General features: G+C 33.0%; 8 protein-coding genes across 8 annotated transcripts; 3 read left to right on the plus strand and 5 right to left on the minus strand.

Annotated features, from left to right (window-relative positions):
* The first annotated feature begins 6,824 nt into the window (after positions 1 to 6,824).
* LOC106101389 (calcium/calmodulin-dependent 3',5'-cyclic nucleotide phosphodiesterase 1A) lies at positions 6,825 to 100,462 on the plus strand. Its single transcript, XM_013280613.1, has 12 exons — positions 6,825 to 6,920; positions 7,947 to 8,378; positions 70,680 to 70,833; positions 76,242 to 76,355; positions 88,266 to 88,515; positions 92,436 to 92,552; positions 95,698 to 95,838; positions 96,879 to 97,048; positions 98,659 to 98,884; positions 99,108 to 99,384; positions 99,500 to 99,592; positions 99,686 to 100,462. Exons 2-12 carry the CDS (start codon positions 8,159 to 8,161, stop codon positions 99,751 to 99,753), a joined length of 1,830 nt encoding a protein of 609 aa, XP_013136067.1. The 5' UTR covers positions 6,825 to 6,920; positions 7,947 to 8,158; the 3' UTR covers positions 99,754 to 100,462.
* Positions 23,177 to 26,804, minus strand: LOC106101392 (maltase A1-like). The gene is made up of 9 exons (XM_013280617.1): positions 26,648 to 26,804; positions 26,116 to 26,295; positions 25,880 to 26,037; positions 25,117 to 25,695; positions 24,946 to 25,053; positions 24,539 to 24,689; positions 24,273 to 24,468; positions 23,785 to 23,922; positions 23,177 to 23,369 (listed from the first exon to the last, which is right to left on the minus strand). The coding sequence occupies exons 1-9, from the start codon at positions 26,775 to 26,777 to the stop codon at positions 23,300 to 23,302; spliced, it is 1,710 nt and encodes a 569-aa protein (XP_013136071.1). The 5' UTR covers positions 26,778 to 26,804; the 3' UTR covers positions 23,177 to 23,299.
* LOC106101390 (maltase A1-like) lies at positions 28,268 to 31,606 on the minus strand. Its single transcript, XM_013280614.1, has 9 exons — positions 31,427 to 31,606; positions 30,945 to 31,124; positions 30,609 to 30,766; positions 29,898 to 30,476; positions 29,707 to 29,814; positions 29,475 to 29,625; positions 29,192 to 29,387; positions 28,763 to 28,900; positions 28,268 to 28,337 (listed from the first exon to the last, which is right to left on the minus strand). Exons 1-9 carry the CDS (start codon positions 31,578 to 31,580, stop codon positions 28,268 to 28,270), a joined length of 1,734 nt encoding a protein of 577 aa, XP_013136068.1. The 5' UTR covers positions 31,581 to 31,606.
* LOC106101391 (maltase A1-like) lies at positions 32,561 to 35,591 on the minus strand. Its single transcript, XM_013280615.1, has 10 exons — positions 35,367 to 35,591; positions 35,116 to 35,295; positions 34,833 to 34,990; positions 34,607 to 34,732; positions 34,078 to 34,533; positions 33,890 to 33,997; positions 33,649 to 33,799; positions 33,291 to 33,486; positions 32,975 to 33,112; positions 32,561 to 32,717 (listed from the first exon to the last, which is right to left on the minus strand). The coding sequence occupies exons 1-10, from the start codon at positions 35,530 to 35,532 to the stop codon at positions 32,651 to 32,653; spliced, it is 1,746 nt and encodes a 581-aa protein (XP_013136069.1). The 5' UTR covers positions 35,533 to 35,591; the 3' UTR covers positions 32,561 to 32,650.
* Positions 100,463 to 102,485: 2,023 nt separating the features above from the next.
* Positions 102,486 to 104,593, minus strand: LOC106101307 (protein arginine N-methyltransferase 1). Its single transcript, XM_013280484.1, has one exon. The coding sequence runs from the start codon at positions 104,479 to 104,481 to the stop codon at positions 102,925 to 102,927; it is 1,557 nt and encodes a 518-aa protein (XP_013135938.1). The 5' UTR covers positions 104,482 to 104,593; the 3' UTR covers positions 102,486 to 102,924.
* A 261-nt stretch (positions 104,594 to 104,854) lies between these two features.
* LOC106101329 (intraflagellar transport protein 80 homolog) lies at positions 104,855 to 108,820 on the plus strand. Its single transcript, XM_013280509.1, has 14 exons — positions 104,855 to 105,012; positions 105,148 to 105,315; positions 105,422 to 105,528; positions 105,680 to 105,858; positions 106,021 to 106,110; positions 106,178 to 106,315; positions 106,391 to 106,515; positions 106,697 to 106,945; positions 107,070 to 107,230; positions 107,331 to 107,546; positions 107,671 to 107,812; positions 108,241 to 108,400; positions 108,520 to 108,658; positions 108,739 to 108,820. The coding sequence occupies exons 1-14, from the start codon at positions 104,918 to 104,920 to the stop codon at positions 108,774 to 108,776; spliced, it is 2,007 nt and encodes a 668-aa protein (XP_013135963.1). The 5' UTR covers positions 104,855 to 104,917; the 3' UTR covers positions 108,777 to 108,820.
* Positions 108,821 to 109,108: 288 nt separating this feature from the next.
* LOC106101404 (carbohydrate sulfotransferase 11) lies at positions 109,109 to 120,743 on the plus strand. Its single transcript, XM_013280635.1, has 4 exons — positions 109,109 to 109,601; positions 110,255 to 110,512; positions 113,312 to 113,516; positions 120,096 to 120,743. Exons 1-4 carry the CDS (start codon positions 109,329 to 109,331, stop codon positions 120,323 to 120,325), a joined length of 966 nt encoding a protein of 321 aa, XP_013136089.1. The 5' UTR covers positions 109,109 to 109,328; the 3' UTR covers positions 120,326 to 120,743.
* Positions 120,744 to 124,024: 3,281 nt separating this feature from the next.
* LOC106101409 (acid trehalase-like protein 1) lies at positions 124,025 to 135,934 on the minus strand. The gene is made up of 14 exons (XM_013280640.1): positions 135,457 to 135,934; positions 134,619 to 134,950; positions 134,045 to 134,347; positions 133,873 to 133,973; positions 133,419 to 133,554; positions 129,877 to 130,024; positions 129,399 to 129,546; positions 129,067 to 129,157; positions 128,672 to 128,759; positions 128,069 to 128,266; positions 127,384 to 127,552; positions 126,514 to 126,685; positions 125,960 to 126,100; positions 124,025 to 125,304 (listed from the first exon to the last, which is right to left on the minus strand). Exons 1-14 carry the CDS (start codon positions 135,630 to 135,632, stop codon positions 125,195 to 125,197), a joined length of 2,313 nt encoding a protein of 770 aa, XP_013136094.1. The 5' UTR covers positions 135,633 to 135,934; the 3' UTR covers positions 124,025 to 125,194.
* Between the last annotated feature and the right edge of the window lie 8,245 nt (positions 135,935 to 144,179).

Raw genomic sequence — 144,179 nt, forward strand, 5'->3', positions numbered from 1 at the left:
CGAATGCGTTGCCTACTCTTGAACGACGGAGTAGGAGACGCACATAAAGAGGACATTTCGCCTTTCTATGCGTCTCCTGCACTGTCAAATCCACGTTTCCTTCCTAAAAGGGTGGGAAGGAAAAGGGACTAAAGTTAGGCCTCCGACACCACACTCATCAGATAAAATCCAATATTTAGCTTCATTAAATACGTCTGTTAATTACACGGAGTTACGAAAAACATTTTTTTATACAAAAGTCAATCTATAAACATACTTCAAAGCAGTAAAGACGTCTATGTAATTAAAAATAAACAGTCGACTCATTAATTTGTAGAAGCAAAAAATTTATGTCCATTAAATTGTAATTGTAATTTTGTATTTGTTTTATATTGAAATATGAATCTTTTATTCAAACAAAATAACTAACTACACGTATTAAAAAAAAGGATAAAAAACTAACTATAGCTCTAATAGTTAAAATAGCGCCATCTATTGGCTGCGTTTTAAAACGTAGGTTAAAAAATCTTAAATATTACTTATAACTGCAACTTTCTTATTTTAGAATATATTCGAAAAAATCTAAAAAATATATCTTAGTTAGAAAAAAATTATATTACTTTTTAGGACAAAATGTGTTTGTACTTTTCTTTTGGTTAAATATTTTTTAAACTTCCCTTATTGCAGAATTTTCTGTGAACGTTGCCTTTGAAACTGTTCTTAAGCAACAAAACTCAAAGTAACGTGATATCTTTAATACATTGCAGATTCTTGAACTATGAGGGTAAAATAGTTAGTCAAGTATTTTAATTTATCGCTCTCAACTTTATATGCAATGTTCATGAAACATTCAGTAAGAGCTACCACTTTAATTACGTATTATGAAAATTGTTTCAATAATTATGTGAATAATTTTCATACATCCGAAGCTTTAACTATTTGAATAATTTAAACTGTAAATATCATCTTCACCAGCACACTATACGACTCTTGAGGGGCTCGGAGGTTACCCTGAGTTAGTACTATGGTCTAGTCCAGTGATTCTCAACATTTTTGTTGCAGAACATAATTAACGATTTTGACGGCACACAAAGAAAAAGATAAAAAAATATTTACTTACAACACACTGCATAGTTATGACAAAAATATGCAAAATTTGGCGGCACACCTTTGAAATTTGGAATACACAAAAGTGCCACGGGACAATGGTTGAGAATCACTGGTCTAGTCACTACTAGGCCATAGTCAACCACGATAGCCCATTACTTGTTGGTTGACTTCATACATCTTTGAAAATTGTAATCATCATATGCAACAAGAAATATGTTACTATTTGATAAAATATTTAACCAAATTAAATAAATTAACTATAGATTTTTCGTAATAGACGTCCTATTTTGTGTTCTACTTCGGTGTAAGCGTAAAAAAGTGTAGATCATTTTCATATAAGTTGCTTTTGCTATTCCCTAATTCTCATTTTTACAGATAAAAGGTACATACACAGGTTCTATTCTTTCAAACGAATCTGTTTCTAAAATGTGTATGGTACTCGTGTATAGAAATTACCCATCGTGCATTCAAATAAGCCTCTTGTAACAATCCGTTTGATTGATTTCAGTACATTTGCGTCCCAATCAATACGAGATCCTCTTAGGGATTACACAATGGACAGGTTGTTATATGCATTTACGTGTTGCATAATTTGCATATCATTAGATATTGATTAACGAAATTATTAAGTAATTTAATATAGTACAACAACCGCGATTTAGCCTTTGTCATATTTGTACAAGTAGGAATAATCCATAGTAATAAATCTTAACCATATGTTTTTTTTCATATATTAAATAATTATTCCATCGTCATAATTAAGTCTAAATTAGTTAATTCAAATGGCGTCAGATAACACATTTTACAACTTAAATCTCAAAAGATTTTAATTGTATTATAGTTCCATCATGGTTGCGGTGAGAGAACTGGTTGGTGAGAAATAACATTAAAAGTGTGTGAATATTAGTGTTACAATGGACAAGAAAACGGCCGAATCGAGTGTACCGGGCGGTCGGTACGGGCAAGTGCGGCGTGGCTATCGAGATAGGACCCCGGATACGTCCGCGGCGCCTACATTCGAAGAGCTACGAAATAGATTCGATACTAGCGCCTCTCGGGAGATTGCGGCGAACCCGGCAACTCACGGCAGCGCCATGCGACAAGTGGTGAGCGGGAAGGTTTTCAAGAAGTGCAAGAGCGCTACGTTCCAGATAGATGGCGCCACATATACTATCGGTAAGTTGGAGGCTTGGCACTTTTGCGCTGTAATTTGAATTTGTACTAAAGAGGGTGCTGTTATATTAAGGTTTATTGTAATAGAACTTTAAATTGGCGTCAGGCCATTTTTTCACGAAACCTTATGGTTTTAAATACGGTATTTAATTGTATTGTTTTTAAGTACTTTTATTTGAAAAGGCTTTTACCCGATTTACATTACTCCAGTCGGATGAATACATTCGCTTGATTACAACTGAAATGTAATCACAATAGAATCTGTTTACCGGATATAATATTTAGACGATAACGCATGATTAATTCAAGTTAACTGATATCCGGAAACAGATAATTATCACATTATAGCCGTTATAGTAATGTTTACTTCGTATTTGAATCTGCAACTCATTGATATACCCACAGACAATTGTAAATGACAGTATCAATTAATCTATGACACATTCAATTGCCATTATAATTGTTAGGAGCGCGCACATGTTTGACTAAACTATCGGACAACTCTTTAATCGCACTTTGATTCCTATGAACTTACATGGAGGTGCGCACACTTCTTTTAGTTGTGCAACTAAACAGTTGAATTAGCTGAGAAACAATCGACAATCGCACAACGGTTGTGCGATAGTTTAGTCAAAGGTACATGTATTATACTTATTGGATTATGATTATTATTGAGAAAGTCTACAATTAAAAGGAACAGATAAGAAAAAAAAAAGTAGACGCGACATCCTTAAAAATTAATTAAAACAACACAAGCAAACAATCAATAATAAAAGGCAATTTTATCTGTTTGAGCATTAATACAAAATAGAACATATTATATGACAAAAATAAATTACTTAGTATCTGGCTTAAAAGAATCAAGCAAAGTTACAATTCTTAATAAGAAAATTTGAAATATTCGCACAAATGAATATGTAATCTCCAGAAGCTGGCTTCAAATACGGAAATATAAAAATAAAGCTCGTTTCACTCACGTTTTGTTTCTCTCTTGAGACAGACTTTATGTAAATTGGCGCAAGTCTCTCTTGTTACGAAATATAGCCTTCTTAAATATGGAGCTAAAAAATTTCAAAACCATAAATAATATTATTCAAAATAATTATTAAAAACAACGTGACTTTTTACTATGGTTAGTGTTAGGTTAATCTTACTAATAATATAAATGCGAAGGTTTAGATGGATGGATGTTCGTTTGAGTTTGTAGCCTAAAATGTTGAAAAGATCTTGATGAAATTTAGTATGTATGTATGATGAAATTTGTACAGGATAGTCTAGAACACATTGGTACTAGTTTTTGTTTTATTTTATTCCATGAGGAAGGGATCGCGGGCAATAGCTAGTAATTAATTAAATGCAATATGCAATAAATTGAAATCTAAGGCGTAAAAAAGAATAATTAGTACTCGCTTCTAGAATATTCTGTTATTTACAATTCAAACTTGTGGTATTTTCGTTGATTTCTTTTTCTTATAGAGAATAGGCGGAAGACGATGTACGAAGCTAGAATTTGGTAGTATTTTTCTACTGTCATGGTTATAGCTTTCTTACGATTTATGAAGTAAGGAGTTATTATTCATACGAGTATAAATAACGTTAGGCATTTTCAAATTAATTTACATTGAACAAAAATTATTAAGCGATTGCAATTTAATACTGAATAACAAAAGCTTAAAATCCAAACATGCAAAATTTGAAATTTGAAATTGGAGTTTATGTCCAGTGCAGGCAGGAATTATGCCGGAAAATGGAAATGAGAGACGGGGAAAATTCCACGGTGAGCTATCTGGCTGAGCGATAAAACAAATCGTTCGTGCGGCCGCGGCTGAAATGTTGCCCGGACACGCGAGAGCCTGGTATAAAGCTTACTATACACGGACCGCGACTAGTTCGTATCAATAGTATTACCAGCATTGGGTAATCAGATGACTTAACGTTTACTAGTGGCTACAAAATGTAGTACCGACCGTTTAGAGATGTTAGTGTTGGAAGCAGTCCGTGTATAACAACCTGAAGACTGTAAATACTAGCAATTTAACTTCTGAATCTATTATTATTGTGTATTCATTGTTTATTAAAGTACTTCATGATTAAATACACATACATACACGCAACGGTGTGTAATAAATAAGGACTCTAGTTGGGTTATAGATCTTTTTTTAACAAAACACAAACGATATGTACAAAAATATCCGTACATGACATTTCAGAGTACAGCCGCTTCTAGGATTTTTACGCTGATATAAATCAGTGTAAAGCAAAACGAAATGGATACGTCGACGTGTGAGGTGAATGTAATTGTGATTGATGATCTAAATGTATATTAGATTATTTTAGACTAGTAAATGTATCTGAATATCGACATAACATATGAATTAGAAGCCTAAAAGCGGGTGTACACCTTTGACTTAACTATCTGCGATTGTCGATTATTTCGCAGCCAATTCAACTGTTTAGTTGCACAACTAAAAATTGAGTAGTGTGCGCACCTCAATGTTGCTTACATTAAAGGAATTAAAGCACAACTAAACAGTTGTCCGATAGTTTAGTCAAAGGTGAGCAAGCTCTTAAACGATAAACACCTATAACTAATGTAATTAATTTTATAACAGACTTTTTTATTGAGTCCAAATTCTTAATTGCAAATGTCAAAATTGTCGTCACCATAAAAACCTTGCTTTCTTAATGTTGGCAGCTTGTAGTTTATGGTCTTTTTCCTACATGCTGGTCTTTTTCCAATTTATTTACGCCCTAAGTTTATTAGCGTGAAATATATAGCCTCCAGCATGTCGTAAGTGTATGGCTTTTTATTAAAGAAAGAACTCTTCAAAAATATGCTGTGATTGCTGACATCCTACGCCACAAAGTAGTGTGTGTTCACGCGTTATTTTATTAGTGTAGATTTGTAAATCAAGCGTAAATCAGAATGCGGTGTATACCATTATAGGCACACATTAAACATTTTGATTGCGTACCCACTTCCCGAGTTATTTGTGTGGTCGACGCAAACATTCACGTCGATGGATTTACAAAAATTTCCACTCAAAAGGATACAAATCTCGATCGAGGAATGAGTTTATTAAAATGCTTATTACGTTTGCCTAAACATGAAAAGAATGAAATAAAAATTGCGGTAAAAATATAAGACATAATATATCAATTTGGATACGATTTTGCCTTTGACATCTCTTGTTTTGCGGAAAATGTTTATACAATTTATAAGTGACGTTGATTAAGGATTGGCAACGCATCTGCAATCGAGGATGTTATGGGCAGCGGTCGCTTCACCATTGCGGATTAAGGTGGCCGCTAGCTTGTTTGCCACCTTATGGTATGAGAAAAAGACTATATCCGAATTCCATGTACCGAATACATAGAGTATTCTAATATAAAAATAATATTTAATTGTATATTTTATCTTCTACAAGCTTTACTTAATCTTACTAATATTATAAGTGAAACAGTTTAGATGGATGTTGGTAGCCTAAACGGCTGAACCGATCTCTGTGAATTTGGCATAGATGTAGATAATAGGCTGGAAGAACACATAGGCTACTTGGCTACTCACTTTTTTAACTCCACGCAGACGGAGTCTCGGGCGAAAGCTATATTAATATAAATCATAAAAAAAAATCATCTTTTTCCAACTAAATCGGTTTACGAGTAACACATTTAGCTACTCTGATAGCATTAAGAATTTGTACAAATATTATTTCGTTACCTGTGTATTACATATGGTTTAAAATATAAAGCTTAAGAGCGCATTAGTGGCTCACGTAAGTTCAAAGCGAGAGCTTTTACCAAAGCTTAAGGCACTTATCCAGCTTTTCAATTCATTTAATTGCCCTAATATAATATCAGATTAAAATAGAGTGTGGCAAATAAGTTTCCTAAAAATAACCTTTTTGAAACTAGAGATAAAATAATTGTTCTCCGAGCTTAAAAGGTTAAAGCAATAGTCGCTATTCATTTGAAATTTTCCTATATTAAAAATGTCAAATTTTAGCAATAATGGTTATTAAATTACAAGTACGTTTAATCAATTTCCATGCCAGAGAATATTGTATTTAAATAACGTTAATTCAATATTTTACTTTTAAAGTTTAATAAAAGAAAACAATAAGCAAAAAGTCACGAGCACTCAATTTCAGCCAAATCTTAAGCCATGTGTTATTCTGCTGGATAAATTATCAGTTACTTTCACCTCTTATGCTGGGTTGCTGAAGTTTCTATTTATTTATTACCTAGTGATTCATTAGTGTTAGGTTAAACTATGTTTCATAGGCGTAAAACTCATGTTACATATTTCGGAAACACATTTCATGAAGTTAACAAACAGTAACGAATGCTTAAAAGTTGCTAGGATATCGGCCATTAGTACGCTGACTTAACATACTGGTTTAAATACGCCTACTCTTAAGATTTTAAATTTGCATATTTTGTTAAACTTAAAACGCCCAGCGCTAATCATGATTAGTAGCTACCTGTAGGCTAGCTGGCGGCTGAGCATGTGGCCCGCCAGCGACAGTCGCGCGCAGCCTGCCACGCGGGACGGTCGTGTGGTCACGCTATGCCGTACTCAACGATACGAGTACGAATTGCCGAAAAATAATTCGCGATTATTCGTACATCATAATCATAACTCACAATTAATTCAAGTAATTTAATTTAATACAATTAAAAATAATTGGTATTTTAATTCATTTCATTACATGTTAGAAGCTTTTAAACTGTACGAATTTCTTAACAGTCAAAGATTCGGGACCACCTGTTGTTAGCGATTCGTAATAGTCCGGAGAACGTCACGATCTGTTTACAAATGGGGGGCGCCCCCACCCCCTAGCGGACCGTGACGCAACATTTTATGGGTACCCTGTGTGAGCGTTACTATGGCGGAAAACATTCGAAGCCGCGTGAAAATAGATTTCCGTGTTTCCACCTGACTAATGCCAAACATTCATTACACGGTTCTGACATAGCCGGGTAAATAACGACGTGTTTGAAAAACTACGCGCCCATACGAGTTGAGTTCGCAGCAACGGCCGGATGCACTTGGATGAGTTTTTGAATCAAACTTTTGACAAACATTTCATCTTGTTTTGAAATGATATAACACTATTAGCGTTACTTTTTTTTTTAAATACAAAAACAATCATTTTGAAACATCTTATATTAACTAGGATATTATCAGTACCGCGTCTTCGATGAAATTTTATTGTAAGGTTTCAAAACTGTACCTTCGATTTAGGGCTTAAGGAACCATATCTAGCTATCCTAGGATATGGCAAATGAAATGCCTAATTATAACTACTATCACCATATATTCTAATTGTTGTAACAATCTCACAAACGGCTATAATTATAGATATTAGAAGGTATTACGAAAACTTACTTAAAGACAAATAATTTTTGTGATATAAGTCGTCTACCCAGTTAAAGATACGAGTAGTAAAAAGGAATCTCTATTTAATTATAGTAATTAGATCATTATCGTATCGAATTTTAACACTTAGAAATCTTCCTCGCATAGAGTAGGGTGCGCAGAAGAAACATACTTGTACCTTTAAAGAAACTACACTCCTATTAGTCGCGGAATAAGATTTCAAGCTGTTCAGACACACTTTAGACATAAAACGTATAGAAAAATGTAACGCCTTTGTATGTACTAACTTTCCTTCCAACAGTAAACCAATGAAAATGTCTGCCGTGCTGTTTGTTTATGCGACACGGCTGTTCCATATCAAAACACAATTCAAATAAACATATCTAACGTAGTGATTAATCTTAAGTGATTTGTGTATTACGTTTGTGAACTAAACATTGTGAAGGTATTGTACAATATCGTGACGTGACTTGTGAGATTGACGGATCAAACTGAGTGATAGCGTGTGATGTGATGATGCGGCGAGGGAAAGCGCTGCTAGAAGGCAGCCGGCAGGGCTCTGTCGACGGCAACAGTAACGTGGCCAATGACAAGGAATTGGTACACAAGTGTCACAGTGACCCGGGCGGGGGTAGAGCGTTGGGCGCTATACCGAGAACGTATAGACATCGGTCAGCGTCGGGCGCTTTGAGGAAATGCGTCCTGACATTAGATGGATACTCGTATGTTATAGGTAAGTTAACATAAGGACCTTAGACACTAAAGCAGAGGTTCAACTATTTCTCTATTGTTTCCTTTCAAAAATTTTACGGTTAGGGAAGCACCGCATTTACAATTGGGTTAAGGAGGCCGTGGAAAATAAATGTAGTTAGATTTGCCAGCTTTTTGAATACTACATAAAATTGTAGCTTTTATGTATAATAATAAAAGTAATAAACAATATGGATATCACAAAAGTTAAATAACTCAAACTTTACTTTTCAGGATAAATAAGTAAACGGAACAAAACCGACTCATTATGAGAAAACAAAAACTTTCCTCTCCTTGTTTTAATTTACTTCACTTGATTTTTCTTAACTGTTTTATTTATATAACTTAGATCAATATTCGTGCTTCAAGTTTGTTAAATAATTTACCTTATTTCGCATTACATTAAGTTTCAGAATTAAGCGAAATTAAATTTTACTTATTCAGATTAAACTGCGATCAAGTATCAAGTTATTAATATAAAAAAAAAAACAGTTTATTGTATCTCAAAAGCATGCATTTAACTCAAGCATAATAAACCCTGATTCATGCGTTTACATTCAAAGTTTACTTTTCCAAGCAAAAGTTAATTAGACACAAATAAACAGTGGGTATTGTTGTGCGTGAGCTGTTTCTTTGCGTTTGCAAGAATAATGACGAACGATGCCGGATGCGTCACAGTTTACATTTAAAAGGTATACCACGTCAGAGACTAAATAAGACATAGCTCTAAAACAAAGCGAAACATTTAACGTATTTAAATATAAATCTTCTATAGCATTTTTATAAAATGTACGTCCGATTTCTGTTTAGACGCGATAAGCTCGAACATTACTGAATTAAATTTCATACGACTTTCACCAATAAAGAGTGGCTTTATTTGCCTCAGTAGAAAACTGTCTGAAATATTTTGATATTGAGAAACTAACTTTATTCTAGAAGCAAATGGCGATATTCCAAATAGCATTGTCCTAAAATAACACAGTAAAACTGTTTCTACTAATTTAAATAAGATATTCAAAGAGATACAGTATTGGAGAGTCATCATCATGTCCTTACGAAGGGTCGACATATTATATGTTGCTCTTCTGATTTGGAGATTGAAAGAGAATATTTGAAGTTCTCTTTGTATTTAATCATATTTTCAATACATTACTGTTCGGTATACATTCAGACTGATTTCGAAACCGTCCTTGATGAGGTCGAGTTGAAATTGAAGAACTCAATTCCACACAACAGTCAATTCTTGTTGTAGTCTTTTGTTTATCGAAATAAGCAAAAAATCATAAAGTTAGCCTATGCGTCGTAGTTTAACTTGTATGTGACTTGAAAAATTTATGTTCGCTTTTTCTTATTACTCAACTTGTGATAGAAATAGCTTAGCTTAACAATTTTTTTTTAATAAAAATCTTAAGCTAAACTAACTGTGAAACATATTTGTTTAAGTAAATTTTTATCTTTTTGTTAGAATATTTTCTTTTGAACTTAACTTTATAAGATCCATGTCTGAAAGTGATAGATAAAAAGCTATCCGCCTGCTTGAAATAGACTTTTGAAAGATTATGATCCATCTTCGTCGCTTGCTTGAGAAAGAAATTTTATCAATGACAGTAAATCGTTTTATTTAGATCGACCTAGTTTTGAATCAATAGAAAATTTCCTTCAGGAAAGAAATTGGTAAATCTGTCAATTGGCCAATTTCACCATCTAGAAGACTAGTAAGTTTTATTGAGACAAAAAAAATTTTTATTTACTAGTATTTCAAACTAAAATGTCGCATCACATCGCATTATTATTAGGATACGAAGAAATATATTAAAATCAGCTATGAAACATAAACACATATAATATATAAATAATCGATCATGTACACTGTATCGATAATTTCAAGTAAGCGGAAGTCACCAATGCGAGCGGAAGTGAGCAAGCCTCCACACTTACAGCGCTGTAATTCAATCATAGATTATTGAATCAACCCCATCGTACCCTTTGACGTTGGAGTGCTAAGTAATTTTTAATGTAGGAATGTGACTAGATTCAATTACCACATTTCTTTATTTAAAAATATTCTCATAAATATAAAATGATCAGGTCTACACTATAATGAACAAATATGATGATAAAAATACTCCAGTCATCTGTTACCTAAAACACAATGGGTTTTCATTTCAGGTAGTTTCATTTTTGTTTTATTTTTGACAGTAAATAAAAGAAACAAAACAATGCCTGATTTATAACATAGCGTATAGTCTATACGTTACTGCAGAATTACATGTACTTATTTTTCATTTAAAACTATTAGAAATATAGCCAAACAATATTCTGCTGAATCAAAACCGATTGCAACGGAACACTCAGATCCTTGACATTTAGCGTAACCTAACTCAATGTAAGACAATAATTGTATAGTACGTTAACTCTAATTATGTAGAGATAGTTCCACCAATGCAATACAGCGGTATAGTGATGTTACAGTAGTGACGTCATCACTTATCTATATGATACCGTTATCAGATAGGCGTGATGTAGGGTTAATCGAACGCGTTTGTTAGTTTGATTCACCGACGGGCCTCACACGCGGATAGTTCACACTACAGGATGTTCTAAACTATACTATTATAATAAACACACACTTCTTTGTTTCCTAAGATGTCAGCAGTTGCAGCATATTTTTGAATAATTATTTTTTTAATAAAAAGCCTTACACTTACGTCACGCTTTAGGCTATATATTTTCACGCCATTAAACTTAAGGGGTAAATGTTTTTGATAAAAACTATAATGTGGGAAAGAGACCATAAGTTGCTGCCAACATCAAGGAAGCAAGATTGCCAAGCTTTGTCATGTCATGTCATTTTGACATTTGCAATTGACAATTTGACACATGTAAATAATAAAACAATTTTATGTTGATGAAATCGCACGGGAACAGTTAGTCCTCTTATAAAAACTCTAACGCATATCTATTTCTATTACTCTTCAATAATTTAAATTTTGTTAGTTATCAAGCTTTTATTTATTCAAAGTGACCAGAACTACGAGTATTAGGCTACTAAATATTTAGGTTACGTTTTTATTTATTTTGGTGCAGTGAGTGAGAAGTATTACAGATTTTGTTAACATCCTGTATATTGTACTCGAAATACAGTCAATGCATAACAGTTTTATTTTCTACATGATTACAAAGCTGTTTAAGCTTGCATTGACACCATCGTTTGATAAATGTTTTTATAACGAAATATTTGTTTGTACGTTCGCTAGAGTGGGTTTAGAAAATTGTACTTTAAAATAATTACAGGAAGGGTGATAATTCTTTGAAAACGTTTAACCATACAATAATAAGAAAGAATATTTTTACAAACTTTTTTCAATTTTAAATACGGAAACTAGACTAAGTTGTAGATTGCAATAAGAACTTGAATTGTCCAAGTTGTAGAAAGAAAAACAAACTTTAATTAACTCTTGTAAAAATTGTTCAAGGTTTTGCTGAGTACTTAATTAAGTTGTAATTTCTAGCTTGAGTGATTAAATTTCTTTCTTTTAATCTTAATACTTCGGATTTATGATTTACATTAAAATTTATTTACGTCTTGCTAACCCAGTTTTGCTTGATATATTTATTTAAAACATAAACAGACTTCATTTTTGCTCGACCCGAAGATTGAAGTTTTTTTTATCTAGTTAGACATGATTATAGATATTTCAAAGAAAAGCTGACATGACCAAAAAGAGAGTAATTGAAAGATGGATGGATATTTGTTAGAAGATATCTCCAGAACTCCTCGACAAATATCAATGATATTTACCACAGAGTCGCTAACAAAAGCTAGTGTTACATTCATTTTTACATGTAACATATAACACTCGACCTACATGTAGCAAAATACATGTTAAATCTAATTGGTTTAGTATTTCTCAAGTTGCACAATTCTTTGCAAGCGTTAATTTATTATTATAACTTAATTTAAACGCAATAGATGCCTAGCTAGATCGAAATCCAGTCGCATTGTATCAAATCATTTATAGTGTTAGCCACATTCCGTATACGGCAACTAGTATAGTAGCCACTTTAATATTGACTAAATAAAATTATTGATCAAACCATTTTAAACATTCTAGCTTAGAGAATAAGGTTGATATTAGATTAAACGGATTATTGTGCGACTTGTGCTAGCTACATTTAAAACGGTGTCAGAATTACCTGCACTTGTAAGTTGTTCAGATATGAATTAATTCACAAGCCTCAAATTATTGACAATCGTACATTAGTTTATTGCCTTTTAGTGGTCATTAAGTCTTGTATTTGATATAAAATAGTTTTAGAAAATGAACATTTAATACCGTAGTATAAATATTAAAGAAGTCTTTGACGAGTAAAATACCATTTTACTTGTCATTTGTTTTTTTCTCGATTATGTTTTTACTTGATATACCGAGATCTCTATTTCTTTAGAAATTAAAAAGACTGAAATCCAAAATTACATTTTGATATTCAACTCTTTGAAAATGTAAATGAAAGCATCTACGTATACATACATATACATAAAAAAGTTAAATACAGTACCTTATGTGTTCTTCCAGACTATGCCAAATATCATCGAGATCTATTCAGTCATTTAAGCGGCAAACTCTAACAAACATCAATCGATCTAAACTTTTGCATTTTTAATATTAGTAAGATTTATTTGGTTTTTCATTAAAATAAATAAACATTACTTCATACAAATAAAGTTTTATAGTTCTAAACTCAACTACTTAAGTAAATACTTCAAGTTTACTACAAGAATTCAACTTTATTTAAACTTATCATCGAAAATTAAATCTAAATCTTCCTAATGTTACTATTATAAATGCGAAAGTCTAGATGGATGGATGTTTGTTAGAGTTTGTAGCCTAAACGACTGAACGGATCTGAATGAAATTTGGCATAAATGTAAAACATAGTTTGGAAGAACACATAGGCTATTTACTTTTTTCCACACGGACAGAGTCGCGGGCTAAAGCTAGTATGTTAAATAATTTACATCTAAAGAATAAGCTAAGGTGAGTCTGAATAGGTAAATGTAGATTAAATACAGTTTACTTACTCAGAGAAAATGTAAAGTGCCTTTAAGCATCTGAACAAACTATGTGACCTTGAAAATTACCCCGAAACTATTTGAGATAGAAAATTTTTCACAAATAGTAGCTTGTTTATTGAAAACGAGCACATTTAGTTTCATATCAGTTCGATATTCCATTAACGAGTAAGGACACAGGATAAATTGAATTTGCAGTTCTCTTTTCAGTGTCCGAAGGTCGTTTTATATTTCCTAAATTGTAAGTATGAAATACTATAAAACTATCTAGTAAATGGATTTAAAAATCTTATTTTTTTAATACAGCGCATGTAGACAATCAAACAAATCTCTATAATGTTGGTAAAGACAAGGTTACCAAACGGTTAGGCTTCATCACAACGGAATGTATAAAATAATTTTCTATTTTAATTTTAAAATAATAACTATAAATAGTAATTTTATTTGTCCCCATGATGTTTGTTACTTTCGTTTGAGGAACGGAACCCATTAAAAACGTAAAGTTGGAGGGGTCGCGTTCATCGTAAACCATTAAGTGCGTACTTACAACTTGACGTAAAAGCAGCCACGTTCAGGCCTCGTTTAATTCGCTTTAGTAACTGTTTACATCTAACGAAAATATTTACTAACCAACTGTTACAATTTTACTCTCTTTCCTCCATTTTCTAATAAGAAAACGATGGGAAATGGATTTAATTAATTTTTCTGGAGGTTCAGGTCATATTTGGATCCACTAAAACCCATTCGGTGAGCAACCTGCTTAGAAGAGGGGATTCTAGGAACGCATCCTTCTCCGCCAAACGGGAACGCATTAGAATAATTTCTGTCTACATATATGCGTTGAAAGTGATTGTTATTATTTACCAACAGGAAATATATAAATAAATTTAATCGACCTCGAATAAAATGTAATAAAAAAACAAGATTTCGTTTTTCAAAATACTAAATTCATCCATATTTAGCATGTGATATATCCTTTAGGACATCGTTAAAAGTATTTTTTTGTAAATAAGTCATTAGCGTATCAACGTGACTTTTTAAAAATTAAAAATAGTGTCGACATTAAAACTTTAAAAACAAACAAAAATATATTTTATCTTTGTCTATATAATAAAAACAAAATTTGGATGTATATTTGTTGCCACAGTTCTTAAGAACAGCTGCATAAATCTGGATGAAATTTGGCATTGATAAAGAACACTGAAAGAACGGATAGCCTACAAATTAAGTTTTTGTAATTCTACACGGACGGAATGCGGGTAATATCTAGTCTATAATAACTTAAACTAGATTATGTTTGTTCTACCGTTTGATATACTGTTATGTAATCGTAATGATAAGACAATAATTGGTAACTCAATCCGGTCCAACCGGTCAGCTCGCCCGCTCTCATCGTCATTTAATTAATCTAATTATGACGTGTCATTTGTTATTAATAGTAAAAGTATCGTATCATTTGATACAGATATTACTTCCTCGTAGTTATCCTAATTTAGTTTGCATTTGATTTCAAAACAATTATCTTTTTGACTGTACACTTTTATTTTTTCTGTATTTTATTTGTTTATTAGAGTTTCCTATTTTCAACTTACCTATTATCAGTTCTAAATGTGACAGTGTATATCTCTATACTAATATTATAAAGCGAAGAGACTTGGATTTTTGTATGTATTGAAATAACTCAAAACTACTGGACCGATTTCAAAAATTCTTGCACCAATTAAAAGCTGTTATATCACTGAGTAACATATGGATGTTTTCACTATTTTTGTAATTTCGTAAGTGAATGCACGAGCAACATCTAGAAGCTATGATTAACTTGAGAGAATGAAGTAATATTTCGGATAACTAACGTAACATGTTTATCAACATTATGGTGTGTACAATAATTTACACACAACATTTAATGTAACTTTTGAAATGCCACCAATTATAGTACATATGTTATTTATTTTAATAATTTTATGTAACATAATACACTCTAAACCGTCATCTATAAATACAGAACTTTATGTACGAATGTAAAACGAAGTCACGATGTTTCGCCATTCAGATAAAATATAACTTTAAAATACAATTCAGATAACATACTCGTATAATCTGACTAATAAATTCGAGAGTTTAGATGGATGGATGTTTGTTAGAGTTTATAATCTAACCTACTAAACAGTTCTAGATAAAATTTGGCATAGATGTAGACCATACTTACATAGTCTTGAAGAACTTATAGAATAACTAGCTGTTCCCGTGCGGCTTCATCCGCATGAAATTATGAACATTTTATTTTATTGTTTACATTTGTCAAATTATCAATAGCAAATGTCAAAATGATATGACATGATAACAATACAATCTTGCTTCTTTGATGTTGGCAGCAACTTATGGTCTGTTTCCCACATTAGGGTTTTTATCCTAAAAATTTACCCCCTAAGTGTGATAGCATGAAAATATGTAGCCTAAAGCGTGACGTAAGTGTAGGGCTATTTATTAAAAAAAAGAATTATTCAAAAATATGCTGTAATTGCTGACATCTTAGGCAACGAAGAAGTGTGTGTTTACGCTTTATTATAATAGTATAGATTACTTTTTTTTTAAATTCTACACTATCGGGCGCCATGGGCGAAAGCTAGGAGAGAATAATTACTTGTCGAATCATTTTATTTCCTTTGACGTTCCGATTATTTAACATACTGTTTTATTCATAAGAATATCACGATGTTATGTCTGTTGATTTTTCTCAGAACGAAAGAGATGATTTTTATATTGTACGCCCGATAAGGGCGCTGTATAAGTGTCATGTTAATGTCGATAACGTTACGAATTTTTTATCGCAAAGTTTCTTATTAGTCCCTCAGCAAATAAAATTCATTTTAAAACCCGTAGTACCAAATCAAACACGTATGGGATCTAGTTATTTTATAATTCAACGACTTACGTAGTCTGGAACAATTTAACAATTCTAAATCAAACTTCATTGTGAAGCAATTATAAAGAAATGTTGCTTTCAGACACAAATATAAAGTGACAAGTTGACAAAGTCCTATACATTACGCACAAACATTAGGTTAATTAAATCAATTGTAAGAACAATTTAAAACCAATAAGCTTATCTTAATTGTCAACCAATATTGATTTTTCTGTATTTCTTTAAGATGTAAACATCATATAAACTATTAGAAATAATAATAATTAAGTATTGAACGTAATCTCTCTATATACAACTAGCTGTTCCCGTGCGGCTTCATCCGCATGAAATTATGAAAATTATATTTTATCGTTTACATGTGTTATCAATAGCAAATGTCAAAATGACGACATGACAAACCTTAGCAATCTAGCTTTCTTGATGTTGGCAACAACTTATGGTCTCTTTCCCACATTAAGATTTTTATCCAAAACATTTACTCCCTAAGTTTAATGGCGTGAAAATATATAGCCTAAAGCGTGACGTAAGTGTAGGGCTTTTTATTAAAAAAAGAATTATTCAAAAATATGCTGTAGCTGCTGACATCTTAGGCAACAAAGAATTGTGTGTTTACGCTTTATTATAATAATATAGATTAGTAGTCACATTAATATGAAAAGCCTATTTGAAGATCACGATATAAACGATTTATTTGCGTTGCTTAATTAAACTAATTATTAAATTTTTTGTCTGTCTGTCTGCAAGTCTGTATTTGTTGTGGACCACCTACGAAATTGCTGGGCAGATATCGACGGAATATTTACTGAAGGTAGCTATATGACGGATCCACTTAGGCTATATTTTAATTTTACGCAAATGAAGTCGCGAGCAAAAACTAGTAGATAAACAAACATGACACATGATAAGCTGGATACACAACGCATCATTAAAAGAAATCCAAACTTAGTACCAACATAAAAGATGTCATTCCCTACTCTATCAATCGCCCACGTTCAATATTAAATCGTGAGTACCTATTTACGCAGAAACCTAACCACCTGTGAATTTCGGAGTTTCATATAAATATTTACTGCTATCATAAAACTCCGCGCATTATATCGTTCTAACAAGATACATTGATGACGAGTTTTACGTCACACGACTAATATCAATCAGACGTGGCCTACTTCTGTACGAACGTAACATGCTGTTAGACCGGTCATTCACGATAGGCGGTTTTAACGCCTCACAGGCTAATCCTACTTGTGTTGCGTAAATCATTGTTATGACAAAACTATTATGAGGTCAATGCGCTTTTTTTGGTTATTCAAATAAAATTACACTCAACAATAGAGCGTATTTTGCCACAGATAACTTTATTCTTTAACGAATAGTAAAATCTGCAAGAAATAAAAAAAAATTAGTATGAATTCCTAAAGCCAGCTACACACCTTCAATTTTAACTGAACAGTAAAACTACAATTCAATCGTAATTGTGTAAACAAAACTCTGAACTGTATTATTTAAATGACAGTTAAAACTGAAGTATATACGAATATTTTGGAGAGGTAAAAATGGAGATTCCCTAGATAAATATAAGGGTTTTTCCGTTTAAATGTACAGCTGTACATTTCTGAAGTATAACTTTTACAATATCCAGGAAAAGAAAAGTTACATCTTAACTTCGCTAACATATTTCGCAAAGCAACATGTGTGAGTTGTTTAGCGTTTACTTGACGCACTATATCACAGCTTATACGAGACTTGTAGTTCACCGAGACATATGAAGGCAATAATTATACAGTACTTCGTTTAAACGAATCCATTTAACTCACAGAACAAGTCGTTAAGGGAATTAGAAATCGAGTTTATTACTGAGAAATTACTTTTGGTATTAGCATGCTAAAATATAAATTACTTTTGACTTTTCAGTTTGTTTTTGTCCGCAAACAAAACGCAATCGTTTTTAGGTAATGCAAGCTATTGCTTGCGTCCGCGTGAAATTAAATAAATAATAAAAAAACATATGTCATGTTACTCATTAATAATGTAGCTTTTTAATAGTAAGAGATTTTTTAAAATAGTTCCATTACTTTTTATGATATTACAATTTACAATACATACCAAAATATAAAACTTTTCTCTTTATAATCTAAACTAATATAATAATGCATAAACACACACTACTTTGTGGCGTAAGATATCAGCAATCACAGTATATTTTTGAATGATTATTTCTTTAATATAAAGCTGTACAAACACGTCACGCTTTAGGCTGTATATTTTGACGCTTGCAAACTTAGGAGTACATAAATTGGATGAAAACCTTAATGTGGGAAAGAGACCATAAACTACAAGCTGCCAACATGACGGAAGTAAGATTGCCATGGTTTGTCATCATGATATGTCATGATATTTGCAATTGATAATTTGACGAAATTAATAATAACAAAATATTCATAATTTCATACGGATGGAACCACCGGGAACAGCTAGTATTAGTATAAATTTAACAAGTTGAAGTTGAAATAGGTTAATATTTTTACTCATTGTTTAAAAGTCTTGAAAGAAAATAATTAACATATGACCATTACATGTCCACACGTTAAATCTAGCTGTATTAATTACTTAATGCTTTTAACGAACTCATATCTTTATCTAATAATTACAACACTACTAAGTTTGATTGACGTGCCGTATAAGTAATTGACCTATTCCTATAGCACGTCCTATCAAGTAAGCTTAATCTTCGAATGACTATTAATCAAAGTGCTTTCGACGAAAACGTTTCACAACACGGTTGTGGTCGACTCGGTCAATTGCACTATTACGTTGCAGAATTGCCCTCTTGTAATAGCAATGTTTGTATTCTAAATTGAACTTTATTGTCAAGCAATTGAACTTTAATTGTCATCTATGCTGTTATAAATCTGCATCGGTTGTTTTTAAGAAATATTGTTTATACGACTAGATCATGTTACGTAGTTGTATGCATTTTAATTGTTTGTTACGTAAATTAACAACAATACATGTTTTATTTATGAGTCAGACAGATCTAATGTATTTTGTATAAATGAATACTAGCTTTTGCTCGCGTTTTTTCGCGTGGAATTAAAAAAAAAAAAACAAAAGTGAGTGAAAGGTGAGTAGCCTATGTGTTCTTCCAGACTATCCTCTACATCTATACTAAATTTCATCGAGATCCGTTCAGCCGTTTGGGCTACAAGCTCTAACAACCATCCATCCATCCATCTAAATTTTCGCATTTATAATATTAGTAAGAAGTAAGGTGAATATTTTTGTTTTTACTTTGACACCGTCTGGTATAAAACTCTAATACAGACTAGATTATAATAGCTCTAATATTTATATCCACGTTTCTCGCCAACGAGAGTAAGTCACTTATGGACTTCGGTTCTTGAATGGTCACTTATGGACTTCAAGAACCGAAGTCCATAACTGACTCTAAAGTGACCATAGCGTCAGTGACTTAACCTTAGTCTAATATTAAGAAAACCACGTACTTTAAAATTAAAAACACCATTGTTACTGAAGCACCGTTATTTTTAAACTAAAGTAAATGCGGCGTTGTTTTACGTCATTTTTACAACTGCATGCGAATTTATTGCTGTGAAATACGGCCCCACGCCGACGCCGTATTTCAAACGCTGGCCGACTAAAATATAGCGTTAAAATATCAATGAGCATTACGCAATACGGAGCGCCAATTAAAGTTGGAACGTATAAATAAACACGTGTGGACATGGAGCTAATAAAGAGAATCGGTTGAACTAGACGTAGACCTTTTACTATGCTTAGAACATTGATAATGCAGCCAATTTACAAATAATATTGTTTTGTACTATACACCTCTATAAACAATTCGTTTCTCTTTAACATCCTTACCTTATGTGAAAGAAAATTTGCAAAGAAACTAGTTAGTAAACCATAAAACCGACTAAAATCAGTTTAAACAGAACAGATGGATTGTGCAGTTTAAATATGGTGTTAAGCAGTGGTAGGGCCCGCTTTAACATCTTCGCACGAATTGGCCGGCTCGCCCGGTGTAATACAACGACCTCACAGAAGACAGGCGTGAAATGGAAGCAATTCCGTGTTTTGTCTGATGAGTGTGGTGCCGTGTGATATTGGTGGATTCAGGTGGCCGGTTGCTCGTTTGCCACCTTATGTTATAATAAAAATTAAGGAGCCAAACTCAAAACAAAAAACTTAAAAAGATTTAGTTAAATCTGAAGGATTAAATTTTCACCTTACTCGAATTCTATATTAACTAAATTGTGTAAGCTTTGTAAATTATATTAATAACTCTTATGTACGGTTCCAATATAGATCAGAATTGTGGAACCATTCGAGTTTGAGTACGCAGTTGTGTTTGAGAGGCTGTTACTGTGTCGGTTGTAACTCGTAAAGTGCTGTCGAATTTAAATGCACATGCGAGCTTTGTGCTTTGCTGTTACTCGTAGTAACAAATGCAATGAACCACTGACCTCTATAGATACGAATAGTTCGTTTGAAAAGAGCTTTTTCGTCCCGACCTAAAAGCTTCTGTTAATGTTACTGGCTGTTAATTCTATCATTAGTTTAAAACTTCATCACCGCCTATGTGCCAATTTGATCGCAGTCTATTTACTGACAAAGTATGGCTTGCAGTCTGTCAAATAATTGTTAAAGTCAGTTATAAGAACTTAATTCCGACATTTTAAGAACAGTTAACACTGTCGGAGACAATAATATTAACTGAAATTATCAAACGAATTTAGCTTCGCATATTAAAAAGATGCATTAATATTAATATTTTAGGTAATTAAATATGGAAATAAGACGTAAGTTCGTTTTTAAAATGGGATTTCTCTTTATAAAGACTTCGTACAAAGAGGGTAGATAATACTGTTCCACGTCGCGCCTAACAAGGCCTTCGAGTTGAATATCAGAGCGGCATGCGGTTGGTTTCATTTTATTAAGGCGCTTTACAGTACAATGGCTCCATTTGAAGTATGTCATGCCAATACATTTGATAAGAAATATGTTGGCCAAGTTTATTTCTATTTTCCTTTACTTTTTATATTATTTTGTACTGTAAGGGTCCTTCTGTATTTATTCTAAATGTTTCATACCGAACTAGATTTTGTTAGTAGCTTATGTTTTCTTCCAGACTATACTCTACATCAATGCTAAATCATCAAGATCCGTTTAACAGTTTAGGCGGCAGACTCAAACCATTCATCCATCAATACTTTCGCATTTATATTATTAAGGCTCGAACGTACGAAACGGCTCTTAAAACTAGTTTCTAAATAGACCCACTGATTGTTGAGTATATTGTGTTACGTACATAATGGGACAATGCTCTTTAACGAGCGTACCAAAGGTGTGCTAACTTAAAATGGAACATGTCACAGTAGCTATTTGCTGAAATTAAATATTACATTCTTAAGTAAAATAGCCTATATCTAACTAATCTTAGAGTACTTCCTTTTATTTATTTTACACAAGAACGGAGTCGCCGGCGAAAGCTAGTATTGAACAGATCGATTAAACTCATCTTAAATAAAAGAAGGTCTTAAAATCAGCATCCATTGTAAAGACGATACCTTGTTGACTTCTTATTTCGTGGTTTACATTGAACTATGTGGTAGATTAATATCGGAATGAATTTATATTAGAGTAGCAATGTACTACGTGTTATAAATTAATCTCACAATCCATGTGCCAAACAGCAATCTAGGGAGTGTGAATTACTGATTCGTTAATAGATTACAAGTTGATTGACTTTAATCAATGCTGATTAATGATAATATATGATTTTAATTATCTCCTTTACTTTGCGGCTTTAAAGGTATTCGCCTCGATTGGCGTTAATAAATACGATCTATGTAGAAGTCGTGCATTTATTACTTGATTGATTTATTTAGTATGATTCGAAACAAATTATAGACAAGAATTTTAATTGCATTGAATTTTTGTTCAGTTTTTAAATATAGCCTTTATACATCATACTTCATACTTAATATTATAAATGCGAAAGTTTAGATGGATGGATAGATGGATGGATGGAAAGGATTTCAATGATATTTGGTATAGATGTAGAGGGCAGTCTGGAAGAACACATAGGCTACTTACTTTTGTTTTTTTTTAATTCCACGCGGACGGAGTCGCGGGCGAAAGCTAGTAGTAATATAATCCAATTTAGTTAGATTTTGACTTAAAACTATTTTTCCATAATTTGACGATAAAAAAACTTTAACCATTTGGAAAATGTCCCCTTTTGTGTTGATTTTTTTTGTTTGACAGAAAAGTTGGTTGTTAAATAATTATTAGTTGTTATTCTGTAAGAATTATATAAGACGATGTCCTTTAATATTTATATTTTAATATAAACATAACACATATTTAGTTTATGAATAATTCATAAAGCCAAATAAAGTTTCGCTTAAGTAAAGCGGAGTGCAAATTCTATCCGTCCTTAGTTAGTACATTAATAATGTAATTACGATTTGGTTTAGTGTTTTCAATGTGGATTAACAACATATAATACATCATACTATGACTTCTAACTATATTAAGGCAAACAGAAAATAATAAAGCAACCTTTTTGCTGGACGGAATGGACATTTTATAAATGCCTTCACCCAAAAAAGTTACATTTGCTTAAGTAATACGTCTATTAAACTATTGTAGTTACAGCCAAATACTGAAACGAATAAAACCTCGCTTCGTAAGAGCCGTTTACCATTTAACAGATGACATAATTTTAATGGAATTCGGAGTTTATCTACCCTTATCAGTTAAGACGCTGTAAATATTTGAATCACGTTTCAGTATTCGGCCGTCAGATAGTGTTTTAGAGACACAATCAACTTTCACGTTTGATGTAATGAATAGATTTTTTATTCGTTTAATTATTTTATTGTCCAACTTTGAGTACTAATGCTTCGTGCGCTTCTATGTGTATATTTTCTGCGTCCAAAATGTCCCTGAAAATAAACAAAAATCTTAATATTACAAAGTTATACTTGTTTATCTCAAAGTATTTTATTACTTTAAAACCGCACTGCAAGTGTCTTTGTTTCTAAGATATAGTAATATGGTCTACAATACTTTACTCGTAAATGAATTGTTTGAAGTTCATATTAATATGTTTGTTACGTTAATTGTGAGGTTATATTTCACACGTGTGTGAACTTCGCGAATGTATTCACATGCGGTTACAGAGCCTTTGTGAGACGTACATTTGACTAAAAGCTTGTGAATACATTGATCGCAGTGATGTGCAAAATTTTGTATTAGGTATGATTAATTATTCTATGGATTTTACGAAACATTTTTAAAGTATATCTATGCTTGTTATGAGCTAATATAGGTATTCATACAATTATGGTGCATATTTACCCTTTATTTTTTGGCGAATAAACACTTCCGATAACGACTTCTAAGTTGCCAGCAACATGTTCAAAGTAAGTCAAGTCTAAGTTGTGTATTTTATCTTTGAAATTAATAACCGTTATATAGGATGTCCCATTAAACCATCTAAAAAAAAGTTAATATAATATTTATTCGTAAAACGTAACATCTATAACAAGAAACACATTTAAGAGAAGATAACTCTTATATTTTTATTTTAAGATTATCCTTGACTTTTGAAATTTTAAAGGATTATAATTAGTCCTTATCTTTTAAGTAAATAATCTAGTTATAGTCGTAAATAACATAGTATTTTTTAAAAGCAAACTTACTAAATCTGCACTCAGTACCCAGTATGATACTAAATTCCTAACATTTAAATAAACTCAGCAAATAATTTTGCACCAATCTTCTAATAGGCGTTTACTTTAAACGTTAAGAAATTATTTAAATTTCCAAATATGAAAATAACAAACCTTACAAATGCAAATACGTCAGAATTAAGCGCGACTGAATCGTATCTGCCGTGTCTAAATACTGGATCAGTCCTCAGTTGAGCTAAAGCTTTGTACACATTTAGATGACTTATGTGTGCTCCTTCTTGTACTCCTACGTTTAAAGTTTCATAACCCTCAGCTACAGGTAACCATGTTCTATCAGCTGACGAAAATCCTTTAAAATTGGTATTAAATTATCAGTGATGTAAAAACAGAGAGACGATCAAAATTAAACAATTTCATACCTGCATTTTTCTCTGAGTTCCATTGGAATGGGGTTCGTTCAGGGTCTCTGGATTCCATCCAGTAATTGATTGGGTCATCCGTATTACATCCCCTTGGATCTACTGTATCTTCCCAGCTAATGAATCCATCTACCATTCCTATTTCTTCACCCTTTAGAAATGAATGAAAAAGTTTACCATAAAAACACCATCCAACCCAACATTTATTGATTTATGTATCCCATGTTATACACACGCTCAGTTTATCTAAACAGTCCGATCGTTCAGTCAGTTTCCTCAGTTCAGTCTTTAGTTTTGTATACACACGTCATATTTGTCTGAACGTTCAAACTTTTCAGATAAAACTGAGCGTGTGTAGCGGGCTTTAGACTTTAATACTTGATTCGAATTAATAGAAAGAAGCTTACCATATATGTTACAGCTACACCAGGCAATAGCAACACCAGCATATTTACACCGTCCACTAATTCAGGACCGAATCTTGAAGCTACTCTGTTGTTATCATGGTTTCCAGCCTGAAAGTATTTCTCATTACATATATTTAAGAAAAAAAAATGTAATATCTTAATAACACTTACCACCCAATTCGCCAACTTATCAACAGGTTTAAATGTTAAAAATTTGTCAAGCGCATATTTTATTTCTGCAGCGGAAGATGCTCCATTAACATCGGTTATCAAATTAAAATTGAATGGCATTTGGGCACCTTCCCGTTCACCATCACCGAAATACCTCATTGTTATCTCTGGACTCGCGTAAACCTCTGTCATCATAACTCGAGTTAAACCATCTTTATCTTTATATTCATCAAAAACTTCCCTCCACTGATAAACCATATCATAAGTTTCTTCTTGGTCTATTGTGTAAACGTGGCTTAAGTAATTATGACTTTCAGGATCATCATTGTTACCAGATAACGGCTCGTCAGGATATTTACCACCAAATAGTTCCTTATCCACTTCAAACAGATGTGCCACAGCATCTACTCTGAAACCAGCTACACCTTTGTTTAACCAGAACCTGAGAACGTCTTTCATTTCGTCTACTACTTCTGGATTACGGTAATTAAAATCAGGTTGTCCAATAGCAAATTGATGTAGGTAATACTTTCCAACTTCTTCTCTATACTCCCAAGCACTCTTACGAAATACACTATTCTGTTGAAGTAAAATACACATAGTTAATCAACGAGTTATTGCGATTGGTGTAACTTTTTTAATTTAAAATGAAAGGATTGATGAGTTTGCTTGTCATTCTCACTTAAACAGGAAGTTATATTAAAATCTTTAAAAATTTCGTCGAACTAGTTACAAAACATCAGTATATTTCAGTATTAACTACCCAGTTATTAGGCGGATGTAATGTTCCATTTTCGTCAACAACACCGTCTTCCCACATAAAATAATCATAATACTTTTCATTGCCTTTCAACGCTTCTTCAAACCAGACACTTTCATTGCTTCCGTGATTTGGTACAAAATCTAGGACGATTTTAATATCTGTAGGAAAATAAAATATTTCATTAATTATTAAAATTATTTGTAGAAATTAAATAATGCAGAATTAATCATTCTTACCCAATTCGTTTGCTTTTGCCATTAGTTTATCGAAATCCTCCATTGTTCCATATTCATCATTAATGGCATAAAAATCGGATATGTCGTAACCGAAATCGTACATCGGTGACTGAAACATTGGAGACAGCCATGTCGCTCCAATACCAAGTCCTTTCAAATATTCTAGCTTTGAAGTTATGCCTAAAGTAAAAAAATACCCTAAATTTCGTAGCGCGAATTTAACCTAAACTATTTAACTACGTCGTAGTCTTTGACTCCAAAAATCAAACACCCGACCGCCTTGCAAGCATTACCTTTCGGATAAAAAAAGAATTATCAAAATCGGTCCACTAGCGGCGGAGTTATGCCGTAACACACACAAAAAAAACATACAGACGAATTGAGTACCTCCTTATTTTGGGAAGTCGGTCAAAAACCATGGATTGATGGAATCCATCCGTTAGTTTTGTACAGAATAGCCAAATGACCTTAATTAAGTTATTTATTTAGAAATAAAATTTATTTCTGCGTTGGACATTATTTTATTACTTACCATTAAGATCACCTATTCCATCACCATCACTGTCCATAAACGATCTAGGATAAATTTGATAGAAAATTGTTGTTTCCCACCAATCCTGTTCTTTATCTTTCGTTGCTCCTTGAGCACACAAAAACAACATCGGCAATAGAAATAAGCTTTTATCTTTAACCCTGGAATCATATTAAAATGTAATACGATTAACAAGCGAAAAATATTTCAAACAAAATTATTATCGTGTAACTAACCTCATCATGTCAGAGTGAAATTGTAATGTTTTGAAGTACTTTATATACCTTGCTAGATATCTTAAATTTTGATAAGTAATACTACTTCAGATGAATCTAGATAAGCAGATATTCTAAATATATATAAGATACTAGCTTTCGCCCGCGACTCCGTCCACGTGGAATTAAAAAAAAAAACCAAAAAAGTACCCTATGTGTTCTTCCTGAATATCCTCTACATCTGTACCAAATTTCATAGAAATCCGTTAAGCCGTTTGGTCTACAAACTCTAACAAACATCCATCCATCTAAACTTTCGCATTTATAATATTAGTATGAAGTATTATCTGCATGTAACTAGCAATTTGATAAAATGTATAGGTGATTACTTTAATGTTACAAATATTCAAACTAAAGAATTTCTTTATCTATACTAATATTATAAAGAGGAATGATTTGTATTTTTAGATTTTTGTATGTATTTAAATAACTCAAAAACTACTGGACCGATTTCAAAAATTCTTGCACCATTAAAAAGCTATGTTATTACTGAGTAACATAGGCTATATTTTTCCTATTTTTTTTAATTTCACGCGGGTGAAGTCGTGAGCAACAGCTAGTATTAAATAATTTATGTATAGATTTACCACTGTTTTACCAGAACGTCATTTAACATCATGCATTACGATTTTGCGAGAACAAATCAACTTAAACTATCGCTGAACTGTTGTGCGATTGTCGATTGTTTCGACAATTTAACTGTTTACTCGTAGTTGCATAACTAAAAGTCGAGTAGTGTGCGCACATCTGAATCAAAGCGGTACTATACAGTTGTGCGATAGTTTAGTCAAATGTGTCTCTTACTGTTAAGAGACTGTAAGTGAACATTATAAACACTTGTGTATTATTACAAATTACCTAAATGTCGTTACTTAGTCTTTGATCAAAATATTATTGCTTTACGACTTTTAAACAAGATATTTAGATGCCTTAAAAAAATATTAGAATATCCTGTTCAAATTTAATTTAATTAAATATGGTAACTTCTAAATAATCGCATTTTTGCGTTACAACCATATTCATAGGAGACATCGTATGAGATAGGGTCCTCATACAGGCGGCTCCTTCATAAATAATTCTTATATTACTACTAATACGACTTATGTATAATTTATAAGAACGAATAAAGCTTTACTCAGCATGCAAATATTCTCTTGTAGAGTATAAGAAAATTAATAATGTTATGATGCATAAGTTCAAGGTTAGAATAGAATTTAATCACAAGTGTACAGAGTTTTACCAAATGAAAAGTAAGTAACTCAAATTACTTCAAATAGCAATGTATTTGAAATGAAAAAATAGTTTCATAATTATGGATTATTTATTTAATTAAATAAAAAAAAAATCATTGAACAACTTTTAATACCAAGGATTCCTGTCCATTTATTTGTATGTTTTCAGCTTCGAATATATCCCTGAAAATGAAAACAACATATTTAAAAAATTACGTCTTATTTTAGCTTAAGTTTATTGTACAGTTGCTTACATTGTAATTACATGTTTGTGCTACAAACGCGTAAGCCTACTTTGTATCTGAAAGCCACTAATTTGCGGTTACGCAGAGAGGCAAGCCAACCTTTCGTAGCAAAAGGTATCTCACTAAAAGCCATGAATTTGTAAATGGTTCCTAATCTCGGAACTATTTAATTCATAATATTTAAGCCTCAAATTTGATATCCAATTATTCCCCTATCTGTCTATTTTGCACACTCAAGGATAAACTTTTAAGTAGCAATTAGAAATGAATTCAAAGTTTTTGTGATTAAACTTTTTGTTAAAATAAACGTTACTTTAATAAATGTAGTATTTCTGCAAACGGAGAAAAGACCGTTATATTTACCCTGCAGTCTTCGCCGACTGGACACTACTAACGATGACTTCGAGTTGCCCTGTGACATTTTCAAAGTAGGTCAAGTCTAAATTGTAAATTTCATCTCTGAAATTAATAACCGCCACGTAGATCTCACCATCGTGCCACCTAGAAAATAAATTGAAAACCATTTTAGAAATAATATAGCAACACGTTAAATAAGTAATTATTTTATTGAGATAATACGTTAAAAACACAAATTAATACATTTTTTTTTATTATTACAAAATGACATTTATATTTTTTAATCATTTCATATCCCTACAGTACTATATAAGTGCTTCTCTCTACTAGCACAAAAACTAAATCCTACCATCATAGTGCAATTTCATTTTAACTTTAGTCACAATAGATTTGGCATGCCTTAATCAGTATTCATTCAAAGCAAAAATAACCAACCTTTTAAAAGCCAGTACGTCTGAATTGAGCGCGACGGAATCGTACCGTCCGTGACTAAATGCAGGCTCTGTTCTCAGTTTAGCCAAGGCCTTGTACACATTTAGATGACTCCTCTCTGTTGTTCGTTGAACTTCAACATTCAAAGTCTCGTAACCTTCAGCTACTGGTAACCAAGTTTTATCAGCTGTTGAGAATCCTAAGAAACAAAAATTAAACGTTAGAAAACGAAGACAATGTAGAGAGTTAAAAATTAACAAAATTGTATATGTAAATTTAACATTACCAGCATTTTTATCGGCACTCCATTGGAACGGTGTTCGCTCGGGATCTCTGGATGCAGTCCAATAGTTTATAGGGTCGTCAGTGTTGCAGCCGCTAGGATCCACCGTATCTTCCCAACTCACGTAGCCGTCTTTCATGCCAATTTCTTCACCCTGAGAAATTTAAAAACGTAATTTTCAATTTTATCGATAAGATTGTTAAATAATATATACAAAATAAAAATAAACAGTCACCATATATGTAACAGCCACGCCTGGTAGTAAAAGCACTAGTATATTAATACCATCAACCAGCTCTGGACTAAATCTTGAAGCAACTCTGCTCTTATCATGGTTTCCAGCCTGAAAAAAACATGTTGGAAAAATAATGGTCGGTACTGGGCGTACTATAATACATAACAGTGTTTCTAGACAGCAGTACTTACCACCCAATTAGACATCTTGTCAATTGGTTTAAAAGTTAAAAATTTATCAATAGCATATTTAATTTCTGCAGCGGATGATGATCCATCGACATCCGATATCAAAACAAAGTTAAATGGCATATGAGCACCATCCCGTTCACCTTCGCCAAAATATCTCATTATAATATCTGGACTTCCATAAGCTTCTGTCATCATTACTCTGGTAAATCCATCTGTTTCTTTAAACTCATCAAATACATCCCTCCATTGATAGACCATATCATAAGTTTCGTCTTGGTTTATCGTATAAATGTGATTTAAATAATCGTAACTGTCAGGATCTTCAGAATTCCCAGACAGTGGTTCATCAGGATATTTCCCACCAAATTCCTCCTTATTTACTTCGAATAAATGTGTTATAGCATCAACTCGGAAACCAGCTACACCTTTGTTTAACCAGAATCGTATAACATCTTTCATTTCTTCAACAACAGCTGGGTTTCTGTAGTTAAAATCTGGCTGACCGATAACGAATTGATGCAGGTAATATTTACCAACTTCTTCTCTGTATTCCCAAGCACTTTTACGGAATACGCTAACCTGTTGAAAAAATTTATCACACTGATTCTTTTATTTCTTACTTTACATTTTTAAAAATCTAACTAAACTATACTTCAAAGTTTTAATTGGATTTTATGAATTCAATAATAAAATATATTAATAGAAATTTACCCAGTTATTAGGTGGATGTAAAACTCCATTTTCGTCGACTACTCCATCTTCCCACACAAAATAATCAAAATATTTCTCATGGCCCTTCAGAGCCTCTTCAAACCAAACGCTCTCGTTACTTCCATGATTAGGCACGAAATCCAATACAATTTTAATATCTACGAAAAAAACAAAAAATGATATAAAAACACTTATTATTTAATACATTTGACACTTGTATTTATTTTTATTTATGGCTCGGTGTTTTTTTTTTTTTCAAATTAAATCTGCGTTTAGTTTGGAGATGTACTTATATCCTAAAACTTACAAAACATCTTTCTACTTAATATATTTTACCTAGTTCGTTAGCTTTTGCCATCAAGTTGTCAAAATCTTCCATTGTCCCATATTCATCGTGGACATCATAAAAATCGGAAATATCATAACCGAAGTCGTACATCGGTGATTTGAACATTGGGGACAACCATGTCGCTCCCACGCCGAGTTCTTTCAAATATTCCAACTTGGAAGTTATACCTGAAAAATCCAAAGACTTAATACTTTTGAAGTTACAAATTCAATGGCTTATAAAAGACTTATTTTATAGAAAAATACAATAAAACATTAAATTTAAGTTAATAACAATGTTAGAATTATACGGTGAATTTGAAGCTAAAACTTAAAAACATAAAGTATACTTAGAATCAAAATGTTATAAACAAAACAGAAAATAAGCCGATAGAAGACTTTTTTAAATTCTATGTGATAAGATACATTTACTAAGAATTTTTATATTAAGAAAAATCTTATATGAAATCAGAATTAATATAGAAACTTACCATTAAGATCACCAACACCATCACCATCGCTATCCATAAAAGATCTCGGATAAATTTGATAGAATATAGTTTTCTCCCACCAATCCAAATCTCGGGCATTTTTCGTCGCTTTTGTAAGTAAAAATAGCAACGGCAGAATGTAAATACTTCTCATTTTTAACCTAATAAAACAATTAGTCATGGTTTTTTTAATAAATTGAGTGTTTTTTAATATAGTTGCACAAAAACATACCTCATGATCCCGGTCGTCTAATGCACTTTAAAACTTTAATCTATCTTATATACTTAAAGATTGAGAGAGAAATATCTAAGAGATTGTGAAAGACTTTAGGAGTATTGAATAATCTGATAAGATGGAATCCACATCGCAACTAAAATGATATGAAAAATAACCTAACAACTGTTGTTATTTGAGGATTTTCAAACTTTAACCACCTTACAATTATAATAAGAGAAGAACGACCTTTAGCAACGAAGATACGAAGAAGAAGACAATAAGATATTGCATGATGCATTTAGTTTTTGATTTGGTGTTTAACATTAAAAATCGTAAGTATTTCGGAAGCAATACTCTTGTTGCTAAGTGGTAAGCTTGCGCGAGAGTAAAGCGGATTTCTATAGCGACTTATGTTCGGAAGCAATACTCTTGTTGCTAAGTGCCAAGCTTGCACAAGAGTCAAGCGGGTGTACCATAGTGAATTATGGTTTGCGGAGGAAATCTTGAGACGTTATATTTTACTGGTCAAATTACTTTGAAGAACTAAAATCAAATAGACTATTCAGTTATCTTTTACGTAAATATACGTCTGCTAGTTTACTACAAGGTTTTCGAAGTGCACTTTGCTATTCTGCATAATTATAACTAAAAATTAATAATAAAGAGGTGAATGAATAGGTGAAAAATTACTAATAATTAGCACGTTTAAGTATTTAGTATCGCCTCTTAATACTACGTGGGTGTATTGACAAGAATTAATTTATTTGTTAAAAATGTTACGCTTGATGTTTCTTAATCTATCCAGGCATTTTACTTAACAAAATGTACATCAATATTCATTACAACATTTGCAATAAGTAATATTTTGTAAACGAGATTTTCCTTAATCCATCGCTATTAAAATAAAATACCAAAGGCATTGAAACATGACTTTATTTACACACAAATTGTATTGCTTAGATCTAGATCAAACGTTTTAAACATTATTAATTTATGCATTGTGATTTTTACAAGTGCTTGAGAACGAGTCCTTCAAAGCCAACGACCGGTACAGCTGACGCAGGATACGTATCTCTGTAATCAAACCAATAACATTTTATTCAAATATTCTTTATTCTAATAGTAATCAGTATGATAAATAACATAATATTATTTAACATACTGATATAGTAACTAAGACTGTTTTACAAGTATATCTGTTGGTTTGATAATTAATTCTCGAGATATTAAATTTTATAATTAAATAATTCTTTAGAAGTCGTTTGACCGAGGGAAGTTTTACTCAATAAAATTTAACGACTTAAATGTTATTTGTTGTGTTGCAAACTTACCCCTCGTCTTTAGATGACTGTATGCTGCTAAGAACAACGGTAACATCTCCGTCAATATTTTCGAAATAAGTCAAGTCCAAAGTATACTCATTCTCCCTCATGTTCACTACCACTAAATAATATTCCCCTTGATACCATCTGAAAAGTTTATCACATCTTTAATCATGGCCATGTTCCAGTTCAAAATATTACCTTCGAATCGCATGTTTTCATTCTGAGGCATAAACGGAATTTTAGTGAGTGTTGAAACATGAAACGTAATATTTTCGGTACTGTCCTGAGATATTCTGAGGAAGAGATAGTAAAATATTGGTACCTTCTAAAAACAAAAACATCGTTGTTTAAAGCCAAAGAGTCATAGCGACCCAATCTGAAGACATCATCTCGGCGCAGATCAGCAAGCGCCTGGTAAACTTTTAAATGAGATTTTTCTGCCGCCTTCTGAACTTCGACATTCAATGTCTCGTATCCCTTTGCAACTGGCAGCCAAGTTTTCTCAGCGGTAGAGAACCCTGCATGTTTTATAATAAAGTTTAGAAGTGCATGCACTCTAAGTAAATTGTTTCATACTTTTTTTTTTCAAACAAATCAAATTATATTTCTGATATTGTTTTATAACAATAAAATACGAATTTCAAATCTACGTCTGTTACTAAAGATTTAAAATTGGTTACCGGCATTTTTCTCCGCATTCCAGTGGAATGGAGTCCTTTCCGGATCTCTGGAGCTTTTGTAGTAATTGATTGGGTCATTTGTATTACAACCAGAGGGATCAACCGTATCCTCCCAGCTTACCTCGCCGTCTAACATGCCAATTTCCTCTCCCTTTAACATTAAATATTAATTTCTTTTATCTATTAAATATAATATTTGTGTTGAATCAAATAATTTTAATTTATTTGTATTTTTAAATACCATGTAAGTAACTGCAACACCTGGAAGTAATAGGACGATCATATTGATTCCATCAACCAACGAAGAACCGTAACGTGACGCCATGCGACTATTATCATGATTCCCAACCTATAACCGATAAGATACAACTATCAATATGTTGACAAAATAACATACTTCAAAAAACACTTGTTTAGAAAAATTCTTACCACCCAGTTGGCCATCTTATCTACTGGCTTGTAAGTCAAGAACTTATCTACAGCCCGTTTGATATCAGCAGCTGACGAGGAGGCATCCACATCGGTTATCAAGTTAAAATTGAAAGGCATCTGAGCCCCCTTTCTCTCTCCTTCGCCATAATATCTTACAACATTTTGTATTGTCGCGTACACTTCTGTCATCATTACTCTTTCTAAACTATCTTGCGCAGATATTTCATCAAATATATCACGCCATTCGTATACCATATAATACGTTTCATTTTGGTCTTTTGTGTAAATATGCGATAGGTAATCATGAGAATCTGGATCGACATCAAGTCTGCCAGAGAAAGGCTCATCTGGATATTTACCATCGTATAGGTCTTTGTTTACTTCGAATAAACAATTTACAGCATCAACTCTAAACCCAGCAACACCTTTGTTTAACCAAAATCTAATTATATTCTGCAACAATGATTGTCAAATGATTCACCCTACAATTTTTGATCAAGTAAACATTTTGAGAAGAAAAACAAACCTTCATTTCTTCAACGACTTCTGGGTTGTGAAAGTTCAAGTCGGGCTGTCCGACAACAAACTGATGCAAATAGTATTGTCCAACTTCTTCTCTGTATTCCCAAGCGCTTCCTCGGAAATGACTTCTCTGTAAAGCAAAGACGTATTTCAAACCATGTCATAATTCAATTTAGATTCATAAGCGTAATACTACCATAACATAACTACAAAGAAAGTGTATAATTTACCCAATTATTTGGTGGCTGCATATTCCCATCTTCGTCAATCACACCGTCTTCCCAAACGAAATAATTGTAATATTTTTCGTTACCGTTCAGTGCTTCTTGGAACCACATACTTTCATTTGAAGTATGGTTTGGCACCAAATCTAATATTACTTTTAAATCTAAAAGAATAATTAGATATTTACAGCATTACTTTTATCAAAAGTTACGGACATTTCTATAAATGCATACATAACTATAGGCGTAAAATCTTTCTTCACTTGATATGTTATTTTTAAGTTCTTACCTAATTCATCGGCTTTAGCTACTAAGGCTTCGAAATCTTCCATTGTACCGTATTCATCATGAATAGCGTAGAAATCTGATATGTCGTAACCGAAATCGTACATTGGTGATTGGAAGATTGGTGAGAGCCAAACTGCCCCCGCACCAATCTCTTTCACATGTTCTAATTTTGAAGTAATACCTAAACATAATTTAAAGAAATTAGCTAGCTTTAATTTTCTTTTAAAATTTGTTTGCCAATTCATACTTTACCATTAAGGTCTCCAATTCCATCATTATCACTGTCTGCAAATGATCGGGGGTATATTTGATAAAAAATGGTATTTTCCCACCACTCTAGACCATTATTTTCATTCTGCTTTATTACATTACCACTAGATAAAATAATAAAAAGTGGCAAAAAAATTAATGACCTCATTTTCGGTCGCTACCACCACAGTCGAAGATAGAATGTTAAAAAACAATACAGAGAACGCAGGAAATTAATGATACTTGAGCCATTTCACTATTATCAATATAGATTGTCGCCTGCGTCCCAGATAAAAACTTTTCCATTGACAACAATATCGCAGTGGCAAATAATCCTACTAACTTGAATACAATAAGTTTAGTATATTAAGATGTATTGAAAATGAATAGAAAGATGTAGATTGATAATGAAGGTATAATAATGAATGAATAAGATATAATAAGAATAATAATAAAGGTAATCTATCTGAGAATAATTGTCGTAACTTTCATAACTTCAAGTCTTTTTATTGCTACTAAATAATACGTAATTGAAAATCCCAATTTAGTACAAACCATCAAATAACATATGTTCATACGCAAAGAATGAGATATCCCATCGGACATAAAAATCAACAAACATAAAGATGATTTGCCGTGCATAGTACAGATAAGGTGAGGATGTAGATTTCACAATGAGAGTAATATACAATGTCAATCATGCTATAGTAGATAAAATGTTATCTGTATTGGATTGTTTACCACTTATCCAGAGTGTAGAAGGCATTACAGACCTTGTTTTAGTAAAGTATCAGAATTAAAATAAATAAAATAACGTTACGATCAAACAATTTAAAATGTATTATAAAAAGACAAAAGTACATAGTTCCAAAATAATGCCGGAAACATAAAAAATCATAGAATATAATGTCTCATCATACGGAAAAGAAATATTTAAACTTGCATCCGTAGAACTAAAGCTTCGTCTGCGGATAAATCCAAATATGTCGCCAAAACATTATCACTGAAACATAAAACAATGTAAAAGTCTTTATAAGAACTCTATAAGTTAAAGTAGAAACGTTTATTTCAATTACCTGTAAGAACGTGACGACTGAACGCTACTGGCTTCGACCTCCAGCTGACCAAAAATTAAATCAAATACCGTCAAATTAACGATCTGGTAAGATTTGCCCAAATTCATTACTATAACATAGGTATCGTCGTTGTACCACCTGAAACGGGGATAATAAAAAGTCTATTACTAAAAACAAATCAAAATCTTACTAATAACATAAATACGAAAGTTTAGATGGATGGATGGATGTTTGTTAGACTTTGTAGCCTAAACGGCTGAACGAATTTCGATGAAATTTAGCATAGATGTAGAGAATAATCTGGAAGAACACACGCGGACGGAGTCGCGGGCGAAAGCGAGTTATAAAATAAAACTTTGAAATCAAGTCAATCAATACTGAGGAATTAAAAAGTGCAGAAAATGTATCGAAGCATGCAAATCTGACTAAAAGCAATACAGTAGGTTATTAAGACTACCGATTACCAGTATTTAAACATATTAATAACAAGCCAGTACCTTTTAAAAGCAAAAACGTCTTGGTTAATAGCCAGTGATTCAAAACGGCCCAAACGAAATGCAGGCCGAATACGCAGGTTACTTAGTATCCGATAAACTTGATAATGCGATCTCACAGCATTTCGTTGGATTTCTAAATTCAAATTTTCGAAACCATCTGCCACTGGTAGCCATGTTTTGGCTGCAGTTGAAAATCCTGGAAAAGGTGTATACAATATTAAAAATATCATATCTATTGTTTTTGCAAGTTCATTTCACAAACAATGAGAATAATTTCAAATACAAATTTTTCTGTTTAATCAAACACGTTGATGTTTTTGTATACATCTATGATTTACCTGCATTTTTGCCATTGTTCCACTGAAATGGCGTCCGCACGGGGTCACGTGATACATCAATAAAGTTCACCGGATCGTTCGTGTTGCAAGCTTGCGGATCCTTCGTTTCAACCCACGGTACAAATCCATTTATCATTCCTATCTCCTCGCCCTGTACAACAAAATAACAAGCAGAAGTTTGGACATATTCTGAATCAATTTGTTAGGTATAGTCAAGGATAGAAATCGGTTCGTCGTTTTACTTTTTAAAATAAAATTCACTTGATTAAAGGTTATGAAAATTTAACAAAATTGAGATCAGATATAAAAGTTACTCAAAATAACCGGTTGGTATTTGCTTGTTTGCAATTCCCGTATTAATTTAAGATTAGTATTCAAAAGATATGTTAAAAATTGTTTCGAAACTTTAGTGTGAAATAGTGATGCTTACCATGTATGTAAAAGCTACCCCAGGAAGCAACAGAACAAGCATATTAAAGGCATCTACTAACTCTGGCCGAAAACGCGTCGCTAAACGGCTAGTGTCGTGGTCTCCTGTCTAGAACGATGCTATGATTATTTATATTAGCTTGGAATATTCATAGTCACTTATCCTTAATCTGTTGAACTGGTCTATGTGATCTGGAGGATTTAAATTCATCACAGAACTTACCACCCAATTTGCTGGTTTCCCCAAAGGCATGTACGAAATCCATAGATCTATGGCGTGTTTTAGATCTCTTGCATCCAACTCTTTCGAGGTTAGTTCATCTATTAGTACGGTGTTAACGGGAATGTGTGCTCCAAGGTGATAATTATCTCCGTAAAACCGTACCGCTGTTTTAATCGGACTCTTTGCTACTGTCATCATTATTCTATAGCAAAATAAATATTAAAATAATTGATTACAGTACATCTTAGCTCTAAAGAGTATTACTTGAGATATAGTACCTTGTAAAGTTATTTCTTACACTCATAGCATCGAACACATCCCTGAACTGCGCCACAATGTCAAAAGTTTCTTCCTGGTCTTTAGTATAAATGTGAAACAGATAGTCGTAATCATCGAAAACTGCTCCAGGCTTTCCGGTTTTAGGCTCGTCCGGAAACCGTCCACCGAATGTATCTTTGTCGGTTTCGAATAAATAGTTAACTGAACCCAATCTCATACCAGCTACACCTTTTTCTAGCCAGTATTTGACAATGTTCTAAAAAAACAAGAAAGTATTATCCGAAAGCCTATCGTTAGTTTTTTAAAAAGTATCTCAATTTTTTCCGTGACGTTGTATACCTTCATTTCTTCCGCTACCACAGGATTTCTATAATTTAAATCAGGCTCCGCAGGACTAAACTGATGAAGGTAGAACTGATCTCTGGCCTTTGAATACGTCCAAGCACTTTTCCGAAATACGCTTACCTTTAAAAGTATATCATCACTATGATCTTAGTTGTATTGTTATGTATTATTAATTAAGGATAACTAATATATCAGTATTTTCTCCTCACCCAATTATTCGGTGGCTGTCTTCTACCATCAGCGTCTATATGACCATTCTCCCAAACATACCAATCACTATAGTACTCATCTTTGTTAGATGACTTCATAAACCAATCACTTTCATTACTCGTATGATTAGGAACGAAGTCCAGAACAATTTTAATATCTAGAAAAATTTTCAACTTTACAATTCGATCAAATGTAAAATGCCACATTCCTAGCGATGTGAATAGTTAATATTATAAATGTAATCTTATTACTTACTTACATTACCAAATTAGTATTTTATAGGAAGTTTGAGAGTAGCCCCAGTGGTAGATAAAGTAAGGAGTAAAAGGTAAGCATCTTATGGGCATATTATGAGGAGGGATGAATCGCATGTAAGAAGGAGAACGTTAATTATTGGTGTGAAGGTACACCGGTAAAGGCAGACCTAAAAAAGATATGCATGGATCGCGTGAAAGGTGACGTGATGAAAAAAGCGCGATGAATGAAATGTATGATAGAGTTATGTGGAGGACAAAAACCTGTTGCGCCGACCTTACTGGAGTAGAATACGAAGGAAGATGATGACTTACTTAGATTGTTAGCTTTTTTAATGAGCTGTTCGAAATCTTCCAAGCTTCCGTATTCTGGCTGTATGGAGTAGTAGTCAGAAATGTCGTAACCAAAATCAAACATAGGAGATTTAAATATTGGTGACAGCCACGCCGCATCCACTCCAAGGTCTTTTAAATAATCCATACGTGATATGATACCTGTACCAAACATTATTTACATTAAGGATGGGAAAAGGAAATATCCTATTTATGTGCGTTTCCTCCTCCGCTATTGCGAATGTATGGACAGCGATCACTCAGCCATTTTGGCGGATTCAGGTGGCCGCCTACTCGTTTGCCACCATATAATGTAAAAAAAAATCTGGTGAATGTGCCTTAAACAAAAATTCAAATTCTTTGTTTGAGTCATGGAAAGTAATGGGTGCTGTATCTTTTCAAGTTCCTAATGTAACTTTCTTTTTTTACTCTTTACTTCGAAAACCATCAACCATCGCAAGTAAACTAACCTAAGTATTTGTATTCAGTCATTTTAGGTCATGTTACACGTTCCTTATTCTTTTCTATGTTTTTAATACGTTAAGAGACTGTCCCACACTTCTTGTAAATTGTCAGATAACAATCGAACGTATAAAAATGTGATGGAAGTATCGGATTTTGATACTTTATGTGACAGTGACGTCACTTTTAAGCTATCTGAGCCTCTATCAGCGAGCGGTGGGACAGGCCCTGAATTACAAAAAATTGTAGTTAATTACCATTTATGTCCCCTATCCCATCTCCATCACTGTCAACAAAGGATCTCGGATATATTTGATAGAATAATGCTGTTTCCCACCAATCAGTCCTTACGTTGACGTTTTCATATCTTGAGTAAACTCCAGTAACAAGTAGTAAGTTTATTATTATTTCTCTAACTGGAAATAATACTGGGATTTTTAAAAAATACAAAGTAATTCCACCTATTAAGTTATATTTTAATTCAACAGGTGTTTCGAAATTCAGTAGCTTCTTTTTTTAATCATTTCGTGTTATCTAAAAATTCTTTGAGACGTAATTGGAGTTAACGTCGCTTTGAAGTATAAATCCTTTGAAAGGGCCTTAATAATGTAGGATAAAGATACTTTTTATCAAACCTTTGAAGTAATTCTATGCTGTTTAGGAGATAATCACGACAAATATATTGAGTATTTTAGATAAATTAGTGAAAATTAGAATAGCAAAGATTTTAATTGCACTAGTTCATATAGGTATGTTATGCAAAAGAATACATTTTTAATATGCACTCAATGTCAATATCAAGTAGCACTAAGTAGTACTTTAAAATTTGGTTTTTTTCTTGTATCTTTAATATCTATATTATTATAATAAAGCGTAAACACACACTTCTTTGTTGCCTAAGATGTCAGCAATTACAGCATATTTTGGAATACTTTTTTTAATAAGTAGCCGTACATTTACGTCACGCCTTAGGCTATATATTTTCACGACATTAAACTTTGGGAGTAAATATTTTGGATAAAGACTCTAATATGGGAAAGAGACCATAAGTTGCTGCCAACATCAAGAAAGCAAGATTGACATGACAAATCATGTCATTTCAAAATGACATGATTTGACATTTTGCTATTGACAATTTGACAAATGTAGAAAAATAAAATCAAATTTTCATAATTCCATGCGGATGAATCCGCACGGGAACAGCTACGACTTACGAGTATATACAACAGTATACTTAGAAGAAACTAGATTCAATAGACTATTTAGGATATTTTTAATTTCTTCTCCAATCTTACAAAATTTGAGTTTTCAAAAACACTACATAATTTTGACGTTGAGTTTTCATTATTTTAAATACATTAAAAAACGCTTTTGATATCTTAATCATTAATTAGTTTTATACTTACATTTAACACGAGAACAAAAGTACATTTTCCACTACGACACAACACAATCTTTGGTACTACTTTCAAAACAATGAAATAAACCGAACACTGTTTTAATAGATTTTATAAGCCATTGTTTAAGATGTAACGTGAAAAATTATTTTGTATTATGATAGATTGTAATCTAAATTATCATTGTTATAAAATGAAATGTTATTAAACATTTAATGTGAATGTTATAATATTTACTTTACTACTCATCTAAGTTGAACAGCGAATTGGCGATTTCATATTTATTAATAGCGGGCGGACACCTTTGACTAAACTATCTCGCACAACTGTCGTGCGTTTGTCGATTGTTTCGCAGCCAATTCAACTGTTTAGTTGCACAACTAGTAGTGTGACCTCCATATAAGCTGATAGGAATCAAAGCGAGACTAAAGAGTAGTTTGATAGTTTAGTCAATGTTTACCCCATAAGAAATAGTTAGACACTATTTACATACGTGTTAAAACAGTTAAAGCTGAGACCACCGCTCATTCATACTTTCAACGACAACGTGGTTCTATCATCATCATCATTATTACCAGCTCACTGTACGTCCCCACCGAGGGAATCGAATCTACCCTAAGTAAGGGGGACTAGGCCAACAACGTGGTTGTATGGTTGACCATAAAATATGTATTTACACTGCTTTCGGTATAAGTTCTTTATTATTTATAATATTAGTATAAATTGGTCATATCGGTTAAAATGTACTTGAAATATTGTCTCTGATGTTTTCTTTTTCTTGTTCTTTCAAACTTTGTTAGTTGCCAAGTAAAAATAAATTAATAATATGATATTTGTTATTATTTGTGTTGGATGATTCTAATAATAACGTTTGTTTCAGGTAAGCATTTTAAGACGAATATCCAAGAGTAAGTTCGTATTTTAAGTTACCTACACAATAAATTTCCTTAACTCTAAGTAAATGAAGTAAATTTCAATGGCCTGATGAATTGGTAGCTTCTAAATTGAATGACAGGAGAATGATGTTGCAGAAATAGTAACTTTACTACAACAGCTTCTAAGTTAAAACAAGATCTCTATATCTGTAGAAAATGATGTAAATCTTTACTTAATGTTATAAAGAGGAAAGATTTGTATTTTTGTACGTATTAAAATAACTCAAAAACTACTGAGCTGATTTATAAAATTCTTACACCGTTAGAAAGGTAATTTATCTGCGAGTAACATAGGCTATATTTATTAATTTCACGTGGGCGAAGTCGCGAGCAACAGCTAGTATCTCATATAAAGACGGGAATACCAGTAAAATGGACTACCCCAAGGTACTTGCACGTGCTAGTTATGGTACACTGTTTGCACACATGCCAGTAAAACGGGAACGAAATCATATGAGATGAGACGTGTCAGTGTGATTTGTATCCCTCTCGACCCCCTCCTCTTTACTTGTATGTAACTGTCACTAAAACAAAGGTCATGCGAGCCAGCTTTTTGCAAATCTATTCCCGGCCTAACTGAAATGACATCTTATGTCTTAACTTAGTTTAATTTAGCTTAAAAATGTAAAAATTATTATACTCGTAGTTATTATGTAATGTTTAAGAAAATTTTGCGATCATTATATTTCTGTGAACGCTTTAAAAGGTATTCAAATGTCCAAAGCCACCCCAACTTCACGCAATTCTTTTAAATCGATCTGTTTTGCTTCATTATAGCACAGAAAGCGTGACCTCACTAGTTGAATAATAAAGACATCGTTGACGCCATTTTGCTGTTGACTGTTCTTTAATTCATTATACGTAAGCGATGACGCTTGTAGGCTACGCCTTGGTGCAGTTTTTTCCCTTACATTATGGTCCCTTAATGTATTTTGTCATTAGCAAGTACAGTTGCGCACGTAAGCTTAATGAGAATTAAATCTAACTTTTTTTTCTGTTTAATTTTGTCTTTAACGTATGGAACGGTACTATTTTTTTTTATGATAAACGTGCTGAAACGTGTTGCCTTGTATAATTTTTATTTTTTCACCAATTCCGAATCCCCACTAATGATGGGGTTTCCATTTATTTTATTACTAGCTTTCACCCGCGGCTCGGTCCGCGTGGAATAAAAAAAAAAGTGAGTGAGTAGCCATGTGTTCTTTCAAACTATTTTCTACGACTATGCTAAATTTCATTGAGACCCGTTCAGCCGTTTAGGTTACAAACTCTAACAATCATCCATCCATCCATCTAAACGCATTTATAATATTAATTAGAAGTTATATTAGATTAAATTACCTACTGATTCATTATTGTTAGGTTAAACTAAATTAAAAAAAAAAAGCAAAACTCATGTTACATAGTTCGGAAACGCATTTTAAGAATTTATCGAACCAAAAACACTACCGAATGGTTAAGTGTAATTGTTAAAATCAATTATTATTATTCTGTTCAACTGAAATCATCTCATCTGAATATTTAAAGTAACATTTATGCCTGTAACAAATACTTAATTAAAGGTATTTGCTTCACTAGGCGACATACGAGCTTAAAATTGGACCGCCTGACGGCAGATTAAACCTGGATTTAGCTATCTAGTGATGTAATCTCGTATTTAATCAAAGCTTTATTTAATAAAATTAATTTGTTACGAAAGAAATTTTTATTTTGCTGAACATTTGCGATTAATTAGAAAATATTTATACAGTAAACATGTCTATTTTTTCTAATGGCGGCACCGACTAGTTTCAGACCTATCGGGTTCAATGGCGGATCCAGGGTGGGTCATGGGGGTCATAACCCACCTCTTAGCTTGTTGGTCAAGAGACAAAATATATTTACATATTTCACATAGTCGTGGTCAAGTCAAGACCCCCCCTCCCCAGGTGCCACAGCTGGATCCGCCCTTGGTCGGGTTCATCTTCTTTACGGTTGTTATAGACTTTTATGTTTTATCTTGTTTTACATTACTAAATAAAGTCCCTTCATCGCTCAATAAAGTAAAACCTCTGTGTCCTCGGTAACCGAAATGGGTTATTTAACTATGAGAAAATTCACTCAATGGTTTGAAATAAATGTTTTGTAATTTGAAAATTTATAACAATAGAATAAACTCGTTAAGATATTGTGAAAGGTCTTTTTCTTTAACAGAATCGTCTCCAGGAAATTGATGAAATTGGAACGGGATCATAATCGGATTGTTAACGCTTACTCACCGAAGTATGAAAGCCTTCAAAGTTTTATGATTTTTTGACGATTTATTGTGTATTTCTCTTCCTTATATAATTATTTTGTAGATAAAAGACGTAAGATGTAGTTGGAACATCTTAAATAGTCTTATTTTATAACAAAAATCCGTTTATAAAAGATAATTAGTTATGTCGTTACAGAAATTTTAGTAGATTTAAGTTGCCAGCGTCGGTTTTTCCATCCAAATATGACGTGGGGGCCTTAGGAAAAGATTGAATGAGTATTTATTACGGTAGCGCGTACCATATTTCGACCACATCTTCACTTTCAGTAGTTAGTATCGTGGTCAAGCTCTAGTTTAAAAACTTAAGAAAAAAGATTTAAGCTACGAGTTACGTTGCTTAGGATTTATTATATAAAATCTTGTTGAAATTTAAACTTGAATGAATAATGACGAACAGTCTCGAAGACTCGTACGGTGCCCGTTCGTCTGATAAATTTAATTTATGAATTTACGACGTATGAAGAGAGTTCATATGCCTACTTACGTTTACTTAAGCTGTACTCAACGACGCTTATTATGAATTCATAAAGGAGTTCTAAGTATTGCGTCTTCATAACCATTATAAATGAATATAGCTGAAAGTGAAATTGAAAAATCAAGAAGTGAAACACGTTACCATTAAAATTGTTTTATTAATAATTAGCTGCGACTTCATCCGCTTGAAATTATGAAAATTGTATTTGACATCACATGATGACTACCTTGATGTTGGCAGCAACTTATGGTATCTTTCCCACATTAGGGTTTTTATGCAAAATATTTACCCCCTAAGTTCAATGGCGTTAAAATATATAGCCTAAAGGGTGACGTAAGTATAGGGCTTTTTATTAAAAAAAACATGCTATAATTGTTGACATCTTAGGCAACAAAGAAGTGTGTGTTTACGCTTTATTATGATAGTATAGACTGGCTTTCGTCCGCGAGTTTGTCCGCGGGGAATTAAAAAAAAGTAAATAACCTATGTGTTTTATAAAATTTCATCGAGATCCGTTGACAAGTTTAGGGTACACACTCTACAAAACATCCACCCATTCAAACTTTTCGCATTTATAACAATAAAAAAGTAAAATTATTGTTAATAATATTAGTTTATTAATTGGTGGAACTTAGATTACGTTTAAATGTTTTTTATTCTTAGATGTTTTATATTAAATTTTATGCTGCATTTAACAAGTGTGTTTATAAAGACGAATGTTTTGATGTAACTTTGCTAGATTTAAAAAAGTATATGGAGAAAATAGTGACAAAAATATTTTAAGAATTTTCGCTTTAAATTTTAACAGCTAGATATATGTTATTTTTAGTTTCTAAATTTCTATCTATATGTCTATTGACAAAAACTTATATCTACTAAATTCGGGTATTATCAAGAACGATTTGTTACAAGGGGAGATTGCTTTGTCGATGTTAAATTAACTTGGGTAACTTTGATCTCGTGAGGCGAGATAAAAAGAGAAGTCAATTCGTTTACTTTAGTATTTCTATTCTTCGCTTTTATAAGTATTTTTAGAAGTGATGAAGACTTCACACAATTCTTGGAATATAGAAAAAACATTTTTACTTTACTATAGAAAAAATATGTTAAGTTTTAATACCATATTTAAGATACCAGAATAAGAATAATAATCATACTTCGTACTATCTTACTAATCTTTAGAGCTCGCATACACCTTAGACTAAACTATCGCACAACTATTTAGTCGCGCTTTGATTAAACAGTTGAATTGACTGAGAAACAATCGACAATCGCACAACAGTTATGCGATAGTTTAGTCAAAGGTGTGCACGAGCACTAAAGTTTACAAAGTATGGACGAATGGTTGATGTTTGTTATTACATATCTCTAGTAATAGTATCTCGAAGAAAGGCATAAATGTAGAACACCTGGAAAAACACATACACTTATTATGTTTTTTAACTCCGCGCAGACGAAGTCGCGGGCAATAGCCACTTGTAAATAAAATTTGAATTTATTCATTTCAATGTTCCCGTCGAGCAGCGGGCAACGGCATTAAGAAGCTGTTCTGTCAAGCGGCTGCAAACTATTTGCAATTCAAATGAATCTCTACTCCGACGACCACGCGGTATTCAAGTATAACGAACGTATTTTCTTGCACTGCAGTTAGTATTTTGAAAATACATTCTAGAAAATAGAGTTAAAGAATGTCCACGAACTTAACTTTAACAAGTTCAGTGCGTAACAGGCCGATATCGGCCCGACGCGGTACTTAAGCTGGTGCGGTCAATGGAAACTAAGTCCCTACTAAGGAAACGATTATTTCAGGTGTACTCGTATATATTACATAAAACGTATTTATTATGTTTCCACAAAGGTGTAGCAATTTAATCTATCCTAGTGTCGGTGGGTCTAGAAAGAGCTGCCATGCACTAGCGGAAATATTGGGGGCGCATCTTAGCCCGCCCGCCGCACCAGGTAAAGATTATTTTGCCTCGGTGAACGTGTAAACATGCTAAATGGCTGGAAAACATGCCCATAATTAGCAAGTACACTGTTAGTATCTGGTACCAGGTATAGGCATCTGTAAACAATGTTTTTTTTTAATTGTTCACAACAGTGAGTATCTATTTGGACCCTATTATAGTGTCTTAAATATTTAAGTTTTAACGTTTAATCCTTTATATCATGACTCTAGTCTCTAGCGCCTGTTGTGTTGTTACGTTTTTACTTTATGAAAATAAATAGCTTAAACCAAAAATAAATGAAACTACAAAGTTATTGTTGAAAATTTTCATTCAATAGAAGTCAACAATAGTCGTCTGAGAAGCGACTATTTTCATCTTGTGGAGCGAATTGTTATTGTTATACTTAAGCCTTCTTGGTGAAGAAAATTTAGACAATAGACAAACGACAGTTGCTTTGGATACATTAATGCGCTTGGGTCTGTAAGTTTGTTTTAAGTTTATTGTAACTGTATTGTAAACACTAGCTTGTTAGTATTTGAATACGATTTTCTGTATTTTTGACCGACATAACAAAAGAAGGTGGTACTCAATGCGTCTGTATGTTTTTTTATGAGTGTTACGGCCCCATTATTTCGTTTGAATTTTGGAGTCAAAGACTACGACATAGTCAAATAGTTTTAATATTAAAAATTGGTAAGTGATATCGAAAAATTTTGGCTAAACGAATAATGTATCTTGTAGAGTTGAGCACGCGCACAATATTGACTAAACTATCGCACAACTGTTTACTCGCGCTTTGTTTCCTAAGTGCGCACACTATTCGATTTTTATTGTAAGTTATGCAACTAAACAGTTGAATTGGCTGGGAAACAATCGACAAGCGACAATTGCGATAGTTCAGTCAAAAGTGTGCTCTCTTAATTTTCAAATATCTAAGAACTTTCATTCAATTTCTAACTTTTTTTTACGTTAACAATATTGTTTTAATTAAAGGCCTATCGTAAATTATTCTTTTTCTTGTCGCGTAGTCGGTCAAAGTGTATAAGAAACGGTTAGTTTCAGAACAGAAGTATCCGCTTCATTACAACGCAGCAGAGCGAAGCTATCGCCTGAATAATGCATTATTGCTGCGTTTTGCTCAATGAAAACAAATGAATGAAAACAAATGAAACAAATTAATTTAGATATGATAGCTTATAGACATTTTATGGTATGGAAAATGGCTTGATGATGATGACTTAAAAAGTAGAACGAGGTTGAAGTTTGCAACTCAATAATCTGTCAGTAATTGTGACCCTTTAATGTGATTTTTACGAAATTATAAAGCAATCATATTACTCTTCTTAGCGTAGGTAAACAAAAATCCATCTCTACCATTCCTTTTGTATAAATGAAACAATACTTCTGTACAAATGTTTCGCCAATGAAAGCCAACGGTAAAATTCATGCGACGAAACATAAAGTAGTTATGAGAGAAATAATAAGGTCGCGATATTAAAATGTTATTGTTTTTTTTTATTGTTATACTGGATTTGTTTACTTCAGATCGTCATGGTATTGAAGTTTTATTATTAACTTTTATATAGGTTTCAGGATAGTTTTATAAAAAAAGACAGAAGCAGTTTTACTTTTTTATCTTATTTGAGTAATTATTATGTCGTTATCGATGTTGAATTAATCTATTCTAGTTGATCTGAAAAAGAGATCGATTAAATTAAATATATCATAAGAATAAAAATAAACTTATCATTTTAATTTATTACGTAACTGAATAAATATAAATACGCTTAACCTAAGATATATTTAAGTGAAACATGTGTAAGTATTACTTACATGCAATATATTTAATATTTTTTAACAGATTCTCGAAATAATTATCTTCATTTTTCTCTAAAAAATCAAGAAAGTTGATACAAAAATGCCAAATTATTATCACTTAAATCTAACTTACTCTTTTTAAGGGTTACTTACGATCTTCAAGTAATTCTTTTCCTGAAAATGGATATTAATTAAAAAAAAATAAAAAAAATCGATTTGATTTTAACACTTTTTAAATAAAAACTTACGAAACTTGTCAATATAATAGTCCTTTTCCATTTTGACTGAAAAGTTGTAAACACAATATTAATATATATTAATAATATTAATAATATTATAATAATCTTATTCCATTTATTAATCTAGATACAGTAATACTTACATAGTAAAGATTTGTATTCTTTTTTTGCTAATAAAACAAAATAAACATATTATTAAAACAAAAGACGTAAGCCTTATGACGTCATGAGTTCCGAACCTTCATTATATTTGAAACAAAAGGCTACTAGAATGCATACCTAATTTAGAGCGGGCGCTCCTTGACTAAACCATCGCACAACTGTTTTGCGATTGTCAATTGTTTCACAACTTCAACTGTTGGCACAACTAGAAATCGAATGTTGTACACTACTAAGGTCATAGGAATCAAAGCACGGCTAAACAATTATGCGATAGTTTAGTTTCAAGTGTCAAGTGTCTTTCACGGTCTCAAGAAACATATGTATTCTTTGTACAATTTCTCCCTAGCTGCAGGTAAGGAGCTGATGACCTTAGTGTTCCCTCTGTACGCTTTCTTAAAGAACATCAGCAATACTTACTTAAATCTTCTTCATCAGATGTCGATGATGATGAACTACTAGAACAATCCATTGCACTTATTCTTAACAAAATCTGTAAACATAATACAAGTAAAGTATTATTTCTGGCTATTGATAAATTTAGTATGCGCAAAACTGTTTAAGTAAAATTATTTAACATCTTTTATACATTTTAAACATTTACTATCAGAAAATCGTGTTTAACATTGTCATACCAATATAACGATAAAACCTTTTGGATACATCCTAAAAAAAACTAAAAGCCAGACTTCACATTAACTTAGGTGGAGTTAATCAAAGAACTGTAAAAAAATTCTGAATCCATAAAATATTAATCGATTTCTAATCTAGGGTGATAAGGTTTTAACTGGTTTTTTATTGTATGAAATGAACGTACCATTTCACTTCAGATATTCAATGAAAGAATTAAAAAAGCCAACGAAACTTCCGACACTTAATACAGGTGGATCATAAAACAAATGTTTTTTTATTTGAGTAAAAATTGTATAGGATTTATATTTTAATAGTAGCGCCTACTAATAATATATAGGCAAAAGTGCACAAAAGAATATATTGTTTTTTAAATTAATTATTTAAAATGAAATATTATTATGTACGCTAGCAAAATAACTACTAAGTAATATCAAATCAAAGTGAAAATGTAACACGATTTTCCACATTTTCATTTTAAAATCTCGGATAACAGCCTTGTAAAGATATCGTATAAGTCTACACGTGTGTTGCCTGAAGGCCTTATTTCCAATCTAATTGTTTACGAAATACGATCTATTAATCTATTAGAGTAGTCGTACCGTGCAAACAAACGTGCTCGCTTCTCTCCCTTACTAATTAAATCAGTTTATCAATTACTCCATTGAGTGTCCTTGTGTATACATTTTCAAGTCTATGTACTGACGCTGACAGTACAAAGATATACAAAATTTAAATGCAGTTTAAAATAGCATAAAAAAATAAAAAGATAACTTTAGACCTTATGGTTGTTATAATGGTTCTTGTATTTTAAGTTAAATAAATAAATAAATCTTAAGATTGAAACCTAAGATCTTTTTTGAGCAGTATAGAAAAGATTTTAAAAGTGGTCTATAACGTTGCCGCGTACATCAGCTACCTTCCCGTGAAATTCCGTCCAAATTTGCCGGACCATTTATGAGCTTACCAGCAACAAACGCAGCTTTTTAAACAGACAAATTAAAAAATATGTATTTTATGCTACATCATGTCCAAACATGTCTTTTCTCCAATATTCCAATTTTATAATATTCAATATGAAAAGGTGTCAAGAAAAAAAAAATTACACACCCTGTACACATTTTCTATTCCATTGTCGCCTCTGTAAGCTGGACAGAAATCTCATTTAAAGCGTCGTTGCGTTAATAAGAATGGTAGCGAGGTTATTTGTTTTCTGTAATCTTTTTCCCGACGACTATGCTTATCACGGCAACTTGTTTATCCAAGCACCTATTTATTATTCTTTGCGCAACATCCCGCTACAAAAATATGGTAAAGCTCCTTTAGAAAATGTTTCCTTAAGTGACGGATTATTTAAAAAGACGTGGCCTAAAATTTTGTTTGCACGTCGCCTATCTGTCGCTTTTAATTTTGTTTATAGACTTTAGTTACTTCGTTATTTGCATACATGTTTTTACTTTTATATTTTTTGTTGTGGTCGACTTTTAAATCACCACAGAAATATTCAGAATATTTTTTCTACTTAAATGTATTGATGATATCATTTGAGTACCTTGTAGATTATCTATTTCTCTATTGAATTTGACTTTGCTTATTCCAATATTGCTAGTTCAAGATGTTAAAAAGTTATGATTGTTTTTTATTACTCTTTGAATGTTAGTGTTGCCAGTATTTAAAAATTTACTTCGTAAGATATATCAATTTAATCAGAAAAATGCAGCCATCTGTTACTTTATTCTGATGGAATGAAATACATTTGAAAATAATAGATTTTATCATTACGTGGCTCATCAATCACCAATAAATGACACAGATAAATGATGTGACATGCAACGGAGGCGAGAAAACCTAAAAGCTCGCAAAATTTTAGTACAATGATAAATTTATTGGTTATTTTTATAGTTATACTAATATCATAAAGAGAAACATTTGATTTTTCGCTTTGAATATGCCCTGAAACTACTGAACCAATTTCAAAAATTATTTTGATATTAGAAAGCTACGTTGTCGCCGAATAGCCTACATATTACATCAACGACAAGGCTATTGACATAACAGAAAATATGTTAAACGTGTATTCTTTACCACCAGGCAAAACTGGGACAAAGCGCTAGTAATAATAGTAGTAATAACCGCACGACTAGTGAGGAGGTTCCTGTCTCTGCAGCCCTGACCACTGGTTGCTTGAGTCATCGGATTCCGCAGCCGGTGGACTTCTATTTTCTTATATAATATGTTTTATTTTGTTATTTTTTTTTAAATCATGTGAAATATATTCTATATAAGATATGAGAAGAGTAGTAATAAGTATGAAATAATAATGTCAAACACAATATAATGTAACTCAAAGTCATGGGATAGCAGCGGACTACAAACTACACTAACCATAAATTTCGAGAGTAAAATTACGTGGACAAAAATATATTCTTATCTCTGTTTTATTAATGACAGTGAGAGGGACAAAGGTATATTTATGCAACTGTTTCACCAATGGAGACTAACAAGCAACGAGTCGATACATGGCGAGCGGCAGCTCACGTTCAAAGCAATGTTTAGACGTGAAAGGCTACCATGTAGAAAATTGATTCAGAAGCAAAATGTTCGCTGATTTATCAAAACTACGTTCAGAAACTAACTATATTTGTATTCATATGTTATTGATAATTGAATAAACGACGATTCTTATTCGGTTTTAAATAATGTTTTCTATTTTTTAGTGTGTTTAATGTCAATCAATAGATGTATAGTCTAATTTAACACGAAAGAGTAATTATAACAAACATGTCTAAACAATTTAACCTTTATAAGACTATAATTATAGACTTATTAAAAAACAGACACGTTTGTATCATAAAAATAAATCCATAGACTAATAGAAGATAGAATATCCCATTTTTCAACAATTATACATCAAAAATATTGTTTATTATAAGCCTCTATGTGATACGTCTCGATAAAGTTAAATACAGATAATGCTATGAAATCGCACGTCTTTCAAAGCTCTAAAATAAGTAATAAATAGTCAGATTGAACTTTACGAGATTTCTATTTACGAGCCATAAGGAGCTGCCGACGTAAAACCGATCTATAAATTGAGATCGGATTAAATACGATGGGTTTTGTTTCTTTTTTTATTTCGCATGAGTATATTTTAATAAAAAGTAATCTTACTAATGATATAAATCCGAAAGTTTAGATGGATGGATGTTTGTTAGTTTGTAAACTGCTAAATGGATCTCGATGAAATTTGGCATAGATGTCGAGGATAGTCTGGACACATAGGCTACTAACTTTTTTTAACTCCACGCGAACGGAGTCATGGGTGAACGCTAGTAACTCAATAGGTTATGGAAATCGTTTAGCGAAAAAGCCTATTAACTAATGTTCTCTCGTGTATTTTATTGCACACACAAAAGTCAATTACGTGCTGGTTTAATTAACGAACTGTCCACTTACTCAGACCCTTTTGTTCGGCAAATTGGTGGCACGTGAAATATAAAACGCGAGTGTATTAAGGCCTCGACAAATGGGGAGTAACCGCTGAGAACGCAGTTCATTGAGCACGTAATACGATGCCGGAATCATTTATATGTACAAATGTAATAAACTTCTATGTCCAAATGACTAAGACTATTAAAAAATATTACTGGCACATTCTAACTAAAACTCTCATTTTTTCTGATTTTATACAACCCATCCCTACTATTGTCAAATTAATTATCCTTTTTTAGACAAACTATAAGTTAAAATAAACAAATTTTCCGTATACCACTTTTCTACTCGACTGTTTTTGTATACTTTCACTAACAATCGTAAGTAGAAATAAACTATACACTTTTCTACACGACATACTTAGATGGCGACACACCCGCAGTGTCCGATGTCCATCGACGATAAGGGAGTGTCAACTTTATTTAAGGACGATGTAAAAACTGTCTACGCGATTGTACACGATGATTTGATGTTTATCAGTCATCCATTACTTAGGAAAATTAAAGAAGGGAATTGATCGATTCTATTTTCAAACATTCAAATGTTAATAACAGCTATATGCATATTTTTAATCTGTTCGGCGTAACAATGGCATATTTACTCTACTTAACGTTATCGTGTTAAAACGATGTAAGGCTTTGTTCATATTGATTTTAAATTAAAAGCTTAACCTTAATTAACACTCAGATAAGCGTGGGATCAACGTGGATAAAAATTAATTTGCTCCGCCGGGAACGACCAGATGAAACGACTTAATTTGCATGGTCTGACGGTATCGTTCTCATAACCTTTACGATTATAACACGTTTTATCTAGCGGCAAAGTGTCTTACAATATTGAAATCACAACCTTATTTAATTTAGACTTAACATTAGAAATGAAACATGCATTTTAACAATGGCAGAGCCCGCTTTAACATCGTACGAATTGGTCGCGTCGCCCGGTGAAAACAGGCGTGAAGTGGGAGCAATTCCGCGTTTCGTCTGATAAGTGTGGAGGGAGGCCTAATTTTAGTACCTTTCCCTTTCCACCCCTTTCCTCAAGAAGAAAGGATGGGGAGGAAAAGTGGATTTGACGGTATAAGAGACTCATAGGAAGGGGAAATGTCCTCTTTATGTGCGTCTCCTCCTCCTTCAGTTAAGGGTAGGAAACGCATCTGCAATTGCAGATGTTTATGGGCAGCTGTCGCTTTCCATTTCGGTGAATTCGGGTGGCCGCTTGATCGTTTGCCACATAGTAATATAAGAAAAAAAATGCTTAGAGAATTCGACTATGTTTAGAAAAAATTGATGTTTTTCACACAAGGCTTTCGAAAAATACTTTTATAAAACCCATATTTTACTAACATTTTCTTTTAAGAAATATTTAATCCAATTGTAACCGACCAAACTCCCGAAATAAATTAACAACAGACGAACAAACCTTTTCGATAAAACAAAAGCCATTCAAACAATGTTTTGTAATAAATAAATCACGACAGATTTTTGTTACAAATTTTACTTTATACAATCCGAGTTTCCATTCCCAATACATACAAAAATATCTCTGTGGGATATGTTTTAAACAAATACTTTGACAATGGAAACTCATATCTACAATGTCTAAAAACTAATTCAAGTGTTACTAAGTGGAATTGAATGCATTAACACGTTGGTTGGGTTTAATTGCTTCCTCTAAACTTGTTAACCGACTTCAGCGCGCTGAGGCGTGTCTGCATTGACGTTAGCCGAAATTGAGATCAAATGCACTTATCGCCTATCCTCTACACGTCTGTACGAAGAGAGAGCACTTGAGATACTTTAAGGTACATCTATACTATTATAATAAAGCGTAAACACACACTTCTTTGTTACCTAAGATGTCAGTAATTACAGCATATTTTCTAATGATTCTTTTTTAATAAAAAGCTCTACACTTACGTCACGCTTTAGGCTATATATTTTAACGCCAATAAACTTAGGGGTAAATAATTTGGATAAAAACCCTAATGTGGGAAAGAGACCATAAGTTGCTGCCAACATTAATGAAGCAAGATTGCCAAGGTTTGTCATGTCATGTCATTTTCAAATTTGCTATTGATAATTTGACACATGTAAACAATAAAATAAAATTTTCATAATTTTATGAGGATGAAGTCGCAGGGGAACAGCTAGTGGCTATAAATGGAAGTGAAATTTTATTATGCTTGTGATTGGTTGATTCCTAAAGGATTAATTGAAGCAATAAGAAATTATCAGGGTGTCATTTAATGGTTAAAAGGGAATCAAGTACTCATATTGATGAGTACTGGTCAATTATTTAGTTTTTATCTAATGTAATTTTCTTAAAACGGTGTATTTACTCACAGTACCTACTTCTTTCTCGTTGACGTTATAATTGGATAATACTTAGTAAACCCCAATCGGAAAGTTTAAATAAGTTAGTGCCGACGTGAGGTTGTTACGTTAATATCTCTGTCCCGAGAGATAGCACCACGATTTTTATAACATTTTATACCCAACTAGCCTTCGCCCGCGACTCCGTTCGCATGAGATTAAAAAAACAAAACTAAGTAGCCTATGTGTTCTTCCAGACTATCCCCTACATGTATGCCAAATTTCGTCGAAATCCGTTCAGCAGTTTAGGCTACAAACTCTTAGAAACATCCATCCATCTAAACTTTCACAAGTATAACATTAGTAAGATTACTATCTTATTTTTATTTTATTGATTGAAAATATCACTCTTTTCATCTAGTAAGATTATCAAATTAATACAATTATCTTAAGACATGTAACTCTTCATCAAATGAATCGATTTGTATTTCGAAACTGCTAACTAATTTCCACAGACCTTAGGAAATGACTAGAGGCAACGCGTCTAAGAAAAAAAGCACTAGCATTAATGTATATCTTTATGTTTTCCAAAATTAAGTGATGTAATGGATTTTTTCAAAGAAGATAAATATGGGTATTTGCTAAATGTACAAATATTTTTTATTTCATAAAAACATGTTTTGTTAAGGCATGAATTCTTAATGCTAGATTACCATAGTTTTATTATTCGACATTGTTAATTTAATCCCTGCTTTGTGAATGAATTTGTAGAAAAGTCATTGTAAATCTGCGTGTGATAATTTATATCCATGTCAAAATAAACCGCACAACACGCAGCGTTATAAATATGATCTATGCTGATTGAATTTTGTGGTTACATATGATTGAACTAGATAGTGTCTGAGGACTTTAAAACTAATAAATACAAAACAAATTAACTGCTCGACTAACGTATATCTTCGTATAGTCGGTGTCTTCACCGGTAGATTATACGCGCGTTTCGTGTTTCATAAAGTCTTACGAAAGTTTAAACAGATTATTAATAAATATTTAGACTATACATTTAAATTTCATGATTTAAGATAACGAGTTACCTCAGGATACTTTGTTATTGATAGCACTTCTTTTATTCTAGCTTCACTAGCTCCTGCAGCACAGGGTAACCTAGTGCAGGAGCCAAGGCTCTCTTGATAAAATAATAAAGCATTTATTTATTTATTTATTGTTAGAAATAGTAGAGAACGCAACCATAATGTTTTTAGTGGCAACACTTTTTGTAACTTCCTCTTCCTTCTTGTGTTCACTGAATATACGCCGTGCATTTTCTCAAGCCATCGTTTGATTTATTTTCACCATCATCCACACAATATATCAACATTTATTTATTTATTTTATATGTAAACGGCATGCAAAGCAATTAACGTCTATGCATAAATAATATCGCCGTGTCTAAATAAATTACATAACAACAAAGAATACATTAAAAAATCAATAAGATGACTGACTTAACCTATAACACTCCGTGTGGCAGTCCACGCTATACGATACATACTATCTAACTACTGTATCTGTGGAATGTACATACATAAAAACCTACATTCTTACAAACCAAAGTACTACAACCTTTCTGTCGTTCAAATCATACATATATTAGATGGATGGATGGATAGATGGATGTTTGTTAGAGTTTGTAGCCTAAACGGCTGAACGGATTTCGATTAAATTTGGTATAGATGTAGAGGACAGTCTGGAATAACACATAAGCTATTCATTTTTTTTTATTATACGCGGACGGAGACGCGGGCGTAAGCTAGTAATAAATAAACACATCAAGTAATTGAAGTAGAAAGAGCGGATTTTTCCTACAGTATAGAGCAAATCTATTTGAGACAAAGGCTATATCGAAGTAAACGTTATTGACAGACAAACAAACCTACAGCGTGGCGGGCGACATCACGTACTACCGCAACGACCATAGTACGTGATTTGACTAATCAAATACCGAACAGTACACAAGTTGGGCGTTTAATAAAAATTGACAAAATTTATGTGACAGCTAAAATACCCTAGAGCTTTCACAAACTTCTGTAAATCCACACGATATTTTACTTATAAATCTAACTGCCGTACTGAACGTTGTTTAGTGGTTATTTAAAATCTTGCTTGGTAACACACGAGAGATAGTAAAGCGGGTCTTTTAATCAATTTTTAAATGTTACTAATCAGATTATCTAGAACATACCTTTAACTCACTAGATGGATGCGAAGTCGGCCATGGAAGGCCGGCAACGCATCTGTAGTAGGTGTTGCGGATGTCCATGGTCGTCGTTGACCACCTCTGTTTTCCCGACGCAAGTTTGCTCTCTTCTTTTAAAAAAAAATGATGACAATCAATCCATTCTTTAAGGATACAAATCACAATTTATGTCATAAACTGTGATTATATTTATTTCAAAAGTACTAAGAGTTTTTGGTTTTAGTTTTACAAAGTAATTCCATTCTTATAGTTGGGAGTGACGAAAGGGGTTCATTTGTGTCGATGTCACGTGCAATGCTCGTTTCATTGCTACGTGATATCGCTGTGGAACAGTAAGACCGTACCACATAACTTTACCATTTACTATCCCCCAACGATATAAGAATTGGCGCATAAATATATCTTACGGCGAATTGTACGTTTGAATACCAAAATGTAAATTCAGTGAGTCAATTGTTCAAGGCCTCTGTGTTACTTTGAAGCGAAAAAAAATATCCTATGATTATCGTTTAATGATATGAAAAGTTAAACTATCTTACTAATATTATAAATGCGAAAGTTTAGATGGAGGGATGGATAGATGGATGGATGTTTGTTAAAGATTGTATCCTAAACGGCTGAACGCATTTTGATCAAATTTGGCATAGGTGTAAAGGATAGTTTGGAAGAACACAAAGGCTACTTGCATTTGTTTTTTTTTTTAATATTGCGCGGACGAAAGTTAGTCTTTTATATAGCAAATAAAGTTAAGTATATTATTTTAAAAGATAATCAGTATATTTGTTTTACTAACTGCTTATTAACATTGTAAAAGTCTATGTTTTTCAATTACGTAATCAATTAATTGGTATTTCAGATAATTATTTTTGTAACTGTTTTTTGCACACTTTGAACTTTGTAATATTTAGGTGCTTTTAAATTGCGGTAAACTAAAGTTATCCAAGTATGTTAGGTATGACCCGAGCAAAGCAAACGTTGCGATAACATGGGGCAAAGTTCACGTGTAACTTAGCAATGCGAAACTTTTCCAATAACTTCAAGTTATATTAAAGTAACTTTATAAAGGATTTTACACTGCTTAGTTGCTAGGCAGGTCTCTGACAGCCAATATATGTAACCGTGTGAAATTGATCATACTTCATACTAATATTATGAATGCGAATGTTTGGATGGATCAGCAAAACTGTTCAACGGATATCGATGAAATTTGGCACAAACATAGTATGAAAGTACACTTACCTATCATCTCTTTATCTTCCTCCTTATCCTTCTCCCGTAGGGTCGGCGCTACAGGTTTTAATCCTCCACAAAACTCTTTCATATGTCATCTCAGTCATCATTCCCTTCTTGATCATATAGGCAGACTACTTACTAAGTTTATTTTATTTCCGCGCAGACAAAACCTAGTCTTAGGAATGTAATGTTTGTGTGATGAAAATAATGTAATAAATTTTTCTCTTATATAATTTTAGTTTGCGGCAACAATGATCAAGTTGTATCAGTCGTGCTACGATAGTTTTCGGCCGGGGCTCAGTCATAATCAGATTTCAAATTAATCAATTCGCTAAAGCCTGTGTTATTACAGACCGTGACATTTACCGACCATCGATTGAATACCGACCCTTTGTTTATGAAAACGAACGACAAAGGAATAATGATATTAAATCTTATACAAGGTTAAATAATTAAGCTCGACTGTATATTTTGACTTATCTAAACACGTTTTATATAAAACACTAGCTGTTCCCGTGCGGCTTTATCCGCATCAAATTATAAAAAACTTTATTTCATTGTTTACATTTGTCTATCAAATTGTCAATTGCAAATGTCAAAATTACTGTTACTGTGATAACCTTAAAATATAAAAATGGAACATCTTCTTTTTATATGATATTTTATTATTATTCTAATTAGCAGTATGACATGCTAATCTTGTAAAAAAACGTATCAAAAAGTTGGAGAACATTAAATGCCAGATTTAACTTTGTAGGAAATACTTAATTCCGGGCAATGTTCCAACCGATTACAAAAGCTAGCATTTTCCAAACTCAAGGCAAGCCTAAATATTTGTGATAACGTCAATTATATTAGGCTCTAAATCTTTTCGACCTTAATTTATGTCTTTATTGACTTAATTGTTTAAAATTAACTAGCATTTTGGCTATATTAAATATCGAGGATAAAATTATAATATTGAAATAAAATAAAAGCTTACTTTTTTTATTAATTTGCAGTTTCATACAGTTACTATAATAAGTTTTTTTTTATTATATGTGGTGGCAAACGAGCAAGCGGCCACCTGAATCCACCGAAATAGAAAGCGACCACTGCCCATAATCCCTTAGTTGACGGAGGAGGAGACGCACATACAGAAGACATTTTCCCTTCATATGCCTCTCATCTACCGTCAAATCCTTTTCTTTTCCTCTTTTCCTCTTAAGAAACGGGTGGAATGGAAAAGGGACTGAATTTAGGCCTCCGGCACCACGCTCATCAGACGAAACGCGGAATTGCTTCCACTTCACGCCTGTTTTCTGTGTAGTTGTGGTATTACACCCGACGAGCCAACCCATTCGAGCGAAGATGTTAAAGCGGGCTCTACCATCTTATATAAATGATTCCACTATTTTTATTTTTTATTTCACGTTAGAAAAACTGGCAATTCATATGAAAGTAATGAAAGATCTTAATACGCAGTCTGCAGAATGTTATTTGAATATCTTTGCTATCTAAATCTGTTACAACTTATTTACAACTTAGTTATCTAAGTTACTACAAGTTGGCATGTTGCTGAACACTTTATATCTTGTCGGATCACATTTAATATAGTTAGTAAGTTAGCTTTGGGCAACCTTAACTTTATTTAAGTGATACATAAGATTACATAAATGGGTGTTTTGAATGAATGAATTTCATATACGATGTACTTAACTTCAAATTAGGTCTTTTCTGATTGAAATTTGAGTTATAGAAAATACACTTGGTAGTTTCAATATCAATTTGAGACGCGTGTTTACATTTAATTTACAAACACTTCAAAAATCCGCACTCGAAATACCAGTTAATATATTGGCTATGTCTTGCTTGTCTCAAGAGCAATGATCCAGTCATCAGCCGTCATTTTCGACACGTGAGCAGAAAGGTATAGTGTCGGTAAGTCATACTCTAAAGACTAGGACGTCCCCTTTTAAAAATACTCCTTTTATTAACTCTCTCAAACCGAAACGGAGAGTACATAAAGAAAGATAGTTATTGCTTTTATTTAGATTTAAATGTTACGGTGAAGATTTTACATTCGTAACTAGAATTAAAATGAAGAGACAACGACAAAACAGTGCTTTTATAAGCTTACAGAAGCTTTAGACTTTACCAATCAATATAATTCAACGTTGCGTTAGTTTCACATGAAGACAGAACAGTGTAGTGCGGTACTACAAAGCTGTACTGCGATGTACAAACACGCTGGCTTTTGATAAGTGTGTGTTCATTGCAGTACTGCATCATCTCGCTGTTGTCTTCGTGTGAAACTGGCATCAGGTCGCGGTGTTCGTATTATATTGTCAACATCGTTAACACCTTCCAGCCGCGTGACAGCAGAAGACAAATGGACGTAGGTAAATTAATATATTTCACACGTGACCTTTTACGTGATGACTGAATTTGTAATTAATTACTACACACAATAAAATACAAAACGATCTTTAATATAAACATTAAAAATAAAATCGTAGCCTATGTCACTCATAGATAAACCTTTCTAATGGTGAAAGAATTTATGAAATCGGCCCAGTAGTTTTAACGTGAATCGAATACATAAAAAAATCCAAAAATACAAATCTATCCTCTTTATGTTATTAGTATGGATGTGATTAAATGTAGAGGTACATATATTAATAGGTTAATGCTTAAGAAAAGATGGATGGATTAAAAAGGTGACATGACTAAAACTGGTCAATGTAAATGATTTTCCATCAGGTAAAAAATGATAATTGTAGGTCTATGAAGTGGACATCTTCTTGTGATATGTTTATATTGTAAATCAAAATTAAAATAACTAATTAAAAATATAAACTTGACTGATTATAACTAACTCTCGACTTAGTTAAATGTAAAAATACAATAAAAGTTTATGAAGCCTGTTAAAGTAAAATTAGATTAAAAAAGACCTCGTCATTTCTACATCTTGTATCCTGGCGGAGTCGGAAAAAGTTGCGAAATTAAATTAACTACCTCTCCACCGCTGTAAAAACTTTACTGAGCTCATTAATTTATTTTTAAACGTATTTACGTGTTTCGTTCGTTGAAAATGACGTCTCTTTAAATTGATATTTAAAATTATTAATATTTTTTTAATAATTATATTTTATAACGATATAAGTAGTTCTTTGATGTCATACTGCAGTTTGTGTTGAAATAGAAAATGATTTTATTATCATAATACAGATCTTATCTCTGTTTTCTTACCCGACGAAGACTAGTGTTCTGATAGACTTATGTTTAGTTTTTTTTTATATTACAAGGTGGCACACGATCAAGTGGCCATCTGAATCCGCCAAAATGGCGAAGCGACCGCTACCTATATAGTCGACGAAGGATGAGACGCACATAAAGAGGATGTTTCCCCTTCCCATGCATCTCCTCCTCCATTAAGTCAACTTTTCCTTTGCATTCTTTCCCCTTAAGAAAAGGGTAGAATAGAACAGGGTCTAATATTAGGCCTCCGGCACCACACTCACGCGAAACACGTAATTACTCCCGCTTCACGCCTGTCTTCTGTGTGGTCGTGGTATTACACCGGGCGAGCTGACCCATTCATGCGATGATGTCAAAGCGGACTCTACCACTGTTAAAAGTTACAATATAGTCATCGAAATAAACGAATAGTCAATCTCCATTGATCTCTGTTTGTGTTGTAAATTGCTCTTCTAGTATAGTAAGACGATATTTCACTTTCGCCAATAAGTACTCTACTCTATGAATTTGCAGTTCCTCTGTTTTTGCAGATCTCCCTGTTGTGTCCATGTGTTCTAACCGCTTGTTCAACCCTTTCTCTTAAAAAATTAGTATCTTTTAGGGCCTGCCCCACTACTGGCTGATGGCTCAGATAGCTTAAAAATGACGTCACTATCAGATAAAGGAACAAAGTCTGATATTTCCATCACATGTTCTAAACGTTGGATTTTTTTCAGACAATTTACAATTTGGTGGCACAGGCCCTTGATGTCTTAAGATGGGATCTCATTGATAAACCTAGAGGTTCCTCTGACTACAAACTGTGCGGTTTCAAACAAAATATAGTATAAAGTGAATCCACATTTTAAATATTTTCGTAAACTTTACAACACGATGGATGTATAAATTCATATGTAGGTGCAGCATTGAGTATGCCTATTTCAGATTCTTGGAGTAAAGTTAGAAACAGGTTATGTCTGAAGCATAACTTTAAAGTGGAAAACATCTCGTTAATGAGCGGCGTTGTATCATAGTTTAAAGTTCAGTGAAACGTGGCATAAGTTTCAAAATGTTATCACACTTTGTATTTGTTGTAAAAGTTAGCCATATCCCATTACTTTCGAATTTTTAATTGTTTAATATCATCGAAAAAAATTGTTTGGATTTTAAACCGGTATACTTACGTAGGTACCTATTACTACTCTATGCTACGTTATATCATAGAGTAGTAATTCATCTTAACACCTATTTAAGTGCCACAAGTTTAAGGAAACGATACAAGCACCAACTGAGTTCAAATGAGTACAAAGCATTATTTAATCTATTTAAACTCGACGTGTTCTAGGTGCGTTGTATAATCTAATTGCACCATTAAAGGAGGCTGTACACGGATGGCTTCTAGCAGTGGATCCCAACTGCAAGCATCCTGGGAGTATTAAAGCTGCTAACACGTGTTATATACATTTGCTTAAAGCTACTTCTTGCAGCTGTCCGTGTACAGCCGCCTTAAAGTAATGTAGAACAAGCGGAAAGTTTAATTGCTTCAACTAACTCGCGGTAGATAACAAGATAAACTTCTCATTTCCCAGAACAATGTTAAGATTAGTTTGTAAATTATTTGTTATTAATTGTATGATTGAGTACGGATTATGTTTCGCAAATGTTCATATTAATACATTCTATCTGAGCTATAAATGTTTTTAACTAGTACCCAATTATTAATGAGTTCAGCTTTTCGTTAAAAAATAATTTCAATTTGTAATATAATAATTATTAATTACTTTGTTTAAATAATGATTAAAATGTTAAATCTTGAACACAAATTAAGGTTAGAACTCAATAATAGCCTAATTTTGGACTGTATTATAATACTAGCTTTCGCCCACGACTCCGTCCGCGTGGAATTAAAAAAAAAAAAGTGAGTAGCCTATATGTTCTTCCAGACTATCCTCTACATCCATACCGAATTTCATTGAAATCCGTTTAGCCTACAAACTCTAACAAACATCCATGCATCCATCCATCCATCGATCCATCCATCCATCCATCGATCCATCCATCCATCCATCTAAACTTTCGCATTTATAATATTAGTAAGATAATTTAAAAATAACTTTTGATATAGAGACAGTCTTTTGTACAACTCCACAAGAGAGTTTTTAAAGAATTCTTTTTGCCACTCACAAGATTTCCAAGTGGAAGTAAGCCCTTATCTACCGCTTCCACGACTTTGAAGGAACCGTTATTTAAACGAAGTTTTAATTAAACACAAAATTTTCCCTAAACCCTTTAAAATTATGACTAGAAACGCAAAACCCGCTTTAGGCTAAAGGTAATTTAAGCTTCTTTCATCATGAAATTAGACGAAATGTTACTAAAAATTTATAATCCTAGTCTGATTATAAAATGACAAATTAAACAATTGATCGGTGGCATATAATACGTGGGTAACTTGCTGTATATTCCCATCGCAAACGTTCGAGCTCGTTTCTCTTCATGTCTATGTCCAAAGCCGATGGATAAGTTATGACAGTCGGAACGAATTGTGCCTCGACCGATAGAGGCTCAATAACTTTGCATAAGCCTCCACTGGGGATGAGAGTTTTCTAGCTTTCTAGGTTACAATAACTCCCTGGACATATATGGAGGCTATTTTGTATGAAATTACTTTAAGAATATCTTATTTCTTTATGCACAAAACTTAACGTTAATGTAATAACATTTAATACGAAAATTGCAAAGCAAAAGTACTAAGTAATCGATATTAAGATAAATATCCTTGTTTATTTAATCCTCCTTAATTTATTAAAAAAAATGTAACTTATAGACACATCGTTTTTAATAAATAATTAATATGAAATGGGTAAATTGATTGAGAATTATTAAAAATAATTATTTTCTTTCAAAACACGGTTTAAGACGTTATGTATTTTACCAATATAAGTTGTCCTAAAAATGTTTGACGTTACCAAAATATTGCGAAACATTTTCCGCTGATTGAACAACACCGAGTCGTCTACTTTAAAGCAACGTTAGCGATGTCTGACATAAACCTGAAGCGTGAATAACGGAGATGCACTTCCGGCGCGACGTCTACGCTCTCGGATGTAAAATACAACTCCATTTCGTAGACTCGTAGCAATGCTACGCTTTTGTTTATTGAACTAGCTATAATTGTATGCATTTGTTTGTGCCAATTAAATTAATATTTAACCTTTATTGTTTTGTTGAATATGTATACGAAATGTGTACTTCTTGTAAATGTGTGGCTTTTTATAAAGGATTTTTTTTAAGTTAATTAAGATTGAATAACTTACTAAGGTGGATAGCTAAAAACAGTTACTTTTTCATAAAAAAGAACAATTTCTAAAATGTAACCAATAGTTGAATGTACATTTTTACCGATAGAAAAATATTTTTCCTCTAACCTGCGAGCAGCTTTCATGGGGAGATATTCAGAACGATATATTCACTTCAGTTACTTGATGGAGGCAACAAAAATGCACTCGACTTGTACATTCATCTCTATTGAATGCAACGAAGCCAATAAAAGACGTCCTGTGACATTTTATGCCACTCGAACGGTGAAGTGGATATTTTTGTAGAAGTGTTTAAAACATGACCTATTCCTACAATTTTTAACACTTCGATAATATCTTTTTTTGATGCAGGAGATACTGCTGTGAAGACTTAACACTAATTAATTGTGTTAATTTTTGTTTGTGTATGTAAAACTAAAATTTTGGTTGGTTTTGCAGTGGCGAGTCCGCCGGGTGGCGCGGGCGGCGCGGGCCCGCACGACGCGCCGCGCCCGCCGGCCCCGCCCGCGCCCCGCTCACGCACCCCGCCCAGTAAGCACGCCTTTCAACTTAAACGAATATCACGATCACTAATAAGCACCAGAAACCTCCACCAATAAAGGCTGAAATCAATCGTTCAAACCATTTTTACTATACAATATTTTCATTACCCTTGATAATAGACCTGGTTCAAATTAAAAGGTCGCAATAGCAATTAAAATATTATTACTTAATGGCAGTCAATTAAATTGTACTTCGTTGCAAAAAAAACAATTTTTGATCGCCCTCAAGGATCAATAATTGATTTCGGCCGGTCATCGGAACACCGTCAGATATGAAGCCGCAAATAACGGTAGCCTAGGAATCTACAAGCAGTTACCACATGTGTGCGGTTACTGCTTGGCGGGCAACTACAAACGTTCATTCACATAGTATGCACTACTGTAGCCTTCGACAGGCTTATTTCAATCATATTGTGGTCTGATGGTGTTTTGATTAACCGCAATATTAATTAAAAAGGTAATAATCAAAGAGTGAAATTAGTTTTCGTGATAGTCGCAAAGTTAATCCGTGCACATTATTTCTTTCAAATTTATCTTTATGCACTTTTAAGTGTTGAATGTTATCGTCATATCACCTTATGTTGTTAAAAATAAAGTATTTTAACACAAAACGGTTTATTAAATGAAATAGATTTTTAAAAAGATAAAAAAATCGTTTTGTGTTCAAACGTTATTAAAAATAATTAAGTGATTAATTAATGTACTGCATGAAATGGATTCATTTACAAAACAATCTTAAATCCCTGCCTCTTTTTAATCTGTCTAATGTTGAGTTTCTTTTATCTTTTTTCAAGGAAAATTCGTTCTGTCAACTAGATACTGTTCACTAATTAATTTGGTTACATTTTTCTCGTCTTTTTTTCGTTTCGGTGTCTTGATTATCTTTTTTATTATTTACATTTATTATACCTTTATTGTTCTGATGTATTTTTCACTTGTTTTCTTTCTCAATAAAATGTGTTTATGTTAACGATTGATATTTCTCTACGACTTATTTTTTTTAATGGAATGCTACCTTTTATTTGTATAATAATTGCAAATATTTTTGTGTACTGCATGATTGTTGCATGTAATTTTTTTCTATGTACATGAAATATTACCTTCATTGTTCATGTTTACACGTGTTATTAAGAGTTATATCAATTGATCAAGATTTTTCATTACACATTATGATGTTTTAAGTATGTTAAGGACATTAAAATGTTAGTACTTAGTCTGTTTAACTGGCAATTACATTGTTAGTTTGATAGTTATAACACGTATTGTTACTAACAAAATATGTCACCTGATTTTTTTTATTTTATTAATATTTGTTACTATAAAAATATAAAGTAATTTGTAGAAAAATGCGCTACGAGTGTAAAATTTATCGAATATATTTTATCGCTTCAAATGAAAACCAATAAAAGTACATAACAGCGTTGTAAAATGCAGCATCGAAATAGGAAGCTTTTGTTCCTATATTTTTCGAAGCGGCCATTAAAATGTTACGTCAGTTAATGACGCTGTTAAAAATAATGCATGCACTTTTAATAACACAGTTCGACTGTATAGTTAAAACTGAAGATTAGTTATTATTGATAGAAAAGGTGATAATGGTGGAAAAGATCTAAGACTCCTTGGATGGCCAAATTCTCAGATGTCATAAGTAGTTTTTTTAAAAGTACTATTGTACAGGTTTAAATATATTTTTATTCACAGCACATAAGACAGCATTAAACCTACTCTATGCTTTTATATAAAGCGTAAACACACACTTTTTTTGTTGCCTAAGATGTCAGCAATTACAGCATATTTTTGAATAATACTTTTTTTTAATAAAAAGCCCTACACTTTTGCACGCTTTAGGCTACATATTTTCACGCCATTAAGCTTAAGGGGTAAACATTTTGGATAAAAACCCTAATGTGGGAAAGAGACCATAAGTTGCTGCCAACATCAAGGAAGCAAGGTTGTCATCATGTCATGTCATTTTGACATTTGCAATTGATAATTTGACAAATGTAAAGAATAAAGTAAAATTTTCATAATTTCATGCGGATGAAGCCACATGGGAACAGCTAGTCACTTATAAAACAAAACGTACAATAAATCCAAGTTAAAAAGACATGAAGACGACGACGTAAATAAAGAATAATGTTACGATGAATAATTGAAAAACAAATGGTTCCAGCGTTTTTAAGGCTTCCATCACTTCAAAGCTGAGTGCCGACTGTCCTTTGGGCAATTCCGCATTTATTCTCGAGATTGGCCATTTCGCATTGTCCCAAAGGGACACAACTGACCAAGAAAGAATGTTCCTGTTTAATTCAAGGCCTAAATAATCTAGTACAAGGCTGATGTAAGACATTATTATAAGAGCTTTTGTAATATAAAATTCGAACTTACACAATCAGTAACTGACTTTATTTCATGTTGAGAAAACAGTCTCTTTCTGACTATTCTCTTATCAGCCATGGCATAGACAAACCTACATTCGAATGCCAAAATTCAATTTATAATCTGTGAAAAATGTACTTAAAGAAAATATACAAAAGAGGCATTATAAAAGCAAGTTAAAACAATTACAAATAATTCAAGATATCAAGAGCTCCTTTATTCACTCTCTGGAGTATAAAATATTTTCAGCTAAGCATTTTTCGCTGTCGATTGAAGCGCCACTCGTTGCGAGTTAAACGAGGGAAAACAAAAATGAACAAACAAATCAAGTATTTTCATTGAAGTATCAACATTGAGCAATTAATTTGTTGTATTTCAAACTGGGAAAGAGTTTGTTTAGTTATTTCTCGTTATTCCATAGTATATTTACAAGGAAATCTTGACATTTCGTTATTATTTTTTTTAATACTAGCGTTATGCGTTTTGTTCCACATATTAAGGTCCTTTACGGAATAACAATAAACAAGTGAGGGATGACCAAGAATGTACAAATTCTTAGATGTGAATGCTTCCTGCCTTCTTTATAACACTTTCGCTCGCAAAATAGTTCCTTTATCCGCAATATGGCGAGGTATTTTTATATTTGTGTGGCAATACATACCATAATGTTGTTGCAATGAAAACGCTCAATTTTATACAAATATTAACATTTTTGTTGGTTTGAATTTTCATTTTTATTAAAGTAATTCAGTTTTTCTCGTTCCACAATCGAGTGTTGTGTGCGGACGACATTTAATTTGGAGGCTTTGTTCTAACGTTGAGTTTTGCTATGCATGTGTGACTTTGTGCCTTTCAAAGATTTGAGTAATAAATACAAACAAAATATACTAAAACAAGAATACACTAACAGTGAATAAATCCTAAATCATACTAATATTGTAAATGCGAACGTTTAGGTGATGTTTGTTAGAGTTTGTAGCCTAAGTAGCTGAACAGATTTCGATAAAATTTGGATAAACTTTTGTTTATTTTTTTAATTTCACGCGGACGAAGTCGCGGGCGAAAGCTAGTATCTTACAAATAAAGAACTCCCTTCTAGTAACTACTATCTCTTTATTGTATAATTATTTTATTTTGAAGTTTCTGCCAGCTAAGCCAATTTAATGTAATTCAAAAATAGTTCTCTCTATTTTGAAAAGATTTGCTTTTTGACTGCAAAAGGAAAAATGTCAAGCGTGGGCTGATGCCGCCAACGTTTCCGTGATTGTAGTTTATTTTCGTTCTGCGAAAAACTATATGTAAATTGTTTTTATCAGTTTTTATGAGGAATCAAAGAATATTTTATTTTGCTTGATAAAAGGTTAGCATTTTTAAGTCCGAAAAGCGGAATGATTCAAAAATTAATACTACAATATCCCAGTTAAAAGTTACCGAGCGTTGCGACATCACGGAGCCAAGAGTATCCACTTTCATTTAATAGCAAACAGAGCAAATGGCACTTGGATATGAAGAGTGAGAATAGCTTGTGACGTAGCTCGATGTAGCCGTTCGATTAAACGGAATCCAAATCGAAAAAGCGCACACAGAATCCAAACAGTACAGGATAATCCAAACAGATTTTTGTTAGTTTTCAATAGTTATTCTATTTTGTTTTTTTATTGAGGCATACAAGTAAATTGTGAATTGGAAAAAATGCAAAAACCTGGTTTTAAAATCATACTAATATTATAAATGCAAAAAATTAGGATGGATGGATGTTTGTTAGAGCTTGTAGCCTAAACGGCTGTATGAATTTCGATAAAATCTGGCATATATGTATATATAGAAAATAGACTGGAAAAACACATAGGCTACTTGCATTTGTTTTTTTTAGTTCCGCGCGGTCTCGAAGTTTTACCTTGAGTTTAACTGTACAATACGACTGTACATTTAAAACTGACAATATGAAGCAGACTGTACTCTGAGAAACGATCTACACATTTACATTCACTGAATGTTATTGCATGTCTAAAATACATTGTACAAGCATGTTTTTTTCTAGTAGTTGTAATTTAGTGTTTAAACATGATCGTTATTAACAAGAGGTTATTGAACTTAACCTTTTAAATACTCAAGGTCAATGGGGATTCAGTTTGACCTTCAAATGACTTTAAAATCTGTTATAAGTGATCAAATCGTACACAAGAATCACTCGTATCTTCTCATTTGTCCACAGAACAAGGCGCTCTTACGATAGTCCGTCGCTCGTCTAGCCGCAGCAAAGGCGAGTGCCCGACGCCCACTGACGAGCAACTCGACCAGCTCGACCTTGACACCGAACACTTGCCCGCCGTCGACACGCCCGACGCATGCGATAAGGCCGCACTTAGGTACGTACTTGCTCTACTGTCCAGCACTGACCATAGACATGTGAAACAAGTTAAAAGTTTATTCTAATGGCTAGAGAAAGTGACGTCCTGTAAGAAGAGGCAGCATTTGAGTCTGCTTAAAAGAAAATGGTAAACAGTTAAGGACTAGAATGTCGTCGTCGGTGTCCAATGTACTAAAACAATTAGAACTTTAATAATTATCGATACGGTATCTCACATTTTCACTTATACTGCGACATTATCCACAGCCAATGAACAATAAAGATCAAAAGACCATTCGATGTTCACGGTTCATTGACGTTTATGTTCCGGTATGAACGCGCGTACATCCCTCTACCGGATATTGTCTACTGATTGTAGCCGCATGTAATCCAATGTAATACATTTTACTGGCATTTTATTATAGACTAGCTGTTCCCGTGCGGCTTCATCCGCATGAAATTATAAAAACTTTATTTTATTGTTTACATTAGTCAATGTCGAATTAATTGTAAATTTCAAAATTACCGTTACCATCATAACCTTGGTTCCTTAATCATCCTGATCTTTGACATCCTACGCCACAAAGAAGTGTGTGTTTACGCTTTATTGCATCAGTATAGATAGATTTGTTAAACTGCTTTCGAAATTAAATTGATACTGAAATAAATGTTTTTAAAACTGAAGCTTTATACCTTTCAGTTTATAAAGTTACAACTTTTATCTTTTTAAACAACAATATAAATAAATTTCTAACGATATGTTCTAAATTATTTTATAAAGAAATTTCGATGTATTTGAAATTATGTAAAAAAATCATTTTGTTCTGAACATTGAAAAGTATTTTAAAAAGGTACTATAACTAGTGATGTAAGTTAAATTTATACCAAAAATATCCAACGAACGTCCGAATATAATGTCATCATCGCGAAAGGAAAAAAGATGACAAACGGAAATGGTACGCGAGAAAGGGATATCAAATTCAATTCATCGAATGTCTGTCATTTCGGGTTTCTAAAAGATATAATGTTTGTGTGAAAAAGCTGACCATATATGATACTGCTATTGTATTACATGTTATAACTAGTATTTACATTTAACTTAAAACTAGTCTATACTATCTGTACTATTATAATAAAGCGTAAACACACACTTCTTTGTTGCCTAAGATGTCAGCAATTACAGCATATTTTTGAATAACTGTTTTTTTAATAAAAAGCCCTACACTTACATCACGTTTTAGGCTATATATTTTCACGCCATTAAACTTTGGGGGTAAATATTTTGGATAAAATCCTTAATGTGGGAAAGAGACCATAAGTTGCTGCCAACATCAAGGAAGATTGCCAAGGTTTGTCATGTCATGTCATTTTGACATTTGCTATCAATATATTGATAACATTTTCATAATGTCATGCGGATGAAGCCGCACGGGAGCGCCTAGTAATAAATGTAGCCAATGTTACTCAGTGATAATGTTGCTTTCTAACAAAAGTATTATTGAAATCTGTCCGAGAGTTTTTAAATTTACTCATTACATACAAAATACTTCTCTTTGTAATAAATAAAAGCTGCAATATTAATTATAATGCGTCGATCATTATCATTAATTAATATTAATATAATTAATTAATAAATCAACAAAACTCTCGATACGAACCTGTTATTGCACTTCACACTTTAATGAAATATATTGTAATTAACATCAACGATACTGTATAAATATTATTAAGCGGAAGTTTTAAATTAAACGTTTGTAAGTTCATTTAATTTCAAAATAAAATTATATATCAAAAATGTTTACATTTTAATTGCCTTAAGACTTACATGTTTAAAAAACTTTTAGCATAAAACGTCAGAATCATAGAAATATGATAAACAAGAGCATATTTGGCTTAAGGTTAATTTCTTTCTCTTTATACTGCAAACATTCAAGCCAATTACTACGTTATTATGCTGAAATGTACGAGTGTTACATCATTAATGTTACGCGTGTTACACCGCGTAACAGTCAGTCAGTACGCACCATTAGACTTAGATTTTCTAAATAGCTGTTCAAAAACATATCGTATTCATAGTTTTTCTTTAAAATTAAATGGGATAAAAAAATACAGATATCGAAGTTTCACGTAACATTAAAGAATTGAATCACACTTTTATATTTTGTTCAATAGAAAGGATTATTCAATAAAAAGATTTACTTTCAATCGTTTTATTAATCCGTACTTCGTATAAAAGTTTGTCTTTGAGGATGAAAGGTCTTGCTTTTAGCGAGTACTTAAGGGACTTGAGATCTGTCTGTTGACGTCCACATTAGTTGAAACTAAAACAAAATTTTCTCTTATATTATATGTTTGAAGCAATAAATATTGAATTTTTAAATCGATTCAAGTACTTACAGAATACGTAATTTTGGAATCGAAAGCGTATACTAGTTTTGGATGCTCAATCATAATTCATACTAATGTTATAATATAAATGTTTAGATGAATGGATGGATGGATGTTTGTTAGAGTTTATAGCCTAAACTGCTGAACGGATTACAATGAAATTTGGCATAGATGTAGAGGATAGTCTGGGAAAACACATAGGCCACTTGGTTTGGTTTTTTAATACCACCTGGACGGAGTCGGGACGAAAGCTGTATTATAAATGCGATAGTTTATATAGATTTTTTTTAACATAAAGTCGCAAACGAGCAACCGGCCACCTGAGTCCGCCAAAATGGCGAAGCAACCGCTGCCCATAAACACCCGCACTTATAGATGCGTTGCCTACCCTATGTTTGTTAGAGTTTGTAGCCTAAACTATTGAACGGATTTCGTTAAAATTTAGCATAAATGTAATAAGAACAACTCGTAGGCTACTTACTTTTTATAATTCCACGCGGACGGATGCGTGGGCGAAATTGTAATTGTATACATACTGCAGCTGTAATTGTGGTGTATTATAAACTCCCTGTATTATTAGACAACTAGCTGTTCCCGTGCGGCTTCATCCGCATGAAATTATGAACATTTTATTTTATTATTTACATTTGTCAAATTATCAATAGCAAATGCCAAAATATCATGACATGACAAACCTTAGCAATCTTTCTTTCTTGATGTTGTCAGCAACTTATGGTCTCTCTTCCACATTAGGGTTTTTATACAAAATATTTACCCCCAAAGTTTAATAGCGTGAAAATATGTAGCCTAAAGCGTGACGTAAGTGTAGGCCTTTTTATTGATAAATGAATTATTCCAAAATATGCTGTAAAAAAAATATGCAGACATCTTAGGCAACAAAGAAGTGTGTGTTTACGCTTTATTATAATAGTATAGATAAATATAAGTGTGCACAATATAAACACAAAGCCCATGTAATGTAACACGATACGATAGTAATCATGTGTACGGGGAAGTATCGATCGCTGTTTGGAGCCGTGTATCCTTCTTTTCTTTGTTCTTTTTACTGCGTTGAAGATTTTATTGAACGCTTCAAGTTTATGTTCATTTGATGAAGTCTAATTGTTAAGTTAAGTTCACTTTTCCAACGTTTCACTTGAAATAGCTTTGATTTTATGCAGTTTCTTGTTACTCTATTGAAACGCTGAATAAACATTGCTCTCATTTCTATAGTAAAGAATTAGAAATGCATAGAAGAGTAAATCGTAGCGCTACAACAGAGAAAATAAAATATATGGTGTAGCAAGCTGCGTTCGTAGCAAGCTACGATCGTAGCAACTATCGTAGCTCAATTTTCATCTGTATTTCTTTGAAGTATATCTCACTCTAATATTTTATTTTTATTACTTTCGATGTCACAAAACAATCGTATTACTATTATGTGCACGTTTAGATGGATGGATGAATGCTTGTTAGAGTTTACCTTCTAAATAGCTCAACGGATATCAATGAAATTTGGCTTAGATACTTTTTTTTTATTCCACGCGGAATGAAGTTAGTATTTTTCGATATCGTTGATGTTACCTTAAAACGACGAGACTAATAAATAAACATATATCAGAATACCTAAAATGAGGTGAGTACATAAGAAAATATATAGTAATCGACCGTATTCACTTTCAAAGGCAAGTAAAAACAGTCAAAATCAGCAAAAAGTAAAATTCCTAACATATTGTAATTATTGCTAACTGGAGCGTCAAGACAGTTCGTTTCAATCTGAGTGCGTTTTATAAATGTTACGCTTATTTGAATGTTATTTCAGGTACGAGTCAAAGTAAAATTTGTTTAACGAAGCGTAAACTTAAACCAACTTGTAGAGAGCCTATTTATAACCTTTTGTAACAAAGTTATCTACGAAAGTAGAATTAAATTTCAACTTAGTTATTAATAACTTCGTAAGTAGTTTATCAGTAGGTATGGATTTATGATTTGTTTTTATTATTTATTAGGGTAGCGCGGACCATACTTCGACCACATCTTCACTTTCAGTAGATAATGGTCAAGCGCTAGCTTAAAAAACATAAAAAAAATTAAACTGTGGCAGTTTAATGATACATTATTGAATCTATTATTTCAGGGAATTTAAGTACTATACAATTAATCATAAGCTATAAAAAATAATCACTAAAAGAGAGTATAAAAATAAAACAATTTCAATTATCAATAAGTGGAGTTCAATTAAAATGATATTCATTTTAAACTCTCTTTGTATTACTTTACTCATAGCGCATATCAATTAGCTCTCATAAACGTTTCTACAATGACAATTGTATTGAATTATTTCCTTCCCTACTTAATATAAAAAAAATTATAATACATTACGTTTTCAAATAAAATCAGTATAACACTTCAGTGTAGCAATTTTGTTTTATATCATAAAGTAGTAAACAAGCAAGGTACGCCCACCTTGTACCTAGAATTCGCTGAAATAGCGAAATTATTTCTGAACATGATCATACATAACAGTAGATGCGTTAAACTTTTTTTTAACTTGAATAAACCAGCGCATGACCACGACTCCACCAAAGCTTAGTGAAGACGCGGCCGAAGAATAAAGCGCGCTAGCTCAATAAGTCCCGATTCACCCTGCTCTTGAAGGCACCCACATTATAACTGGACGAGAACACTGATGCCGGCAACTTGTTCCATTCCTTTGTTGGGCGCACGAGAAAAGATTCTCGAATCGCTTCTTTCGAACCCGTGGCACATTAACTAAGAACTTTAATTGACGAAGAAGGGGCTAACAGAAAGAGGATTCTTCTACAATTTTTCAACATTATTTAAATAGTTTAAACATTCGTAGACAATATTATAAACTAATTATTGTACGGCTAACACTCTATCCGCCCTATTTCTCTGTTGGCGGCACAGATTATTTAGTTAATAAAATAGCCTTAATTTCTTAATTCAATTTCTAGTTAGTTATCTTTCTGTATATTTACGTATTATATTTCTAAAATTTACTTTTCTTGTCCACAGATTACGCTATCTACTCAGACAATTAAATAGGGGTGAAATACCCGCGGAAACGTTACAAAAGAACCTCCAATATGCCGCCAAAGTCCTCGAAGCAGTCTACATAGATGAAACCAAGTATGTACACAGTTGTATTGATTTTGTTTGATGTGTTTTGTTATGTGTTTACAAAGGGAACAGAAGTAACATAAATATAAGACATCAAAGCACTCGTACAAAAACATGTATGTCTCTCTCCTACTCTTTGGAAAAGAACAGAGATGACTATATGATCATTTACGAGTGTTTTAGTAGTGGAAAGTTAAAAGGAAGCATTCAATAATTTGTACGCTTTCTAATTCAACGTTTCCTTAATATGTTCCAAGTAATTTATTTTAACGTATAAATTTTGATGTAACGTAAACGATATGCTCTCAATAATATGTCTTCTGTTCCCTTGTTAATAAAATATCTTAACTAATTAATTGTTGTGTTAGAAATATCTAATAACAATTACTACATTTTCATTACATTCCAGAATATGGAATGTACATATTTTGGACAATCATTATTCATTATCTTTGTGTTTCAGATATGCTGATATTACGTCGGATGTTTATTGTAATTTATTTTATCGAGCCATTATCATCTACATGCTTTTGTTGCTTCCCATTCCCCATCTCACCCTTTAGGTTATACGATGTTGGAGTATTTAAAAAAATCAGGAAAAATTAAAATAAAAAAACACTAATTCTTAAAAAAAATATCAAACAGACAGACGTATTGTATTAAAAAGTATGCCTATGTTAACAGTTAATATAATAAAATAATCTATACAAATATTATAAAGAGGGAAGATTTGTATTTTTGTATGTATTCGATTCACGTAAAAACAACTGGGCCGATTTTAAAAATTCTTTCACCATTAGAAAGGTAATTTATCTGTGAGTAATATAGGCTACATTTTTTAATTCACGCGGACGAAGTCGCGAGCAACAGCTAGTATAACATGTCTTAATAATGTCACAACATTAAAAAAATTATGTCATATGCAGGACTTGAGTCAAAATCTTATTGTTTGTTTCCATCTCTTAAACACATATAACATGTTATGTATAACAAGGCTGTAGCCTAACTATCAGCACAAAACCTTTGCAATTGAAGGAAATATTAATTTAGATTCCTACATTAAAGACAAAAGAAAGCGATTGGAAGGCCGGTTTAAGTTCTATATTCTACGTTACCCTGTACATATGCACGGTTATAAGTTGTTAAGGCAATGTTAAAGGAAAAAATTCTTTTTTTTACATCCAACCATGAATGTTCGTGATTTATATGAAACACTCAAAACTTTACAAGCCACTGTTCGTACTCGAACATACGCCTGCCTTTACTTTTATGTAGCACTTTGGTTATTTCATTATAGTCGTAAATACGGCATTGTTTTCTTTTTTTATTATGAAAATAAAAAAAATCGTATAACGGTAATTTCATTGTGGAACTCGACTGGTTTATATCGAAATGCTACCGTTTTCCAATAAACGGTAAAATTTACTTCGTTAAAGGATGCTTGTAAACGTATTTTTATAGATACTTAGAATTACTTTTTGTTAAAATAATATTCTTAATATTATAAAGCTACTTCATTAGATTTAACAAGACCAATGACAATTCAATTGTTTTTCAAATAAAAAAATTGTGTTTTGTTTTGTTTTTTAGAAAAAACAAAAAGTGCTAAAATTTTACATGGAAATCTATGAATTTGAAATTCGTTTTCAATAACAATATTGATGTCATAAATCTGTAGCAATAACTTCACCTACTTGGAACTTAGTTATGAAGCTGAGAATTGTTATTGCGGTACCAATTTGTAGATATTCTAGATATTTGACGATTTGTATTGCAGCATTGCAACTTAAAGCTGACAATTGGATCATCTATGAAATACCATTGACTATTCAGAAACTCAGTATTTACTTTAATTTCAAAACTACCATTATTTCCTAAAGATTAGCTGTTGGTCACGAATTCGACCGCGTAAAATTTAAATAAAATAAAAATTATAGCTTATGTTACTTATTGAAAATGTAATTTTTTAATGGTAAAAATATTTATGAAAACAGACAAGTAGTTTTTGAGTTGTTTCAATACATACCAAAATACAAATCTTTTTTTTTATATAATATCGGTATAGATTATTTTTCTACATATGAGAAACGTCACACAAGTCTTTAAATTGCGATGTTTTTTTTTAAATCTTTGTTATACCTGAACCTCACTTTATCATTTTTTTTAACCTAATGACCTGCTACCCATTACATCCCATATTGAATACCCTATAATCTTTTTAAGTTACGTCAAGTCGTAGCCTTTTCCACTGTCAATATCTGAAGCAGTGCCTTTTTCCAATAATATAACGCTTTTTAAACTAAAGATTTTAATCGTAATAAAAACGTATTAACTATATCTACATTTCACCTGTTTAAGGCAATAAAACAAATGGATAATGCAAGTCGTTGGAACACAATTTATACCTCCCCAGTCCGAACATGCGCCGCCCATGATAAATTCCACGGAAGATTTGTAGCTCGTTATCTAAATCTTCCTCGCTTCGTAGCGTGTTAGATAGTTAACATTACCCTTATATTAATGACAGTAAAATATAAGCGATGAATTTGCCTTGTGTTTCTGTATGTCACGGTGGAAATATTATTTTTTTAAAAAAGAAACAGAAGTAAACATTCATCAACATCAGAGGCACTACAGAGGCGGATGGGCCTGGGCCAGGTCCAGTAAATTCCTCCATATCGGTATATCTTGGGCTTTTTGTTTCCAGCCCTTAATGCCGACATTTTTAAGGTCTAGTTCGACATCATCTTACCATCTTAGTTTCGGCCCTCTGGTTGACTCTCGAATAGGCGCTTGGGCACTCTGCACTCATCCTCGCTACATGTCCTGTCCAGCGTAGCCGACCAATTTTAATTGCCTGGTCGACATTTTGCTCATCAAAGATTGGTAAAGTTCGTGATTGTATCGGGTTCGCCATTGATTTTTTACAAGAAGTAAACATTACCGAAATAATATTATAGTTCAATTGAAATTCCATTTGCAAAAGAGAAACCTTGTTTCGTTAACAAATGTTTTTAATATTGCAATTTAGAACTAACGCAAAGTTCCTTTTACAATTAATGAAAAATTCCATCGCTTTGAACTTGTAGAGATCGATTGAAAAAGCATTTCTGATGCGACTCCTAAACAATAGTTCCTTTTAAATGTACATTTTATTTCACAAAACAATGGGCGTGCGAACAATATAGAATGAATTTACTCTGTTTGTTCTGTCGTTTTGTTTTGTTCTCTACATATCTTTTAAATGTACCGCATATTTTTAAATCACTTGCCGTTTATTTTAAATATAAAATGTTCCAATAAACAATTATTCTAAAGTAAATTTCATAAACTTTTTTCCAAATCCAGATGATTTTTATTCAGTTACTCGATTTCGCCTGCGATTTCGTCCGCGTGGAATTGAAAAAAACAAAAGTTAGTATATGTAAAGTTAGTATAGCCTATGTGTTCTTCCAGCCTATCCTCTACGTCTATATTTAGGCTACAAAATCTAACAAACATTCATCCAGCCATCTAAACTTTCGCATTTTTATTATTAGTAAGATTACATTTTTTTTTGTTGTTATGCAAATATTGTTATAAAGTTTTGTATATAGTATATATTTTGTATATAGTATATAGTGATTTGTATATAGTATATTTATATATATATATATTTTACAGTTAAATCACTCTACTTGTAATGATTGCTTTTGCATCTCTATAATAAAATGTATAGCAAATCTAAGTCTTCAAAAATCTAGCTCTACCATACTCTATTCTAAAACGCAACAAAAAATTATTTTATACAAAACATATTTTCCTTAATTAATTATGTTCTAATTGTACATTTCAGAATTGAATTTATGTTTTCACGAGTAAACAATTCACTAACATACAATTATAGCTTTATTCGGGTTTTAAATTCACCGCACGTGTTGAACTGAATTTACGTGTGATCTCGCAGGGACTAACAATTTTATATCATGATATGATATACGCGCGGCGCAAGGACGGATTTGCATGAAAATACATGTTTTGCATTCGCCTACCTGCATTTCAATTAACTTTCTATTTTGTAATGGAAATTAAATTAAATTCCCTTTCACAAAGAGTAAATTGTGCGTTCTAAAGTACTCATTTTCAGGTTTATGTCAAGTTTTTTGTGAATACGTTATTTTAATTTTGTATAGCACAAACATTTTGGTATTTTTAATTTACTTGTAAACTAACGTAATACTTTTATTATTAATGTAATTGAAAGATTAGAGTAGAACCTCAATTTTAGGGTTCGCATAATATGCACTTTCACACTATAAAAATGTGTCGCGACCTATTTATTACCCAACTACTTGTCGGTCGCTACCAATTGTTATCCAACCTCTGGTTGGTCGTCCCTTATTTAGCGTCCAGTAGATTCTTTTTTTTATATTACACTAGCTGTTCCCGTGCTTCATCCGCATAAAATTTTGAAAATTTATATTATTGTTCACAATTGTCAAATTATCAATAGCAAATGTCTTGACATGACAAACCTTTTTCCCTTGATGTCGGCAGCAACTTATGGTCTCTTTCCCACATTAGGGTTTTTATCTAAAAATTTTTCTCCCTAAGTAATAGCGTAAAAATATATAGCCCAAAGCGTGACGTGAGTGTAGGGCTTTTTATTAAAAAAAGAGTTATTCAAAAATATGCTATAATTGCTGACATCTTAAGCAACAAAGAAGTGTGTGTTTACGCTTTATTATTATAGAATAGTATATATAGTATAGATAGGTATATGGTATGCAGATGTCTAAATGGACTACCCTCTCTTTTATTGTATACACTTACTGTCCAATTAATTTAGATAATCTCTGAACAGCGTTCATTATGCGCTGTTATAGTTTATCTTGAAAGCACTACGAGCAATTAGGTGCCACGTATTAATCAATTTAGCTAATGCATTAAGTCCCTCATTGTGCGAACAAACACTGTGGTGCGTGGCGTTCCCATTCAATAAAGTGTATGGTCTATAAACCTGATATTATAAATAGAAATTCAATTAAAATTTACTATTCGACCTCTGAAAACTTACATCAAAGAACCTTTGTATATTCGAGAAATATTTCTCAGTCTTTACTCCAGACTAGCTGCTCCTGTGCGGCTTCTTTCGCGTTAAATTTTAAAAACTTTATTTTATTATTTACATTTGTCAAATACTTAATTGCAAATGTCAAAATTCAAATGCACAAATTACAACGAAAGCCTTTGATATTGGATAATAATTACCGTTACCATGGCAACCTTGCTTCCTTGATGTTGGCAGCTTGTAGTTTATGGTCCCACTCTCACATAAAAGTTTTTTTTTCCAGTTTATTTACTCCCTAAATTTAATAGCGTGAAAATATATAGCCTGAAGCGTGTTGTAAGTGTAGGGTTTTGTATACAAGAAAAAATTATTCAAAAACATGCTGTGATTGCTGACATCCTACGCTACGATGGAGTGTGTGTTTGCGCTTTTTTGTATTAGTATAAATATAGGTTGTGTTAGGTCAGCACTTTTTCCCCAGTGCCATTTTCTAGACTTCTAACAAAGTCTCAATCAATAAATTATACACAACTAACATTTACATAACAGTATTTTCGTACAATACATAGACAAATCATCTTACAATATTATTATTGTTTCAGTAATACGTAGGCATTACGTATGGACCTCGTAATTCGCAACGTTTTGTTACTCAATGGCCGTTCTACACAATTACACACGACGTAACGATCCATTTATACTCTACGAACATGTTTTGTTAGTAATTGCCAGACCCTTATTAACTTTAGCTTATTACCAAACTATGATTAAGCCCTTTTCGTATAAATTTCGTATTTCTTTGACTGAAGTTTTATGACGTCATTACTATTTATGGGGCCATATTGAAGATTCCTGTGGTTTTTACGATAGCATGTATTATTATGAAAATTATTAGATGATAATAAGAGTATTATCTACTTTAAAGAATATTGCTTTGAGAGTTTTAGTTTCTACAAAATTTAGGATTTTGTTATAAAGAAAAAACTAATTACTGGCTTTTCATTTTGAAACGTCTAAAATATCAAAGCTAAGATATGACGATAAATAAGTTTTTATATAAAATGTTCTTGTTCTTAATTAAATTTACGCTTTCTTTAGTAATTTAAGTACCATTTTTATATTGTTTACTTTTATAGTTTTATTGATGTAAACTCAGTAAAAGCCTACGGTAACTAAGCAAATAACAGAAAACATTTCTCTAGCGTATCTGGGATAAAATTTTGTTCCAACATTTATTCTAAAAATAACTGTGTCTTCAATAGAATTTTATATAAAACAAAAATCTACCTACATTTTTAGTTGCCTACATTTTTAAGATTTTCTCTTTCTAAGGAACATAAAAATGTAATTGAAGAGAAACTAAAAGGTAAATAAACGGTATATATTGAAGATTTAATTTCTTACTTGACTTTTCCGAACTTCGTGATAACTTTTACTAAGTAAAACAAGTAATTCGCTAATGGTCTAGTCTAATGGACAAGATTCCATCTGACAAATATTGCAAAGATAAATAGACAATTTCTACAATTAAAATTATCTATAGTGTATGGCAACACAGTTGCTTACTGACATGTCATGCCATTTACTCAATCCCATCCTCGTCGCCATTTGTACTGTATGCTGGTGACGTTAGCTCACGTCGGTGGCTCGGATAGAACTGATTTACTGATATGACGCCATAACAGAAGACAAATGTTGCTGAACACTACATAGTCTGTTCATTCTTCTGTTACTTCAGATCTCTTCCATGAAAATTGTTCATATTTTGTTGCTGCTTCAGAAAATGATTAATTCCCTAAACTCTTTTATCAAAAGAATGTGTATCAAATAGATATAAATATGACAAGGAGTAGTAAATAAAATGTCTCGATATATCGACCCCTGATATCTTTTGTTAAAGCACGGACATATACCACAATAACGTTTTTCCGATATGAATTATTAGTATAGAAATAACTCATAACATACGAGTATATGCATGAAAATTCTGCACATCTTAATGTGTCTAAAAAATTATACATTTAGTCATTGGTTAATTTAATTTATAAAATGTATTTCCATTGCCATTAAAATCCTATTGCCGTCTCTCTCACTCTGTTTGACAAAACAGAGAAAGCAATATGTACAATGGAAATAATTGAAGCCTACTTTAAGATGTTTATTTGTTTTTGCGTAAAACATATTTGACTCCGTACGCGTGGTATTAATAAAAACAAAAGAAAGTAGCCTATGTGTTCTTCCAGACTATCCTCTACATCTATGATAAATTTCATCCAGATCCGTTCAGCCGTTTAGGTTACAAACTCGAACAAACATCCACCATCCATCCATCCAAACTTTCACATTTATAATATTAGTATGATTTCTGTATAACATATAATGGAACAAAGTTATTAAATAAGGCGTCGTAAATAATCTTGTTACAGTTAACCGCACCGATACAAATGTACATAGAACCTTTGTCACAATTAGACCCCGATATTAATCCATTTAGCTAAGGAATTGGACCTTAATATTCTATAGCAAATTGTACTTAATGCTTTCGACCGTAATGTACTCTATTTGTATTGAAAATCTATATTGAATGAACGTAATTGCTTGACTTATAAACTAGCTTGTGATTTCGTCCGCGTGGAAAACATCTAGTAATAAATATACCCTTAAGCGGTAATAACGTTACTTTAAAATAGTAAAAGAAATTTTGAAATTGGTCAACTACTTTTGAGTTTTTATTATATACTAAAATATTGATGCGGTTATTTTAGACTGACTCGTATTTAGACTAGACTTGTCCATTTCAAAGTATCGGATATGATTATATGAAAACAGAGATTTTTTTTGTTTTACTGCATTAAATTTTAAAATGTTTTTTTTTATATTTTTAATAACAATTCTCTTTTATTTCATACAAAATTTATACAAACTAAGCATTATATTTTATTAAAATATTCAAAGTTTGTGCAAAAATGAAGATGCAAAAATAATGCTTCATTTGCTATCAGAATAACCACGTCCCATTTTCATGAAGCAAACAAAACCAAATGAAAATTTAGATATGAATTTTAAATGAAATAATTTTTATGCTACGCCGTAGCATCGCTGCTACGAAAACGGAGAAAAAATAACCCTCTTGAATGTATAATATTTAAGCTTTTTATAATTTACTTTCTATAGAAATAAAGCTGAAACCGTATAATGTTTGCTACGTATTAATTAATTTGCTAATTAAATCTAAGAACAGCGTACACTCGAGTAAGTTCTTTTATTTTTTTATATCTGGGAATACGAAGCTAATTATCTAGCAAATATTTTTCTTTGCTTTTATTTTACGTTAATTTTGATAGACAATATAACAAAGAAATAATTGTATAAAATACATACTTACAAATATTATAAATGTGAAAGTTTAGGTGGATGGATGGATGTTTGTTAGAGTATGTAGCCTAAATGGCTGAAGGGATCTAGATGAAATTTGGCATAGATGTAGAGGATAGTCTCGAAGAACACGTAGGCTACTCACTTTTGTTTTTTTTAATTCCGCGCGGACGGAGTCGCGGGCGAAAGCTAATTTTTTATAAAAGCTAAAATTAAAGTATTTATAAATCTTTTATATACAAAATCAATACTCCAACATTGAAATCTAACTCCTCATTTTATTTAACAATTCATTGCAGTCATTTTCTAGATCTAGCGATCTAGGCAAAATGGAATGGTATAGGTTGCGCACGCGCTGGTGTTCCGCCGCTAGCTATGATGTCTAACGCAGGGATAGGAGAGGCGCCGAGCAGCCGCGGGCGCAGCCAACCCTCCACATGCGACGACTCCGTACACCGTGCTGGACCAGATCCTCAGTTGACAAACCGAACGAAAGCGAAGCAAAGTTAATACCGTTACGTCGCCAATGGCCCAGTAGACGCGCCTCCCTTCTGTCCAATCTGTGCGATTAGGTCCTTCTGTTCTGTTGAAGCTTCAGTATACTCTACTCCGATTTCCTTATCTCCTGGTAGTTTAGATTCTATCCTTACACTTCTATCGTCTATACGATGATCTGAATTTAGATTTGTTCGTAGTTGTCTGTTATTTATTTGTTTGTACCAGTTTAGGGGATTTGTTAAAATTAATTGGTACGAATAGTAAAAAAGAACTTTCCCTTCCAAAGTAATTATTTTGAGAACAAGATTTTCGTGCAATTTATTGTTTGGATTATATCAAGAGAACTAGTATTTTCTTTGACAACAAATCTGCTATCATTAAAATAAACTTTTTCTCAAAATAAATTACTATAATTAGCAAATTCCTTTGTTACTTTAGATTCCTCTTAAAATCGTGACGTCTATAACCTCTTGTAATTGTTTTTGTATACCCTTCCACTGACTGTTTATAGCATGATATTTCTGGAGCCTTGATGATGAATTTATACTTTTAGCTTTTCACATCATTTAGTTTCATTAACTTTATTTTCAATCATTTTCTAACTGTTCCTTTGTCACTTATAGATTTGGTTGCACAGTTTGTTCGGTTATTTTAAAAACTACATCCTTCGTTGTTCTGAGATTTGTTTTTTTTTTTCGGTTATATTATTTATTAACTAAGTTTGAATCAATCGATTGCCTGATTAGCTGAATGCCTGCTTCATGAAACCTATTCAAAAAGAAACGCCTAAAGGTTATAGGTTCAAAGTTCAAACGATCGACACGTGAACCTATTAACCAACGAATAGGCAACCGATTGTGAATGTTGGTATCGTTATCCTGGCTGTTACCCTGTCTATTCCCCTTTGTTTCCTTGTCTGTGAGACTGACTGCGTGTTTCATTTTAGACCTGCAGTGGCGCGCCAGCAGTCGGCGCCGACCCTGGTGTTTAGGTGTGTCGATGTTACCATGTACTACAAACATTTATTGCCACTTGAATTATATCAGACATTCTTTTTTACATTGCAACTTTTTTATTTGTTTTGTTTTTTAAAGGTCTAGATTATACTTATAATTTAAAAGAACTTCTATGTACAGGGTTTTCGAAGTATACGAAAATGCAAAAAACCTCTGTTAACGATTTTTAACTACATTCTTTAATCCCAAGATAAATTTGAAATCTAAAAGAAAAAAATCAGACAACTATTTGCAAAAACTACATATTTTGGTTTTAAATAAATCGTTTGAGAATTTTTATTTGTTGAAACATTTTCTTTATACATTCCACTCACTGTTGCTATTTCAACTAGAGAACGGAAACATTTTATTTTTATTCGATTCTCTTTACAAACATATTCACTTATGTTTTTCCTACAGCGTCACGAGTTTTTCATCTCTTGTTTTATTCAAGTGGCAATAAAAAATAACCTAACAGCATCCTTAACGAGGCCGCTTGTGTCATGTGTTCTGTGAAGATGGAGGTTGCTTTCCATTGTACGTTTTAATTAAATATTTGTTTTACTAACAAATTGTTATGACTTTGTTTTTAATGTTTTAATTTTCTCGTAATGTTTTCGTATCGTTTACAACACTGGTTGTTACTTTTAGAATATAAATAATTAGTAAATATTTTATTAATTATATTATTAATTGTTCAAAATTAGTATGATTACAGTTCTTAATAAGTTATTTTGCATTGCAAAATTATAAAATCTTTGACCTTTTTCTGTTTAATCAGTTTTTCATTTTTTACTTTTAAAACAAACTTCATAAATAGTTTTAAACAAGTATTTAAAAATTAAAAATTCGTCTACAAATTTAAATTAAAGACATTTTAACATGAAACAAAATTTAATTGGTAGTTGAAGTAATTTTCAAGAAGGAATTTTTATAAGCTAACTTTCGTTAGAGTATTTTGTGAAAAGTTATTGAATAAAACAATTTGTACTCAGTATGATGGAAAGCGACGTAAAATGCAAAAATGTAGAGCACGTTTTATGTATTCATTGTAGATCAAAAATTCACAGACACGTCAGATATGAAATGTTGCATAAATTTTTGATCAACAAATTCCCTTAGATGTCCCAAACACTGCATGGGTTTTCCCTTACGTTTAATCTTTAAAAACATATCTATGTTATCCTGATATCATTAAACTTTTTCCCCAGTTTATTTTTAATAAGAAGTGTGGCCCATCACTAGGTGATTGAAATCTGAAATTATTTGTAATGTTTTTGAAATGTATTTGGAATATTTACTGTCATGTAAAGTCTCAACTAGAAATATTATTTGTAGGACACAATACGTTTTTAATATATAGTTATTTAGATGAGACTATGCTTAATTTAACAAACTTTTACATTATATTTGTAATTTCACAACATTACAATTTAATGAATTGTAAACTGTTTATTCATTACACAATTTTATTATTTTAATGTAAAAATAGTGCAGATTATGTTCATAGACATAGATGATAGTGGTTAGTAAATTTACTAGTATAAACTGTTTATTGTATAAATTAATATTATTCGAATTTTACGGTGCAGTTCGTACGTAAGTCTTTAAAAACATAATTCTCGTAATTTGAAGGATGACCATTAAGTCTGTACAGCAAAAAAAAATAAGAACAATTAAAATTATTTTTACAGAGCTCTTGAAATAAACTCCATAAATTATTTGAAAAAATTAAATGATGGTCATGACATCGATCTTAGATAAAATGTTTATAAAAATAAAAAGGCTTTGATTATAAAATATTTTAAGGTTATAATGTTTTCGTAGATTCCAATAGCTTTGCAGCTTTTAATGGAGTAGGAAAGGAGCAGAGGATACAAGAAACACGTTTGTTTAAAAATAATAAAATAGCATTTAGCGTAAGCTTATGTTCTAACGTGGCGAAGCTTATCAACTGGTTTTATTAAAGTCCCTTTCTAATAACTAACTGTATATACACAGACGACTTGCTGACGAAGATGACGAGCTATCAGAGGTGCAACCGGACGCAGTACCTCCTGAAGTCAGGGAATGGTTGGCGTCAACCTTCACGAGGCAACTGGCGACATCCAAGAGAAAGTCTGATGAAAAGCCAAAGTTCCGATCCGTGGCTCATGCTATCCGAGCTGGGATATTCGTGGACAGGATTTACAGACGGGTGACGAGTACTGCACTTATGCAGTTCCCACAAGATGTCGTTCGAGTTTTAAAGGTAAGGGATATTGAAAAAGAATTGGATTATCTGCATCCAAGAAGTGGTTATTACAAACATGGGTCGGTGTTAAATTAATGAGATTTATGGCACAATACTGAAACGACATGTAAAAATGTAAGAGCATCTGAAGAGTTTCTGTTGCACTCCGTAATCTTTAAGGCGAAGCGTCTATGATTCGTTTCAGTATCCAGCTGTTAATTGTAAAAATATGTAATAATTAAGTTTTCTCTTTACTAAGTTGAATGTTTCATTTTCACATTGTTGCATTGCATGCACCTAACATGTGACTAAGTTACAAACATCGTAGTCAAATACTTTTTGTATCGTGGTATAAAAAATTGCATTACTAAAATGATTTTACAATCACGATTATTCAAATACAGTTTGATTTAAAGCTTCTATTAAATGAACGTTTTAGGAATAAAATCTCTAAATTCATTTACTATTGTAGCTTACGAATAATTCCAATTTCCTATATTAATGACGAATCATCAACGAATTGGAATAGTTCGTAACAAAGTATTCAATGAATACATCGTTAACGAATGATAGTATAAGCCGACGGTTATTGAACTATTCCGGTATGTACGGGAAGCATGTATACAATTCGAGCACACTCCAATTAGTACGAAATCAATAAAACTTAATAGTAATAGAATGTATAACTAAGTCCTGAATATATTGAATAAATACCTATCTATACGATGATAATAAAGCGTAAACACACACTTTGTTGCCTAAGATGTAAGCAATCACAGGATATTTTCGAATAACTCATTTTAATAAAAAGCCCTACACTTACGTCACGCTTTAGGCTATATATTTTCACGCCGTTAAACTTAAGGGTAAATATTTTGGATAAAAACCCTAATGTGCGAAAGAGACCATAAGTTGTTACCAACATCAAGGAAGCAAGGTTGCCATGGTTTGACATCATGTCATGTCATTTTGACATTTGGAATTGATAATTTGACAAATGTGAACAATAAAATGATTTTTTTACAATTAAATGCGAATGACGTCGCATGGGAACAGCTAGTAGAGTATAATTCTGTAGATAACAAAAGAAAATATATACTGATCTGGCATCACATAAGTTTGAAAGGGATAGCTAGATAGTGAACGGGTTTTATGAAATGTAATACTATGCCTGGTTCTCACTTGGCTGGACAGTTTTTCCAGGCGTCAGTTAGTGTTCACACTACGTCAGTCCAGTTACTAAGCGCTACTGTCTTACTGTACTGACCTAATGTAAACTGTGCATTAAGGATATAACCTTACTACGATTATAACTTTAATCCTTTTTATTATTCATAGAGCGTCTGAGATAATCGAGTGAGCACATCAATTTCGTTAAACACTCAAAATTAACGAACCTAAGCGAATTAATCTTCAAAGATAGCTAATTAACAGTTTTGGGCGTTGACATCTATAAAACTCGCTTATAGAGTTTTCGTTTGTTTCACGTTACACGTTTAAGTATTTAAACGTGTACCTAATTTGGTATTATTGATTTATTTAGATTATTGACTTGTGAAACTTTTATGTAAGAAAGTAAAATAAATATAAAAGTAAAGAGTTAACCAAAGATTAAAATATAAATTGTATAATTTTTGACAGCCCTATTCGTACTGTAAAATAAATTTAATCCATGAAATTTTAATCAAACTTATATTCTGCCTGTATCTTCTATTTTTATAAAATAACGAATTAATATAACTCATTTCGAATATTAAATGAGAATTCTTTATTCAAACTTTGAAGATTTATTTTTTTTATTCTCCAATTAATATTCTTCAAGTGGCTGTTAGCTGTGAGATGGTTAATTTAAAGCAAACTTTGACCCCTCGCTGTGACGTCATCGTAAACTTCGCCTCTACACTGTAGATTTAGTCCTAAGCAAACAAAATGAACTCAAGCATGTGTAAGCTTGTAAATGGACGACATTAAAAAGTTGATTATAAATAAAAAAAGTCTATATATTCCTATGCTTTAAGAGCGTCCTTTAAAGACTGGCAACTTAGTAATAGTTTCTATTGGATAAGATACGAAATATACAATAGCGGAAGTTTGAGAGTAGCTCCAGTGGTTGAGAAAATAATGAGTAAGACGTTAGAGTGGTATAGGCATGTAATGAGAAGGAAGAATCATATGTAACAAGACGGACGTTAGTTATAATAGATCTAAAAAGAGATGGATGGATTGCATGAAAGGTGACATGATCAAGAGGGGAGTGATGACTGAGATGACGGATGATAGAGTTATTTAGAGGTCGAAAGGGTGTAGGATAAATAAGGCAGGGGAGATGATAATGAACTTAGTAATAGTTAGTCAACTAATATTAGGAAATGAATTGCTCCTTTGCCAATTTCCTAAAAAAATGTAACTATCTACTACTCAGTCGGCAATAAACTAATAAACTTTTGTTTCAACCGTTCTCACTAATAATTCGAATCACTAAAATTATTTATTACGAAAAACTACAAAACAGCAATAAAATACCTTTCAAATACTTCTGCAATAAAGAATAACAAATATAATTCCATTCCTTTGATGTGTTTTAAAACATTTTATTCGTAAATGAGGAACTGACGCTTGTACTTACCTGTCCTTTGTCGCTTTGATAAAACTATCCACAGTATGAATATGTCAGGGAACCGACCTCACAATTTATTAACTAGTTTGCTTTTGAAAGCGGCCATTTTAATGTGAAAAGGCTGTGGCAAACAAAAAGTCGTTACACAGACTGTTAATGTGGTTAACCACTGAGCAAGATTTGTATAATCTGTAAAAACAAACCCAATAATTATACTCCAAATTATAAAAGCGAAAGTTTGGATGGATGAATAGAAAAAAAAATCAAATAAAAATAAAAACACTATTTATTGGCCAGAATAATAAAAAAAAACAAAACACATGAAACAAAATTTACAGAACTAATTAATAGAATAATAAAAAAGTAAAAAAAAACTCTTCTCGGCCAAAAGGAGAAGGCTTAGCTGAAGCGGCCTCCAGCTTGACACTGAAGGCCCTTCTAGTTTCCAGCCTCCCCTTAACTTTTATTGCATTGTTCAATTTATAAATGGAGCAGTCGAGATAGCACTCATGTATGTATGTGTCAGTGTGTGTGGATGGATGTTTGTTACTGTTTGGCGCAGATGTAGAACATAGTCTGGTAGAGCACAGGCTAGTGAGGTTATTTTTTTCAAATCCGCGCGGACAGTGTCGCGGTCAAAAACTAGTATTTTAAAAAGTAATTAAGCAAAGTTATTTTATAGTAACATCTTAACTATGTCCTATTATTTGCGTAATTACAATATTAGTGTGTAAGAATTACCACAAACGTTTTTTTACCTTTCAGCCTATTTACAGCATCTCTTTGCTAATTCACTCCTTTGTATTTTCCTACAAGGGCCTAATTAAAAATATCAAGCTTGTATAGCCTTTGTTTTATACACAGGTTATTGTCATAAAAATGTTATTAACTACTAGCTTTCATCCGCGACTTTGACCGCCTGAAATTTATAAAAAAACTAAAGTGAGTAGCCTATGTGTTCTTCCAAACAATCCTCTACATCTATACTAAATTTCATCGAAATCCGTTCAGCCGTTAGACTACAAACTGTAACAAACATCCATCCATCCATCTAAACATTTACATTTATAATATTAGTATGATATAATAGTATGATTATTGGGAGCAAGGCATAGACTACGGCAATGGTAGACTGTTTACCTACGAAGACATAAATACTGGCAAGTAAAATTATGTTGATATCTTTTTTTTTAACGTTTGTAACTTGCAAATGTTATAAGTAGTCACCCCCCGTTTTTAACGATATCTGGCTACTTTGTGACGAAATTATAGCAGCCGTTTATTTGGTTGTACGTTTATTTAATTCTTATTGTTCTTGTAGACTTTGGACGAGTGGTCGTTCGACGTGTTCGCGCTGCACGAGGCCTCTGTGGGCGCGCCAGTGAAATACCTTGGATACGAGCTGCTCAACCGATACGGAATGATACACAAGTTCAAGGTAGTGTAAACAGTTTTTGAAGTGTTTTAACATGGGTAAAGTATAGCTGACCCTACAGATAAGATTTGATAAGATAAGATGATTATGTCAGCTCGCTTCAACAATAAGACATGTCTTTTAAAGACCCAACCCCCAAATAGAAAACTTTTATTTTTTAACTAGCCGCTCCCATGTGGCTTCGTCCGCATAAAATTATGGAAATTTTATTTAATTGTTTACATTTGTCAAATTATCAATAGCAAACGTCAAAATGACATGACTTAACAAACCTTGACAATCTTGCTTCCTTGATGTTGGCAGCAACTTATGGTCTCTTTGCCACATTAGGGTTTTTATCCAAAATCTTTACCCCCTAAGTTTAATGGCGTGAAAATATATAGCCTAAAGCGTGATGTAAGTGTAGGGCTTTTTATTAAAAAAAGAATTATTCGAAAATATGCTGTAATTCTTGACATCTTAGGCAACAAAGAAGTGTGTGTTTACGCTTTATTATAATAGTATAGAGATATAGTATAGATAGTTAAAAATTAACTGTAACAGTGACATTATTCGAATACCGCCTATAGCGGCCTAATCTATAATTAAAAAAAACTAATACGTTTCAAAGGATTAATTAAAATTTTCATCACGTCTGTGTTGTTAGGTAAAAAGTTTGACTTATTTAAAGTTTCAAATAACTAAAGCTTAATGAATTTTCAGATATTCTAAACATTTTTTCAATTATAACAATTTTACAAAGTTATATATTTTAGATACGAAGAATTTATCAAATCCAATTATTAGTTTTACCAATAAAGAGATGAAGAGAAACTAAGAAAAATGTTTAAAAACCCTTCCACTATATTAATCGCAACACTAAAAGCCTTTGTTTCTGAACAAAGAGTAACGGCCTGTGTAAACCATATTCCCGTCTAACAAAATCAATGCAAAATAACAATACGCTCGTATCTAACTATGGGCATTGTTTGGATTGTTTCGAACTTCACATATGCCTGTAGAAGCTCACAATGTTCATGTAGAAAAATGTGCTGAGTAATTTTGCTCCAGAATTTCATATAAAAATAGTTTACTAGTTTATCTAAATTAAGTGGTAATCATTCAAATTTCTTTTCCATTTATTACACATTGTTACTCGCGACTTCGCCCCCGTGACATTAAAAAATATAACCTATGATACTCAATGATGCCGTAGCTTTTTAATGGTGAAAGAATTTTGTGTTATTTCTATACAAAAATACAAATCTTTCCTTTTTATAATATTTATATAGACAAGCGACCACCACCGCTACACACCATTAGAAATCCTTAAAATATCAGTATCTATCTACACTATTTAGAGAAATCTACATTAAGTATCTCTTAGTCGCTATTTAACGGATGGATGTGTGGCGTGACAAGATTGGATAAAGTTAAGAATGTGTACATTAGAGGAAGTTTGAAAGTAGCGCCAGTGGTGGAGAAATTGAGAAGCAAAAGGTTAGCGTGGTATGGACATGTTATGCGACGAAATGATGGGGACATAAACCAGAAAGTGTTGAGATTGAATGTGGATGGCTACAAAGGAAGAGGAAGACCGAAGAAAGTATGGATGGATTGTGTGAAAGAAGATATGCTTAAGAAAAGAGTGAATTTAGATATGACGGCTGATAGAGATGTATGGAAGAGCAGCACATACTGTGCCGACCCTCCATAAGGGATAAGGGCAAATGGATGATGAGTCGCTATTTAACGACACTGTCTTTTCAATAATTAAACGATTTAAAAAAAACATGAATAGAATACCGCCCAATGTTTATGGTACAGACAAGATAAAGATTCTATTGAATAGCAGGCATTGTTCCGGGATACAACGGTCTTGATCCTTGACAAAAGTTTTAGACAATCTATTATACCATTAATTATCTATACTAAATATTATAAAGAGGAATCATTTGTATTTTTGTATTTATTGATAATTTAAAAACTGTTAGCTCGATTTTATTCCTTTACCGTCAGAAACGTAATTTATCTGTGAACAACATAGGCTGTTTTTTGTTTTATTTCAACGCGGGCGAAGTTGCGAGCAACAGCTAGTATCTTATACTATAAATTGATAAACGTTTCATTTACTAAAGTTTCATAAAAAAGCATATTTAAAATTCGTTAAATATTTTTAAAACAACGTTACGTCGAAAGTAAACCTCCATTAGGAAATAAAATTCAAATGTAAACATAAATCAATGAGTAGTACTTTACGACCCAGCTTTATACGAAATCTTTGTATTTCTATTTTCAAAGCAACTGTTGAAATACTCTACTTTCTAGAAAACATCAAACATTGCGAAAAGTACATTTAAATGTACATTCGAATATAAAGTGGTCAAACTGACGTAAGGATTTATTTCCAAGATAAAGAAAAGATTTCGAACGCCGCAATAACTAAATTGTAAGAGATGTATCGTTTTAAAATTTCTATTGCTACATTATCATCATCACCAGCTCACTATAGGTCCCGACTGAGGGGCTCAGAGCCTGCCCACTGCTAGTTGGTTGACTTCACACATATCTTTGAACTTCTTCGCCGACATGTGCAGGTTGCATCACGATGTACTCCTTCGCCTTAAGAACGTCGGGAAACTATGTATATATGGAATTTGAACATAATTACTACATGCTGTGAAAAAACTAACTGCATTTGAAAACCTCTTTAAAAACTTTTGTGAGATTTTTAAAGAATGGTTTTCAAATCCTACTCACAAATGTAAAAGGTAGAAACTTTGTGTAATGATTACATGTTAGCATAAACCTGTAGAATCGTTTTCTTTGCAAATGCGAGTAACTTAAGCTTTGACTTTGTTAAAGTTTTCAACTCCTTAGAATCGTACAAAGTTCACGAGATATTCTGTGTGGAGTTATTCTAAATATCGTATTACACTGCCTTTGATGTGCTCACTAATCAACGTAATTTAAAAGCTTACGTATTTCCAAGAGGCATTAAATTAATCCAACTAAAAACTATCAATACTGATGTCTTTGATAAGTCGACATTAAAACGAGATTTTAATGAAATTCATACAATTGTTTGACCACGTCAAGTTGTTAATCGAGTTAGTTCATCTAAAACGCTATCTAGTATGGTAACTCACTGTCAAAATGTTTCATACAGGTGCAGTCAACGATTCTAGAGAATTTCCTCAGCCGGATAGAGGAGGGATACTGCAAGTTCCACAATCCTTACCACAACAACTTGCATGCGGCGGATGTAGCACAGACCGTGCATTACATGCTCTGCCAGACTGGACTTATGGTAAGGATTTCATTTATTTGGTTACAAAACTTTTCTTTGTGTGTGTCAACTCTAAAAGGTTTTTAACTCTCTCAGCTTAGTAAAATGAAAGATTCAGATAAGATAATATAATAAAACTTTACGTTATTAGCAACCTTAATTTAATAATTTTGTATGAAATAATAAAAGAACGCGGCGAAAAATAATTCGATTTCGCTATTCCCTTTGTATTTTTTATTGCGAAAATTTTAACAAGATATAATAACAGTTCGGCTTGCTAAAGTCCATAACATCGGATCTTAAGTCAATATTCTTTTAAGTAAAGAAGCAAAACCTCGATAAGTTTTGGCAATCTGCGCGACCCAGCATTACAAAGTTTGACATTGCGAATTTCATTTTATGGTAAAAAAAACATTAGCTGCGATCAAATTTTGATTTTCAATTCTAGATATTAATTTAATTTATCCATATCTCGTGTCATCGGTCTATTGAAAGCTTTTTATCTCATTTTATTTAAATAGGAGCTTTACTTAAACGTTTTCTACAATTTACTACATACTTTAACAGTCTTACTTATTGCATCTCCGAAAGTAAGTATTCCAAACGAGTATAAGCTTTATTTAAATAAATTTCAGAATTGCATACCACAATTTTTAAGTATTCTTTTTTCATGATTGAGTACTATCATCATCAACTTGCCCTTATCCCTTAAGGAGGGTCGGCACAGTCTGTGCTGCTCTTCCATACATCTCTATCAGTCGTCGTATCTGAATCCACTCCTTTCTTAAGCATTCATTCATTCATTTTTCATTATTGAGTACTATACAATTATATAAGTCCATTATTCCATGAACCTGTGATAATTTAGGTGCACTTATGCACACGCGGATCTACTCTTGAGTTCAAAAAGTTTACTGCCGCACCCAGACTCAATAAAAGTTACTTTAACAGATCCTTAGTGTGGCACAAACTTAATCTAAACTTATATCCTTTAAACGTATTTACAAGTGCGTAAGTCTGTACATTATCCCGCAATTAGTTCTAATGACTCTTGTGTTTAGAACTGGCTGTCCGATTTGGAGATATTCGCGACGCTAGTGGCAGCGATCGTACACGACTTCGAGCACACCGGCACGACCAACAACTTCCACGTGATGTCCGGCTCCGACACCGCGTTGCTCTACAACGACCGCGCTGTGCTCGAGAATCACCATATTAGTGCCGCCTTCAGGTAATTTACTATTTTAAAGTTCGCTGGATCACATGCCTCAAAGCAATAGTTGTCGACGAGTCAAGCTGCTATATTTGAATCCACGTTAACTTGGAATAAAAGAGTATTTTAGTAACGTACGTGTTAACACTGAAATCACAACAGTAGTAGGAATTTCAGTAACATTTGCGTGCCATTTGGAATTTTTCGTGCGTGTGAACTATCAAAGTCTAGATTCCTTGGATGATGAGCAAAGTAACGCAAAACAATAGTCTGAATTTTGATTATTCTACTCATGTAATTTTGAAATTATAATTAAACTTACTCTCTCTCTCTCTCTCTCTCTCTCTCTCTCTCTCTCTCTCTCTCTCTCTCTCTCTCTCTCTCTCTCTCAGTTACGTATCTCTCCGAATAATATTAAAGCTTACTAAATAACTGTAAGAACATTTCAAAACAATTTCGTTAGCTGTTGAACAATATTTTCATGAATGTCACATTTTATCAATAAATTGGTACAATCCATCTCATGAACAATAGTAAAATAGACTGCCACAAACATTTCTCAACTGAACAACACCCATCGAGAAAAGCGATTGCGATGAAAGACAGTAAATAACAAAAGGGCGAAAATCTGAATGGAATTTCTAAATTCTCGCGAACAAAAGAACGCGATACGTAGACTGAGAACTCGTTACAATAATACACAATTTCCCTAGGGTAGCAAATGTGCCATTTTTTCACACGTTCGTAACATCCTATCCCCATCTCAAGGCGTTAACCTCATTTAGTTCGGTGCAAAGAGAAATATATGCAATATTTCTCATAGTCACTTATAACTGGATGGTGGAAAGAAAATTCATATTATTAGTATTGAAATTTATAACGAATAACGTCATATTTAAAAAATAACTTACTGTGTTAATCTTACAGTATACATTAGATATCTTTTTTTGAGAATCGACGCAATTTCTTCCAATTTCCTGTGAAGAGTCTATCATGATTCTGCACCCCAATTCATCAATCAGGGCGACCTCGGTAAATTATTACGGGATCCGACATTATAATATAAATTGCGGCGCTCTAGTGCGCGTCGGCTCCTCGATGGAATAATTTAAGTGACGCAAATCACATGCGTATAAAAAAGGCTAAGTTTAAAACCCATCTTTACACTACACTGCTGCATTACATTTTTGTACCTGTCACATGAAGAGAATGTGAAAATGAACTTCCACTTTGACGTATCTATCATTCCTATGAAAATATTTTTTTGTTTCCAAACTGAGTACAATAGAGATCATTTTAAAATTACTCGGAGTTAATGAAGTTTAAATCTAGTTGATAAAGATATAAGAAAATCACACTTTAACTAGTTAGATTATCATAAATCTTGGTTCGAGAGTTGTGATGGATCGGTCTCGACTTTCGTAAAATTCGTCGCAAAGTTTACACCAAGTTGTTGATGAAAATGAACACTTTAATAGTCGCCTCCGGTCCTGGTGATTATTCAAAGTCATTTTAATTTATTGCGTAATTTATGAGACAATCTACAGCAGTTAGAATGTCAATGCATTTAGGGAAAGAACGAAATATCTTCTTCACATAACTTAAGCAAATTCTTTTTAACATTCCAGGCTAATGCGTGACGAGGAATGCAACATCCTCCAGAACTTATCGCGTGATGAGTTCCGCGAGTTCCGCACACTCGTCATCGACATGGTGTTGGCGACGGACATGTCGTTCCACTTCCAGCAGCTGAAGAACATGCGGTCGCTGCTCACACTCGCCGAACCCACGGTTGACAAATCTAAAGCCGTGTCCCTCGTGCTCCACTGCTGCGATATATCTCACCCAGCTAAGGTAATAACTTCAGTAAATTTAGTTAGGTAGGTACTTGCAAAAATGGACTTGAGGAATATCACAATCTGACTCGATTATTGAGGCGATGGTCTCATTGCCCCATGGAAAAAAGGAAACCAATAACCATTTACACAACAACTGATACACATCCGACTGTCAATACTATTTCAAATACTAAATACTATTTCGAATACTTGTCTAAAGAAAATGGTACTGCTTACAGAGATGGGATCTCCATCATCGGTGGACTATGAGCTTGTTGGACGAGTTCTTCCTGCAGGGAGACAAGGAACGGGAATTAGGACTGCCCTTCAGTCCCCTGTGCGATCGGAATAATACTCTCGTAGCAGAATCTCAAATTGGCTTCATTGAATTCATCGTGGAGCCCAGTATGGGCGTGTGTGCCGATATGTTGGAATGTATACTGGGACCGTTGCATTCTAACACAAAGAATACAGCAAATGCTAGCGGACAGGAGCCCATTAATGAGGAGAATACTGGTATTTTATGTTATTAAATTAATTGAGAATAAAAAAAACAAATGTGTCACTTTTGTTAACCTAGTTGTGGCATAATCTATTCACGAACTATAACCGAATTACAATTTTATTTCAGGTGCAGAAGGAAGCAATAAATTTAAAATAAGGAAACCGTGGGTGGCATGTCTAAGCGATAATAAGAAAATATGGAAGGAGCAAGCTGCTAAAGGTACATAGAATAAAAAGATTTTAACCAATTCCACAAACATTTGGTCTTTCGGCGTTTTAAAGGTCAAACTTACTTAACTATTAAAATTTTCAGATGCAGAAGCCCGAGCTAAGCTTGAAGAAGAGAACAGCGCAGAACAACCAGTGGCAACAGAAGAATAATATTTGGCCACATTTGTAAATAGTGTGAAAACATCGTGTTGTAACATGTTTCAATCACTCATGAAAAAGAACTAAAATATCATAGATATGCGTTTACACGCTTTGCATTTAAATTAAGTGAATACGATAATTCTTCATAAATAATGTTCGTATTAACAGTGTTGCAAACAGAAAATGTCTGAACATAATTGTGTTAACGCCTCCCTATATTTACTTAACTGTCTGACACTATTCATACAAAACTATATATACGAGTAATAATTAATGAATCGTTTAGATTTACGAACAGTTATTATTGCAATGTAAAATGTATCATGTAAATTATATTCTAACATATGTTGCCAGTTACTTTAAAGTATTTAAAACTATCGCTGACGTTTATATTATTAATTATAAATACAAAATTATTTAAACTATCGGTAGTTGAAACCCATAAAAGCAAATGTAGATAAATCGTGCACGCACAAATTCAAATAGCACAAAACCTGTACATTTATATGGAAGACATCGTAGTGAGGATTGGAATCGGCGACCCGCGTCCGCGGCGCTTCTAGTGTAAATCGTTAGATAAGTAAGTTACACTTAAGTTGGCTTTTCGTATGTTTTATGCCTAGTCTATAGTTATACATATAAATATATCATTAATTTATTTGTTCCCCTTAAGTTCCTAATCACAGATATTATTTTTAATATTATTAACTTAAGTAATTTGCAGTCATATCAAATAAAATACATCTTTGTAAGGCTGTTGATTTTCTCAGTTTTCAGTAGTTCATTTACCAATAGTATTTAATATAAATTATCAATTAATTAAATTTAAATAGATGCGGCTTATCTTGCAATAAATGTTTGTACTCAATGTAATTTGCAGTATCGATATAAATTAAAATAATCCATTAATAGTAGTAAAAATATAAAATTAAGTATCAAAATGTAATCTATAATAAAATTGCTGGTTATGGAGCAAAACATAAAAAAAAACTTAATATTTCTACAGCATTATATAACTGCACATATTTTCAATGGCATATTGTAATATTTATTATAAATGTATATTAGTGAAACTAGATTTAAAATTTAACCCATATAAAAATACGCTTATTAATTTTAATGTTTCCGATATAATTGGAGAATTCTGATATTCCCCGACCAAACTTTGTCTATGAAAAAATCAAATCATAGACAACTAGAGCATTGTACTTATGCTAAATTGCGTGAATAGGAACTCTTTTGATTATATACAAAATAGCTTAGTAAAACAAGTAGATATTTATCATTATATTATCTTTTCATGCTCAAAGCACCTAACAATATTTATTTCTACATCTATTGTATCAGACTGAACAGAAAAGGAATTTATGCAGGATTTTGGCCTGTAATAATCAAACCTTAGAGGACCCAGCATAAGTATACCGTCCTACACCTAGACTATCTTTTGGCTTGATAAAATATGTAAAAAAATTATATTCTTGTGACAAAAACCATTAATGGCCAAGTGTTTACCCACATGTGCCAAAATTTTCATCTGAAATTTACACTGGAAATAGAATAAACTCTTTTATAAGAGGCCTAGTTTTCAAGGAAGGTACGTGGGACCACTGTCTTTGAATATCAAAATCAAAAATCCATAATCATGCTAAATTTAGGTCCCTATCTGTTTTCAAGGGTGGTAAGGGTAGATTTATAATCCTGGTGACGCTTATTGTAGAAAAATTTACAATAGATCTTTGATATATTTATCCTCTGTGTAAGCAATAGATTTATTAATCTGTATATTGTGCATTTAGAATACTATGTAGTTGCAGTAATAATTTAAGCATAGTGTAATCATAAATACGTAGTTTATTGATGCAGTTTAATTGGGGATATAGCTTTATAAATATATAGACTAGCTTAATCTATAAAAAAATCTAACCAAAACATCATTTTTGTGGAATTAAAACAACAAACAGAACCTTTAGATGCAATTTGTCTATGGCTCTAGTATCTGGCAATATTAAAAGTGTTACCAACATTAAAAATAAAAGAGGCATGAAAACCATATTAGATATTTTAAATTATTTCCTGCAAATGGCAGCAGCATCAATGAAAATAATTTAGTAAAGTACTAATACTAAATAATTTAGTAGTAAATAGTAAATATTAAAATGTAGATTTCCAAAACCTATAATTGTACATTCCTGAATGGATATTAAATGCATTTATGTGAAAGCTTGTTCCCTATTTTACTGAAAAGCATAATAAAATAAATAAGGAGTATATATGCAATATAGGTTTTCAATTGTACATAGGTAATATCTTAACATTCCAAAATATATTTAGTTACTAAATGATTGCTTATAGAGGGTCGTTGTTTTACGCAATAAAACAGAATGCTATAAACTATTTTTAAATTTTACATCTTAATAAGTAACCAATATGTCTAATAGTTGTAAAATTGATCTTTTTATGAAACCTCTATATAAATTCAGTATATATTTTGACAAATAGAAAACTTTTTTATTATTTTATTAACATGTCCTTCAACATAATAATAATTTAAGCTTCATTGTAAAGACTAGATTGAAATATATTTTGCATTTCTTCTGTAAATTTGGTCATTATTTCTAAAATATGTAATTTGTATGTGAAATGTCATTTCTATCCACTATTTATTCTTTTTCTAATTGTAAATAATTAGATGTCACACTCTTAAGAAATATTTAAATTATGTATAAAATGAAATAAAGATCTTTCGTAGAAAATAATTGTGTATTTTTTATTTCATCCTGTAACATTCTTCTTGTTAGCAATATTAAACATATCATGAGTGGAATTATACACTTTATAAAAATGAAAATACATGTCTTCAAACAACATTTGCAGTTTATTTTCTGTATTAAGTATTTTTTTTTACTTTCAAAGCAATTGCAAAAAAGGCTATTCTTAATATTTCCTAGATATCTATACAATTATTGTCTTAAGCAAAATATTGTGCTCGATAAAGAAGTAATCTGTTTAAAAAATACATAAATATTAATGTAAAAAATAAACATTGTCTATTTTACAAAAAAAAACTTATACGTGAAAATATCACCATTATTAAACTTATTCTAACTGACAATTACTTAATTTCTTGCCTAAATGCATTGATGATGCTTGAAGTTACAAAATATTTTTTACAGATATAGCTTAGCTTAAAATATACTTATGAGTTTTACCGAATATATCAATTTGCACAAGAAGTCCTCTAACATCAGTTTTTAAACGACTACATGTAATAGTGCCTTTAATAATATCACCCTTCTTCACTTCCTTACAATCCTTGAAATAAAACAAAGTTTGCTTCCAATGGGTCGGTGTAACCTGAGGACCAGTTGAAAAACTTACCGCAGTTGGTAAATTAAAGAATGTATCGAAATAACCAACAAGGGACGTTATAAAACCATCCCGTGTGATACAAAGTTCAAAAGGAGACGTAAAATCAACTACTTTTACATTACAAGTATTTATATCTATTTCTTTTACAACACAGGGTTCGGAAATTATATTCTTTGAATCCACGACTTCAACACTCGCTTCTCTAATCACTTCTGATTTCATACAATTCATTTTAAATCCATATACATCAGACCAGAAATTAATTAGTTTTTTATGTGTGTCTATATCTCCATTCGCAACTAAGCTTATGTTGCATTGATTTGGTAATAATACACCCCCAGGGTTGAGATAATTGTTTCTAGCATATATAACACTGTCTAACATCCCTTCAAAAAGCAAGAAGTAACCCATCCACTCCGAAACAATAATATCAACTTTTTCATCCAACTTTGTATCTTCAAGCCTACCTTTTATAGTTTTAATTTCATTTGTTAAATTATTTTCTGTAATTATATCTATAGCATGATAAATTATTTCAGATTGGTCTAATGCATATACTTTTTTAGAACCTGCGGTGGCACAAAACATTGACAAAATGCCCGTCCCACATCCTAAATCCAAGACAGTTTTGTCTTTAAATGTTTCTTTATTAAATAATATTGCATTTTTATAACTTTCAGTCCGTACTTTGTCAGAGAGCATGTCATAGTGAATACCAAAATGAGCATAACTACTAAAGTACCCTTCGTCACATTCTAACGGTACTTTGGAGACACAATCTACTGTTACACTTTCATTGGCAACAGAATTTGTATTTCCTTCAACAATATTTTTCATTGAACTTTGCATCTTATTCATATCTTCTCTTGCCATCTGCAGATGTGTTTGTGATTCTTTTAGCTGTTCCGAAAGTGATTGTATCGTCCTTTGTAATTCGAGAAAATGAGCTTGTGATAACGTAACTAAGCCATTCTCAACATTAGCATGGTAAGATTGTGGTGAACTGGTATTCTCTGCCAATGAATCAAAGTCATACATCAACCATTCATCATTGTCAACAGGTTTTAAATACTTATCGTCATTCCACAGAGCCGTTGCTGAATCCATTATAGCTTCAGATGTTGCTTTGTGTGTTTTAATGTAGTTCACCAATTTTATATATGAATAGCAATCCATATGATGTTTAGATTTGAGAATGCTTAAGTTAAAATTATGGCTTTTCTCACAATGTACGATACCTTCTTCAATTGTAGGCAATGCGGTTGTACAAAACAAACAGGTAATTGTAGAATTGCTGGTTTCCATTTCTTGCCAATCCTCTTCGTCGTATTGATCTTCATCGCTACTAAGATCTGGTACGTCCGACATGTTAAATTAGAGCTGTTCAGTTACGATTTTACTTTTTGGAAAATTATATACTCACTGTGAAATAAAACACACTTTTAATAACCATGTGGTTAATCAATATGACATGACATGATCAGATGACAATGACACTGTCAAATCGTGACACTGACAGATTCGAATGCCCTATCATTGAGTAAAACATTTAGGTATAGAATGGTAAAGTTAATTTAAGTCGTTATAATCCTCGTTTTAAATATTAAATTATAAACGCACATCACAATCCACGTAATTACATTATTTTACGATAATTATTATAGTCCTTAAAACACTATTGTGAGGGTAACATTGGATATAGTGACATTGTGCGATAATTAGGTTTCTATAGTTACGAAAATCATAACAAAACAAGAATTGTAATTTGGATTGTTCAATTTTATTGTTCTTAAGTACTGCGAAAATGCGATTAAAAGTCTCTACGATTAAGAAGCCTAGTCACGACGGAGCAGTCATATGCGTTAGTTGGAATAATACTGAAGATGTTTTCTCATGCGGGTAAATGTCGAAAGTTTTATCAGACTTTCTGAAAAATAATCTTACCATGGGATTCTACTATGAAAAGTAGATTTTCATGAAAAGAAGACAATGAATCAAATTAATATTAAAACATTTTTTCTTATCAAATTTCAGCGATGATCACAAACTAATAAAATGGAACCTAGCAACAAATGAATGCATGACCGTTGCAACATTTCCCGATGATTTATATCCAACTGGACTCCACCTATTTCCAAAAATAAGCAGTAGCGGGAAAAAGACGCAAACTGACTTCATATTGATAGCATCTACTGATGGCAAGTGAGTAGAAACTATTTATTACATACAAGGATTAGAAATATGTTTTGCTAAATAATAATCGTAACTATAATAATATGTTAAATTAAATAAAAAAAATTATAAACAGATTTCACATAGTCAATTACAATGGCCGCATTGAGAAGACCGTTAATGCGCATCAAGGAGCTTGTCTAGTCGCACTTTGGAGTCCTAATGCCGATGGAATTTTAACAGGTATCATTGTTCGTTCATATCATAGAAAACTCTATTTTTGTATGAGATGACTTTTCATCCAAAATATGTTTTATTTTGGTCCTGAAACTCACGCAGTACTGAATATCAATGTAAACAACGCAATATCCATGTCCAGTATTTAATTTTTCAGCTGGAGAAGATGGATGTGTCAAGATATGGTCATGCAGCGGTCTTCTCAGGTCGACTGTAGTCGAATCAGATGTGTCTTGCTATATGGCTGCTTGGAGCCCTGATAGTAATGCTATCTTGTATACTAAAAGGCACCATTTAGTCATTCATCCATTACAAGCCAAGACTAAAATAACTAAGGTAATGGTTTTATGCATATACAAACTATTGTTTTACACGCATATGTACGCTCAAAAGACGTACTGGTGTCGCTAATTTTATAATTGAATGATCTATGTTAAGCACGCCGATTCCAGAGTGTTCATTACATTTTCATTAATTTTAATGTTTTTAATATTCCAGTGGTGGGCACACGAGTCATTAATTTTATCCGTCGGTTGGAATGCAAGTAATAATTTAATTGTCTCCGGTGATGAAGATGGCTACATTAAGGTTAACTATGTCAAGCCTATATTTCCTTTTTTTTTGAAGGTACTCCTAATAATTGTTTTAATTGTAGGTTTGGGATACATTTCAACAGTTAATATTTTCGACAAAGGAGTTTGTACATCCATGTACTGCAATCAGCTGGTCGCCGCATGGTGATTTGTTCGTCGCTGGCAGCTTTAATAAATTATCACTTCATAGTGATGATGGCGTACGTTATATTATGTAAATTATAATGAATCAATCTCTCACTTTTAAAATTAATTCACATTTTTTAAATTTCAAGTGGCCGAACTCTTCTTTAGACTTGGATGTTGGCAGTGTGTACTCTGTAGCGTGGTCACCCGACGGTACGCAACTAGCGGCAGCTTGCGCCGATGGTCATGTTATATTCGCACACATTATTGATAGGTACGCATCTTATTTGCATTACTCCTATAGTGTTTTTAAGTTGCTAATTTATTAAAACATAATTAAGATTCCTTTTCGAGTTAAATTCTTTTGCAGCTTTTAATGTTTTGCTTCTACCAACTTAGCCGACATTGATAACGGTGAACATATTAATCTGTTCAATATCTACTTCTTTTAATAGGACTTACAACTGGAAGAATTTTAGTTGTACGCAAATCGGACGTAAAGTAATAGCGATTAAAGATATAACAACCGATGAAAGTGACCAACTTGATTATCCGGATAGTGTCGTGCAAATTGCGCTCGGTTTCGACCATTTAACAGTGGCTACGATAAAGCAGTGCTTTATACACAAGTTGACTTCGTGGAATACTCCAGTGACGTTTGACGTTAAGGACGGCGCTGTCAGTATGATTCTTTTGGCCTCGAGGTAATGGACAATTTACTAAAATGACTTTTCTCCCACATCCTTTACAAAGCTTAACTTTCTTTCTTTTTAGTTTTGTGTATGAACAAGTTTATATCGAGGGTAATTATAAAAATTCAATTTGCAGATGTATGTGTATAGTCGACCGTGGCCGTGTGTCAGTGTACAGCTACACAGGTCGCTTACTAGCTAGTCCTCAAATCAGTTCGCACTCAGAGTCGCGCGGACGAACTTCGATATCTCTAGGGCCTGATACACTGGCTTTCATCGACCACACTAATCCCACTTGTAAGTCGTAACGATTTTTATAATTCACTTAACTTGAGGACTAGCTCTAAATTTGTTGAAAACTTTTTAATAGAACTGATATAATAAAGTTTTCTTTCAGTGGTCCATGTATATGATTTGCCGACCGCGACGTATTCAATAAGTCGTGGGGCTGGGGATAACAATATGACCAAGATAAAACACCACACAACTGTATGCAACGTCGCATTGAGTCAGACAGGACCCATCAACGAGCGTCAGATAGCACTGGTAGATAAAAGGCGTGATTTGCTAGTTGCAACTGTGAAGGACCCGAAACAAAAACTCTTGGTGCTATGTAAGTATTTATGAACAAGAAAATGATAATTTTACGCCTCGTGACATTCACATAAGAGGATGTGATCATTCCACTGAGGTGAATCTAAGTAATGTTTAAGTCACTAAATTATCATTTTTCACAGCACGAGCAGTGCTTAGCATTATGTGGAGTACAGAATCTGAATTGTTAGTTGGCTTAAAGAAAGAATCGATAGTATGTTGGGCTTATCAGAAAAACAACACTCGTCCGGAACTTACTACAACTGTAATTTCGATACCAACAAGGTAATATCTTATTTAGACACTAGCTGTTCCCGTGTGGCTTTATCCGCATGAAATTATAAAAAACTTTATTTTATTGTTTACATCTGTCTAATTTTTAATTGTAAATATCAAAATTACCGTTACCATAATAACCTTGCTTCCTTAATGTTGGCACCTTGTAGTTTATGGTCCCTTTCGCACATTTTTCCAATTTATTTACCCCTAAGACAAAGTATGGAAATATATAGCCTAAAGCGTATCTTAAGTGTATGTCTTTTTATTAATGAAACAATTATTCAAAAATATAATGTGATTGCTGACATCCTATACCACGAAGCAGTGTGTGTTTACGCTTTATTATATTACAATAGTATAGTATAATATAGATTAATCACAATAAAAGGTTTGGGACACAAATAATTTATTAAAACGCTTTTAAATTTGCGCAGTAACATGGGTTATAACCCTAGCATACAATGCGTAGAAAATGGAGTTGCGAGTGTTTATCGCGGGAAAGGATCAACCGTCGTGCACATATCGCTGGGCGTCATACATATCGAGATGGTACTTAAATATGTCGCTTCCAACATGTGGAGTGAAGCCCTACAAGTGAGTTAAATAAGAAATCGCTTTCTCGGTTTTAAATCATAACCACTAGATGTCCACTATGTCCCCTTTATACATAAACGGTTATTTAATACTAAATTAATTCTTTGCCTTACATATAGCTCTGTCGTACGTTAAAAGACATCAAGCTCTGGGGATGTCTAGCAGAATTGGCTTTAGAAAAAAATCAGTTGGATATAGCTGAGGAAGCTTTTGAAGAAGTTCATCAATACGCTGAGGTGTTTCGGATACAACATTTAAGTAAGAAATTAATTAAGTAACAGTAGTTTAATTGTCTTCTTTTTTTTGTTAATTTAAATACAATGTAATTTCTGTTTCAGAAAATATAAGAAACAGTAGTGGAAATACAAATGGATAAAAGAGGATCGTTATGTCAGAAATTAAATAAATGAATAAAGTCGATTGCTAGTTTCATTAATAACACTCATTTTGAAAAGATAAACTTCGTACGACAAACCAGGAATCTCCATTTTTGATATATTTTATACTGCATTTTATTTTTCCTTTTAATATAAAAGAAATAAGTTCTTATAAAAAAAAACGAAAATGTTTGATTCGCACAGATAACTAATACCAGTTAATGTCACCTACTCTATGACCTGACCAGTCAAAAACTTTCATTCAGTTCTGTTCGACATATATTTTCATTCGTTCATTCTTTTAGTATTGTTTTTGATACAGTGGGAGATGTTAGTGTCAGTGGTTTAAAAAAAATATATTTTACGAAAACTTTAAATTGTAAACTTCAAAATGTATCTTGAAACTTAATTTTATAAGTGAAACATAATCTAATTTTGTGTTTAAATAAAAATAAAATGGTTTTATAGTTTAACAAGTGCGATTTACACATGCCCTACATTTAAAAAGTAACTTACATTTTGTTTTTAAAGTTTTGATTCACCGATATTTTATGTGTGTGTTATGGCGAAAGATGCATTCTTGGAACGGGAATTTCATGCTGTTCCTGGGCGTATTTTTTTGCGTAAGCGGGAACGAGAATGAATCGACAAACGAACATTCTTTGGAATTGACCCAGTCCTTGAACTTGGCGCGGCAAGAGCTTATACAGGAAGCATGTCGTCGATTTCCCTTGAATTTGAGTTTGGATGATTTACCGCCAAATCAACTCGAACATATACTTGTTGATGATGAACACAAACTTCTTTATTGCTACGTCCCAAAGGTGAGTCTGTGAAGGTTAACCAGTATTTCATAATCATTGTCCGCGTGTCTAAAATCGTCATTCTGCTCATCACTGTGATTTTTCACTAACATGCTAACAAATAAGTAATTTATATACTAGCTTTTGCCCGCGACACCGCCCGCGAGCATTTAAAAAACTAAAGTGAGGAGCCTATGTGTTCTTCCAGATTATCCTCCACATCTTTGCCAAATTTCATCGAAATCCGTTCAGCCGTTTAGGTTACAATTTCTAACAAACATCCATCCATCTAAACTTTCTCAATTATAATAGTAGTATGATTAGTATGATTTTAATAGACTTAGTCAATATTTAAAAACTCTTTAATTTATTTAAAAAACAATATAATTTAATTCGACAGCAATCATTATCAGGTTTTAAATACTCATTGTGTTAGGATTTTGGTGTTTATAAAATAACATTTAAAAACCAATTATTTTCAAGCACATGTAAGAAGTTATTTTGCTTTTAGTCTTCGTCTGGTGTCTAAATAGCTACAACCACCTACAATAAAGAAGAAAGGCAGTATCTATAAATACGTATTTATTTAAAAACAAAACGATTAACAAAAATTAAACATTGCTTATCACTATCTTGATTGTCATTTGTTTTATTTTTAATCTGTATAATTTAAGGTGGCGTGTACGAATTGGAAACGTATACTGATGATATTGGCGAGTAAATGGAATGGTACTGATGTACTAGCGATTCCCGCGAGCCTCGCTCACTCGCCTGGAATGTTCCGGAACTTGAGCACCGTGCCCAAAGAAGACAGGCAGATTATGCTGGATAATTATAACAAGATGATAATAGTCAGGAATCCCTTTGAAAGGTTGCTGTCGGCATATCGGAATAAATTAGAAGGAGATACGCAGAGCGCGAAGTATTTTCAGGTATTGTTGATAATGTTTAAAATATAACATAATTGTCCCTTTCCACCCTTTTCTTAAGAGGAAACGATGGGAAGGAAAAGCGGATTTGACGGTGGAGGAGGCGCATACGAGAGGGAATCGCCCTCTTTATGTGCATCTCCTCCGTAAATTAAGAGTAGGCAACGCATCTGCAATTGCGGATGTTTATGGTCAGTGGTCGCTTTCCATTTTGGTGGATTCTGGTGGCCGCTTGTTCGTTTGCCACCTAATATAAAAAAAAAACCTTTTCATCAATCTGAAACTAAAAAATAAAAGTATAGCCTATGGTAACAGATAAACTATCTTTCTAAAGAATGTTTAAAAACCCAACCCAGTAGTTTTTAGGTTATTTTATTAAATACAAAAACACAAATCATTCCTCCTTATAATATTGGTATAGGCGTCTTCGTGAAATAAAAAAAAAAAACAATACAAAATACGGCCTATCTTATTCAGATATATTACCATTCTAATGGAGAAAGTTTTTTTTTTAAAAATCGGCCCAGTAGTTTCTGCGTGAATCAAATACGTACAAAAATCCTAAAATCCAAAAATTCCTTCTTTGTAATATTAATGTAGATAAGAGAGTTTAAAGAACTAAGTGACTCACTCAGAACTCTGAGTACATTTAGTAGCTCTTCTAATTTTCTAACAGTCTACACTGTTACTAAAGCTATACTTAGCGAGACCAGATAGAGTGCGGCAGTAATTACTTTTAATAATAAAATTTAAAAGCAAATAATAGTTACTATAGGGATTGAAAATTAAGACCGCTTATGTTTTTAGTATTATTTATAACTAAGTATGTTAATATTTCGTGTAATAATAATTTAAAAATAGTATTGCGTTAACGGAAATCTTCACCAGGCTAAAACGGATGTTATATACTTTGTATGTTATAATTACTGGTAATTAAGTATTTCGTTTGTTAGTCGGAAGCAATGGCCAACGGTAAAACAATATGACTATGCAAAAGAATTATAAAATTAGTTGTATAAATGTATCGTTGGAAGTTTTAATTAATATTACTAATATTATAAATGCGAAAGTTTAGATGGATGGATGTTTGTTAGCGTTTGTAGCCTAAACGGCTGAACGGATCTCCATGAAATTTGGCACAGATTTAGAGCATAGTCTGGAAGAACACATAGGCTACTTTTTATCTCGGGAATAGTTACGGTTCCCGTGCGATTCATTAATTTAGTTTTTTAATGTTTACTCGATCATTCTGCAACGGTTCAACATATCTTATTGAAATTTGGCACAGATATAAAACAAAGTCTAGAGTACACATGGGATAAGCTTCATCCCCGCGAAATGTCCGGTTCCCGAGGGATACGTAGCTATTTGTAATTTATATAGTTCGTATGTTTTCTAATGCTACGCGGACGAAGTTGCGGGCAACAGCTCGTTTATTATATTACATACTAATATCATAAATATGAATGTTTAAATGTTTGTTGACTGAACGGCATTCGCTGTAATTAGGCACAGATGTCTTAGTCTGGTAAAACACAGGCTACTAAGTTATTTTAATCCACTCTAAAGTATACGCGGACAACTAGCATGATAGTTTTGTAAGAAAAGAGTTTCTATGAGAATTTCGCGAAAATATTGCAGTTTCATCATCATCATCATCGTCATCATCTGTCTCCTTGTCCTACTCCCCAGGGTCGGCGCAACAGGTTTTTATCTTCCACATAACTCTATCATACGTCATCTCAGTCATCACTTCCTTTTTGACCATGTCACCTTTTACGCAATCCATCCATCTCTATATCAGTTTGTCTATAGCAAAAATTTCTTTGATTCAGATCAAAATAATTAACTTTTATGTCCCACTTTTCGTATCGTATCGTATTGGTTACATAGCTTGTTTTTTTCATTCACTCACACATTCACAAGCATTTTGTTTATTACTTTTTCGGTCTACTTGGTTATTCGAGTTTGGTAATTTGTAAAATAGACCTGAATCGTAACGTATTAAAAGTTTTAAATTTTCTACGCGCTTTATTCCAGCTATAAGCCTAGCTTGTTAAATCATTGTACTTTTTACTAAAACTTATTAAAAACATACCAAAATAATTGCGAAAACAATCATTATCATATAATAATAGTTAGCAATTTCACTTTACTTTATCTTTTGTCCACAAAATGAGAGTAATTGATGTCTTCTAGACTTTTTGTACTGTGTAATTTGTACTAATAAAAGAATTTAATAAGATATTTCTGGTTCACATTAGCACAGTAACCTATGCATATTCATAATCTGGGTCAATCTCACACAAGGAAAGGTCGAGACCTCCTAACTTAAAATTACCAGCACATATTGCTATCTCAGTTTATTTCAACAAAACGATAAAGCTGAGAATATTTCTACCTTTTGAACAATGGAAATTCACTATTTAAAGATAAAATGTTTGTTTGTTTTTGTAAATTGAATAACAGAGTGTTACGTTACGACTAACTACAGTTCAGGGTATTTAATAATGAAGATAAAATTGAAAATATTAGTTGTAAGTCCACATTACTGGGGAAGCATGAAATAATGATTGAGTACTAAGACAGAGTACAAAGTATGAAGTATTCCTTTCTTGGTTTATTCACGACAGAGGGTCACAGAATGCACTATTCTCCCATACATATCTACCAACCGACATATGAATTCATTGCCTTCTTACTTACACTCTTTGGTCTCCTACGCACTACTTCAAAAATGAATTGCCAACCTTTTTTTTTTTACTTAATTCTTTAGCGTATTTCAAGTAAATAATTTCACAGGATAGAGTGGGCAAGAGGATAATCCGAGCGTATCGTGAGAATCCTTCAAACGAATCGCTGGCGCAGGGACATGACGTCACGTTCAAGGAGTTCGTGTTATTCCTCACTAACCAGTCTGAGGAGATGGCAGACGTGGTAAACAATGAGCACTGGCAGCCCATCACCAGTCTATGCCATCCGTGCCTTATCAAGTACACGCTAGTTGGTGAGTTGATTTGTTGATATGCTTGCGATCTTGTAATCTCAACGCAAGAGGAACTGCGTATTCTTAAGTAACAGTTCTATTCAAACTTTATGACAGCTCGTAATTTTACATGAGACGCTGCGCATAATCTAATTTTAAGTAAGGGATGTAAAGGAATGTGGGGTAGAATTTACCTGTTCGCGTTTTTTTGCCGCCATAGCGGCCCATTGACCTATCTGGCCATCTAACTTTGAATATTTGCGCTAAAGGTGATTACGAGCTGCCATAAAAGTTGAATCTTATAATACTAGGGTCATTTTAGAACTCTGTTGAATTTACTAGTGTTGCGGATGTCTATGGGCGTCGTTGACCACCTCTGTGTACCTGCCGCTCGTTTGCCCCCTTCTCATATAAAAAAAAATACTAGTTGATTTTTGTTGTCTAACTAAACCTATAATCAAGTTTAATTTCATAATAGCAATGAGTATTAACATCCTTTTAAAACGTTAACTATACATTTTTTGTGCTTCGCTTACTTACCATTATAAATTCAAGGTAGAACCGTACATAACTGCGATATGATCGGTCTATGTTATTGAAGGATTTTGTGGGTTTTACCGCGACCGACTTGTTTTGATACGTGTTGAAATTTTCCATCTTTGTTAACTATTTTTTAATTAGCGACATGTATCAATTTTATTTTTGTTTATTTCTGTGAATAAATAATAGGTAGCATTATTTAGTCTTCGATTATATTATTAATGTTATCAGTCCCAAGTGACACTAATTTCATGTTAATTCTCGTTAAGTTGCTATAAATGATAAGAAATAATACATTTATGCCAATAGGTCAATCTAGTGAACTTAGATCTTCTATAATTATGTAAATACTAGTTATTACCCGCGAAATTGCATGCAATAATTACTTCGAGTGTTTGCAAATTAAAAATCATATGAAATCTGTCTGATTGTCTAAAAACAGAAAAAAGCCTAACTAAAAAATATAAAAAAAGTTTTTTATTTGTAAATGATTCTTTTTCTTATTCCATATGCAAGATTTTTTTCCTTGAAGATCTAATATTAGCACTTCGATTCTACATCTGTGGTAAATCAAACTGGCATGTAATTATCTGAAAAATAAACATTTCTATAAAATGTCTTGCTTGTCTTTATAATATCGTTGTCTCTTTTTTTTCATAAAAAATTAAAGAGATGACGATATATTTAGAATCTTATTTTGATAAATTCTACCCTGTTTTCATATACAATAGACAGATTTATAAATTACGTCTTTACGGTTGTTAATTGCGTCATTTGTGATGGTGCGAATTACGAGTTATAAAACATTAACGCAGAATGCTTTTGTGTTCATATACTATACGCCATTAATTTTAATCAAAATCAATTTCGTTTTGTACTTATTATTCAAATATATTTTTGAATAGAATACAGTTTTAATACGGTTTTTGAACATAAACTTCATAAAATTATTGACCGGTCCAACGAAAGGACGTAACTCATTTTTTGAGTTAACTTTTTGTGTTTTTTTGACCGACTTACCAAAAGAAGGAGGTACTCAATTCGTCTGTATGTTTTTTTTATGTGTGTTACGGCATAACTCCACCGCTGGTAGACCAATTTAATAATTCTATTTTTATCCGAAAGGTAATTCTTGCAGGTGGGTTCCATTTTTTTTGTTTGATTTTTAGAGTCAAAGACTACGACGTAGTTAAATAGTTTTTGTTATTTTACGTTTCATTTAGTTGTAAAGTCGAATTTATTATTACAAAATTTTCCTTTTGTAACGTCCATACATTTGTTAGTTGTAGATTCTCGTGCTCATTAAAAACTCGTTACGTCGTTGGCAGCGTTTTTTAGACGTCTACAAGGTTCTTTAGATGAAATTATAAGCTACATATTTTTTCTGTCAGTGACTACAAATAAATTTAGGATAATTTTCGACAATATTTTAGAAATAAGACAACGAAAAAGAAATAAAAAAACGACAAAAATTTAGACAATAGATGTAATCTATACTAATGTTATAAAGAGTAAAGATTTGTATTTGTGGATTTTTGTATGTATTGAAATAACTCAAAAACTACTGGACCGATTTCAAAAATTCTTGGACCATTAAAAAGCTATGTTATCACTGAGTAACAAAGGGTATAGTTTTAATGCGGGCGAAGTCGCGAGAACCAGTACGAGATATTTTTGTAGTATCGTGACGGTAAACTTAAGGTTAGAAAAATAATGCTATTAGAAGCTACTAACGAAGGTATACTAATAACTCATTCTTTGGCTTTCTAGACGTCTGCAAACATCGTTTATCATCATTCATTTAACATGACTGCAAGACATGTGTAACCTTGGGACACTATTTGTCGTAATCGTTTCCAAAGTTGATGACAATCAATTCGGTTGATAAATTAGTTGACCTCGTTTGTCGTCGGTAAATGACAAAGGGCCACATTGAAGCAATTTAACAATTAAATGTATTACAGAATACACTCGTGAGTGCAGGCTTATCTTACTAATCCTTCGAATATTATAAATGCGAAAGTTTAGATAGATACTTGTTAGTTTGTAAACTGCTGCGTTTAGACTACAAATGGATCTAGATAAAATTTGGCATAGATGTAGAGGATAGTCTAAATGAATACATGGGCTACCTTCTTTTGTGTTTTTTTTTTAATTCTACACGGACGTAGTCTAAAGCTATCATTTATATAAAGCCCGCGACACACGGGTAGTTTTATCTGAACAATCCGATCGTCCAGATAAATCAAACAAAACTGGCAACTGTGCAGTTCTGCCTACACAAGTTAGATTTATCTGAACGGTCTGTCTGTTCAGATGAGTCGTAAATATGTACCGGGCTTTACTTGTAAACGTAATATAGAGTTGTTGTCAGTTGTGAAGTTATTGATTTCATCAGGCCATAGTCATGCTATAGCTAATCATTACTAGCAGTCAAACTTCTCCGTAACGAGTACCGACTTGAAAAACGCATGCGTCAATGCCGATAATATTGTGTACATATCCGGCCTACTTTAACTACCTAGAATTCAATAGATAATAAATCTAAAACTAAAAATAGAATAGATTTGGAAACCGGTCCTAAATTTTTTTTTCGTTCTTCGTTTGATGGTCAATAATTTTATTTCTATGCTAATATTATAAAGAAAAGATTTTTAGTTTTGGATTTTTGTACGTATTGAAATAACTAAAAAACTACTGGACCGATTTCAATAATTCTTGCACTATTAAAAAGCTGAGTAACATAGGGTATACTTTACTAATTTTTTTTTACACGGGCAAAGTCGCGAACAGCTATCTGTTGCTGTATAAAATAGACTTCCAAGCTGATTGTATATATAAGTCCCTTAGTGTTGATTACTCTCAGTATTTTAGTGATTCACTATACATTCCTGCAGTCTCTGTAACCCTTATAAACGTATACAACTTCGAAATCCAGTTTGAATCTGTGTTTAGTACATGTATAAGTAATCAACCCCGATTTCTACATCCAGTGACTTCTGCATCATGTTCTCATAGTTGCAACTGAATACCACGTTTTAGTCTGATGTTAGAACTTACTTTTTGACCGACTTCCGAAAAGGTACTCAATTCGTCTATATGTTTTTTATGTGTTACGGCATAACTCCGCCCCTAGTGGACTTGATAATTATTTATTTATCCGAAAGGTAGTGATTGCATGTGGGTTCCATTATTTTGTTTGAATTTTGTAGTCAAAGACTACGGCGTGGTTAAATAGTTTAGCTCTAAATCGCGTGACGAAAATTGGAGTCTTGCTTTTGTGATAATGCGTTATAACTGGACACTAAACCGTTGATTGCATACATGTTTTTTTTTGTCTATGGCATGTACAATTGAATCAGTTGAACTAGAAATTCATTAAAATAGTTTAAGTAGTATCTATGTTCTTTTGCTAAGGCCATAAGTCGGCAGAAATACCGATACTCTTTACGTAAAAAATATAATAATATGTTTGTGGTCACGAAATCCGCTTATGAATCTAAACTAATTGATGCGAAATAATAAGAGTTCGTAATTTACCACATTTTTCATAAGATTTTATTTGGACTAGCTGTTGCTCAGGACTTCACCTGCATAAAATTAAAAAAAAAAAACAGTAAAATACAGCCTATGTTACTCAGTGATAAAATAGCGATGTGATAATTTAATGATGCAAGAATTTTTGAAATCGGTACAGTAGTTTTTGAGTTATTTCAATACATACAAAATACAATTATTTGCTCTTTAAAATATTAGTATAGAAGAACTTATATGCTTAAAAACTGCTGTTAATTTTTACCCCTTATTAAATGCGGTCGTGATAGTTTTCTTTGTTAAACTCCGTTTGAGATAAATCTAAACAGTTCGCTGTTAGAAGTCGAGTTCACGCAAACAGGTTTTTAAATATACGTCATCCCGTACGATGTAGACGAGATTAAAAAAAAAACCGACCATAAGTTTTTGCCGTTGACGTCTCTGCAGTTTTTGTAATAACTTTGTTGATATTTTACCCGCTACCAGTACTAACTAGTACGAACAGATCGTATAATAAATAAAAATATGAAATTCAGGAATTACATTTTATTTTTAACTTATAAAATAAGAACAAGTTACATATAGTTTTTGTCAGTACATTGAGAGAGATAAACATAACCGTGTAAGAAGGATAGAGAATGAAATGTTCAGCCATCTCTTTCTGTCGGACGTTAAAACGTCGGAAGAGGCCGTCAGTATTCTTGATATAGGAAAGGCATAATTTTAGATCAACTACCCATAGTCATTAGACCGCCATTTTTTTACTTAAGGCTATCGATTGATATAATAATGTTTGAGAATTATATAAAAACTTATATTTTGTTACTTTGAGTAAGTAAAAAATGAATAGATGGATGGATGATTGTTAAAATTATCAGAACCGCTTAATAGATCTTTATGAAATTTGGCACAGATGTCTACATCGTCTACGTTCTAACGTAATCTAAAAGAACACAGGCTTCTTACTAAGTTAATTCCATGCAGAAGAGTCTCTTGCAAAAGCTGATTGAAAAAGAGCAACTGATTGATGAGCAAACAAATGATTTAAATTTTAAAATATTAAACATAGACAAGCCTTGCATTTCATAAAGACACGTCACTCATATCGACCAATCAACGACCAATGTCCATGTCACGCTATCACAATTTTTGAATACATATGCATAAAAATCGTGTTCCAATTCAATACATAAGTAATGTCACCTAAAACAATTCGTAGCAATCAATAATGTGTAAAGCCCTATCGTTAATTGACACGTTATTCGGCACTAGCTTTTACCCACAACTCCGTCCGCGTGGAATTAAAAATAAAACAAAAGTGAGTAGCCTATGTGTTCCTCCAGACTATTCTCTTCATCTATGTCAAATTTCATCAAGATCCGTTTAACAGTTTAGGCTACTAACGCTAACAAACAACCATCTAAACATTCGCATTTATAATGTTAGTTAGATTAGATTTAAGATATGCGTTTTTTTAAAACGAAAACCTATGTCAAGGTCATATTATAACATGGCCGTCCATTTGACATCCTTGCATGTACGACAAATTAAATTTATTTATTAACTAACACAAAATTCAAAATTAAATTATAAACGACCTTGGGTTTAAAAATACTGTTTGAACTTGAGACTGGTCAAAGTTATCTCATACTTTTATGCTTTCATACATACCTCGATGTTCCTGACCTTTACGATAACTCTTGGTTAATTACCTATTTACATTATTCCAATCCAGTGACCGAATTTCCGCTGGATTAAATGTTCAACACATAGAAATGGTGTGTGGCTGATGCTGGACTGGTTTCATCGACTGTAATGTGAATTAGGCAATATTTAAAGTGTAACTTGATTATTTCAAATTAGTAATTTGCGTAAATATTACTCATATAATATAATAAACTGTATTCAGATAAAACAATCATAATTAATGTACCCTAAATTAAAACTTAAACTGCTCACGTAGTGTAAAATCAAGGGTCGATACCCAGACAAAGCGAAACCAAACGCTTAGCAAATATTCGTATGTACATTGGACAATACCATTGGGAATCAATATACGTAACAAGAGACATGTTTAAACTGAGATAATAATTAAAGATGACGTCAAAGATGTCTGATCGATTTGTGCAGACACGACAGAATCAAGTCTACAGAAAATAAAGATTGCTGCAAAAGTTCGTAAAGTAATGTACATAATTTCAACATTATTTCTTTCAACTTTAAACAAACAATAGTTTTATAACGGTGAATAACAATAGAGATTGCGACAATTAACGTCATAATTAATTTTATTTAATTAAACTCAAAATCTGCAATTAAACTAATGTTAAAATGCTGAATTAAAACAAATTGAAAACAAAGTTATTTAATAAACAGAACTATTTGTTTGAACAACAAAATTTAAATTAGTTTTAAAACACGTTTAAGCATTCTAAATATATTTCCAGTTGCAGCGCAAACGTATTAGAAACACGTACTAACCATTTCAGTATAACAAAAATTTATTGAATTTCTTTCTATCCCCAGGTAAATACGAGACACTGCTGGACGATTCTCTTCTAGCTTTGAACACTATAAACGCTTCCTACATCCAGTTTCCCAGACTGGCGCACACTTCAGGCACTGCTGAAAAACTGCACAAATATTTCTCCCAACTCGACCTACCTCTTATAAGACGTCTGTACAAACTATACAAATATGATTATAGAGTATTCAATTACGATTTAGATAATATAGTCGGCTATGATCTTGGATAGAGCAAGGTTGAAGGTCGGTTTAAGTATTACAAGGGCCCTGGGCGGGATTTCAAAACTTCTGTAACGCCCTTTATCTCTGGCGCCCTGGGCTGACGCACCACTTCGCTCTACCCTAACGCCGGTACCGTGTACTTCGAGAACCATTGGTATTTTTGACTAGTGAAAGCTGTTTTATGTACAAAGATGTGTTTTTAACACGAATATGAGTACACTTATGTTGTAGTTTTAGAATTATACATAAAAAAGTTCTAACTCACGCTGTTCTGACAGTTTTAACTGAAGATTTAAACTGTTCAGTTAAAACTGTCAGAACTGTGCGTGTAACTAGCTTTAGTACCAGTTTAATCTAAGATATAATGCATCTATTTATGTAAATAACATAAGTTGTATGATGTATGTATGAGTGAGAAAAAAAAAAGTATTATAAGAGAAACGTTATTGATAATCATAAAAATCGAAGAGGGCATGTCCCACCACGACTGATTGAGGCCCAGGAAGCTTAAAGGTGACGTCACTGTCAGATAAGGAAACAAAATCCGATATTTCCATCAAATTATAGACGTCGGATTATCAGACAATTTACACTTTGGTGGGACAGGCCTTTGGTGTCATAATATGTCATTTTATTCCATGTAATTTATGATTTACTTTACAATTCCAATTTTTAAACAGATTTATCTATACTATTATAATAAAGCGTAAACTCACACTTCTTTGTTGCCTAAGATGTCAGCAATTACAGCATATTTTTGAATAATTCTGTTCTTAATAAAAAGCCCCACACTTACGTCACGCTTTAGGCTATATATTTTCACGTCATTAAACTTGGGGGGTAAATATTTTGGATAAAAACCCTAATCTGGGAAAGAGACCATAAATTGCTGTCAACATCAAGGAAGCAAGACTGTCAAGGTTTTTCATGTCATGTCATTTTGACATTTGCTCTTGATAATTTGACACATGGAAACGATAAAATAAAATTTTCACAATTTCATGCGGATGAAGCCGCACGGGAACAGCTAGTTTACAATAAATTCAATCATTAGACGGAAAAGAGTTACATAAGCAATCCTATCAGATGTGACTCTTTTCGTCGAAGAGATAATAATATACCTCAAAGTAAAAATCTATAAGTGATAGTTGAGTGTTGAGAAACGATATTAAGCTTGTATATTGTAATTTAAGAGTTCCCAATTATAATAAAATATATGTTATTCATTGTTACAAGCTAAATGTAGCACCATCATTTTAAAAAAAAATCTGTTATATTGTTACTATAAAAATTAAAAATATTATTTACATGTAAATGTAAAAAGTCATTGCTCGAATAAAAAAAAATGTTTTAAAAGTACAAAAAACTATTGGTAATTTGAAACTTTTTATCTAAAAGAATAACAGAAAATAGCTTCTTATTTAAACCATTTACGACGCTTGAGTCGATTTGTTTTGTCTTCAAAAAGTGACATCTATCGGTTTATTATAACAATTAAGCTTTTACATTTTGATAGAATCTCGTATTTTGTATTAAAAATGATCGAATGCATATTACCTTAATGTTGTTGCCTTATGTGCAGTATATTCGTATTTTATCATGAAATCTAAAATCAATTTTTCTATGTGAATTTTTAAAGAGATGTCTATTTATTAAATTTAAAATGGAAGTACTTACGGCGTTTCATTTAGAGTAACCAAAACCCATTGTTATTTTTTCAGCCAATCCATCAGATCCCTCTAGTATAAGAGCTATATTTGACTGTAGACGCAACTAGATTTATCGTTTTTTTTTTAAGGAGTTTTAATTGAGTTAAATAGCCCATAATACTTAAGATTAGAATGTAGATGAATAAAATTTTTATCGAGTAGAGTATGTAATAAAGTAACAAAATAAAAAATACCTTTATCTATACAATAAAGATAAATCAATACAGTTTTCAGAAACAGGTTGTTATTTTTTTTGTTAGGCTGTCCGAAAATTTGCGATTGTTCCTGGTAACCTACAAAACGGTTGAAGTTAATTTTAACAGATCTTTGGGAAATGTGTACATATGTGCTGGAATAACATAGGCTACTTTTTTAAATCTGCGGTGAAGTCGCGGCCAACCACTAGTTAAACATAATTTTAATTATCAATATTTTTATCGCGGTTATGAGATAACGGAATGTCAGTTGCGTTGTTTTTATCAATGAACTTTGACTGCATTTTACGTGGGACGTTTTGATATTGTTTGCTTGGAGCCATTGATGTTTGAGCAGTCTCGTATATGAATTAAAAAATGCTACGAACGTTTTTTAAATACAATTCATTGTTGCACTTAGAAAAATAAATAAATAAATATTAAGAAGTAAAAGGTAAGCGTGGTATGGATATGTTATGCGACGAGACGATGGGGACATAAACCAGAAAGTGTTAAGAATGAATGTGGATGGCTACAAAGCAAGAGGAAGATCGAAGAAAGTGTAGATAGATTGCGTTAAAGAGGATATGCTTAAGAAAGGAGTGGATTCAGATATGACGGCTGATAGAGATGTATGGAAGAGCAGCACATACTGTGCCGACCCTCCGTAAGGGATACGGGCAAGATGATGTTGCACATAGATGCTATCAATAAAAATAGACGTTATACTTAGTAAAATTACATTATTTTATTGCTTTCAGTTTCTACTGAACTATCTAGAAAGTTTGATATTATCTGGTTTGTATTAAACTGGAAAAATGACGTATTTCAATTGTTTTTCCTTGTGACAAAACATTTCAACTTTTCTCATTTTAGTAACTAGTTTCTTTCAACTTAAAATGAGAAAAGTGACTTTACTTATAGTTAAAATATGTAGGTCAAAGTTCATGTTCAATCGTATCGTTAACATATTAAAAAATCTATTCAAATAGTGAATTACTGACGTGAACGAAAATAAATAAAAATAAAACAAATCATATATTATATTAAAGTCAGTATTATCCTTATTTGGTTTTCGAAATTCAAATAAAATTGAATTCAAAAGACGTCATACGCAGGTCAAGGTCCAAGCAAGCAGTTATTCTATTTCTTAGTTTTGTAACATCTAAGAGACAATTCTAAAAAATGTATATTGCAAAACTCAAATAAACATGTTTTCGATGTGTCAATAACTTATTGCTGAAATGACCTCATTGTTTAATCGCAGTATCCTTTCAACATATGACTATTACATATTACCTACATTGATTTGTGTCGGTATTGTTTTATTTCTAGAAACTTCAATAGCAACGGCTATCAATGCCCTCCGCGTCCAACATAATAACAGCCTTAGGATGCTGCTGGGGCTCCCCCGATACTGCAGTGTGTCAGAGATGACGGCTTTAACGCCATACTGCGCAAATGGACGGCTTCTCTTTTACGTAGGGTTCGGTAGAGTACCAACAGCATCCTAAGAGAGCTAAGTGACAAGCCCGATTGCCCGATCATGGGCCATTGGCTGCGGTTTCAATAAGATCTAGTGTGAGATGTATATTTTTTGTCAATTGTAATTATGTGTAATTTATACATTATTTAAATAAGTAGATATTTTACTATAATTTGGAGGAATGTTTATTACTAACAAGTCTCCTAACGAATCTCGCTGAATTTGGGCACATGTACAAAAATCTGAAATAACACATAAGCTACCTAACACATTTTTCTTTAATTCCACGGTGACGGTGTCGCAGGGGAAAGGAATTATTCCTAATATTCGGAAATTCTAACTGCAATTGTAAGAAATAAAATAATACTGTTAAGTATGTTTATTTAAAATTTGAACGTGATACATTCTTCGTATGAGTTATAACAATTTATTAAGTAATATTTCTGTTTCTATTGCAATAAATAAAAGCGATGATTCACTATGTACATTCATGTCAATGCACTTGTTCAGTTAAATAGTCAGCCAAATTTTTTCCACGTGTCCAAATTAGTTCAGATAGATTAAATATTACAGACTGAAGTTATACCATCAAATATATAGTGCTACAAATATATTTACCCGGTAGGACTTGGCGATTATATCGCAATTAAATCTGCCAAAAAAGCCTACACTTTACCATTTTTTTAATATCATAAGGTGGAAAACGGCGGCCGCTTGAATCCGCCAAGATGGCGAATTAACCGCTGCCCAGACATCCGCAAGGGTAGGCCCTTAATCGACAGAGGAGGAGATGCACTAAAAGAGGATATTTCTCCTTGTGCATCTCCTCCACTGTCTAATCTACTACCTCTGCCCATCCAATCTTTAAAAGAAAAGAATAGAAAGGGACTAAAATTAACCCTCGGGCACGCTAAGGCCAGTAGCGTTTTCTATCAGGCGCCCTGAACGACCAAACCGCGCCCTATCTTAACGCCGGCACTGTTTTATTACATATGCGGGCACTCCCATCAGGTGACATCATCTTCACTTTTGCCTACCGGGTCAGATAAATAAGTCGCACTATATCGATGTCAATAACAAGAAATTCTATACCCCGTAGCATCAGCAGTTTCAGGTTTCAACATCAGGCATACTTGGATATAATTAGAACAATATTTTTAAGATCAGCTAATTATAATTTCTAAAGGGTCAAATCAACTTGAATAACAAATTCGAAAACACTTACGTAATTGTGACATTAATTACATTGGCGTCCGTAAATAGAAAATAAGTTTACTGGTTTTAGACGTATTTTTTTATCATGAAGGTAAATAATTCTTAAAATTAAAACAAATAGTTTTACATTAATAATACAAAAGATAAATGACTAGGCTCGCGTAGAAATTGTTAAAATAAAATGTAACTTAATTTGATACTGATGTCCAATGAAGTTAAAACAATAGGTACAAATATTTCTCTAACAAAATTGTTAATTTAATCTTTGGTACATTAATTTTTGATAGGTCTAAGATAACTCTGTCCGATGACGTCAGCAGGTACTTTGCAGTCCTTCCACTGGTTAGAACGTATTGTAAATGGTCCATCTCCTGATAATGTCACTAAAACAAAGATATTTATGAAGAATTTAATCTCATAAAAATTACATATGAAATTGGAAAAACATTACATAGCGGGATTCGAACCCAGGACCTGCAGTTTACTAGAAACCCCTGAACTACCCAAGCTTCTTGTAAAAAAACTAATTTAAACAAAATCATTGACATTAAAAAGAGATAGCAATATTTTAAATACAGCTAGAGCGTTCGCACACTTGAACAAACTATCGCAAAACTGTTTAGTCTCGCCATGATTCCTATGAGCTTATATGGAGGTGACTACTCGATTTTTAGTTGTGCAACTAAACAGTTGAATTGGCTGCGAAACAATCGACAATCACAACAGTTGTGCGATAGTTCAGTCAATGGTGTGCTCTAAATATATATGTCGGCTTGAGCTAGCACGATATCAGAATTACTACTCGAGACCAAATGTGGGCGGCCATGGGTAAAGTCGGATTCAAGGAATACATTCACAATACTCCTCAGTCAGGATATCATCAATCTACCAAGCTCATAAAACGGTCTCGCAACGATCCCTATTTTCAGCACAATCTAAGTTCTCACGAAAGTCGCTTTGCGGCGCTCTTGTTTTAATTATGACTTCAATTCAAATTGATTTCTCCTTCTCATTGCGACATATATATAAAAACAATACCTGTCAATCCTGGCACCAGTGTGACATTGTACTTCCCGTTATTGATGATTAAAGGCCAGTTGTCGTCGACGCTGGTCACCGTCAGACTGATGTCATCTACGTCTATGTCCAGAGTCAAATTCGCTCCCAGATATTTTATACCTAGATAATAAATTTATAAAACTGGTCATGGACGTTGCCAGACAAAAATCAAGATTAAGTTAATTAAGCTATTAAAATAGTCTTTGAGAAGTTTTAATATTTACTTACATCTAACTTTTACTTTTGAACATGTCACTGTGGCATTAAAAAAAAAACAAAATAAGTAGCCCATATTTTTTCAGACTATCTAGAGTTAAGTTCCACCCTGAAAGTGGGATACTTTAACAAACAACCTCCCATCGAAACTTTTATTATAAGATATATTGTCCTTATTGGGGGCAACTGGATCCCTTTTCTCTCCTGATGTCCACGAAACTGGGTTTGAATTCAAATTGATAATTAGTATGATAAACGGTAAAAATTTAAAATGGATATACTAAAAAAAATCTAGATCATTGTTTTTTTTCAATCACCTCTTATCTTCAACTTGTTGGTCTGCGGCGGCAACTGAGGACGGTTGATCTCCAACCTGTCGAGGTACACTCCGAGACCAGCGTAACCAAACATCAACATTTGGAGGAACCCGCCCATCCCGGTGTGGAAGTTCACAGCACCTACATCAGGACGACGCAGCTCGCTCCACACCTACCATATTAAACTTTGTCAAATTGAAAGCAATTGAATTAGAAAAGAACCTAGAATGTCATTAATTTTGTATAATGTGAAATCTCACTAATGTTATAAATGCAAAATAGATAGATGGATGTTTGTAGCTTATACAAACATCGAGATACAATTATCGAGACATACAATAGCGATGCATCTCGATTAACTCATACAAACATCCATCCATCCAAAACTCTCATCTATACTATTATAATACAGCATATTTTCACGTCACGCTTTAGGTTATATCTTTTCACGCCATTAAACCTATGGGGTATATATTTTGGATAAAAACCCTAATGTGGGAGAGAGACTATAAGTTGCTGCCAACATCAAGAAAGTAAGATTGCCAAGGTTTGTCGTGTCATGTCATTTTGACAATTTGACAAATGTAAACAATAAAATAAAATTTGCACAATTTCACGCGGATGAAGCCGCACGGGAACAGCTAGTTTATAATATTAATAAAGGTACTTCAAAAGACAAGCCTTAAATGCATGATATGTTCGTTTAAAATACCATAAATTGAACATAGATTAAGGAAAAATAAAATCTTTTTCCAAATAGTCTATTGCGTAAGGAAGAAAAGACTGTATAAATGCATATCATGCATTTAAGAGTTAAGTTCAATAAACAAATAATCTCATTTAATTGCCGTATTTATTTTTAAAAGTTACCTTAAAAGGTTCCCTAACGTAGGCGTTATAACTCTTGTTAAACATCTTGTGGGCGCGCAGAGTGTCTCCCAGCCGCAGATGTCCCACTGCGTGCATACTCCAAGTCATCGCTGGTCCGTTACTGCGAGTTACAGACTCGTAGTACGAAAGATCGTTCACTCTTGTAGATCTAGACGGAAAACACAATAAACAGTAAAGTAACAGTAAAACACAATCTTACTAATCTTAATTATAAATGTAAAAGTTTGGATGGATGGATGGATGTTTGTTAGAGCTTGTAGCTTAAACGGTTGAACGGATTGCGATGAAATTTTATATAGATGTAGAGGATAGTCTGGAAGAACACATAGGCCACTCACTTTTGTTTTTTAATACCACGCGGACGGAGTCGCGGGCGAAAGCTAGTTACTATTATAATTGTAAATTGTTTATGGTAAGTAACTAAGATTCCCCGCCTGGGGGGCGTTTCAAGTCTCTAATGTGAAATACATCACTTTCAAATTTGCAAGGATCATTTCCAAATTTTACCGCAATATGCCAAGGCTTTCTCTGTAGGATCGTGAAAAAATTCTTTCAGCATTACAAAGGTAATTTATCAGTGAGTGACATAGTCTATATTTTGAATATTTTTTTAAATTCTTATGGGCGAAGTCGAGAGCAACAGCTAGTTAAAATATAAACGTACTCATTCATAGTATACTGTAGCGGGAACCCGAGTAATACAACATCAGCCTGCTTGATGTCCTCCCCGCGTGGATAGCCATTGTACTGCGGGTGGTAGTCGAGGTCAGCGTCGTACGGCAGCGCGAGACTCCACGCGATATCCGCGTAGTGCTCCGGCTCGTGGGACATGTAATAATCCTTGCAAAGGCATGCTACATATCTAAAATTATAAAACGTTTGTGACAAAAAAAAGATACAAAAAAAATAGCTTTAAAAAATGTATAGAAAAGTTGACACTCTATTTGAGACATTTTTCACTCGTCAATAACGCCATCTATTGATAGATCTTCAAAGCCATTAATTTATTTAAATTAATTGCCAATAGATGTCACTAATCAATAAATTTAAAAATTATGGACTTATTACCTTAGACTTTAGATTCTATTTTCATTTAATTGTTACTTTTTTATGAAACCTGCATGCGTTTGAAGTCGTGTACATAACCGCTGAGTGAAATAAGGGTCTTATGTATATTATGTAAACATTAAATAACAGTTATCAGAGGTAATATTTCCAAAGAAAGGTAATTCCAGGTCTGATGAGTCGATGCAATTGCATTACTTACTGAGCTAAATACAGCGAATATCCGGCGACAACATTAGTGAAGGCTGAATTGGTCACATTACTGTGGTCTTCATCAGGACCCATGACATCTGAAATATGAAAATATGAAATATAAACAATGAAAACACTAATTAAAATATAAACCTACTATATCTTACTAAAATAAATGCGATTATTTTGTTTGTTAGAAATTGTAGCTTAAACTGCTGAACGGATCTCAATAAAATTTGGAATCGATGTAGAACAAAGTCTGGATAAAGACATAGGCCTTTCGCTTTTCTTTTTTTTCATTTCCACGCGGACTGAGTCGCGGTCGAAATCTAGTTACTACTAAAGAATTATAAAAGCGATGTTATAAGAGACAATTAGTACGAGGGTAAAATATATTAAACTCACTTTCGATGTCGTAGAAGCCAGTGGTATAATTGATGACAGCACGCGATGCCCAGAAGTCAGCTATGTTCGTTACTAGAGAACAGCCACCTTGCTGGAAAGAGAAAACATCACATTTTCAAATAACACGTATAAATTAGGCTTCGCAAAACAATAGATGAAGAAATCAATATTTAGCTCATTAAATAAGTAAGTTCCGTTATTATTTCTTCTAGAAAAACTGATTGATAAAGCGTCAATAAAAATAACAAGAGTAGTAAGAGATCTCAGACATATGTTACTCTATTCGCGGGTCGAATTCTTCTAATTTCTGTTACATACATGTGTAATATTACCTCTAACCATTCTTCATCTCTAGTGGTGGCGAGGTACTGTCGGGCAGCGAAGGAGATACAACCAGACACGTGCTGCTCGAACTCTGCCACCTCCGGACAACAGGGCTGTGTCACCTCTGTGCCCGTGTACGCGCTCTCCCATGGAAATCTACAAATAAATATTAGCAAGAAATTATATTTTAAACTAAAATATAACTAACAGCGCCATCTGTGATCGAACAGACAAAATACCATAAAAGGTTGGTGCAAAAAATGTAAACATGTTTATAAAATTACATTAAACTTTTTTATTTAGATAAATTAAACGTATTCAGAACTATTTACTTGTAGTAATAGACTAGAATATTTATTAAATGGCGTAAAAAAAGGTTTATATAAGTAACGACGGTCACTGACATTAAAATTTTGTTTCGTTACTTGTTGAAACATTTAAAAGAAATAGACCGTTTCATTAGTTATTACTTAGATTTTTAGATACCTATATCCTTTATGTCCCGTGCTTCTCGCGATGTGTGCAGCGACATACGCTGTCTCAAGTCTATACTGAAGCAGTGCGTGCGCGTATTGAGGGTATAGTAGCAGGATGCCGGGGTACATCCACATCTCTGTGTCCCAAAAGTTATGACCTGAAAACACATGTTCTATGAAAAAACAGTGATGAAATTAACACTTTTTATTTAATATTAATAGAGGATTGTTAAAAACACACAGATTTTCATCAATATTGAAAGAAATACAAAAGTAATGTAAAGTTTTTGGTTAGCGTCATTTTGCTGCCGCTTGGTAATAGATGGCGCTGTGACATATGTAATACACGATGTTAAATATATTGTCTCGCTATACAAGTATATATTGACTTTCTCAACATCGGTTTTGTTAATTCTCTTCTTGTTTTTTAATCTGATTTGTTTGGTGTTGTCTTGCTTTATTTATCGCACTGTTAACCGGTTGTTACTTGTGCTTGTTGTTTCGACTTCGATGACGAAAACGTTTTGTTTGTTTAATAGTTAATGCCTTTTCCTTATGTTGATATGCTGGCATTCAACTTAAGAAACGTTAGCTGTCTGACTTTATCTGTCGAAAGTCTCGTTCGGCGATCATTAATTATCAATCCTGCCTTATTAAAAATGCGTTCGCATGGTACTGATGACGCCATGATTTTGCCATATGTTCGCAGCAACTTAGTCAAGTTTGGATAAGTAAACATATGTTTTCGCCACCACTCCAAAGGGCAGTTAAATTTACCATCTCTAGAAAAGGCTGGTAAGATGTCATCATTAATATGTGTCCAGTTCTTTAATAGCCTTGGATAATGGAGTACCTACACTGAACTTTTGTCCTACCATATTTTGGAGAATTACCATGGTGAAAATTTATCAGCTAACACGGGTTGAGGCGGCAGATCTTCACTATCGTTATCATTACTGGCGATAAGATCGGTCGGAAGATCTTGGACTTTTTCCGAGCAGTTCTCGCGTAATTTTCATCTTTAAATACTGCTAATTTATAGCGTGGATCTAAAACTGTACACACCGAAAATGTCCCGCTTTTTTCAATATTTTCAAACCTTGTTACAAGTCCCGATCGTAAACAGATTATGCAGGACCGTGCAGGTTCTGAAAACTTCAGCTCATAGTTTGAATGGTTTCATCAAAAATTTTGCACAATTCTCCAATAAATTGCCATTCCTCTTCAGAAATAGCAGGTAAGTCTTTTTTTAAGACAGGAACTGTTGATTTTACATACTGTTCTAATTCCACAAAACGTTGCAACATGTGGAATGTGGAATTCCATCGTGTAGGCACTTCTTGCACTAATCGCTTTGGAATACAATTAGGAACGTCATTACATTGTGTTTTTAATAGTTTTAGTAACGCTGGATTGCTCGTTTTGAAAAAACGAACAGTTTTTTCAACTTTTTCTAAAGATGTATCAAATTGTCGTAAAGCAGCTTGGACTATAAGGTTTAAGGTGTGACCATAACATCGATAGTGTCTCCAACCTATGTCGGAAACAGCTTCTAAAATGTTTGCTGAATTGTCAGTTACAATAAAATTTATTTTATCTTTTATACACCATTCTTCGGTTAATTTAATTAAAACATGTTGAATGTTTTCTGATGTGTGTGAACATTCAATATGAAAACAATCCAATAACACTGTCTTTAATTTAAGGTATTCCGTTAAATAATGTCCGGTTATTGCCATATAAGACTCATTTATCCTAGATGTCCACAAATCCGCTGTTTGGCAAATCTTTTCTATGTTTGACGACATGAATTCCGTTTTCATTTTTTCTTTTGCTGTTGTAGAGATTGGGTATCAAATTGTGTGATATGGCTTTACGGCAGTTGATAACCCGGAATCCATCTCGTAATTTTAAAAAAGCTTTTTCCTCAACAAGCGAAAACGGCTGATAACTAGACACAAACAAATCTAAAAGATCGCTGTCAATTTTTCTTTTGACCTCACTAGAAATTTTCGTACTTGATCCATACAATTTCATTGTGGTCTGCTGTTTAACAGTGATGTAGACGATGACGGAGCGACCGGTGTAGAGGATGTACATGGACCATTTTGGCTGTGGGCCATTGTAGGTGTGGTAGTAATATGTTATTATCACAGGAACACAGATTAGCTGGGACTCTGTAGTCCTGACCGTAAGGTCAACAAATTGTTGCTGTACAGTTACGACTCGGATGTATGCATCCAAGTGCCTCTTTAGATGCGCTTTTAATTTCCCCGTTGATTCCTAGTAGTTCCAGATCACAAACCCGACATCTTTTTTATCAGAATCGTTTTTGTTTTTTGAAAGTGGTCCCCAAAGATACTAACCTTTATTCATAAAATTTTTAAATAGAAGACTTAGAAAACTTAATACCTATACATAAAAAAAAATTTTATCTTTTAATTTGACAAAAAGTAAAAAAAAAAAAACAAAAAAGCCTTTTATTTCATGCAATTTAAAGTTAACAAAATTAAAAAAAAAACTCTTTATTGGACAAAATAAAACATTTTCACAAAATTCATTGTGGGTCTGCCTCCTAAACTAATTTTTTTTTATTTTATTGGACAAAAACATAAATTAAAAAAAATAAAGAAGTGTTGTATGCGGTACAGAAACCCACAGAATTTATGTGTAACCACTGGTCGCTTAGTTTATAACATATAAAAAATAATAAAGAAACTTAGACAAACAATTATGCAACTGTTTTTCAGGAGACAGGACTTTCTCTTATACGTTATCAAATTGTATTAACAGTTAGTTGCTACATTTAAAGAGATATTTAATATTATATGTTAAAATATAAGTTGGTGTGTGTTTTTGCAAGTGCGCGTGTGTATCAATGCGAATACATGCGTGAGTACGTATTGAAAACAAAGTTGAAACAATTTTGATAAATAATCAAATGTATCCTAAATACTATATTTTATTATTTATGAATTAGCTATGTTAATTATATCCAAGTTGTTATTTAAATATTTTCTATTTGCATGGACCCTCAGATGAAGGCCTCCTCCAAAGATTTCCATTTATCTCTGTCTTTGGCGACATAAATCCAGCGCACTGGATGTGTCACTAATGTCTTTTTTAATTAATTGGTTGTTTTTGTTGTTGTAGAAATTAAAACATTTATTTTTTTTCTTTTAAAATGTCACTTTTAGAAAAGCAGTGCTACGGCCGACCTTCGATCTTTTCTCATACAAACGACTTTTTTTAACATGTACACAATGCGTTAAAATTTCCATTAGCAACATGGATTTAGGTATTGTTAATGTAGATATTAATAGTGATCGAGTATTCAGTACATGGGAAATATTTGGATATAGAAATACACTAATTTCGAACCAGCCAGTAAGCTATTTTTAGATATTGTATCAAAAATCAGCTTATGTATCTACGAGTAGTATTTGGTTTGGACCACTGGACACAAGTTAGGTATAGAAATGGAAAGAAACGATTGTCTTTTGTATCTGTTAGCTGTTAGTGTTTGTATCGTTATTATTATTGAAAGCATACCTTCATAATCATCAAATGTTCCGCCTCTCGCGAGTCCTGTAGGACTGAGACCAAAGTAACGGTCCAACGGATGATGTGACTCTTCAGCGGGCAGGGAGCTCAGGAAATAGTACCAGATTCCATTGACTATTTTAGCCTAGAAAATTACATTGTCTAAATCATCGTCTTTCTACTTATCCTACTCCCGTAAGGTCGGCGCAAAAGGTTTTTGTTCTCCATATAACTCTATCATACGTCATCTCAGTCAGTGCCTTTTTGATCATGACACCTTTTACGCAATCCATCCCTTTCAGGTCTACCTCTACCCTTTCACACTCATAACTAACGTTCTCCTTATATATTATATTGTCTAAATGTAAAATGAAAAAGTAAACATTTCTCATTCTTGCAAAATTATAGTTCAAAACCTCATAACTTCAAATACAACTAAAATTTGATATTGATCCATACATACTAATTTTAAATTGCCCTCAACATGCACTCCAGCTTGTCTATATAATCGCTGCCACTGCTCAACGTGCTTGTCAAACAGCTCCTCGCCATCTATCTGTAATACTACGCAAATAACAATTATGTAGTAAATACGTGAATACCAACATTTTAAAATTAACAAAAACTATATTTACCTTTTATAAGTTCATCTCTCGCTACGGTTTTATTTTTGTCCGCTGTCATAGCGAATGTAAACACTCGGGTCCCGTGTTGTGGGACCACTAAATGGTCCGGCACAGAGGTCCAATATGCGCACACATCAACTGGTAGAGGCTGGTACGTCGGATCTTCGGAGACCTTCGTCTGACCACAGACGCTCCACACAGTACGGCCGTCTATAATCTCTGGTATCGGTCCTTCGAACGCTATATCGACACTGGCCGGTCCTGGCATCAGTTTTAAAGCTATCCATATCTCAGGGTGAATGAAATTTGGATCTAAAAATTAAAGAACGATTAGAATGAAGCTGCAATTTAATACAAATTGTTGTAAAACAGATTCATTATTTCGCAAGATAAAACTTTTCATTAGAAGAGAATGAAGCGCCTTTTGCAACGAAATAGCCATAACGCAATAACACATAATTGCATCAAGTCTTTATTGTGTTTTACACAATGTAAAATGAACTAGAAAATATGAAACAAATTGCGTAAATATATGACATGATTCTATAAAAGCGACTATTGCTTTACTAATCAATATCCTTACCCGGACGATGTTTGGAAGCGACTTGTATCTGATTAATGATTGCTCTCGTATAAAATCTGTGTGCATAGATCCTCTGCGTGACAACCGATCTCTCTCTGTCCACAGTAACAGTAAACACTCCATGCTTTGTATCCAGACTGTACATGGGACTGTAGGGATTCCGTGTCAGGGTTGAATTCAATCTGATGTTCGCCCAGGAAGGAATCCTAGCGCGATGACTCTCCCCTTTGAAGCCGTTGTACAAGCCATTCATGTAAACCGTATCGCTGAAGATATTAGTCGCCAGGTGACCATTCCCGATAGATGGCATGAACCGATCGTCTGATGGTAGACTGAAAACAATTGTTTACATCATTCTTGATAAAAAAAATCAAAACACCTTGAATAATTTCTTGAGTAATTTAGGTATTCAAATTCAACAGGCGTGTTATAAATTTTATCTCGGTCGGTGTTGTCTTTTGTCATCAAGAATGTCCTCTATTTTGAAACTTTTTGTCGAATTTTCACCCAAATTTTAGGTAGTATTAGTAGAAAACTGAACACTGGCATTACAGTTTTAAAATAAAATCGTTAAAAACATTTGCTATGAACAGTTATTTTTTTTACAAACAGTAACTTGATAAGAACCGTTGATTGGCGGTGAATCAGAAGCAAAAATTAGCTACATTCATTGATAATAATTAAAAAACAATGTCGTTCTACGAACTAATTGACTCAGTTTTCATTCTTTTTAAATAAATTTAAATAAATTGTACATTGTTAATTCAAATTTCAGACCCTACAAATAGGACCTAAAACCTCATTCCCTATAGGGCTTGTTAGTATGCAATCAACACACCTGTAAGTGGAGAATACGTAGGGATCATCACTGACGTCATCCGTTTCCGTAGAAAGGTTCTCCACAACCGCGAGGCTGGCGCCCTTCGTCGCCAAAAGGACTACCACCAGCGCGGCCGCTGCCAGCACTCCCAGCATCACGGCAGCTTGCTTGTTTCGCGCCAAAAAGTGCCACATCCATGCGAATACTACAACACTTGCAACCAAAAAGTTCCAACACTGGCCAGCAGACAAACAAAATGAAAATTCAAATTTCGAACGCAATTATTTCAGAAATGCGAGGATGTCGGATCGGACTGGTCGTGTACCGTGCATCTCCTGCTACAACCCGGCGTATATTACGCGACCCGAGGTGACACACTTTATTGTTCTATTAGTTATCTCTAGGGTCATCACTACGCTTACATTTTGCAATCATAAAAACATAATTTTTGTCACAAATGTAAGTAATAAAGATAACTTGGCAAAAAAAAATTATGCTAATCCGCATTAGTTTGTTGCGATTTTTAATTGGTCAAAGACTAGTTTAGTCCTTATAGGACAGGTGTAAGAAAGACGGTGGCAGCCCTAATGAACGCACATGCAACGACTAATTCAATTGTCACTTCCTAGTTTTATTAACTCTTTGGTCTTTTAATAGTTGATACTCGTAGAAGACCTTTCTAGCATAAAAGATCAAGTGAAACAATTAAATTTTGGACCAGTAGTTCATTGACCTATAAAACAAAAATAATTTAACTTTTGCTTCATTCATCTTTGAGTGACCATTTCTGGGAAGATCCAAAAACATTACCTTGAAAATACTAGCGGAAAACTTTCTGTTGACAGCATGAAATAAAACATTTTTTGTCAGATAAAAACCATTACTTAGATCCTTTCTAAGTGCCAAAAGGTAATTAAACAGCCAAAATTTTAAAAAATGATTTATAAAAATATGTTTATATCGGTTGATGATCTAGTTTGTCGGTGTCCGGTGCGCGAGCGACGGACCATGACGTTCCGGTCTGCCGACTTCAGCGCTGGTGTTTCGACACTTTACAACGGTTTCCAACATTCAATTCAAAAAGATTTTTAAAAACTATAGCATAAAGGTTGAAAAGTATTCCAAATATATACCTAAGCTTCATTTCTTAACGTAATTTATTTTGTATAGAGACGTCGCTATAATCATAAGTAGGGTTGGAGATAGACAGGCGGCCGACAGCAAAATATGTTAAGGGTTTTTCATATATGGAACAAATATCAAGAAGGGAGAGACGACCTGGAGAACAGAAACAGACATTGACACTAAGGGAGTAGGATAAGGTGATGAAAAAGGTAGTTAATTTGCAACTTTCTTTTTAGGAAAAAAACTATTCACATCTGCTATTCTGTCTTGTCCTAGCGTCCTAGGACAAAGCCGTATTATTCTAAATTTGTAACAATTTAAACCAAAATAAAGCAAAAGTCTTTCATATTAATCGTAAAAAACTACAGAATATATGGACGACGAAACAACAGTCGACAACGAATAGATAACAATAATTACTAAAATATATCAAGTGATAGTTTTGTAACAACTCCTCTCGTAATCAATTATTTTATCAAATCCAACGCTGCTAACGAAACATGATATTCAAGAGATGTAGCTTAGATAGCCAGGTTTGAGACTTAGGAATGTTGATTTTATCCTAAATATAATTTCTGCAACCGTGTATCTGTTTTTTTTTGCCGCCGTCTCGTTTCTTACTTGAGTGGCAAGAATTTGGAGTAAACTTTATATTTCCACCGTGTTTTTTTTTATGATTTTTGTATTGCGACATTAGCCGTTTTGTTAATCGCTCTTTTTCTATGGTTGTTCTTTTACATTCTACGTTTTCTTTATAGTATCTGATTTTATTTATGTTTGTCTTCCTTCTATTTTCTCCTTCATTACTGTTTCTATTTGTTTTTTTAGGTTTCCTGTTCTTTTCTGTTCTCATTTTCCTTTTCATCGCTATTTCCGCTATTTTGAGACGGAACCATTCCAGATGCGGCATGGAGTGTTTGTTTGTCATTGTTTCGGCGATTGTTAATTCATTAAATGTCATTCCAGTACTTACTTCCAGGTGGCATCTGTCGCGGTTGTGTCCCGGTCAATATCCCGCCAGTAGGAATAAGCTGCTCTGTCTCCGTCTGCTGATTTGCAACCGTCCGTGTAAATCAGATGAGCGGGGAGCTGCAGTTGAGCCACAGTTTCGGGGAGCATATTCTCCAGACATTGATATTAGATGGCAGGATGTGGGGGCCCTTATAAAGGCCTCACGCTCTTCCAGTTCACGGAGATCTAGCTCGTCGATTGGTCGACCCCTCTTGCACTCAAAAAGCCGTGCCGCCTCCCAGATTTGAGAATCGAGTTGGAGGAGACCCAACAATAGGAGTGCAGCATTGAGCGACACTGTACGGTGTGATTTGTAAATCTTTTGCGCAAAGCCCCTTTGGACGGAGGCGAGGATCTTTTGCACAGAGATCTTCTCGTTGGTCTTCGCCCAGGCACTGCCGCCGTACAGTATTATCGGCTCCACGACTGCGATATATATCGCCCTGATAATCTCCGGGCACAAGCGCCACTCTATCCGAGTTATCGTCGACAGTTTCCTATACAAGTTTGTAGCCTTTTTACAGATGTAGGGGACATGATGATTAAATGTTAGCTTGCTGTCGACGATGACTCCGAGGATCTTTAGCTCGTTCACCATCGAGATGTCGACGGCATCCATTCACACGATTTGTGAGTCATACTTAAGCTTACGAGTAACAACCATCCACTGTGTTTTTTGGGTAGAAAAGCGGAGCTTATTCATAACGTAACCGCGCGCGCGCGCCTGAGCGGCGTTGGTGTCTCTTTGGATCCCTAGCGCCGTGTGCCCGGAAAACACCAGGACAATGTCGTCCGCGAACGCCTGAACGTCCGCTCCCAACCTGTCCAGGTCGTCCAGGAGGGTGTCCAACAATATGTTCCAGAAGAGGGGCCCACCGATGGACCCCTGGAAGCAGCCTTTGGTCTGCGCCATCCGCTAAGATCTTCCTGCATAGTGTACCTGTTAAAAGGGGGGTTGATATGTGACTTAACAAAGTTTGCATTATAAGCTGATATCCGTCGCAATCTAAGTACAGTAGTGTACTTTTCTTCGAGGCGTTTGTCACGGTCCCAGGGGCTGTCGCAAAAGTGTTTTATCTCCAGCTTAGAATCGGACTGCTAATATTCTTCTTCATGACTTAGGGGCGTACTGCCCGCCAGTCTTTTGTTATTTCTTGGTGTTTCCTCCCAAGAATATAATAGTTGACCGTACAGGTGTATCTGGTGAGATATGAAGTGCGGCGCTTGCTGTGGTCGGCGGAGCGGAGCGCCCTCTCGTTCCGCGCCGCCGACCGACCGGTCGACAACCTGCGGATACAGGTACCAACGGTGAAACGCCATCTCTTGTGATCTAATGGAGGCAGAAATAATATAAGATCATAATAATCAAGTGCAAAAGCAATCTGGAATTAAATTTGACGAAATCCTTCTAAAACTCCCTCGTTTCTTTAGATGTGCTTACATTGCTCGTTAAAGAAGAATTTTCTTGTTGCCTTTTCTTACAGCCCAGATTAATCCGTTTCTCAATACAATATAACAATATAATACGTTACTCAATAAGATGGTGGTTTTCGCCATGGATCTTCATAGTTATTATGTTGAAATACAAGAAAAAGCAACTAACAATCTAATCGTGGAAATATTAAGAACCAACAAGGAAGAAACAATGGTCTGCTACATAAGTTCATTTAAATGCCACAAATATAGAAAACAACGCAGTCGAAGTGATTGTTCTAAAATATCAGCCATTATTCAAGCCGCCTCCATCGCAGCCCTAGGGCTCGGGTAGGGCACCCATCAGCGCTCTGTTATTTACAATTCACTAGTCGATAAGTCATAGGGCGAAAAGCTATGCTATAGGAGAGGCAAAATTATAATTTTCAACAAAACACATTCATGATGTCATAAGACTATGTTCAAAGGAAAAATACTGTTTTCATGCTTATTGTTTTCGTCACGTTAATTGTGGAAAAGAAAGAAAATATATAACGAAACCCCATGCTCGCATCCAAGTTTTTGCCGTTTAGTCGGATTTTGAAAGAATCTATTTGGCATAAACAACCAACAGAGACTGTGAAAAAGGCTGCAGAAAAACTGCTAAACTTAACATAAGATGTAATAAAATACACGAACTATGAAGTTTAATCATCAGCTAAAACAAATAGATAATTAGACCAGTGATCTGTTAATCCATTTCCTACCATAACTCCAGTAGCTTCAGTTCATATTAGCTTATCATATTTGTTTTGAACCACAATTAGATGTAGGTGTAACAGCTTTTTTATCAGATCTAACTGATGCTGCAAGATGTGTTTTTACGATACTTGTCATAGCTGCATTAAAAATCACCTACGCGTTTCCTTAAATAGACTATGATGAATAAATGTCTTCACTTAGTAAACTTATGCTAAAAGACGTTGTTTCAAACACAGGCTGTATCTTGCTAGACGGAGCCATGCCAACCAATGAGGTAATAAACAATCGTGCAAGAATCTAATTTTGTAAAGAGCGTAGTTTTAAGAATATAGGTTACAATTATAACGTTATTTCATATCACCATTACATCCGGTCACTGGTTATCTGCCTGCAGCTATGGCAGTCGTCAAGTAAAACAGCGGTGCAGTGGTAGTTCGTAATAAAATTAGTCATATATGTATATGAGTCATTTATTGCCCCACTTAGTAGGTCGCCTTCACACCTCGTATAGAGTTACTCGGCGGTTCTAGACGTCACCAATTAACGCTGAAATGTCGCCTCAGGTGTGACATTGTAGTCTATAAATATAATACCCAATCTTTATAAAATAATGTTGCATTTTACTCACGTATAAAAGCCATTGTAATATTCGACAACGCCTTAATAAATTTCTTGCAGACCTCAATCTTTACTTAATGTTTAACAAAGTGCCCAAGCGATTTATTGTGTGCTTCAAAATAGTGGTATCTGGGATACCTCCTCCAATCCTCAAGGAATATATGAAAGTAACTGTCCCCGCGCGGCTTTATCCGCAAGTAAATGTAAAAACTTTATTTGATTGTATTTGCCAAATTCTAAATTGCAAAAGTCAAAATTACCGTTACCATAATAACCTTGCTTCTTTAATGTTGGCAGCTTGTAGTTTATGGTCCTTTTCCCACATTAGAGATTTTATCAAATTCATTTATCCCCTAAGTTTAATAGCGTGAAAATATATAGCCTAAAGCGTGTCATAGGTGTAGGACTTTATGTTTAAAAAAATGATTCAAAAATATGCTGTGATTGCTGACATCCTACGCCACAAAGTAGTGCGTGTTTACGCTTTATTATATTAGTTTAGATTTACAAAACTTAAAAGTGTACTCAATTTCTGTATTGCGCCGTTTCAGCTTATTAATATGAGTAAATGGAAAGATTTACCGATCAATTTTGATACGTGTATCCTCAACTTGCAATATATGAAGGCGTGTGCCTCGACCGCTCGTTAGGGCGTAATGAGGCAGCTATCTTTATGAGCACGCTCACTTGTTTTGAATCCTCCAAGCATGTGGTACGTTTCCACTGTGCGTGCAGAAAGATGCAGACAATCGACGACCACGGACACACCAGTAGGTGGAATAAATAACTATCATAACTAACGGTTCAAACATTTGATATGAAAAAATACAGACGACTTGAGTACCTCCTTCTTTTGGGAAGTCGGTAAAAAGGCATATCAACACACACCTCAAATAGTGATTTGAAATATTGTAGAAGTTAACATTGAACATAGCGATTGCATCTACATTTCGGAACCATCGACATTGGCAACAGTTGGAAATATGATAAAGAGTAAATACTTATCAAAAGTACCTTAGGATTTAAGAAGAAAATGAAACTAAATTGTGAATTTATGTCAAACGAAGCCATTGAATTTTCATTAGCAGTTATAACAAAACTGAAAAAAAAAAATGCCAAGAAAATTTGACTATGCTGCACTATTTAAGCATCTAGAAGCATAGTTCAGTTTCTAAGACTGATTACATAATCCAAATCATCCAAATACAATACTGGCATAGTATTAGGCATGCAAGCCTGAAGAAGCATCGTAGGTTCGCAATAAAGAGATCCACAGATTTAGAGTACATTATCCTCTCAAAAAAAAAAGCAAAGTACGTCCGACTGAAGATATTTTCACATCGGTTCCTTGTACGTCTGCATAACGCACAATGGAAACGCATCTTTATATAACTGACAATTTACAACGTTTGAAATTATGTATTGCGTTATACGGCACGGCTTGTTGGGCTCTTATTAAACGGTGAGATTCATGCATTTCATTTTGATTAGATTTCATATGACTCGTCGTAAGTATGATAAACATAAAAATAGTTGATTGGAGAACGGTATACGACTGAAGGCTTGGTGTTTATATGGAATTTGTAGGTGGCCCTGACCACATATATGTAAGATTACATCTATTACTAGCTGTTGCCCGCGATTTCGTCCACGCAATATTAAGATAACAAAGTAGCGTGTGATACCCGTCTATATCAGCTACCCTTCAGTGAAAGGCCAGCCGAAATCAGCATAGCCGTTGTGGAGATTACCCGGAACAAACGTGGCTTGCGGACAGACGGACAGACAGATTGACAAGAAAATCTAAATGCGATTTTTCTTATCAGCAACGCAAATACATCATTTTCCCGGTATCTGGAATTTTTCTTTAGATATTACAAATATACACAATAGAGATAAATAGCGAATGTAGTAACACCTACAATATCGAATAATGCGTTAACAAGCGGCACATTTGGACAAGCGATGTCACTAGTTAGCGATTGTTGTGATAGAAAGGTTAGCGAAAGTTAAAAGCCGGAAAACGCGTACAAAAAGGAAACAATATGGCAGTTTGTGGTAAGTGTTTCAAAACTATATTTGTTAAAACTTAAAAATGCATACGCTGAGTTTATTATGGAGTGCGCACAATAAGAATGCTTGGGTAAAACGACAGCAGTTTGGATGTCGGCAGTAGAAGAAACAAATTGACGAAATATCCGACCATTTTTCATACAAAAATTTCATCTTAGTAAAGAGCTCTTCTAGCAGCTTTGCCAGGAACTTCGGGCATCAAAGGTGAGAAACATTTATTGCTTATTGTTAAATATGTTGTAATAGTCATTACTTTGTATTCGTTATTTTTCAGGTGTTTTGTTCCTTAAGCTTTTTGTTCAGGGCAAAATACGAATACAATATGTGTTTGTTGTTGTAAGCAACTAGTGGTATAGTGCACCGCATGAGATAGGATACTTTAAATAAAAGCGTCATGCAAGCATACTTTATATGATTAATTTTATTACTCTCAGAAGTCGAGTCGTCGTCATCTTAGATCCACGACTCATGCAATACTACAATTTTTATCTTATGATTCGTCTTGGTTTTAATTAATTGCATGAAAATGTCTGTTGCTCGGCGGATCCACGTTAACTGGTCACGCTGCGAGGCGTTAAATAATTTAATAATTGCCAGGCCGAAGCTCGCTGCAATTAGTCACACGCTGTTAGGGTTGTCAAAATACTTTTAAACCAGCAAATGGTCCTTGACAGGCGGATAATTGTCAAACACCTTTTAATGCTAATCCCAACTTTCATCCTGTTCCAGTTAACATAATGCTAAAGTCATAATGCAACAAAGTTGTTGACTAATCCAATATGAGATATGACGTTATATTTAGTGTTTCTTTGGCAATAAGTAGCGACCAGATTTAATATTTAAACGAAAACTGTTTGTCTTCAAATAAACCTAGTTACTAGATACCCTAGATAATCACCATCATTACCTAGAGCGGAATACATGTTCCGAACTAATAGATTGATGTAATTATTGAAATTTTCCTTAACAGCTTTTGTCCCAATCCTTTCTGCGTGATGTCAACCCTACATAATACTCTGCACCAGGTGTCTGTATAATTGGCGAAAATAGAGTTATTTTAATTAGTGCAACGGACTAAAAGTGGTTTAACGTCACGATGATATTTATCACGCATTTCTGTGTCGCAAAATGAATTGCAGTTGTCCTTATTCGAGATTTGGTCGCTTACTCAAGAGCACACGTAAATGGGAACCTAGGGACTATAGAATTTGAATAACATTTTCATATTACGCAATGCCAAACCGACTCCGTGGTGGCAACCACAAGAAGTCTAGCCAAAACGAAAACTGTGTCTAGCCTCACCACTCGTAGAGCCATGGTATGGCATGCCACGCCACAAACTGAGGTTGAAAAAAAAAACAAAAAAAATATATACAGACGAACTGAGTACCTCCTTCTTTTGGGAAGTCGGTCAAAAAGTGCTATATGAAATTGACCAAGAAGCTTTAGCAACTATTAGTAATTTTAAAGGATATCCGCCATTCTCGCTTATTCCCGAATTAGACCCAGACGCATGCACCGTAATCTCATAACTTAAGAAAGTACCATAGACAAGTTAGGAGAGATATATGGATAGGATGATAAAATGAAAACATTTCATGCGCAAGAAGAGCTCCAGGGTTAGACTCCTAAGGGGGAATAATAGACTAAATAATTAAAACTTCTTTGTAACAAATTAAAGTGTTTTTCAAAACGTGCTTTCCGTGTACCGTAATTACAGAGCATTATTAGATTAAATA

Source organism: Papilio polytes, unplaced genomic scaffold (genome assembly GCF_000836215.1).
Source record: "Papilio polytes unplaced genomic scaffold, Ppol_1.0 DF823991.1, whole genome shotgun sequence".
Taxonomy (NCBI): domain Eukaryota; kingdom Metazoa; phylum Arthropoda; class Insecta; order Lepidoptera; family Papilionidae; genus Papilio; species Papilio polytes.

Coding starts and splice junctions, on each gene's coding strand:
- LOC106101389 (XM_013280613.1), top strand. CDS start 8,159: ATGATGCGGCGAGGGAAAGCGCTGCTAGAAGGCAGCCGGCAGGGCTCT. Junction 76,356..88,265: donor GTCTACATAGATGAAACCAA/GTATGTACACAG, acceptor GTATATACACAG/ACGACTTGCTGACGAAGATG. Junction 92,553..95,697: donor GAATGATACACAAGTTCAAG/GTAGTGTAAACA, acceptor TGTTTCATACAG/GTGCAGTCAACGATTCTAGA.
- LOC106101392 (XM_013280617.1), bottom strand. CDS start 26,777: ATGTTGTTTTTGTGTGCTCAAGGAGCAACGAAAGATAAAGAACAGGAT. Junction 26,038..26,115: donor GGCAAAAGCAAACGAATTGG/GTAAGAATGATT, acceptor ATTTTCCTACAG/ATATTAAAATCGTCCTAGAT. Junction 25,054..25,116: donor ATAAGTTGGCGAATTGGGTG/GTAAGTGTTATT, acceptor AAATACTTTCAG/GCTGGAAACCATGATAACAA.
- LOC106101390 (XM_013280614.1), bottom strand. CDS start 31,580: ATGAGAAGTATTTACATTCTGCCGTTGCTATTTTTACTTACAAAAGCG. Junction 29,626..29,706: donor GCGTGGCTGTTACATATATG/GTGACTGTTTAT, acceptor TAAATTTCTCAG/GGTGAAGAAATTGGCATGAA. Junction 29,388..29,474: donor GAGTGCCGATAAAAATGCTG/GTAATGTTAAAT, acceptor TTTGTTTCTTAG/GATTCTCAACAGCTGATAAA.
- LOC106101391 (XM_013280615.1), bottom strand. CDS start 35,532: ATGAGGTCATTAATTTTTTTGCCACTTTTTATTATTTTATCTAGTGGT. Junction 34,534..34,606: donor AAGTCGTTGAAGAAATGAAG/GTTTGTTTTTCT, acceptor TCATTGTTGCAG/AATATAATTAGATTTTGGTT. Junction 33,800..33,889: donor GTGTTGCAGTTACTTACATG/GTATTTAAAAAT, acceptor TTAATGTTAAAG/GGAGAGGAAATTGGCATGTT.
- LOC106101307 (XM_013280484.1), bottom strand. CDS start 104,481: ATGTCGGACGTACCAGATCTTAGTAGCGATGAAGATCAATACGACGAA.
- LOC106101329 (XM_013280509.1), top strand. CDS start 104,918: ATGCGATTAAAAGTCTCTACGATTAAGAAGCCTAGTCACGACGGAGCA. Junction 106,316..106,390: donor CACTTCATAGTGATGATGGC/GTACGTTATATT, acceptor TTAAATTTCAAG/TGGCCGAACTCTTCTTTAGA. Junction 108,401..108,519: donor TGTGGAGTGAAGCCCTACAA/GTGAGTTAAATA, acceptor CCTTACATATAG/CTCTGTCGTACGTTAAAAGA.
- LOC106101404 (XM_013280635.1), top strand. CDS start 109,329: ATGTGTGTGTTATGGCGAAAGATGCATTCTTGGAACGGGAATTTCATG. Junction 109,602..110,254: donor TTTATTGCTACGTCCCAAAG/GTGAGTCTGTGA, acceptor GTATAATTTAAG/GTGGCGTGTACGAATTGGAA. Junction 110,513..113,311: donor AGAGCGCGAAGTATTTTCAG/GTATTGTTGATA, acceptor ATAATTTCACAG/GATAGAGTGGGCAAGAGGAT.
- LOC106101409 (XM_013280640.1), bottom strand. CDS start 135,632: ATGTGGCACTTTTTGGCGCGAAACAAGCAAGCTGCCGTGATGCTGGGA. Junction 127,553..128,068: donor CTACAGTATACTATGAATGA/GTACGTTTATAT, acceptor TTTTCCGTCTAG/ATCTACAAGAGTGAACGATC. Junction 125,305..125,959: donor ACTGGTGCCAGGATTGACAG/GTATTGTTTTTA, acceptor TCTTTGTTTTAG/TGACATTATCAGGAGATGGA.